The 143684-nt window shown below is 43.0% G+C and overlaps 4 protein-coding genes across 7 annotated transcripts; 2 read left to right on the forward strand and 2 right to left on the reverse strand.

The window, feature by feature from the left end:
• Positions 1 to 6837: 6837 nt before the first annotated feature.
• CHCHD4 (coiled-coil-helix-coiled-coil-helix domain containing 4) lies at positions 6838 to 21782 on the reverse strand. Its single transcript, XM_075005196.1, has 3 exons — positions 21437 to 21782; positions 15889 to 15987; positions 6838 to 9573 (listed from the first exon to the last, which is right to left on the reverse strand). Exons 1-3 carry the CDS (start codon positions 21456 to 21458, stop codon positions 9278 to 9280), a joined length of 417 nt encoding a protein of 138 aa, XP_074861297.1. The 5' UTR covers positions 21459 to 21782; the 3' UTR covers positions 6838 to 9277.
• A 227-nt stretch (positions 21783 to 22009) lies between these two features.
• Positions 22010 to 43533, forward strand: TMEM43 (transmembrane protein 43). The gene is made up of 12 exons (XM_075006171.1): positions 22010 to 22046; positions 23294 to 23443; positions 25127 to 25261; positions 26175 to 26269; positions 29142 to 29191; positions 30545 to 30614; positions 32631 to 32701; positions 32920 to 33041; positions 33768 to 33842; positions 33935 to 34036; positions 37193 to 37310; positions 38856 to 43533. The coding sequence occupies exons 1-12, from the start codon at positions 22035 to 22037 to the stop codon at positions 39056 to 39058; spliced, it is 1203 nt and encodes a 400-aa protein (XP_074862272.1). The 5' UTR covers positions 22010 to 22034; the 3' UTR covers positions 39059 to 43533.
• Positions 43534 to 44112: 579 nt separating this feature from the next.
• Positions 44113 to 68179, reverse strand: XPC (XPC complex subunit, DNA damage recognition and repair factor). Of its 3 annotated transcripts, XM_075006168.1 has the most exons (16): positions 67932 to 68179; positions 64525 to 64732; positions 63862 to 63992; positions 61028 to 61151; positions 60001 to 60085; positions 57549 to 57706; positions 54542 to 54662; positions 52847 to 52936; positions 51051 to 51956; positions 50410 to 50570; positions 50191 to 50272; positions 49536 to 49670; positions 48670 to 48839; positions 48188 to 48281; positions 47252 to 47341; positions 44113 to 45864 (listed from the first exon to the last, which is right to left on the reverse strand). In XM_075006168.1, exons 1-16 carry the CDS (start codon positions 68044 to 68046, stop codon positions 45655 to 45657), a joined length of 2880 nt encoding a protein of 959 aa, XP_074862269.1. In that variant the 5' UTR covers positions 68047 to 68179; the 3' UTR covers positions 44113 to 45654. The 3 variants fall into 3 exon arrangements, with proteins under 3 accessions (XP_074862269.1, XP_074862270.1, XP_074862271.1); XM_075006169.1 differs by lacking the exon at positions 48188 to 48281 and having other exon boundaries at positions 45727 to 45864; XM_075006170.1 differs by lacking the exons at positions 44113 to 45864; positions 47252 to 47341; positions 48670 to 48839.
• A 620-nt stretch (positions 68180 to 68799) lies between these two features.
• On the forward strand, positions 68800 to 81475 carry LSM3 (LSM3 homolog, U6 small nuclear RNA and mRNA degradation associated). 2 transcript variants are annotated; one of them, XR_012647028.1, is made up of 5 exons: positions 68800 to 69303; positions 71373 to 71483; positions 73576 to 73671; positions 74031 to 76111; positions 80381 to 81475. XR_012647028.1 is itself a non-coding variant. In XM_075005853.1 (4 exons), exons 1-4 carry the CDS (start codon positions 69283 to 69285, stop codon positions 74109 to 74111), a joined length of 309 nt encoding a protein of 102 aa, XP_074861954.1. In that variant the 5' UTR covers positions 68800 to 69282; the 3' UTR covers positions 74112 to 76767. The 2 variants fall into 2 exon arrangements, 1 of the variants encoding a protein (XP_074861954.1); XM_075005853.1 differs by lacking the exon at positions 80381 to 81475 and having other exon boundaries at positions 74031 to 76767.
• Positions 81476 to 143684: the final 62209 nt, after the last annotated feature.

Consider the following 143684-nt stretch of genomic DNA (forward strand, 5'->3'; position numbering starts at 1 on the left):
CTTAGGGTCCATTGTAATGAAAACAACCAAGCTCACAAGTTTTTTGCATTGCTTTGCACACTTTCTCCATTGTGTAAACATTATATTGACTTCCCTATGTTTCCAGGAGTGGATGAGGCCACATATAATCATGTGTGAAGAGGGGAGAACAAGTGAGGACAAATTTGAAAAAAAACCTAGAAACATATGGATCACTTTTTCCCTCCCCACTCTATTATTTTTAAAGTTCTTTTCCCCCCTCCTATTTGCCAGTGGCTGTAAAGTTAAGCCTACTTCCTGGTCTAAAATCTCCATTACTCAGAAGTACTATATATTGCATTTTGGCTGTCACGCTAACTGCTGCCTGATGGTTTCTGCTTTACAGTCATCCAGGATGAGCATATTTCCCACCCGTGTGTGAGACAAGTGAGCCTAGAGGTTGAAGGTATGGAAAGGAAGCCATTATGGCCAGGCTAAGAGCAAATTAACTTTATTACTACCAGCTGTACATGAGATCGCTGATGAACTAGGCCCAAGAAAAAAGTCAAAGACTGGAGACAAAACCAGTGTTCCCCCTAATATTTCTCCATCCTGTGTAGAATAAGTTTTGTTATGTGCAGATGTGCACCACCAGCAGACACACACGCATTCAGCACTCTGCTGCTCAGCTGGGCAGCATTTGAATCTCTCCTGAGTAGCTGCCCAAGCACTCAGGGTACACTGGACAAAACTGCCAGTTTTACAGAACTGTAGTGTCCAGCCATATGATAGTGCTAGCAGGCACTGCAGTGCTGTAATGAATGTAGCTTACTTGAAAATGAACATCCAAAGTACAAATAAACGCCACAGATTTGAGTGAGAACATTGTTCCCTATTTGCAATGGAATTAAGACTGTAACAAGGGATTGTTATCTTGCCTATGGGGAAAAAAATAACCTTTTCCACTTACTGTGATGGCTCAGAGAAAATTATTATGAGACAAACTGACACTATCAATATTTCCCTGAAGCAACTGCTATCATGTCCTGTGAGCAGAATGAACACCCTCCAGAACTAACAAGAAGAGCTGCCAAAGAAGCTTCACCTACTGAAACGGGAGAAGAAGTTTGCTAGCCTTCTCCATGGGTTGCTGACTACAGCTCTCTAGTACCAGCTAACATAGGCCCAGTACAATACTGAAAATGTTCACATGAAGAATTCAGCCCATACTGTAGCAGACATGTTGTCTATCACCAGGTATTATTGGATCCCAAAAAGTAGTAAAGACAAGGTAGCTGTGTTACACTTGGCTGCATCCCAAACAGCAGCCTCAAACACCAAGAAACCAAAGCAAGACACAAAGGTAAGCAGTCAATTAAAATCTGTAATAGTACTGAACCAGTTAAGTCAGCAACAGCCTGAATAAAACACACCAACAGCCCAAATGGGTGATATGTAGCAGCAGGGTCAGTGTAACTGCGCATACCCAACAGTATGTGTACACACGCACACAAACTCACACCCAAAAAGAACAGGAATCGGAAGTGTTTGTTCAGGGAGCAAGAACCAGGAAACCAACAGAAGCATGGAGCGGGAAGAACAAAGTGGGGAGGCAACACAGATCAATCAGCAGCATCAGTACTGAAAATGGTCCTACAAACAATCCAACCCATATCATATAGACAGGTTGTCCTATCACTAACTGTGATCACATGCAAAGTAGCAAAGGCAGCTGGTAGGCAATCACGGTGGGGCAGCAAAGCAAACAGACAATGACTGAATACAGCACCATTAGGACAGCTGCTCTGACCTGAAAATATCTGTGAGAGCAGTGCAGCTTGCATATCAAATAGAATATGGCTGCCTTGGCCTACTCTTTGTAGTATCAAATAGTTCAGGAGGTAGGTCTTTGAGTGTGCTGAAGTCCAAGTGTAACCTAGAAACTTTGCATACTATCATGCTTATACATCTTGTGTTCTTATGTGCTGGTACACCAAGCAGGTAGGAGGAAGGAGGCAAAAGGAAGGCAAATAGACCTTTTTATAATATTGTATTGTTTTTGTAAGAGTAGCTCATTCTTGTAACTGCTATGCAGAGCAAGGTTTCCCTGTAGTGTTCTCCATCTGTGTATCTCAGATTGGTTCAGTGCTGCTCGATGTAAGCTGTCCTTGAATATATACAATTCACAGTGTTCTCTCCAGTGTTCCTCAGGCCTGGAAAAATGATCGTGGGTTTTTTTTGTTTTTTTTTGTACCTCAACTTTGATTAAAAATATTGATAGATATGTACATTGAGCTTAGGTTTGTTCGGGTTTTATGTTTTAAATTATGAGGTTCTCAAGCCTTGCTTACACTAGTCCTGTTGAAGTTAATAAACTTGAAATATTCCAGACACCAAACTCTTGATTCGATAGTCTTGCACAAAATAGAGGAAATAAGGGAAAAAGTTTAGTGAAGGAAGTTGTCCTAAACATTGTTTTCCTATCAAGCTAATTCTATCAAAAATGAATATGTAGCAAATAGAAGCTATGTATGTGTAATATATACATAAAAGGTGTGCTATAATAGATGCTGACGACTTATACAAATAGCATATTAATTCAGAATTTCAGGCCTTGTCCTTTAAAAATCTTACGTATGTATTTAACTTTGCTAATTTTAATAGCACTTACAAGCATAACATTACGGATGTATAAACAGTTGCAAGTTTGGGACCTTAAAGCTCAACTCTACAATTCAAAATCATTCCTTTTGAAGCTTAATTATTGACCACATCAGACTCAACAAAATGCCAGTTCGAGCTGGATGGAGAAGACTTGACTGACTGCCCAAAACTCATGTAGGTTTAAAACTACTGGTTTTTTTTGTTCTTAATTAGTTTTGCTTTTAATAAACAAAAATCAATACATCACAGAGATTTGCTGTTGTACCTTTGGCATTGATTTCGTGCTAGCTCTTGGGGATGTTGGATGAGTTCATAGGATCTTTGCAGGGTTTCCTGCTGAGATGTTCACATCTTCATTCTCAGTGGTCCTTACTCTGCAGGCAGACGATTAACACAATAAACAGCACTGAAGCTTCAATCCATGTCTTGACATGATATATGTCAATAAATAGAGTGATTGTATTTCCCTGTGCTGAATATGGGACACCTGGTAAAATTACTTGTGTTCAAGCAAGTTCAGTGACAGCCAGAACTATGCAGTAAAAACCTTCAAATTAACATCAAGTTGACTGAGTCCCTGTTAAAAAGAAATAGTCTACCTGGATTACTATTGTTTATCTTCTCATCTTTATAGTTACCACAAGCTATTTGCAGATACTTGTCTTAGGCTGACCTGACCCAACACCCCCATGCCCATTGATTTTCACCCTCCATGCCTGGCTGGGCATCTGGGATGGACCCACCTCTTCTGGTACCTAGTGCTGTGTCTTCTCAGGCAACATGTTGTGGGCATGTAGGGTCACAGCACCCCCTCTCTGCCCACCCCCCATCTTCCCCCTCCAGCAATTTGTCAGGATTTATGCTAAGATCTGGCCAGCAGCAGCAGCTATAAAACAAACAGCCTTGCACACTGCTGAATTTCAGGGAAGCTCAGATCTGCATCTGTGTTTTGTGGCTCAAAACCATATCTAATGAATGCATTTGTAATATGACTTTTTAGGAAAGTAAAGATAATTGGCCTAAGGACTATTCCATTTTTAACTGAGGCAATACAATACCTATTAACAACTTTTGTAGCCGTGCCAGCTACAATATTAACATCACAAAGATGCTTCAGGTAAATTGGTCATTTGGGGGACAGGGCAGAAATAAACATCCCCTTTCTAAATACACTGGTCCACAAGTGGGTAAGTATATTTTCAGTGTTTTTTTCCAACTACCTAGGAAGTATCAGGTTCTTGTAACTTCTGGAGACAGGATTCCAATCCCGCTGGATTGATGATCTAATTTGCTCCAGCAAATACTACTCCCACTCTCCCCTTCATAACACTGCTGTGGGATCTGAGCTAATTGTCAGTGTGCAATCACGACAAATCTTCCAGAGTTCTTTGTGTTGCCTGCCATGAAGGCCTCATTAGCTGTCTGCTCCCTGAATTATCGATGCTAATCTGTAACATGCTTTCCTTTTTTGTGCATTTACTCTTATTTTAGAGACTGCCGCTCCTTTGGTTTCTTTATGTTCAGCCTCTGAGTGTGGCTTATGCTAAGGATACGGAATTTGAGATAGGAGAGAGAAAAAAAGAAAAACAATGGCCAATGATCCCAGCAGAAAATAAAGTTAATAACCGAAAGGAGAAGCTGACAGTTCTCTATTCGGAAGCCTTTACCACACATTACCCCCTTGACACCAGTGGTGGAATATTGCCAACTCTGTGTCTATTTTCTTTGAATTACAAAAAGAGTTTTTTTATAAGGCCACAACACTGCCTTCACCCCCAACAAGTAGGACAAAAGGCCCATTATTAATTATTTCAATTAAATCAGCAAATGACAGGAAATAAAGCAACATTTCAATGTGCTAGGCAGGCTCCTTCAGTGGATCAAACATCTGAAAAAAAGCTGTTCTGGCTTGCCTGGAGTACTCCAGCATAAACCCTTGTGTTTTTGGTGGCAGTGGGTACAAAGATGATTGCAGCCTTTTAATGAAACTATTAACATGTTAATAGTAGCCTGAGCTTTTAAAAGTTCACTAGTCAAAATAACCAGGCATTACTGTTGTTTGATTTTGCACAATAAAAAGTATACAGGTGTTAAATTGGTGAACCACCCTTCCCCACTCTGCTGTTCTAAGGAGGGCTACTGAGCGGAGAGGGAGTCCACCAACCAAGAAAGGCAAAGGGTACCTTTGGATAACCTGCAAGACAAGCTTTAAAGCCTCACAGGGTTCCCAACTCACTAATTGCTGAAAAATGGGCTCTTTCCCCCAAGGCCCTGACCTGCCCTGCCTCTTTCCCGTATGTCTCACCCTTGCGCCACCTCTTCCCCATGCCCTGCCCCTACGTGCTCTTTTCCCTCTCCCCTTTTTCATGCTCATTGCTGGATCTTCACCACCTCTATATCTAGGCTATATCGTGGCTTTTGACATTGTGTCACATGAACTATCAACAAACTGGAGAAATAAAACCTATGTAAATTTACTATAAGGCAGGCATACAACTGGTTGGAGAACCATAAACAAACTGTATCTATCAATGGTTTACAGTAAGGAAAGGCATATTGAATGTGGTTCTGCTGGAATCTGTCCTAAGTCTGGTACTATGACATATTCACAAATGATTTGGCTAATAGGACAGCATATACACACTGACCTGAACTGTCAGCAGCACTATGCAACTGGGCAGTCTCAAAAATGCAAATGGCTGCCTGTTCACATATTCACTCACCAGCAAATGCTGCCACCGGCACAAAAAGAAGCTGTGTAAGTGTTCTGCCAGCAAAACTCCCCCTTTGTCAGCAGCCTCTTATACCTGATTTTTTCCAGTCATCTAATGTAGGTACGTGGACAGAGCTGGCAATGGGTCATCTAAATTACTAATGGTCTAAATTACTTCGTTCTGCCTCGGTGCAAAAGGAAGTGACTAGATGAATTCCCGAGGTCCCTTCCAGTTCTATCTGTATGGTTCTACGATCTGTGGTTCTGTGCAGGTATCTCACCAATAAACATGTATTCCAATGCAAAAGTATTATTTTGAAATATTCTTCATTCTTTGCAAACGCCACTTGTGTTCTAGCTCACCGTTTTACTAATTTGAAGATGCAAAGTGCATTACTTTAAAACAGGGAACCCATTTCTAGCATTTAGAAAGATATCATTAAATAAACCTCAAAATCCCATTGTAACCCCCAAGGAGCTTACTTAGCTCCTGACCATCTGTGCTGTAACTTGGGGCGAGGTGTGCTAAAAGGAGCAGCAACAGAGGAAAGAAGGGGATCAAGTCAAAAAGGACCAAACCTAGCACTTCTGGTGCCCTATTTAGCCTTTCCCTAGTTGTGAGGGAGGGTTTGCGCTCATGGGCTGCAGGGGCAGGAGCAGGGCAGTAAGGCAGGAAAGTGTCAGGTGTTGGGCCCACCACTACACTGAGCAGCAGTAGGTTTGGGGGAAAGCAGTGAAACCAGGACCCAACCCTGTCCACTCCTAGCCCTGTTGCTCCAATGAGGGAGTTTGGAACCCCCTTCTGCACTCATGAGTGGCAGGAACCAGAGTAATGGGGATAGGAGCCAGTAGAGTGGAGCAGGCTGGGGCCAGTTCACCCCACTTCCCCTCCACTGCCCCCAGTGGCAGGCCCAACTCCTGTTGCCAGTGGCAGGCACACAACTAATCCTTCTGGCCATATCACTTGGGCAAGGGGGATTAGGGAAAGGCAGGGGTGAAGCAGGAGAGAGGCTTCGAGGAAGGGATGAAAGGGGGAAAGGAGGGGTTGTCTCAGCCCCACACCCTCCTGCAGACAGCCCTGGTTGGCACAGCCTGCAGAGGGGCCAGCCAGGAGATGGGGTTGGCCACCTGTGCCCTCAATGCTGCATACTCCAGCCTTCAGCTGCCTAGGTCACCACAAAAACATGGGGGCAATTTGGTGCCACTTTCCACAGCACCCTACACAGCCACATAGTCTGGGAAGAGCTAACTTGATCAACAGGAAACAAGATGTCCTGCTCTAAGAGCACTGGAAAGGGGAAAAATCATTTTGGAAGAGTTAGGAACCAGCCACTGCAAAAGCAGGACTTTCCAGAAGGGGACTCCTGAGTAGTGTTCCCTTTAACCTGTGTACTTGTTAGGCCACTTAGGAGACATTCAAATGCTGGCCAGCTGATTAGCAGAGCACCCACAGGTAGACTGTGTGTTTCTACTGGTGGTGCACATTTGCACAAGCCTCAGTGCACATAAAAATTTATTTTGCACATGTGGAAAAAAATCCACCTATGGATGGAAATGACTTGTGGGAACACTGCAGAAGACAACTAGGAACAACTACATAATGGTTCTTGACAGCATGGGATGGGATGACAAGGGACTGGAGTACAGATTCACATCCAACAAAAATACAAGGCTAGCACTCATGCATTCTGTATTCAATACAGATGCTTCAAATACTCAGTTACAGATAATAAATCCCCAGGCAGCAAGGTGACAAGGCAGCGTGGGAAAGAAAAGCACAACAGAGAAGCCCAATGGGAAGCAATTCTTAGAACACAGCACTCCTTCACATTAACCCTTTAACAAATAGTAAGCTGGGTTTCCTTTAGAAAAACAAAGGTTCAGGCACACGATACATTTTTAGTGCCCAATATGTATGTTTGCCTGATATTTCATTCTTCCACAGCCCAAATGTCTAGGCCTCAAGATCTGTCACAGTATCATTTTCATGCCCGCTTTCTCAGATTGTTAACCTGGAATCCCTTTTCTTGACCTGTTTATGATCAGAATGAAACTTTGGTACACTTTGTTTTTAAATGCAAAGTCTGCCCAGAGAATTTGTTCTCCACCCTACTAGAACTGAGTTATTACTCAATGCCTAACCCTGCCTGACAATAACTGCTGAAATTCAACAAGTGCAAACAGTGCTTTAGAGGCTAGCAGAAGAGAACAAATACATCCTTTTCAACTGCAATAACTTAACAAGCAAGTAACATTAAACCGTATTACTGAGACACGGCATCTCAGCAGTGTTGAGTAAGGAAACAAAAGGCTTTCATACATTTAGGAAGGCAAATATCTAAATATCACTCCTGTTGGAATGAATAAATACTATTGTAAAATGTACTTTGCTGTATTTTGGTAACTAATGAGCACAAAAGCAAATTACACATTTGCTGAAGCCTTGGGTAAGATCTCTTTCATAATATGCCCCATATTGACTACCATGGCCTTTTCTTGCTAGTGGAGAGGGTTGTATATGCAATGCCTATTGTAAAAAAAAAAAAAAAAAGTGCTCACTCAACTCCCTGCTTCTCTGCGCGACCCCTCCAGCCAATCCCAGGGCTGGGGCTGCCCAAGTGCTGGTACTCAGTACTGGCACAAAAAAAGCACTGGATATACGTATGTCCTTTTCACTAGTCAGATATAATCAAGGTAGTTTTTATACTGTCCATGTACAACTCTAACACAAAAGATGATAGTCTGCTTTATATATTTAACTTCATGATTCATGGATTATGGCAAGTGATCCTCGTTGCTTTACAGTCACTATGGATTTCTGGGATGTGCCCTGTACTCATTCCACTCCAGCCTCATTGCTGGAGGTACTTTCATTGCTCATGCTTCTCAGAGAAAGAAGGAATAAGCCATATATCCAGCAAATACAGAAGTTAACTATTTTAACCTAAGAGGAATTTCATTGTAAAAAGACCATCAGGCCCTACTCTCAATGCAGGCACTACTAATTAAAAAAAAAACCACACACACATACACACACAAAGAGAGACAGGCTGGTAATCAAGATAAAAAGATTTTTTTTTTTTTTTTTTAATATGTGCTCAAGTCATGGTATCTGCTCTGAGTGTGTTACTCCAGGTAACACTTCAGTTTTGTTGTCAAGGGCATATTGTAAGAACTTGACTATACAGATGGAACAGGCACTCACAGGAGGGACCCCCAAGTGAGGGGCTTTCAGAACAAAGGAACACAGTGATCAGCATTCTTCCGGTTCACTCGATAGTTTTATCAAAACTACTCAACACACCACCATTTCCAAAATGCAAAAATCCTAATTCAATTAATAAAATTAAAAAAGCCTCATATTTTAACTTTAGTTTTCAAGAAATATTTGCCTGGAATCAGTAGTATGTGCAGCCAATACCCTTTAGTGCCGTTTGAAATAATGGAGGTTGTAAGCTCTAAGCTTAACCCTTTTCAGCTTTCTGGGCTACTGTCTGTCAGAGAAGCTTTAAGAAATTCCACAAAATGCTTTCTCTATCAACAACACAGAACACACTGAAGAGAAATGACTGATCAGAATTAATTGAAATGGATATAGACCTGATACTGGCAAAAGGAAACTTTTGGTTGAAAGTAGTATGTTTTACAGACATTATTCCATCCACACAATCTGCAAATGGGAGAAAGAAAAAATTTTAAAGCAGTGGCTGTGTCCATTAACTGTTTACACTGTACATACATATATATTTGCTCTTTCTACAGTGTTTACTTGTAAGACCCCACAGATGAGTTCTCTGTTCCTATAATAAGTTATTTCATTCAATACAATGCATAGAACATTAAAGGTGAAACAATTCTTGAAGACTCAAAAGACAGCCACTTTGCAAAACATCTATGTCTCTGATTTTAAGGGATGGAGACAAGAGCCTCCATGAATCTTCATTAGCTAGATCCCATCTCCTCTTTGGCTACTGCAGCCTCTGCAGGAGTAGTTTCCAAATCTTTGCTCAGCTTTTCTTTTTCTTCTTCATCATCTTCTTGGGGATAGAGGTCTGGATACTTTTGCATGCATTCCTGCATGGCACGGAACTGGTCCACGCAGTCTGATCCCTTTATTTCTTCTGTGCTGTAGTGGAAACAGGAAAAGGCCGATTTGAATTGTTCTCCACAGGGACCACTAGCCATTCCACCAAGGCATGGGCAATTCCAATTGATATCTCCATTAGGCAATATCAATCCTGAAAAAAGACAAAAGACAGAATAAAAATTAGGTTTCCTACAGGTTTTCTTATTTTGTTTTTAGGTAGAATTTGTTTTATGAAATGTACTGGGAGACAGCACTGACACAAACAACATCACAGGAAAAATGTACCAGGATCTATTCTAGGAATAAAAATCAAATGTGAATTAAGTAGTTAAACATCTACCAGATGCACAAAAAAAAAAAAAAAAAAAAAAGTCAAACTTTGGAGGATCAACCCTGAATGAGTCAATCATCCCCATAGTATAGACAAGCCCTGAGGGACATTATGAAATATCAACTGTTAAAATAACTGTGTTCACAGAAGAGACATGAAAATGATTGAAGGATTAGGAAACACCTTATTGTCACAGATTAAACAAACTATATATTTATCTTAATATAGGAGAAGTATATACTTTGACCTGGCTATAGTTTACAACTACAGTTGTAAACAGTTCAACCTCTAAAATTTAGGACACTCTGGTCTGGCAACATCTGTGGTCCGACAGGACCACAGATGTTGCTGGATCAGAGACCCCCAGAAGCTGGGAGTGAGAGATAGCTCAGAGTCTGGCAGGAGGGAGTTTTATCCTGGCTAAGCAGCCACAGCCACCAGGGGACTAGCAGCAGCCAAGGAGCTGTGGGCGGCAAGCTGGGGAAGAGGAGCCAGAGAGCTGTGACCAGGGAGTCAGCAAGGCTGTGGCTGCCAGAGAACTGGTGAGAAGCCAGCAGGGAGAGGCAGGCCATTGCGGCCAGGAAGTATTGTAGTTGGGGAGCTGGCCCGGAGCCCTGGGGCTGTGGCACGTACCCTATGTGCTCTTGCAGTATCCTTTTCTTTCACTGACTACTTTTTTGGGAGTGAGGGTGGAGGGGAGGGCTGTTTCTGATCCTTGTTTGCTGCACGCAGTAAAACAGATATCTGCCAGAGCCCATTGTTCCGGGGTTTATAAAAGCCTAAATTCCACCCTTCCCCCTGCCCCAAAAAGTTTGTTGCTGGACTTACTGCTACCAGAGCTTGGAGGAACCACCCCTCCTCCGCCAGAGCTGCCACACACTCCTTGCCCCAGAGGTGGTATGCAAACACAGGCAGATGGCACTCACACATGCGCTCCACCCCTGGTGACAGGAGCACGTGACAGCTCCTGCAGGCCATGTGGCGGGGTCCAGCAGCTCCAGCTGCACGCAGCAGGGTCCCAGTCATGGGTCTTGCAGCTCCAGGTGTGAGGCAGGCTCAGCATCTCCTCCAGTGATGGAGGCGGCTCTGGTGAGGCACCAGGTGGTTTGGTTTCGTTTTTTTGCAGGGGCAGGGACTGGGAGTGGGCAGTAAACCCTCACATTTAACAGACTTCAAGAATAACAGACATCCCTCTCCCTCCATTAGGCCATTAAATCCAGGGTTTACTGTAATGGAAAGTTTCAGGGACAAGGCCGTGTCTTCTGGGAACCATTCCTGCCACTCGACCACAGGTGAGCAAACTTTTCAGGTCAGTCCCCACATTGTTTCCCTGCAATTAGCAGGGCCCCTTCCACAACCTGTCTAATGTAATCCACACTGCTGTAAATTTTGGTTACAGTCACATAAAAAAAATCCCTTTTGGTACGTGTAAAAACGTAAGTGCACAGAATGAAAAACTTTATTAAATTGGTACATAAATGTGAATACACATTAAAACAGTAACATATTTCAATGTTTTTAAGGAGATGGATGAGCCTGACACCCAGCAGCCAATGCTGGCGCACCCCCTGTACAAAATTTCACGCCCCTGTGAGGGGCCCCACCCCCCACTTTGTGCACCTCTACTTTAGACAATGATTTCAATAACGAACCTGTTTTTATTCTGATATCTGTTTTTAGAATCTTGTGATTAATGCTTTCTATTTAAGACAATAAGTATGCTAACAGTGCTGTAACATTAACCAAAATCATCTTGCATGCACAAACCATTAAAAAGAACAAACCATGTACAGCTGGTTTTTTAAGTTTTAAATTATAAATATAAAAAGTGGTATGTCCAAGCCCTGTTAAAATTCCCTGAAAATTTAACACTTGTAGTGTTTGTCATGAATGAATGCCTCAGTCTAAAAACTTAAACCCAGGGCTGGTATACACTATTTTTTGGGGCGGGGGACCCCCTTTTCCCCCCTCAAACCTCCCAGGGTTCACCTAGCCAACAAGGATAAGTCAAGATAAGAGTTTTTCCCCTCAAAATAACTCCATCCGAAAATGAACACATGTGAACAAAGTACAGCTATTATCAGATTAGGTGAACACTCCTCTTGTAATGCTGTGGCACCAAACTGACTGTCAATGAGAACTTTCCTTTTCACAATGCTCTGGCTGTGTGAATGTGATTTTTAGACTTCACTCATTTCCACCTCAGGAGATTGAAAACAGCATTGTCCAAAAAAGCATGCAGTGTAGACATAGCCCCAAGGATAGTAGGTTCTGTGCTGGCAAGCAGCCAGGTGAGCCAATGGGAAGATAGAAGGGTATTTCTGAATTGGCGCAATTACCTGCAGAGTCTCTCTCTCTTTTGTGTGGCCAGAGGAGAGAGACAGAAATGGTGTAAGTCTGAACCAGGCTGGGAGGATTTCAGTAATTATTCAGGCATTGAAAGAAATCTGGGAATACAGGTATGTAAGTAGAAAGAAAATGTTTCATCAGATGCGATCAACGTTTTTTGTTTTGTTTTGTTTTTTTTAAATTTTAGGTTTGATTTGGGACTTCTCAGGACAGCCGATATTCTCCCCTTGTATACTGTAACTTTTAAATTGAATTCCAGGGAATCTGTGTTTTAATTTCTCTCTTTTTCTAGTTGCTCTGTAACGTTTCGCAACCATGAATGCTGTATCACCAATGTATTTTGTTTTGTTAATAGATCACCTTTTCAAGGTAACGATTTGACTCCTGTGCCCTAGAGAAGAGTCCGTGTGTACCCATGCCTAAGACTGAAAGGTCAGCTATCAGTAACTGAAGTTTATTTTTTCCCCTCTTTATTTTCAAGTTCTCACTGAAGATTGCTGTGGGGCAGGTGTTTAAGAGATTGGGGTTACACCACAGGGAGACATCCCAAATGTGTCTTCCTAAGCTCTAAAGAAGCTTTTCTCACATGGGTAGTGGAAGCTACCTCCCAAGGCCAGGGAATCTGTGACCTTGGGAAGCTTTTAAGAAGCCTACAGAGTTAAAGTATTTCTAAGTCCTCTGGAGGGCCCCCACCTTCTGCATTCAGAGTGTCAGAGTGGGGAACAGCCTTGACAGCGTTCATCGCTTTGCACTGTGGAAGCAAAAAAAGCAAATCCGGTAACGTGAAAGGAGATGAAAAGATTCTTAGCCTATCTGCCCTTCCTACCCTTGTGAAGAAGGGCTGATATAATGAGAGTCCCAGTGTAACTTTTGGTACAGCTTTTATGTTCTAAAAGCTGTAATTTAATCTCTCTTACAGTTTGCATCTGCAGCTTTGCCTATTCTACTTTTAACACGTCTGACTTAGAGGGCTCCAGACATTTTGATAATTGTAACTGAATCCTCATAACTAAGAAAGAGGATTAGAGTCTACACTCATCTTTTCCAAGAGAAACAGCATGATATTTAGGATTTTTCCATGCAATCTATTGATCAGAAACTTAATAAAGATCATCTTTGATGTAAAAGAGGGATTTAACAACAAAACCAACAATTATGTTTTGCATTGTAATATCAAGTGTTCAGAGGGCCCCAAGATAATGATCACATTCTGCATTCGTTTAAAATGTTTGTTATATTAGGCCTCAGTGTGCATTAAGGCATTCATATAACAAGTATATTCCTCCTTAAATGTAATTATTCTGTGTATAGCACAGTAAAAAAAAGATCAAAAGGGTCATTATTTGAATTATGCCACAGAAATTGAACACGGGAAACCAAATCTCCTGTTCAAAGTAGCAGCTAAATTAAAAAAAAACCTGCACGTTACTTTATGAACAGCTAAAGTCTTTTCTTATTTTCTTTCAAATAAAAATCACAATAAACTAGAGCTCCTGCCCTGACTTTAAAAATGTTTTGCCTGTCTCTTTACGCATCCAGGAGGTTTCCCTCCTCTCTGGTACAACTGCAATCTGCGATATTTGAATTTTAAATACAGACATAAATGCAGAAGAAACAGATGGAAATACAGTTTGGATTTCATGGCCAGAAGGTGATTCTACCTGAAATCTTTAGAAGCTGATGCATTACTTTCAAAGTGGAGATGCTGACAGATCTTATTGTGCAGATTCTTTTTACCAAATCTGCTGTTTGAGAAATGGCTCTTAGCCAATAACACATCCTGTCTGAAAATATGATGGATAAGAGAATTTCTGACATCCTTCTGAAATAAGACACACACTGAATAGTTTAAGGAGGGAACCAGCTATTTCTTTTCATCTCAGAAAGGGTGTAAGGTTAACCTCAATCACACCGAGCCTACCAGTCCCCTATACTGAGAAAGCCAATTAAACTTATTTAAGCCCTGTATCTGAGGCCCATCACCAAGTACTGTGTAAGAATGTCTGTTTCTACTTACCTGTTACTATGAAGTTATGTTTAATAATTTTTTATTACTAGTTTTCACAAGAATTTCCACATGGGCTGTTCTTTCAAACTACCCCCTAAATATAACACAGCCTTGAATTCACAGATACTGCACTAATAATGTCTTGGGTTAAATAACTTCACACATCAGGTTTAAATTATACAAGTGCTATCCCATTCTTATTGAGCACTGATTCACAATACTGCTTCACTTCCTAGACTCTAGCAGACTTGAGAGTGGGCGAACTGATTGAAGCCTGAGAAATACAAAGATTAGGGTAGAGTGCATCTCTCACCCTACTATCCTAAACTTCAAGAGATACTTTTGACTCTGAATCACGCATGCCAAGGGAAAGAGTCTGATAAGTTTCTGATCTACCTGAAAGAGGTCTGTTCACTTAACATACACCTGGCAGATGAAGTCATAAAAGATTTCTCTATTCCCGTGTTCCAATTTTCATTTAGGTCATTACAAAAGTCTAAGTATCCATTTTGAGGATGTGTTCACATACACCTGTTGACTCTGAATACTGATGTAAACAGGTTCAGAATCTCTGCAGGTAGGTAATGCACACTTCTTAGAGCTCAGATCTATGTATGAAAGCAAAAGTTTAATTATACTGAAAAAAAATTGTTACTTGAGAACCCACAGCTCCAATTGATTTCAATAGGAGCTGTGAATCTCAGCACCTGTAAAAATGAGATTGTTTCCAATTAAGTCCAAACTTCTGGCACTCATATTTCAAACTGTTGCCTTTTGTGCCTGGTGAACATAAAAGCAACCCAATAAATCCCAAATCCAGTCTTAAATTTTCATGGACATTTATTAGCTTCTGTCAAAATCTACCCACTCTGCTTTTACCATGACTATAAACTAAGATTTTTATTCACTGATTTCAAGAAGAAAAAAAAAGATTAATTGCCCAAGGCAACAACAATTTTACAAGGCTTAATCCCATGTTATTCTGCCTCACAAAAAAACAAAATAGTAATAGTAAAAGAAGAGAGTTCTTAAATTTGTTCACTTGCAGATGTAAACTATTTAGCCTCAGTACTGGTTTAACTTGAATGATATTTTTAAAAATTTCAGTTCCAAGCTGCAAATGCTAACTTATTTGTTTCTTAAGGCATTAGTGACAACTGAATTCCTTTAGCGTTGTCATTATGTGAGAGTAAGAGAAAAATAATTTTAATACTTGTTGAAATGTGTTACTGGGTGCAGAACACAACCAGGTCAGGGATGTAAGTCACTTTCACACTATTTAGGATTTCTGAAGACTGTCTGACAAACTGCATGTGTGATAGTCTGTAGAATTAAATATTTAGTAAGACAAGAGAAGGACTGAAATAGTTGAGGTTAAAGGTGGGATCATGAGAAAACATACAGAATAAAGAATTTAAAGATATACTAAGCTTCTGTATGGAATTAAATTGTGTAACTCCTCCTCTTAGTCCTGTTTGAGACATGATTAACTCTTTGGTTTCTAAAAAATAATTAAATTATAGAATTGCAGAAAGCTTGTGGCTCATTTGCCAAAATGGCAAATAAACTAAGGACACACAAGCAAGGCTTGTGTGTCAGTTCACAACTAAGAAGTAAGTTAAAGTAAACTTAAGAGTAAATGTCATGCCTTAGTAAAAAGACTGAGTTAGCTTTTGGATATTATAGAAGCAGCTACTCCCCTAATTTTAATGGGAGCCACAAAATATATAAGATTGTTAAACATATGTGTTACCATCCTCTTACCCAATGTTACTGACCTTGGTCTTCATAAGGGTCATTGGGGTCATCTGCTACCAGTTCTGCACTGCTCGGTGTCTCATGGTCCTCTTTGGTCACAAATATAATTCTGTCTTTTCCTAATATTTTAAAGCCATACAAAAACAAGAGTTCAGAAAAAGTATTAAGCAGAGACAAAAGAAGCCATTTACAAAGCCACTGCACAATACAAGCTTTTGAACTGCTGTGCATGTAAACAGATGCATTCATTTTAAGAGGTAATGAGTCTGCTCTACTTGGCCTTGGTGAGGCTTCAACTAGAGCAGTGACTGGTTTTAGGCATTACGTTAAAAAACACCACACAAAAATTGGTGTTCAGAGGAAAGCAGCTGAAAATGAGAGTAAGGTTTGGAAAGTAAGACCTACAAGTAAAGGCTGAAAGAATCAGGCTATGTTAGGTGAACAGAAAAAAAAAAAAAAAAAAAAAGGACTGAGGCGATACAGGATAACTGACTACAAACACAATCTCAGAGGGGCAGCCGTGTTAGTCTGTAGCTTCACAAAAAAAACGTGCATTCCTGTAGCACCTTAAAGACTAACAATTTTATGTATCAGGTAATAAGCTTCTGTGGGTAAGGCCCACTTCATGGTTCTTAAGGTGATACAGAACTGCTTGTTTTTACAAATACATAGAAGATAGGAGTCAATTATTGTGATTAATCAATATGGACAGGAAAAGACATAATGAACTTAAGATACAGTAGGGTAATTTAGGAAAAATATAATTAAACTCTTTCATATCCGGCATTCTATTATCCACAACTCTCAAATAACCAGCATTTTAACCCTAGGTAAATTTTAGTTACATTTACTATATGTACAGGATAGTGAAAGTAAATACAAATAAAGAGAGCAAACAGTATAAATTTACAGAGTACAATACTACTGTTGTTGGTAAATAAAGTAGTAGGCATACATTTGTTTGTTTCTTAATATCTAACCTTGTTTTTCTTCAGTGTTACACATTGTTAGGTAAACCTCTCTATTATCCTGGATACTTCAATATCCAGGAACCTCCCAGTGCAGGGGATGCTGGATATAAGTGTTCACCGTATGATCTTTAAAAGAGCAGTCAGGCAATAGAACTTGATGTCAAGGAAGACACAGAGGGGTCCTTACTGAAGGAATTCAAGGCTATAGTAGAAACCCATTTATGGGAAAGATTGAGTCAACTGCTAAGTTTCATAGAATTGAGGCTAAAAATTACTCTGGTACCCACTAATATTTGTATTACTGTGGCACCTAAGAACCACAACAAAAAAAATTAGGGATCCTTTATGCTAAAAGATCTTTCAGAATTAAAGTTATATAAGAACATAATAATGGCCTTACTGGGTCAGATCAGTGGATTCATCTAGCCTAATATCCAGTCTTCTGACAGCAGACAGGCCCAGAGGCTTCAGACAGAATGAACAGAAGAGGCAATCAAGTGATCCATCCCACCACCTATTACCAGCTTCTGATAAGTAGAGGCTAGGGATGTTTCTGAACATGGCTTTACATCCTTGCCATCCTGGCTAAGTCATTGATAGACCTATCCTCTGTGAACTTATCTAGTTCTAATTTGAATCCTATTATAGCCTTATTTTCATAACATCATCTGCACCGTGTGCCACAGATGGACTGTGCATTCTGTGAGGAAACATTTACTTTTGTTTTAAAGTTGCTCCTTATCAATTCATTTGGTGACACCCCCGCCCCCAGATCTTGTATTATGAGAAATGAATAACACTTACTTTCTTCACATCAGTCACGACTTTCTAGACCTGTATCATACCTAGGCTGAAGAGCTCCTGTCTTATTAATCTTTCCTCATACAGAAGCTGTTCCATACACTTATTCATTTTTGTTCAAAAGTAACAGAGAAGTAGTCACATTAATCTGTATTCTAACAAAGCAAAACAGCAGTCATGTAGCACTTACAGCTGAAGAAGTGGATCTGTCGCATGAAAGCTCATCACCTAATAAATTATTTTGTTAGTCTTTATAAGTGCTACATGACTGCAGTTTCATTTTTGTTGACCGTTTAGTACGTTTTCTGAGGTGAAGTGTCCAAATCCACACACAGCATTCAAGATGTGGGCATAACATGGATTTATAGAGAGGCAATATGACATTTTATGTCTTATTATCTTTCTCTTTCATAATGATTCTCAACATTGTTTGACTTTTCTGAGTGCCACTGCACAATGAGCAAATGTTTTCAGACAACTATCCACAATGACACCAAGATTTCTTTCTTGAGTGGTAACAGCTACTTCAGACCCCATCAATTTATATGTGTAGTTTGGATATAGCTATTGTCAAGGAGACCTAGAAGAATTACTGCTTTCCCGGGGAGAAGTATCTTTCTAGCAGGCATGTAAGGTAATTTGCTAAGGGCAAGTAGCACTTTTAGGCCGTCTTGACTGTGACTTATCAAAATTTATGTTCACAATGAGTTACCAGAAGAACTAAAACTCAGGAGCAGCTCTGCATATATCCTGTTTGCAATCTAGTTAAAGAGGAAACTGGCAGCTCTTCATTTTTAACCCAAGGTCACAGCTCATTTCACTGAAGAACAGGGAAGTTAAAAAGTTAATTCAAAACTGGCTTACACAGCAACATCATCAAATGGACAGAGTTGCGTAAAGGAACACAAACTGTATCAATAAATGGCAAATGTGTTGAACTCCAGACAAAGTTCTAGCGGGTTATCGAGGAGTCTGTAGTAGATATTAATTTAATATGTTCAATAGTGAGCTGGATGAACAAGTCAAGAACATATTAAATTTGCGGATTATACTACATTGGGAAGTTCCGTGAATGCTACTAACGCCAGAACAATAAAGTGTGCATAGGATTTGAAAAGTGTAAACACTATGAAGGTAGAACTCACTATGATAGCTTAAAGGTATAACTACCATGTAAAGGGCAGGAGAAATTTAGGATAATTAGCAGGGTAAACTTTTTTTTTAACTGAAGTCTATGAGACTGCAAAATAGTCTCCCAAAAGGAAGGGTTAGAAGTTTCCTGTCTGGAACAAATACACACTTATGAGTGCACAGCATTAGGAAATTAATCCTTCATTTGGGAGGGAAGAAAAAGCAGGGGATACACAATAGCTTCCTTTCTGCTAAGTGAAGCATTTACTAATATTCATTTCAATGTGTCTGAAATGCATGGGTTAAATGTGTAGCAATTCAAACAAACACTGCAGAATGCATGATTGCAAACTGTCAAACCTATCAAGCAAACTTCACAGTCACAAATAATTCTGGAATAAGTTATGAATAAATCTGTAAGCACATAAAGGAAAACAGGACAACGTACCTAGAATGTGACTGATTCTCATAACATGGGAAGGGAGGGAACAGCAATCAGGTGAATTATACTCTACAATAACCACAGGAGGGCATGCCCACCAGCAAGAGAGTGGCCAGTGGTTCACTTACCTGACTACTGATCCAGATCAGACAGTGAGACCTAGCAAAATCTGGCTACAAGACATACAGATGCAAAGAAATTACCATGCCAGACTGAAAGAGTGGTCCGTAGACCCCAATATTGTATCTCCAGCATAGACAGCACCAGTCCTTCACAGGTAGGTATTAGGAAACCAGAGAGTGGACAACTACATCTTATATACTCAAAATGGTAATGTGCACTAGAGGAGTGTGAATCCTAAAGTGTTTACAACAATACTAGCATGCTTTAGAATTCACCCAAACCCCAAGAAGCACCATGTAGACGAGCCCAGAGGGTAAGAGTCTTACTTGACATGTGCTATAAACTGGCTTGTGCTGCACAGCACAAAGGTTTTTATTCATTACAGTCTAGCATAACTGGTTAGTTTTACCATGTGTTTGTCTAAGCCTGATTTGATGACTACTAAGCTCCTGGCCTCCATGACATCTCGTGCCCATAAGCTCCACATAAGTCTTGTCAACTCTCAGGATTTGTTCATGAATCTCATGTTATTTGATGCGTTTCTTAAAACCACAACAGCTGGAATAGAGAGGCCCAATGTAATAACAGTTCTAAAAGAATATATGGAAATATACCTCTCTCATAGAACTGGAAGGAACCTTGAGAGGTCAACAGGTCTAGTCCCCTGCACTCACAGACAAACCAAGCACCATTACAGGCAGATTTTTTTAAATCTATTTGCCCCAGAGCCCTAAATAGCTTCCTTCAAGGCCTGGACTCACAACCCTGGGTTTAGCAGGCCAATACTCAAACCACTGAATAGTAACAGAGAGGAAGCCGTGCTAGTCTATACACTATCAAAACAAAAAGCAGTCAAGTAGCACTTTAAAGACTAGCAAAATAGTTTATTAGGTGAGCTTTCGTGGGACAGTCGTGGGATGGTCTGAAGAAGTGGGTCTGTCCCACGAAAGCTCACCTAATAAACTATTTTGCTAGTCTTTAAAGTGCTACTTGACTGCTTTTTGTTTTGATAGTGTATAGACTAGCACGGCTTACTCTCTGTTACTACTCAACATGCAAGGCACTACATTTAGCCATTTGGAACGGAGATCCATCAACTACATGAAAAAACTCGCCCAGACAGACATCATCTCTCTCTCCAAATGCAAGAAAATGGACATTATACCCAAGGGACTGGCAGTGAAAAACCCATTACAATCAACATACTACACTGACTACAGTGAACATCTATGCAACACGCTTTCTAAGAAACTGAGGAAGCACTTGATCAAAATGCTTTACAATAAACAAAAGATGATCAAAAATGAACTCTCTGAACTTGAAATTATCATCAACGAACAGGCATCCACACAAGACCCCACAGTACGAAACTTTACCAGTGCCAGACAAGATATTTATAAAACACACTTCCTCTTTCTACAAAAAAGAGAATAAGTTTTCTTCATTACTTCATTCATCAAGGTACTTCAACCACAATAACAGTAGCTCGACCAACAACATTGTTAACCTTTCAAACTACCAACTCAGCCCAGCAGAGGAGTCTCTCTTATCCCGGGGTCTTTCCTTCCGCCCTACTTCCCCCACGAACTCAATACAATTCTGTGGGGACCTTGAAGCCTTCTTTCGCTGCCTCCGTCTAAAGGAATTTTTCCAGCACACCTATGAACAACAGTCTGACTCTCTCGACCCCCTCAAACCACTGAGGTATCCTCCCTCCGCGGCTAGCCTGATCGAGAGGGTTAATCCCAAGGAAACGGGCCACAAGCAATCCCTAAAGGCTCAAACCCAGAACGCAAACAGGGCTGGCGGCCTCCTCGCTGCAGAACCCCGCGAAGCCAGCAGCACCGCACGTGTGAACCAGGACTGCCCTTGATGGCTCTGCAGGCCGCCGCCTGGCCCCACGGACGGGCTGGGACTCCGCGCGTCCTCTGCTCCCACGCTGGGTTACTCGCTGCTGGGACTCCCCAGCCCCACTCACACACACCCAGTCTCACCTACCCACAGCCCTTCACACACCCGCCACAGGCGCCCGGTCACCCGCAGGCCCTTCCCCGCCCGCCAGACCTGAGAGGGGGGCCGACCCCTCCTCCCGCCGCGCACCTTCTTGCCTGCAGTAGGACATGGTGATGGATGGGGTGGTCTCTCCGCAGCTCCAGCCCGCGGCGACTGACCCCACCAGGGACCCGTCCGTTCCCGCCAGCACCTAAAGCAGCGGTAGCCAGCGCGCGCTACCCTGCGACCTCCGACCCGCTCCTCGCAGGACCCCGGGCTGCCTAGCGCTGCGCCTGACTTAGAACCACCCTCAAGACTCGCGTGGCTGAGACGAGGGATCCCCCTAGCGGCAGCAGCTCCGCCAAGGAACAGTTAAGGAAGAAATGGTGACCGCAGCGAAAACCTTGCGGGGTCACCCTCCTGCCAATCCCGGCGTGCTTTGCGTTTCGCCGCGCTCTCTGACAGAAGCAGGACTGTATTTCCCATCCCGCTCGCAGACCGCGAGCTTTTCCTGCCGCCGGGACGTTCATTTCCCAGCGTGCCTCGGGGCGACTCAGCTTGAAACTGCATTTCCCAGGGTGCTTTGCGCTGGGCTGTCCTGGGCTGGGGTTCTACGTGCCCTAGGGTGGTGAGGGCTTAGCCGCGGCGTTCGGGCTGCCTGCAGTGGGGAGTGGCTCGGCGCCGGCGCCGGCGCCTGAGTTTGAAGATGTCCGGGCATGTAAGTGGCCTTTCTGCCGGGGGATAACTCCTCTTACCGCCCCGCCAACGGGCTGGGAGCCGCTTCCGCATCGCGTCCGCCCGCTTGTCCCTCCCGGACGCGGCGTTTCTCGGCCCCGCTCCCGGGTAGTATCTTAGCTGGGAAGCGGCTGCCGGGCGATCTGGAAAGCGTGTGTGGCGGGTTGCAGGTCGTGTGTGAAAGTTGTGCGTGGGCCAGTGCTCAGAGTGGGACAGAAAAGTGCGTGTGGGCGGTCACTCCCTTCCTGAGCGTTTTCCACAAAGGAGAAACCTCAAAGCAACTCTGAGCCTGTTCCTGGTTATCCCCCACCACCAAAACAACAGCCACTGCCTTCACTGCTCTGCTTTTAATCGGCGGACAGCACTAATATTTGTTTAGATCAAATCAGCCATCTGTAGTCATTGCCCACGACGCTTCGTGAGACGCTTCGTAAGAGGGAGATAGTCAGTCCGTAGTAATAAAAAATAAGGTGACCATATTTGACCTTTTGAAAAAAGGAGGACACCCCTGTGAGGGAGTATATATGTATCAGTATCTACCAACTCACATTGTATTAATGTACTATATACACCATGGGTGTCCAACCTTTTGGCTTGCCTGGGCCACATTGAGTGAAGAGGAATTGTCTTGGGCCGCATATAAAATATATAATATAGTTAATGTATATAAATCACATAATAATGTTAAAAGTTTACGATCTTGTGGGGCCGCATTACTAGCTGTCCAGGGCCACATGCGGCCCGCGGGCTGGACACACCTGATATACGCTATAACACACTAATACAGTATGAGTTGGTAGATACTGATACAGATGAAACTCCCTCTCAGGATTGTCTTCTGTTGTTTTTACATGGAAACACTATATAAAATATCACATATTGGAGTACCACTTTTCACAATAGGGACACCAGGAATAAATTTAGTCTGCCCAGGGCCAAATATGGGATAAACGAGAAACCTAGCAAAGCGTGTCTCAGGAAGCTCGAAAAAAACACTGAACTAAATATAGGCTATGTTATCTTATCCATCCACACTCAGTTTATTTACTGTTCTTCTGATATAAATAACTAAAAGTAATAAAAGAGAGATGAGACAAATATTTAATTGGGACAGAGATGGAGTTTGCTTTAAATCAGGAGATTCACCTTTTAAAAAAAGGACTCCATGCATGGCAAAGTGACTTTTGCCTGAGCTAATAAGTTATTTTATGTTTGTTTTTCTTTTATCAGCTCTCTGACATGAAGAGCAAGAAAGAACATGTTAAAATCACAAGTGAGCCTAAGCCAGGGTTTCTGGAGAGACTCAGTGACACTGCTGGAGGGATGTTATTTGGACTTGCCGCATTTTCTCTCTCTTTCTACGTTCTTTTTACCAATGAGGTAAGTAAAACACTGTTGACCTTTGAATTTCTTTTCAAGTCCATGTTCACCTTTCTACCCAAAGTCTAGTGCTCTTCAAGGCAAAGCTCTTCTTGCTAGAATATTTGTAACGTCATGTTGCTAAACTATTAATACTATCTCCAGACTTTATTATTAATTAACATTTTGAAAGAGGTTTCTTGTATGTGGAGAGCTTAGTTGCATCCTGGTCCCTTCAGTGATAAAAGCTAAAGGTGTTGGAAAAGGATATGATATGGAATGGTAGAGTCATATGGGGACGTTTTATCTAGAACTGAGTGTGGAGAGTAATGATAGGATATGTCTGAGTAAAATCCATTGACAGTAACTTAGAAGTAGAGAGAAAAGTGGGTCAACAGCATGTAACAAGTGTGATTAGAAAAGTGCATGAACGTGCATGTGTCTACATACTAGTGCATTTGACTTCATTTGTATATGTAAATTCTCTCTGCTGCACAGCAGAGCGGCAGTTGTAGTGAGTTGGGAGATGATATGCTGCAGGATCACAGAATTAATCGCTATTGAATATGGGAATTGGAGGTTGGTGGGCTAACTTGTTTCACCAGTCTCAGAAAATGCCTTATTAGTGAGCAGGGTTGATCATTTTTACCCAGCATGTTTTTTTATTCTCTCAGTGCATATTTATTCCCTTGGTACATTGCAAGTATTACAATTTCAACTAGTTTCATTGTACTTACTTGAAGGGAACTTTAATATACGTAGCCAAACTGCACAGATAAATTATCCTTTATCATATTTAATGCATTGTGCCAAACTCTCTCTCTTTTTAGTTCATTCCTAGGATGATTTTGGGCCCTGATTCTGCAAACATGCATGCTCTCAACTTTACTACTATGAAAAGTCCCAATGAAATCAACAAAACTACTTTTGGTAGTAAAGTTGAGTTAGTTTGTGGAATTGAGGCCAAAATCTGTTTTCCTGGCAGTATTTATAGTTAGAGTTGGTTGGAAATTTTGGGATGGGAGTTGAATTTAGTGAAACTTCAGTTCACGTTTTCATCTGAATTTTCGAACCATTGTTATATAAATAAAGGGGGCTGTTCACAAGCTTAATAGATTGTAGGACAAGAACCAATACAATTGCTAGATAGTAAATCAGAGTAGTTGGACAGTGGACCAGATTCACGATAGTACCTGCATTGTAGTTGTTTAGAAACAACAGGTAAGGTAAAAGATGAGAAGAAATAATTTCAGGACCCTATCCTGTAACTTGTATGTGCCTGTAATATCCATCAAAGTTCATATGAGTCTTACATGTTGCTGGATTGAGCATTGAGCTATCATGTTGATATAAATCAAGAGCAGTTTTATGTGGCTCTGCTGGAGCAAATGTGGTGTGTGGGTAGTAGTTTGTTTTTTTTTCCCCTAGAGTGACACCTGTTGTTTCTACCCTGATTATCCTGCAAACTCTTATTCATGTGTACAGGGATGTGCACCTGAGTACTTCCATTAACATCAGTGGGGTTAGGTTCAAAATAAGTACTACTCTAAAGTATCAGACGTAAGATTTGTGACAACTGGAAAGTGCAGATGGGGTTTTAAGTTATATGTGGGAAGCTGAATCTACGAGCACTTTAGTACAAGGTGGGTCCATGAATTAATGAAGTGGCTCTGTGTAATTTATTTTTTTTGCTTTTGACTGCAGGGACGAGCCTTGAGGACAGCTACTTCCCTTGATGAGGGACTTTCTCTTGTGGTCCCTCTTGACAGTATTCACAGTGTGTCCCCTCAAAATGAGGGAAAACTAGTACACTTGTCAGGTGCTCTTAGAACATCAAAGGTAAATAAACTATAGTTGGTTTGAAAATAGTACATGAACTAAAAGGAAGGAAAACTCTTTACTGCCAGAATAAAACTGTACATGCTTGATATAAGATATTACTATGGGCTTTGAACCATGAGTCTGAAAACGTTCTTCCCCATTCCTATGCTGTGTGTTTGAGAGTCAGCTGTGCATGCGTGAAGATACAAAGTCCTGAGTATCTTAGAGTGCACAGGCGGTGTATCTTCTGATGTTCCAGACATAGTTATCCTTTTCAAGGTCAGCTCTTTTTGCAAGAGAGAATATGATACAAGAGGGGCCATTATTTAAAAAAAAATTCTTCAGATGGGTTCATGCATGGTTTTAATGGTTAGAGAGTGGAAGTGTGAGCTGGGAGTCCTTGCTGTGCCAGTGGCTTGCTGTCTCAGATTCTTCAGGTCAAATTCACCAGTGGTGTAAGCAGATAGTGTACTCCACCTTATCTTTTAAGGCTTTTACATCCTGCCCATCACTGAGATATCTCAGTGACTTCATGGAATTTCACACTCTCCATAGATTCATTTTTGTCTCAAGTGGTTTTGGGAGGCTTAATGTGTGTGAAATTCTTCAGCGTCCTCAGAGAAAAGAATCTAAGCAGTAGAAATTCAGAGAAATAATTGCGCTGATACATTGTTATAACTTTTATTCCATCTTCTATTTTGCTGCATGTCACCGGAACTTTTTTCTTCCTCATTTTAATCCTGGAGTATATTTAAGGGAAAAATTTTACATGAGACCCCTTTTCTTTTTTCATCACAATGAAGTTAAGTTTTTCTAAGATAGATTAACAAGCATCCACTCTGCATCAATCAATAACGAAAAGATGATGTTTGGATTTATCTGAGGTACAGTATTTTTAGACTGACTTTGTATTTTATTTATGTCTTAATAGCCGTTGTTTGATCCCAGCTATGGGCTCTCCATCCGGGCTGTCAAATTGAAACGTCAGGTGGAAATGTATCAGTGGGCAGAATATGAAGACACCAAGTAAGGCCTGGGATCATTATTTTGACTTCTTACTAGAATAATCAAAATATAAGGAAAAGAGGCTGTGTAACTTAGTAAAGTTTTATTTTGTAACATGATAGCTCCAGATCCCTTATTTTTTAAAAAACGTGTTTAGTTTAATTTTCCCTACATGTGATTATGGCCCCAAATCCTGGAATGAACTCTATGCAGATGGACCCCATTGTGGGATCAGAGTCTAAGAGAATCCCAACAACTTCTACCAGCATGTAAAATGTTTTCCCATTCCCTAACCTCATATAGTACTGTATGAGACCTCTTGAAATCTGAGAGACAACTATGGCTTTTACCTTTTGTTTTTCTGATAGAATTCCATAGACCCTTGGAATGCTAATTTATTGTAGGCAATGTCAGAATCTATACATGCATCGCTTTTAATAACTCACTAAGAGAGTTTAATACACTTTCCTGAACAGTATAGACATTAATTAAAAGTGGCCTAGACTGATCAACGTGAATGTGCCACTGCAGAACCCTGCTGGCTTTCATGAGGCTCCGTGGTTCTGTACTGCCGAGGACTTGTCTCTGCTGTGATTATTTTGCAAGATCAAGCACATAATCTCTGAACAATTGCTCCTGATGTTCTAAGGTTAAGTGCAGAGTGCAGCTGCAGCATATAGAACACTTTCTGGTACCATGTTGCTGAGCTCTCCCCACTGTTGAGCTCTCAAACTTCACACTGGAGGCACAAGTTCCTTTTTGACCTCCTTTGCCAAAAAGTAAACACATTTAAAATGGCTTCTTCTGGCTCTGAAAATCTCTCTGTGTTAAACGTGGATTCTTCCTTCCCACCCTCAAGCTCAGTAATGAACTTTCTTAGAACAAATAAACCTCACAATCTGACATGTGAATTCTGTAGTAAACTATAGCCCTTGATCACTGGCTGACATGAAATGAATGGAAAACTAGGTGAAACTTAGTGGCCTGAGATATACAGATGACCAGATTAGAGGGTCTAGGGATTTCTTTTGGCCTTAAAAAAAATCTATAAAATTGTGCAGTCAATTAACATAACTTAAAAAATGTTTTTAAATATATTTAGTATGATATACTGATTAGAACTGAGGCCTGAGAATCCAGATTCATGTGTTATATTCTCAACCCGGCCAGTGACCCAGTATGTGACCTCGGGCAAATCCCTTGATTTCCTCTGACTCAATTTGCTCATCTATAAAATGGCTACATGAGGGAAAAACAGTGTCTGAATTTTTGATTATCCACATTTTTTCAACTTCCCACTCCCCAATTTCAACAGCCAAAACACAAATCAGTTTCCGTAAATACCAGTTTCTCAAATGTCTCTGGGTCATCCAGAACTTTCAGTTAGTTGGAATTTACCTGTAATGATCTTAGCAGTGCCTTCCTCTGAGTGAGCTGTGAAGCTTTCAAGAGTGAATATAGGAAATATCTTCTAGCTGTTTTGCTGAGTGGTGCAACAGAAGAGCAAAATGGTGGTGTTATTGATATTTTGCTGACATTATAATAGATTATTTGTTGTTTAAACATGCCAGGGACGTTATATAGCTTTGGGTATGTACTCAAACAGTGAGTCCGGAGAAATTTATCATAACACAGAAAACAATCCTTTAGAAAATTATGTAAATGGATAAAATGAGGACCCCAATTCAGAGAGAGTTTGCATTTACAGCAGCATGTAAAGTTCAGTCACCACACATGTAGCTACATGCCACAGTGTCACTACATTGTGTAGCATATCAAATGTGGTCCAAGGCATCAGCAGTGAGTAAAGGCTCTGGCAGCTCCCTGCTGCTAGAACCTCTCACTGCTGCTGGAGTTTTTCACAGCAGGAAAGGATTTGGTAGCATGGAGGCAGCAATTAGATATGGGAGGCGCTAGTTGAGTGTAGTAGAAACCTACGTAGGGTATATACCAAAAGCAGCCAAGATAGGGCCTGCAGTCCGTATCTGGCCCCCATACAGTTTGTTCTGCTGCCCGAGTGGGAGCAGGGGCTGGAAGCTGTGGGGTATTTAAATAGCCACAGGAACATCAGGTGGCTGCCAGGCAGCACAGTAGCAGCGGGAGCAGACCAGAGTCCTTTAAATCAGCACTCCCAGCCCCCACCGCTACCATGCTGCTTGGCCACCACCTGGGGTTCCTGCAGCTGTTTTAAAAAATCTGTGGCTCCTGGCCCCTGCCGCTACCCCAGGAGGAGGATACAAACAGTATAAAAATTACCATCATCTTGTTGGAATACAGTGGATCCTGATATTGCATGCTGTATCTTGCCTGCCCCTGCAATAGATGGTGATGTAATTTCATGAATAAGAAATGTAGGGCCCCTGACAGCTTATCAAAGTTTGTGGAGTGGCCACCCAGCAAAAGCTATTGCCCACCCTGGTACATACTGTAGGTTTCAGGCATGTAGAAATCTCTGCTCTCCTCACTGAAGCTGTGCCTTACTGTCTGCCATATTTATACATGTGCTAGCTGGGTATTCTCTGCTCTGGGTAGGTGTCTGTATGCTGTGCACTGCCATAAGAGTGTACCTCTAATGTGTGTATGATGCTCATGGCAGTAGGAGCCCTTTGTTTAAAGCAGTGGTTATCAGTCTTTCCCGTAGCAGGCCCCCTCTTCTAATTTTGTGGACTCCTGCCTTCAGTTAGCTGTAGGGGAAGGATGTGGTGTGTCCCACTTCAAGATACCAGTCTGCAGGATACCACATGACCTTGTTGTTCAGAATCCATTATTCAGGGAAATGTAGACTTCATTCTAAAGATAATTTTTGCTTGTTGTTTTCCCACTGGCTTCCTGTAAGTTTCACTTATGTGGTGAGCCCTGTCCTGATCTTCATGTTATGTGTTTTCTTCCACAGAGAATATGAGGAGAATGGTGAAGTTAAGAAAGAAACAACATATTCCTATAGTAAGTTTATCAATGCGCAATACAAAAGCACTTCTTCGAATTTGAAATGGGAGTTTCATGCTGATTTAAAAATTAAGTCCTATAATGCTGTGCGAGGACAAGAGAATGGGGTTTGGAAAAACAGGGAAAGATTCACTCCATGCTCCCTTAGCAAATGCAAAAACTTTGTTGCATGAAATAATTGAGATGGGGACCAGACTTTGTAGCTGAATGGCCTAGAAATGCCAAAATGTCTTCAGACTTGAATAGTTAGAATATGTGACTGGGAGGAGTAGAGCATGTACTTCGTACTGTGTATGTAATGTATTGAGAGAGTGCTCAGCCAGTGGAAACACCCAGTATCTGAGTGTGTGTATGTCTCTGCCTGTTGATATGCATTATAGTTTTTGCCAAATGCTTATTTGGCAGAAGCAGTGGAAAGGATTATGATATTCTTAGTCTGAGCTTCCCAATGGCAGAAAACAAAGTATTCTGAGTCATCACATCTCAGGAGATTAGTCTTGGAACCTCATTTGTCTCTGATTTGAGCACGTGGGATGTAATGTGGGTGTGTAACAATCCATGTGTTTAACTATAAAAATACCATCAGCCTGTTAAAATTCAGTGCATCCTGATGTGGAACTCTATCTGGACCAGACCAGTGGTTGTGAGCTAGAGGATCTGCTAAATAAAAGAGCTCATAGAGACTGGACTGCTGTGTTCTGTCTAGTAGTTGTCCGTGCCTGACAGCATTCCATGCAAGCATCCCAACTTCAGCTTTTAATCGTGTTCCCTTGCTTTGTCTTTGTCCTGGCATGGGAACATAGGGAGCTTTCCTTATTTTGTAGTCTGAGCTGCACTGAGAAGAGGGAAGAGGTTATAATGCGGCAGGAGTAAGAAGGAAGCTGCCAGAGCCAGTACTGAGAATCTCAAGAAGCTTCTTGGTGTTTCTTTGCAGTGAAGATAGTAGCATAACAATGTATCCTACTGGTGCTTTTTTCCTTGTCTGCCTGCTGTAACATGACACAGAACCAGCAGAACAGTTCTCTTTCTCAGCCAGCCACAACTCTTCTAGTGATGGGACTCGGGGGTGCAATCTTGGCTCTGCAAAAATCTGTGTCAAAACTCCATTGATTTTAGGGGAGCCAGGATTTCACACCAGGTGGTCTTTCCCTAAATCCTTCCATGCCTGTATAAATATGTCATGAGATGCATGTACATATGGCACCTGGTTAAAGATACACCTTGGTGTAGAGAATGTTACTGCAAGTTTAAGGCAACTTGTCTCCTCCTTTTGTGGCATTCAAACAGAACATTCTTGATTTTTAGTGTTTTTTTTTTTTCCCTCCTCATCTTCTTTCCCATTTTCCATAGACACTGAATGGAAATCAGAAGTTGTGAACAGCAGAAACTTTGATCGAGAGATTGGTCACAAAAACCCCAGGTAATTATGATGTCTGCAATATCATACCTTGAGCTTGATACACATGCTAACAGACTAATCCTTACAGCACTCTGAAGTAGGTGAGAATTATGAATATTTTATAGAAAGTGAGATACAGAGAGGGCTGAGGGAGGGGATTTGCTCAAGGGGACCCAGTGAATCAACAAAGCAAAAAGATTATTTCTATTATAGATCATGATTAACAGGCGGGGGTCTTCTTGACGTTCAGTGGTATTCTTGTTCCCCTGAAGTGTGTCCAAGTATGACAACCTGAAAGGATTATTTCTGACTTTCATAATCCATCAGTGAAGCATGGAGGTATTTATAAATACAAAAATAGAATGATATCCAATGTGATTGTCATGCCAGATGCAATAGTGCACATGTCTTTTGACAGGGCATATGATAGATCAGATTTGTTTGTGTCCATCACGCAAGGCACAGTTGTTTTTAGTTACTCCCTGCTGCCACATTTTGACTTACTGAGTTATTAACTTTTGAGTTAGTCTTCCAAGATCCTTGGGGCAGAGACCTTCTTTTTGCCCTGTGTTTGTACGATGCATAGCACAGGTGGGTGATGGTTCACATGCTCTTAGGTGCTATGGTTAATGCAAATAATGTTCTTCTAGTACCCTTATCATGGTAGTACCTAAGCATCTTCCAGTAGTGCAGTGTGGCAAAAATTTGTCACAAGCAAGTAAGAAAGTTTATAAAGACAGGTGGGAAAATGGGCATTTGGATTTTTCCAAAACCTCATCTCTGCAGGTTTGGCTTTTCACCAATGTCCCGTAAACTGAAACATTTTTATGCACAGAGAAATTTGTTTCACGTATATTTGATGCATTTCTAACTGGTTGGCACCCTGAGCAATGCAAATAACTTAGAGTTGCTCAGAAAACAGGACAGGGTAGAGGGACTGTTAGGTATCAGGTTTCCTTAATTTTTATTAACGCTTTCTAACCAGATCTACCACTAAGATTATTTGTTAACAAATCACATTCTGCTTCTGCTGCTGCCACAGGTACAACAATAAAACGTGTAGCAGCACAGATTCAAATGGTACAACTATAAAAGCTGTGAATGCCATTATGAATGAATACATGCCTGACTTAAATTAAACTCACCGATCTGAACAGTAAAATTTACAGTTCATGTCCTTCTCATGAGAACTTAGGTCTTTCAAGTTGGTTGTAAATAAAAACCATTAAAATGCATTATACCCTCGTTATCAGGAAGACTCTCAAATTTTAAGAAACAGCTTTTAGAGAGAGAATCTGGCCTTTGAATTTATTCTTTTGTATGCAGCTCTCTATGTATCTTGGGCTGTGAGGGTTGTTTGCTTTTCTCCCATTAGCTGTCAGTGGGACTATTTATAGTAGTAAAGTTAAGCAGCAGGTTGTTTGTTGTAGTAGTAGTAGTAGTAGTGCTTGCACAGCTACTGGGGCTTCAGTTGGTAGTATGACTTGATCTTGCTTTTTAAATGCCAACTTAGGGAGATTTCTGATAGAGGACTTTGTCATTTACCAGATGCAAAGGTATAGCAAGATCCAGTGGCTTGAAGCTAAAGATAGGCAAATTCAGACTTAAAAATAAGATGCTTTAAAATGTATGATGGTAATTGATGTTTGGTCCAAGTTACTTAGGGATGTGATGGACTCTTCCTCATGTGGTGTCTTAAATGTCTTTCTGAAAGAGATAATGTAGCTGAACTAGAGGGCTTGATGTGAAAATTGCTTGGTATAATTTTCTGACCTATGTTATGCAGGAATCAGACCAGATGATCAAAATGGCCCCTTCTTATCATAACTGTTGTTGTAGATCTGAGCACCTGACAGTCTTCTAACATTTATCTGTACATCATGGCAGTTGTTGAACTCGCTTGTACACTTTCTCGTTCTCAGGTTTTTGTCTCTGTCAGCATGAGTACCGTATTTTGTGCTCCTCTGGATTTTTTACTGTTGGTCAAGAGCGTGTTTGTAATACTAGAATTTATACAGAGATTCTTTCTTTCCCAAGTGCCATGGCTGTGGAATCTTTCACTGCAGTTGCCCCTGATGTCCAGGTGGGCAGTTTCTTTCTCTCAAACGGTAAGCGGTGCTTTTTTAATTATTGTACCATACGCACTAGGTTAAATTCATCACTGATGTTGCGCTATTAAACTCACTGGAGTTGCACAGAGGATGGCTTTTTGGTTCGTTATTTTTTTGGGGTAGAAGGCTTTTAAATGGCTGTCTTATGCTAACGCAGTGGATCCTGAAATCAGTTCACCTCCTGAGACCTATGTTTGGCTCTTTATTCTGCTCAGGTCTTATTGAGAAAATCGACAGTTTTAAGCAGATGAGCCTGTCGAAACTGGAGGATCCCCATGCTGACATTACTCGAAGAGGAGATTACTTTTATCACAGCGAGAATCCCGGGCGTCCAGAAGTAAGATGAAGGGGCTTTGCAAAGACCATCAATGCAGGAACTAAAATCTGTTGAACAAAAGTAGAGTTTTTATTCTGCAAGTTTGTACGCCACTTCCATTTTCCAGTGAAAACAATGGAAGTTGTAGTGTTGAACACCTTGCCAACTTAGCTACGGGTGTGGGGCTACTGGAAGTACAATTAATTTCTGTATAGCAAAGGAGCTTCTGATCCTGCCCTTCACCTCTTGTTTCTCTTCTTGGTGTCTTCTTCCTGCATGCTGGACTGACAGGCTAAGCAGATGTTTTTAAATGGAGAAAAACAGGAGCTGGGCTAGTGCTATTCTCATATAAGTGGATTTCACCTTTTATCTAACTGGTCAGTCTGAATTAGGTGCAAGTAAACTGAATGCAGTTAGGACTGAGCCAGGTCACTGCTGGCTGGTCCTGCCTGCCTGTGGCTGAGAAGAGCTAGCTGTAGCGCTCTCTCAGGCACCTTCTTTGTCATTCCTAAATCAAACAGAGGGGAAGTGGCACAAAGCTTGCTCCCCTTTGGGACTTGAGCTGTGCTGTCTCTACACCCCACCCTTTCTGCCACCCCAGCCTAGAAAAATTACAACCCAAGAATCCTACCCAGCTGTCTCATATGCTGGTGCAAAGCTTTATGGCATAGCATCCTCCCATGAGGGTGGCTTTGCAGGAAGCTTTTGTCAAAAAGAATCTTGATTTGATGTTTTCCCCATTTCCAGGTGGGAGATCTTCGTGTTTCATTCTTCTATGCGGGTCTGAGCGGAGACAAGTCCCACCTGGGTCCAGCAGATGTGGTAAATCTTCAGGTTCTCCAGTAGTTAGCTCCCTAACACCTCTGTGCTGTAACAAGTAAAGTTCTTTGATTGGTTCCTCTCCCTCTTGTAAGGTGACCGTGATTGCTCGGCAGCGAGGGGACCAGTTGGTTTCATACCAAACCAAATCTGGAGATATCCTGCAGTTTCTTTATCCCGGTGATCTTTCTGCTGAGGTGAGTTATCCTACAGCATGAGTGAACTACTGGAGATAGCCAGGATTGAAACTTGATGAGAAAGAAGGAAGCAGGCAATGAGACACTGTGTTCTCCGTCTTTCACATTAAATTTCCGGCGGAAATATTGGGTACAAGTTACCACTCTGCTGCTGGACAGAGGACATCTGACTGGAGTATTGCCTCTCCTGCCTCTGATCTCTGTGATGGAGGGCAAAACACAAGTGTAAGCTTTTGTCTACCGCTCTCATTCCCTTGCCTTGGTCTTTTTTTTATGCCTAACCTTAGCTCTGCCTCAGGGTTTGTATTTTGAATACTCTTACCTTTTCAGTAGTAACCAGTTTGGCTGTTTCGTTTCCTGCTCATTAAAGTTACCACACCAAATAAGCTCCTTCTGGTGCATCTTACTTTGGCTATAAATGAAAGAGTGGCTATGGATACTGGAATATCTTTTATTGGACTGAAGATATTACCTCACCCACTTTGCCTCTCATGTTCTGAGACATACTCAGCAACACTTCTGCTGCAAATGGCATTCTTTGCTCCCCTTTTGTTTTGCCATCTGTTTCATGATCACCCAAATACTTTCTAAAGGTGATACAGGGTGAACCTCTCTAATCTGGCATTCTCTCATTCAGGAAAATTCATAAACCGACATGATTTTAATTAGCTAGATGTCCACTTACCATGGGTGTAACCAAGTTTCCTGTAGTCCCATATAGTTTGTTTACAGCAGCCAGTCCTGGCTCTCAGTCTTCTGTGCTGTTTTTCAGCCCTAAATGTCTTCTAAGAGCCCAGTGAGGAGCGGAAGTGTCAGTAATGCTGCTAGACAATATCGACCTTCTGGGGTTCAGCAAATGTTCTCATTTAGCACTGGTCAGGCCCTGCGGGTGCTGGATTAGAGAGGTTCAACCTGAATTTTAAAAAGTCTTTAAAACCTGTAATTCTCCTCCTCCCCACATTCTTCCCTTTTCAGAGATTTACAGGCTTGAGATACAATTAGTGTTAGTACAACTGGGCAGGAACCTTCAGGCAGCTAACTGGGTTCTGTTACAGCCTGCATGTCCCGGCTGGTTGGTGATTCACTTCCTCCCCTGGCATGCTGACTTCGATTAATGATTGTTTAGTGCCCTGTTGCAAAGAACCTTCCTGCCAAGTAGCTGAGTTCCCAAAAGCAAGTGAACAGGCTTTTGCTTCAGGCTGTGCCAAAAAGAGAACATAGTAAAAATGGTTACTTATCTGCTCTTTCCTGTTCTTTGGGTTGTATTCATGTCCTTTCCAATCAGATGTGTGTGCCGCATGCACAGTTTGTCCCACAGTAGATCTCATCAGGTCAGCTGTGCAGCCCCCTTGTGGGGTGCTTTCCTGGCACTCAATATATGACCCTGTCAGTCCAACCCCTCTTTTGGTTCCTTTTTGCAGGCTGCACCAACAGTGGGTATTAGAATGGAAGTTCTTCGAGATGTGTTTGTCACAATAGATATGAGCCGGTGAATAACCCTCATTTTTCTTCTTTGAGGGCCTGTTCACACAGATTTCAATTGGGTGACTCCCCAAGCTCTGCCCTGGAGGCGGGCTTGGGAGTTAAGGCATTGCTGATTGGAGCACTGCTCTGCTGATGCTGCATCATCTCTAGCATGCTGGATGATTGTGTAATGAGAGGTAAAGGTCGGCACCAGTGACAAAATAGCTGTCCTGCTGATCTCTTGAAGGGGACCTGGCTAGGAGTGTAGCTGATGTGGTTTGTGCACTGAGGAACTCTGTGCTGGGACCTGTCATGTTGATGCAGGTTCGATTTTAACTGCCATCTCTATAAGGAGGTGTGTTAACCTGAAGTCTTGCTCCTTTTTCTTGTCCTGGATCGAAAATCTGTACAAATCTTTCTTCTGTCCAGCTTGGTGAGCCTCCCCCAAGCACTTCAAACAAGTGTTGTGCAGGGGTCATCCATGGGCATGGGCTTCTTCCAGGGCTTGAATTCCAGGGACTGAGGCACATCCTGAGGTCCCAAGGGGAAGAAGATGGACCGGAGAGGAAACCCTGCACTCCTAATAGAACCACTGCTAACTAATCAGAAGAGGATTAAAACAACTGCAACTATGGAGCTAAATGATACAGCTAGGGAAAAGCAAGAACCTGAAAGCTAGTCGCTCACAGTTCTGACAACCTTCACAGGCAGCAAGAAGGAATGGAAGGATGGGTCAGGCTGTCAGGGTTTTATATTGAGTGCCATGAAGGTTTCACAACCAATGTAAATGGATCTGCTGAGGGAAAAATTTTCTGGCATTTGTGCACACCACCTTAGAATCAACATGAACAAGGACTCAAACGTTTGTAGTATGTGAATCTCAATATTTTTACTTCAACAGAAACTGAAATGCACCAGCAATTAATAAATCTTGAAGAATAATTGAATGTAGAAATTGGTCCAAACAGGACACAAGTAGTTTCCAGCAGGTGTTTTACTAATACAAAATCTTTTATAATCTATTGCAGAGCATCTCAAAGTGTGTGTGAACTTAATTAATGTAGTACACATGATTCTGAAAATCTTTACTAAAACTTTGCTAAGCAGTGTCTTGGCTTTAAATCATGCCCAAATTACTGGTCAGAAAAACATGTTTCTCTTCTGCATGTTAACTTGTTCAAATCTTCCAGTTTTCCCTGATCCCAGTGGAGACTGTTGATTTTAGTGTATGTGTTTTGGATAAGGAGAGAGAAAAGACCACAGTCCTCACAGAAGTGTAAACACCCATTTTAATCCCAAATTAGTATGTGTGATTCTTCCTTGCTGAGGAAATGAATGCTCCTTATTTGAATTAATCAGCAACAATTGTGCACTTTCCAAGTGTGTCCTCACCTTTAATCACAAGGTGTGACTGAAAACTCTGTAGACCAAGTTAGGATACCACAAAAATACCCTTGGCACTACCCTTTGGCCTCTGCTGTAATGTGTTGGGCTGCTGTTAACGGGGACAGGGGAGCCAGATTTTTAGTGGCCAAGATAGTACTGCAAATGGCCTTTTATCTCTTGAGAAACATTAATATGTACAGGTACAATCAGCTGTCATGTATGTATTCATAAAATTCCAGAAACAACAGGATTTGGGTCTTGAAGAAACCCAGAAATGGGCAATGTATAACAGTCTTTGAGTTTCAGGAGGTGTTTCAAAAAGAGCATGAGAGTAACACCGTGAAGACCTGGGGTCTCCGTGCAGCTGGCTGGCTGGCAATGTTTGTAGGAATCAACCTTATGACCAGAATCCTTTACACTTTGGGTAAGTCTGTTACTAGAAACAGAGTTTTGTTCAGAGGTGGGCCCTGACTCTGGATTCTAGTCACAAAATGACCAAAACACAATAATGAATTTTTGAGAGGATACAGAACTTGAATCTGGATTTGAACATGCTGCTGACTTCTAAATCAATAAAACTTGGAACCAAAATCCCAGATCCAAATATCTGTTTTGTGGATGTGTGAAATTTGGATCAGAACTTTGAGACTTGAATCCATGTAATATGAAATACAGATTGTCACAATTCATAGTCTTGTCTTAGACTAGTTTCCACTGTATGCCAACCCTGTGCTTACCTATGTCAGTGACTGATATCACAGGTAGGGCAGGTTTTTTACAAAGGTACCTCATGCAGCCCTTTCAGACCTGCAGTTGTTTCCAAATACAGAACTCCCGTGTACTAAAGTCTGAATTATTATGAGTCCACATTGTAGTCATGCCTTGAGTCCCAGGCCAACATGGTGCTAGGTGCTGAACAGAAAGATGGCCCTTAAATGGCTTGTTTTTTAGATGAAGGCAAATGTTACAAGCAGAAACTTGGCAAAAGAGCTTAAATGTATATAAAGTAAATCCCAGCTCTACCTCTTGGTCTGAAATAGCATCTATCCTGTATTTTGAGAAAAATATTCACACTGCCTGTGACTTCAGGGAAGATCATACAATTCCAGTTCACTGGGAAATGTGAACAGGTGTATCTAGTCTTGTCTCTGGTAGGCCACGTCTACACTAGCAGTTTATTTTGAAAGATCCTGTGGAGCGTCTACGCACACAAAGCGTTCTTTCAAAAGTAGATCGAAAGAACACAGTGCTCCTTTTGAAAGTGCTCTTCCACTCCTGTTTCTGGAAGAACACCTTCTTTCAAAACCTTTAGAAGGAAAGCATGTGTAGATGCTCTGCAGGGCCCTTCTTTTGAAAGAGTCCTCATGGCACCAGATTTTTCAATCCCTGGCTTGTTCTTTTGAAAGAGGAGGGGCTGTGTGGATGCTCTCTATTGAAAGAGTGGATCGATCTTTTGATCTGCTTTTTTGTGTGTGGACGCACTCTTCTGAAAGAAGTTTTTTGGAAAATATCTTCCAGAAGAACTTCTTTTGAAGGATCTCTGTAGTGTAGACAGAGCCATACTCTTTCATACACATCCATCTTATGTCTTTTATATATAAGCAGAAGGATGAGACAGACCTTGGCCTATGAGGTGGCTTTGGACTCTATTCCCAGCTCTGTCATGTAATCAGTTATATCTCGGAAAAAGGTATTGAACTTTGTCTGACTCCCCTGATCTAAACAGCGAGGAATAATGCTTAACAGCATCCTAGAGGCATTGAAGCTTTGCTTTTCAATGTTTTGTAAAATGATCTGAGATCCTCCAATTTAAAGGACTGTTGTTCCTTGAAGTGAATGGTAGTCTTTCGATTGACTCCTGGCAGTGGATGGGGATTGTAACCACATATTTTTAGCAATGTAGAATCTTATAGCTATTAACATTGCCAGGTGTTTTGATTTTCTGTTTAATTTTCCTTCCCCAACACAGTGGATTGGTTTCCTGTTGTTCGAGATCTGGTTAATGTTGGACTAAAAGCTTTTGCTTTTTGTGTAGCCACCTCACTAACCCTGCTAACTATTTCTGTGGGGTGGCTTTTCTACCGCCCTCTCTGGGCTCTCCTGATTGGGTTGCTGTCTGCCGTTCCTATTGTAATTGCAAAATCCCGGGTTCCACCAAAGAAGCATCAGTGAAGATGGAAAAAGTCCTTGCACTTGGACCCTATAATTTGTAATGTTTTGAAGCCCAAATGCATTTATCACGCTTCAGGCTATTATGCTTAAGGCATATTACAGTTCAGAATCTTGACACTCTGCACCAGAGTCTAGTAGGAGATCAAGATGCAGTTTTTGTATGTTTACACATCACTGAAAAATGTGACTGCAGCTTGGTGTGGGTGATATTCTGCCTGTGTAGGAGAGCAATTTGTTTTGTACGCCATCTACAGGGGAACAAAGAAATTTCATTATGCAATCCATGATGTGCAATGTGTAGCAGATTTTGTATGCCTGCTGTCTCATGTAATTGCTCCCTCTGTTTTCTTAGAGGGAGGAATATACTTATGTTGACAATGTTTTGAAGTGTGTTCATACACAAAATGCTACTTGTACTTAAGCTATGTTAGACATTTAATTTGTTTTTAGTAGTTAAAACATAGCAAACAAGGTTTTCAAAATTAGCAATTTTGGCTGCTCAGCCTTTTAAAGAGAGCTTGGAGAGGGATGAGCTTTCATCTACATTCAGTCAGAACCCTTGAAGCTGTTTCATTTGGGCACCCAAAACTGCTAGACTGTCTACCTTGTTTTGTAAAACTTTAAAACTGATTTCAAATTCCACCTGCTTTAAGGGATACATTAAGGTCAAATCAGAACATCTTGAAACTAAGAACTGATGTAACCTGTAGAACTAGTGTAAACCTCTGTACTTAAAACCTAATGTATTAAAATTTCTTCACTTACCTTGTTCTTTTCAGTTAGTTTGGCTAATAACAAATACTCAGTTTTTCTCACGCGCTTTTAAGACCTGTGGTGTTTGCAGCTGTCTCATACTTAAACACCTTAATTGAAATTCAGTATTAAAAATTTGTTTAATGTTTTGCAATCTCTAGTAAGTTAAATTTTAGGCTTTATTTCATGTTAGTGGGGAAAGCAACTCCACATCTAACCTCACAGATTCATGTTTACATTTTTCTGCTAACACCATTGGGTTTATTATAACCCTTTATGTATGTATTATTTCAAAAAGTATATTTGTGCTTAACAGCTTCAGGCTGTCTTTCAGCATGCCTTTTGCTGTGCTTCCACTTTTGTAAGCACATCTGATGTTTAAAAAGAGTGCCTAATTCAATGCACAAAGCAGAAATGTGGTAGCTCACTGACCTCAGCTCTTTAAGTCTAGTTAAGTACTTCTAGAAAGCTTCCTTCCCCTTGCTACACTATTTTACTTGAATATACTTAATGGATGAAGGGGCTTTTGCTTACTTATGATCTTAGCATTAAACAGGAGAAACTACACCAAAGCAGAGGAATGTGGAAGATATAGTCCTTAAATCCACCTAATGCATACAATCAACGTCTTAGGAATCAGTCCATGTGATTTTACAAAATCAGTTACTGGTAGGTACCAGGTGTATTAGCATTAGTAACTTATGTAAGCTCAAGGACTACTTAAAAGTTGATTACAAGGTGAAATTCCAAGGCTGTAACGATGGGGCAATTTTATATGCAACTGCTAATTTCTTGATTGTTGACCTGCTTGGTCTCTTCTTGTAATCTGCATCTTCTAACAATCTGAAAGATTTTTTTGCATAAAATATTAAATAGAATGGCTTGTAAAATAAAACCTTGGGAAGTTGCTACTTCCTGAATGAACAGTAATCACGTTAGGTGTCACCTTCACTCCTGTTGATATTCAGCCAGTGGCAGTTCAGTTTCAAGGCTCTAGGGCAGTGGTTCCCAACCTTTTCAGTAACATGGCACACCCCCTTTTATCAGCTGATTGCTGAATTGATTGCACATAAACATCACATGTACTAAGAAAACAAAAAGCAGTCAAGTAGCACTTTAAAGACTAGCAAAATGGTTTATTAGGTGAGCTTTCCTGGGACAGACGCACTTCTTCAGACCATAGCCAAAACAAAATCAAATCGACAAAAACAAATTGACAGGGCCAGACGAATATCCAGAGACCAGCTACTCCAAGATCGGCCCAAAAAAGCCAAGAACAGAACGCCACTGGTCATCACCTACAGCCCCCAACTCAGACCACTGCATCAAATTATTAAAGACCTACAACCTATCCTTAATCAGGATGCCACACTCCAGAAGGCCCTGGGTGACCTGCCTGTCCTTTCCTACAGACAACCTCCCAACCTCATGAGGATCCTCACTAACAGCCACAGTCTATACCCCAGGAATACCAGTCCTGCAACCTTTCCCTGCAACAAAGCCTGCTGCCAGCTTTGTCCACATATCTTCTCTGGAAATACCATCACTGGACCTAACCAGGTTACTCACAGAATCACGGGCACTTTCTCATGCTCCTCTACTAACATCATATATGCCATCATGTGCCAACAATGCCCAGATGCTTTGTCTATTGGACAGACTTCTAACTCCCTTAGACAAAGGGTCAATGGGCACAAAACAGACATCAAAACACTCCAGATCCACAAACCAGTTAGTCAACATTTTAATGGAATGGGGCATTCTGTCAATGACCTAAAGATGTGTGTTACTGAAAAGGAATTATTGCACCGTTTTGGAAAGAGAAACATCTGAGCTGGCTTTTATATTCAAATTCGGCACATTAACACATGGTTTAAATCGTGATGGGAACTTTGAGTCACTATAGGGGCTTGTCTGCATACTTGGCTCAATCTAATTCTTGACCTTCCCCGCCGCCCACTCTGATTTGCTCACGTTGATTATCTTTTTCTGATTTGTCCTCCTTGCTTACTGTTTTTGTTTCTCTGTGCCTTAAATATTGAGTCTGTTCTGGTCTGGCTATGGTCTGAAGAAGTGCGTCTGTCCCAGGAAAGCTCACCTAATAAACCATTTTGCTAGTCTTTAAAGTGCTACTTGACTGCTTTTTGTTTTGATAGTGTATAGACTAGCACAGCTTCCTTTTTGTTACTATTCCACATGTACTAAGGTTAGTCTTACCAGAGAGTTTGCAACATAGCAGTGCCTACAACAAGCTAAACAAGGATCAAAAGCATTGTTTCAAATCCACCACAGAATACACTATTTTTGACTGAGCAGAGACACATTTTCAAAATCTGTTCAAAGCCATGCTAGGGCTGTTGAATAAATCAGTAACCACTGAAAATTTCAGTGGCTGCTTGATTGCTCACAGGTGGGGAGAGAGGGGTCTCTAGAAAGCAGGCTTCCCTGCCTGCCAACCCATTGGAGCAGGATCTTGTATTTAAATGTAGTAAACTCTGTCTGACAACCCCAGGAGCAGGAGAATAGTCAAAGATGCCCCATAGGTGGGAGGTTCCAATATGCTCTGGGCAGCTTGGTGCATGGCTGTGACACAAGGAGCTGTACCGCACAGGGAGCTGCCATGACAGAATGCCAGTTAGTTTACTGTAGCATCCCATCTCCAACAGGCTCCTGTATGCCTTCTCCCTTGCCACAGTAGAGCATGTGGTTGGGCTTCCTGCCAGCTTGTTCAGGCTGGGAAGCAACATCTCAGGTGCCTCCTAGCTTGAACAGGGTTGGTATTTCCTCTCACAGTGGCCCTGCAAAGAGACACACGGCTGTGTGTGAGACCAGCCCTGTACCAGCTGGGATTCAGGCAGCCTTGCTGCTTGAGCCGCAGCTGGCATGGGCTTGTCAGTGCCTTTCTTTCCTTCACCCCCTCCACACAGTGGCTCCACAAGAACCCCAGTGAGGGGAAATGGATGAAATTTCACAGCACATACTGGTTGAAAACCACTGCTCTAGGGCCCTGTTCTGTTCCAGTGGTGTCTTTGTGAACTGGCAGGGTCAGGGTGCCTGGATATACAAATAGTCAATTGAAAGAGACTTATTCAGGGTTTGCTTACACAAGAAAATATGCTGCATAGATTATCAAATTGTATACTTTTTGGGGAGCAATGTGTTGAACAGGTATTTTTCAAACTCTAACCAGCATTCAGCTATAGCACAATGGAGACAAGTTTTCTATAGAGATGCTAAACTTTTGTATGTTTTATTAAAAAAAAAAATTCTCAGGTGGCTGCATGTGTGTGTGTCGTTGGGTTTTGATGCAAAAGATGCTGTGACCTTCACAACTGGTCTGAACTCTTCTGGAGACTTGTTAAATACAGCGGGGTCTACAGTTCCCAGATTACCTCCTTACTAAAATTACGGTTGCCTTTTTCTCACTGTAATTGAAATTTTTGCACTGAACTCTCTCACCCAAGTGGGTTCATATTGCCTGATTAGGATCCATGCATAATCAAGAACTTTAAGAGCACTAGAATTTGGAGATAGGTTCTATTTTCTAGTTTGCCACAGGCTTGCTGTGAGCAAGCTGATTAAACCTTGGCATACATTTCCTCATTTAATTGTAGCAACAGCCCTACCTGCTCCACAACCCTTTGCTAGGCATGGTTTAGTTCATTTGAATTAAATGAGATTTAATCTACGGTCAGAACACTTTCAAGTGTGTCTTCAGCACCTTAATTTGCATACATGAATGATGTGAAGCAAACCTCCCTTCCTGTAATGGAGGTGCATTTCCTTTCTAAGCAATGGAGCCAGATTTGGTGCTTTCAGGGCATATATACAAGCCAGATTTCTATAGTAACAACTGCACCAGTAACATTCCTTTATGCCAGCTGTACAGGAGAGGAACCTCTCTACCTGTGATACAGACCAAAATTCAGTATGAAGCTCTGTTAGAGCTCCTAAAATATTGGTTGACAATCCAATTGATTCTGTAGTCCTTTCCTATTTATACCTAGCTGTCACTTCAGCTGCGACCCAACTAAACTCACTCACTTCAGTGAGAGTCAGATTCTAGCCTTTATGCTGAATGGTTCAGGGTATGAGCACGTCCTCTGCTCACACAGTATACAGTACAGAGAGCCCAGATCCTGAAGGGGCCCTGTGGTAATTATTGCAGTATTATCAAAATTTTTTGTAAGCTTCCTTGAAGTCTCTGCAGTCAAGAAGTTACCTGAGAATCTGTGTTCATTAAAAATAATTTCTAGTCCTTATTTTAAAAAGTTTGACATGAATTCTAAAAGTTCAAAGAGCAGATTGTAAAGAGCCCTAAACTTATTTTGGAAAATATCACATTTCAAGCCAATCTTATGTTTTGAACACTCTCAGACAATACTGCTGCTGTTATACAAAAGTGACAACTAAGCTGCCTAAGGTCACTGCTTTTCTTTTAGTAATTATTCATTGGGAATACACAAGAGAAAGGGCCATAGAAATAAAAAGGACCATGCACAAGACTGATCTGTGTTAACTTTATTTTTTTTCCAAAAAACAGTATAAAAATATTTTTCTACATATACATATGTACTAAAGCTTTTTTTTTTTTCTTTTTTAATCTTTCCACTAGAATTACAATGAGTTTGAGCCCAAAACATAAGGCAAGGAAGTTTCAGGCTCTTCTTATTACTGTATTGCCTCTATAACCAGGCATTTTCTTAAATGTAGGTCAGTTTAGGATCAAGTATTTTTTTTAATCCCATAATTTGCTTTGATTTAAACATTCCTTTACAGCATTTAGAATACAAACACAGCACTGTGCTACAGCGAGACAGTGAAACTTGCTCTAGGCAATGGATAATGGTTTTAGAAGTGTCACTGACTTCTGTCAAGGGTGCCCTTGTAGATTCTACCCCAACTGAAAGTTACTTGCCTGCTTTCCTTGTCCAAGCTGTCATAGCTGTCATATGCAGACAGTGAACACACATTAAGGGTGAAAAGTTAGTTTAATAAGGTGATGATTTTAAAAAGTGCAAGATGTGTCCCAAATTATTTCAAGACCTCTCTCTAGAAAAAAAAATATGGCTACATGGAAAAGATTAGGGAGTGAAAAGTAAAAAGTCAAAATGAAAAATTTATATCCTTTGCCAAACAGGTAGATGTTATAGTTCTGACAGGCTGCTTGATCCAGTGATGGATTATTCCACTTCTAACCTGAAACAATAAGGGCTAACTGCCAATAAGGAGGTTTTTTTTGTTTTTTTTTTTTTTAAACAGGCCAATAATAGAGTACACCAAGGATTCCAGAATAGCAGCTATCCATTCTTCTGTTTTTCAGTAAACAAAACTTGGGGGAAGGCAGTGATGAACGTGTAATAAACAGGTTTACTGGAAGATTGACAATACTTGTCAAAGGAAAGAACAGCTGGGATGGATTACTCTTCTCAGATACAATCTAGAAATCTGGTCCTCAAAGCTCCAGAGATAAAAGGAAAAACAGGTACCCATGACTCTAAAAGAAATAATAAAATTAATCTAATCTTACCTTTATAAAACTCAATGCTGGATTGAGAGAGAGGTTTAAGATTACACCATAGAGAGTGTCCACTTCTGACTACCAGAAATGCGTGTACGCTGAGGAACTGAAAGCAGAGTAGTAGGCTCCTGTTGCCATGTGTTTTTTATCTACTGCCACATCTCTTATTTATATAATTATGACATATTCAGTCCCAATCAGGCAACTAGTAGAAAAACATTTCCTAGGTCTGAAATTATGTACAAGATAGTTTTAAAGAAACCAGCCATCTTTGTCCGTGTATTAGGAAACTGAACGTAAAGGATTAAGCAGTCTGTTTAGGTCACAACTTCTCAAAGGGGAACAAGTGTGCTGCTTCTCCTTTCTTTTCCCGCTTGGTCTTTCTGCCTTTTTTCTCTTTTCTTTGTTCCTCTACTTGCCGATTCTGAGGCCAAGAAACAAGCACGTCTTCAGCTGGAGTCTCTGTGCTTGGTTCCCCTTCATCAGAAGAGAATCCAGCTCCTTTCTCCATCATAGATCCAGATGCCTCACTCTGAAAAAAAATAAGTATGTATGGTAGGTGGTATTTCTTTGAAAGATGCTGCTTTAGTTAGCAGCAGTGATCCATAGCAAACAAGTGGTATATTTCATGTAATTGTCAACACAGAGCCGTATCAGTCAATGTCTCCCGTGTACAGCATTAACTCATGTTCAGAAAGAATATTCACTAGTCAAGAGAGTGGAAAAATAAACTGGCTGTAAAATCTGATTTATCACCAAGCATGATGAGAAACATATTTAAGGACAGAATCATTCCACTACATAACACAAACCCACATAGCTCTTTTTGTTCCTCTGAAAACTGTGTGTGATTTGGAGTAAGCAATCCCAAATATGAAATGGCTGGTACTCGCTGGTACTGAGTACCAGCAACTCTGCAACCCCAGCCATGGGATTGGCTGGAGTGGGGAGCAGTGTGCTGGCTGAGTACAGGCTCTTTTTTTAAATGACAAAAAAGGCACTGGAAATGGCTGTCAGAACTATGGAGCCACAATACAAAACCAAGTTGCCTGGCTGGAGAATGCTTATGTTGAGAACAGGGATGAGATTTCAACTCACATGAGATGAATTCTTGTTCCAAATCCAGTATGAGCTCTATTTAAAGTTAGTGTGAGAAGAGGGAAAGAGAATTTTGCATGAAGAGATTTTGGAAATTTTCTGATGTTTTAATTGAAAATTTAAGATTTTGGATATAAATCATGACAGGGTCATTTGGTTACATTTGTCATCCATCAAATGACTAAGCACGTAGTGATCTTAACCAACACCCACCACTGTGTGGAAAGAGATTTGATCAGGCTGCATTAATGGGACAGCAATGATGTTGAGGTTACCTTCATCTGCTAAGATAACTCCCCATGTGTTTTCACAGGCACAATGAACATACAGAAAGGCAAAAGGGAGCTCTAGACAAGTTACAGTGTCTGACATTTTCAAACAAATCGGTGTACGTAGTTGTTTCTTGCCCCTCCCGTCCCTTTTGCCATTCAGAAGGGCCCAAATCCTGCTCACATTACTCATTTGGGCTGTCCTATGCGCAAGAAGAGATTCTAAATTCTGAGGGAAAAAAAACAGATTCAAGAATCCAGTGCACATTCCACTGCTGTTTTCCTGACAGGTCTTAGCACTGCCTGGCCCTGTTCCCTTTAAGTTATGCGCTCGACAGAGATTCAAGGGCTGCCCAGCTGATTAGCAGAGTGCCCACAGCTAGGTTTTGTGATTCTACTGGTGTATATTCATACATGCTTCAGTGCACATTAAAAAAACCCACCCTATTCCACCCATGGATAGAATAGCACAGAGGGAACATTGCTGCCTGGTCAGCAAACTCTCACTTTAACAACTCCATACTAGTAGCAAAGATACACCATGATTCTTACCTTCTTGCAGTAACGTTGCTTCAGTCTCTCTCTTATGAGAAGTCCTTTTGCCAGCAATTTCCAGTTCCCCAGTGCTCTCTTCTCTCTTTTCTATGAGGAATTATTTCAAAACAAGAAATCCTTAAAAATCAAGAACTCTGATATATTCAGAACCTTGTGAAAGATACTCAGTATTTAAAGAAAATGGCGAAATTCTGTACATTAATTTATATGTATTGCATCATTCTTAAGCAGACAGTAAGCCTATTAACCAAAAATCACTGTATTTTAAAAGATACCTGTATAGGAATCGCTGTATTTACTCCATCATATATATGTATTCTATTCTATTCACTGTCAGCAGCTGGCATACCTTTTTGCAATATCACATCTTACAAGCTAACCAGTGTCAGGACTGGTCAGGATTCACAGAAGAATCCCCAAAAGAACATGTCAGCAGACACTGCAGGATACGGGGGTTTCATTTCTGAGGCAATACTTAGTTCAACACTTTTCTCAAAGTCGGTACTGAATCAGTGTCCAAGAATATTGAAAAAAGGGGCCATCATTTGCATTAAATATTACACAGATATCATGGCCATTTATGTTTAGTTTTGAATGCGCTCAATCCCTGGCAAATTCCACTTGTGCAATTGTATTATGCCTAAAATTTAGCTCAGGCTATGAATTCTTTTCTCTTCTAAGTAACTGTGTAACAGCTGCTAAGATGCACCCTAGAGATTGCTGCATTATCATAACGGGCCAAGTATATCCCTTCAGCCTGGATATCAGACACCATCTGGAGAAGTGGTTCAATTAAAATGTATGATTGTGACCGCTACACATTTACATTGGCTCAGCTCTGTGTTTAATAGTTGCATAGCCCTCACATATTTGATTGTTAAGGCAACTTATTGTTCAATATAAAAATAACCACTTGGTGAAAACAGTTCTCACCTCCTTTTCCCTTTTTTCTATCTCTGCCTGTTCATTCTCCCAGGCTGCAACGAGCACCTCTTTGTATTCTTCACAGACTACATAGCCATCAGTACTGAGAAGGAGAACACATTCACCTATCAGCTTTTGCAACAGCAAAACAGGCCAAGTGCTAGCAGAAGGGGGCAAGCCAGCCAACATATATCAAGGCATCGCAGACAGAAGACTGCTGAGAATTAACAGAGAAAGCAGAGTATCCCACATAGTGCATCTGCAAGGGCGTTTCCCCTATTCTTCCAGAGCAAGAGCAGGCTGCTAATGGAAATGAAAGTACAGGCTGTTAGCTAAATTCTACGATATCATGTGCCACAGCTTGCCCTGAGGTTTTCTGCCTCTACAGCAGCTGCCAGTGAAAATGGCATGATATACCCCTTAGCATGGAGCACCCACAATGCAGTGTACAAAAATGTTCATAGGTCCAACAAATCAGGCACATCACATACACTGGGTGTGAGTAGCCACCATGAAAATCAAATCCGGTGATGGCTTGAACACAGTCAATATCCAGTTTGCGTGCCACTCTATGCAGGTTGGGAAGCTTTAGCTGCACGCAGCCTATTGGTAACATACAGGGCAGGAAGAGATACACATTTCCATATTCATTCCGGGGAACCTGTTATAGAAAAATGAAAGTGAAAAAAGTAAAGACTCATCCTGAGGCAGGATATGAATGGAAATTTCTGCTCTTATTCACAAACAGATACAAGTATATTTTTGGTCACCCTTATTCTGAATGTCAGAATAACAAAGCTCTGGCAACAGTTCTTGAATATTCAGGTCACAAGCCACATTTTCAGACATTAAGCAACTGCAATTTTAGCCATCTCAACAACCCTGGTTTACTGTTACCTGCGCTTTGTGATTAAGGGCATATCTACACACAAAAATCAACAGAAAAAGGCAGAGCGTGAATTTCAAGTGGATTAACTATTCCCAGTTTTCTCCATATGTGGGTGCTCTTATACCTAAACAAGAGTGCCTTATGCTGAATTAGCTTAATTCACTTCTGTTTAGATAAAAGCTTTGATTTCTAAAAACCAGAACTACAGGCACAGAATTCCCTATTTATTTGCTGTCACAAAAATGGAGTTATAGTTCAGGTGTGGCTAACTAAATTTGGGATGTTAACTAAATCTACAAATCTGAGAACTGAACACCCCAGAATTTAGGGATCCTGAGGGCTGCAGATTGGGCCTATGCTCTAGAAAAATAAAGCCTGTCTTCATTCCAGATTTTTGCATTCATACGCCCACCTCCCAGTCCTCCCCCCTCCCCCCCACACACACACTTTCTCTTCTTTGCTGCCTACCCTTCCATCCACTGCCACAGGAGGCTGGTACTCCTCTGTCTGCCACAGGCCAAACAGTGCCAAATCCTCTTTCTCCCTGTTTGAAGGCTCTGCCAGTCGTGCTTTCCTTGCCTGGTTCGAAAATCCTTTCACCATCTGTGCAAACACAATGACTGCATTTACTGCACTTTAGAAACAAACAGGTGCTAATCTGGGGGTCTCATTTTACTTGGGAGACTGGAAAGAGACGGGTGTTAAGAGGAAAAGGGGTGAATATTCTAGAGCTTTGACCTCCATCACTTATAGTTTATACTTGGCACATCTGGGCACATTGTGGGCAAGTTGGGGTCAACTCTTCCAATTCAAGGAAGGGCCCTGGAAGGCTTTGAATAGAATCAAATGCAGTTCTCTGAGGCAGGAGGCTCCCAAACAGGGCTGGTCTCCAAGAGTGTGATGAGCACCTAGTGTGGGTCTTATGTAGAGTGGGGCCTGGCTGATGAATCCACAGTAGCAGGGCAGCTACCTGCAGCCTGGAGGGAAATTATTTTATCTCCAACCCCGTAAGAGAGCCCCCATACAAATCCTGTCTATTTATCCAATGGGAAGATGGTATAAAAGCAATGACTATTCACAAAGGGCAGGCACATCGCAATGATGTGAACCCAGTCTTCCTTACCTTATAGGGCACTTCCCCAATCCTTACCACTCGAGCTTGCTTCAGCCAGGTGTCCCGGGAATGCAGTGTGTGCACACAGTCTCTGCAGAGATCAGAACAAAGCAAGTGTCTATATGCTTCCAGTGGATTGCAAGGACACACAGAGCCATCCTGCTAACATTCAATTAACTTAGCTACCTACATATAGCATTTAAAGTAAGACAAACATGTATGTTTCACCTGGAATATACTGCCTCTCCTCTGCAGTATCCTAGGATAGCAGCAGTCTCAGGATAGATGGCCTCATATTTCAGGATATGCCTCTTCAGTGCATAAAGTGGGTGATTTTTATACTCTCCAATGGATGTTGGCAATGGCTGGTCTTGAAGCTTAACTAGAAACTGTGACCCATGCAAATAACAGAGAAATCAATAATCCTCTGCATCAGCATTTTACAAAACAAAGGAAAATTACATTAAAAATATGATCAAATGAAAAATCAGAACCCCTTACAAAAAAGAGGTAATCTAACGGACAAAAGCCACCCTTGGTGTATCCCCTTTAGTGTTGATGGAATTACACAACAGATGAGCATGGTTTAGTGTTTAATTACAAGGGTAACATTGTTCTATGCAACAATTTAAAAATGGGTTTGTCCTCTACATTTATCCTCTCCAGTTTCTCCAAAACAGCCTCCCTTTTATTTTAGTTTTTGTAATGATCCCAGACTTAAAACACCTGCATACAAATACAGCAAACACTCTAGCACCAAATCCAGGCATCCCTTCTCAAGGAAAATCTCCGTTGGACTTTTACCAAACTCAGGATGTCAGGATTTGGCTCTTGGTATAAAATGACCCAAATGTCTGGTGTCTGCTTACCTCTCTGTCTTCTTTCTTCTCTCTTTCCACAAAACGGCTTTTATATGGTTTCAGTGTATCTTCCCACCACTGGGGATCCACACGACATTTCCTTGTTGAGGTCATCCATCCTGGGTCGTACCTTTGTGTTACATCCTTTACATGCCCATTGGTGTCAATCCCCACAATATAGGAAACTGGCTTGGTGGCATATTTGAAACACAGAGTGGGCTGACCAACGATGCCGTGAACACAGTCCACACATACCCACCTATCTTCCCGCTCAACAAAGACTTCCAGCCACTGATCTGTGCCTGTCACTTTCTCCACTTCCTGCTCCCCATCATCATCGTCACTCGAGATGATTTTGTTCTTCTTCCTCGGTGTATTAGAAGAGCCTGGAGAAGCTGCTTTTGCCAGCAGTTGCTCATTTCCACCTGAACTCTTGGGCCCCTTTGTTTCCAAAGACCTGGCTTTCCTGCTGTTCTCAACTGCCATCCTTGATTTGTGGGGCCCTGATGATCTTTTCTGCTTCTTAGAGACAGTTTCAGTTTCAAAATCCTCATCAGAAAAATGACTGTCCTCCTCCTCCTCTTCCGAAGCCTCAAACTCAGAGTCACTGTCTTCCTCACTTCCACTCTCCTCTTTGTAAGATTTATTTAAGGTCACTCTACGTCTGCAACTTTTTCTGGACCTGTGGGCTCCTTCCTCTTCTCCCTGGTTGCTCTCATCATTTCTGGATTCCTTTTGTTCCTGGATGCCCTTGATTCGCTTTGATTTACTTGTCCTTTTGGTTCCAGAGGTGTTTCCTTTCTGGTCAGCATCTTCACTCTCTGGCATCTCTTGTTGTTTGGCTCCTTTGCAGGAGATTTTCCTGGATGGAGCCTTGGGGGTTTTGGCAGAATGCTTCTTAGAAGAATGCTTGCCCTGAAAACAAGAAAGAGGATCTTGACTTTTTCTACAGTAAAGTTAGACAAATTCCAAGTTCTACTAACTGAGCTAGGAGAAGCAGAACAAAGCTTTATGAATACAGTACAGTGCTGTTAATCTACGGTTTTAGGGAACTACAAACAGCTGGAGAGGGCCACTTCAGGTACTTCAAGAATCTGTACTCAGTATCCCCTACCCCAGACCGCAGCTAAGAGAACATCACCTAAATACACAGGCTGGTTGACTTTAAAGGATCTGAGTTTGTTAGTCTCCAGAGATGTCAGCGATACAAAAGACCTATTAGATCTTTCAGTCCAACTCTAGCATTTCATCCAGCCTGGTTTTAAAAATCCCAGGCAACTTGATGTCTAAAGACATGTTGTGGAAGACAACATATGTCTTAGGTCCTTGTTCCAATCACACCAGTTTAACATGAGGTGTGGCGCTAAATTTTTACATTTATACTGATGGAAAGACTGTGGAAACTTAAGTCAGTTTAAACCTGGCTTATTTTTCTTTTCTTAAGTTGAATAGAAACATGCATACGCTAAACTGAAAATAAGATCTTCGCATCAAAACAAGAGTGTGTCCAGCCAGCCTTAACTGTTAGCAGCAGTCTCAGGGTATATAGCCTCATTAGCCACAGGGGGTGGAAACATTGCACTGACATGATCCCTGGCTAAATCACTTTCACATCATGCCTTAAGCTCAACCCTTTCAACTTTGCCCTAATACAGCTCATTGTCAAGAAGATTTTTTTTAATATATTTAGCATATTTCTTTCCTCTTCATTAACATCATGTCATTCCTAACAATCAATCTCTGAGTCAGAGAACAGACCCCTACAATACTCAATTCCTTTATTTCACAATACCAATGAACCTGACCTTTCCCGATAGCTCTTTCAGCCGAATGGGTTGCAGAGACAGCACAAGCCGGCACAGCAACTGTAATGCTTGCAGAATAAGTAAGAATATCTGTTGAAGAAAGAAATAGAAGGCTTGAGTTTTGTTTCTTTTAAAATATGAACAACCAGCTTAAAAGCACATCAGAGCCAAAGTCCAACCCAAAACAGAGCTTTCAGCTAGATCTTTCACCTGGCGCAATGTGTTGATAAAATTTCATTTCATTATTTGTCAAACTGGCATTGCACCCATTACCCATAGCGTCTGATTGTCTCAATATATGTATTTAATGTATTTATCCTGAAAACATCCCCAAGTGCTATATGGCGCATAGAGGCATAAACAGGCTAAATAACTTGCCTAAGATTACAAAAGAAGTTTGTAATTGAGTGGGACCTTGTGCTGTTCTTCCAAATCCTATGCTAGTGCCCAAACACTGAACCATTCTTCTTCTCAATTCCTCATTCCCGAGGTAAATGATAAAGGCCAGATGTCATGTTTCTCAAGGACTGAATAAATGTTGTATGCTAACGATAAATTACTAAACAAAAACATCTGCCATTTATATGGGCTAGTTTACTGCCTGTAATGTAGTATTAGTGGTGATCTGTTATTTTATCATATGGGAATTCAGCAGAAATGGGCAAGAATAGATCACTTCTAACAAGAAACATTGAAACCGAAGCACAGTTCACTTAGTCTGTGCTCTTTTCCCACCAATGTATGCAAGTGTGTTTTCTCAGTTCCTAATTTGAGGTATCTGCACCTCCAACACAACAAAGACATTCTTCAACTAGACCAAGGCTGTAATTTCTCAGGTTTCCAAGGACCATGATGGAGTTGTGGGCAGAATACCTGGAAAATGGCAGTTCACATGCTGCTCTCCCAAAGGACAGGAAGCCTTCCCTCTGTGCTTGCTTTTGTGCTCATGAATACCCCTATGTGAACTGAAAAGACATGAATCTAGTTTGCCCTTACTCCGGTTCCCAAGTCACAAGCTGACATATTACAGGTGCATTAAAAACAAGTGTCAGGCAGAGCCTCCAAGCTGCTCTAACTCACATCTTGCTGCCTTAGGCCTTGACGTGCTATTCCAATGGTTGAGGTTTGCCTCAGTGCAGTGATATCTTGGTCACAATTCTTTTTTCCATATATACCTGCTAAGCCATAAACCAGGAAAGGGCACTGTGACCTCAGGAATCTCCTTCCACAAGAAGGATCCTTAGAGAGCTGTTTAATGAGGTTTTATAGTTGCTTTGCCCTCCAGAGCAGACTTGAGTAAAAAGATTTTGAACGAATGCACATACTTACCTATAAAGCTATAAGTATCAGGACCAATTACACCTGGAACCCAGCTGGACATTGCATAGAACAGAGGGCCAAAAGCACCAGACCTTCAGTTGGGTACATCTTTAAACCAGGAGCTAATCCCAACAGGAACTTGGTGGGTGTTTTTCTCACATTATGAGGCATGTGTCATTCAAAGCACAAAGGGTACATTCAAAACAAAGAAAAAATGAAGAGAAAACTGAGGCTCAGACATGACCTATCAGTTTTTTTCAAATGCACCTTCACCCCTTGAGCCTAACCTGCAACCTCTTCAGCAGAAACCCCAGTCATCTGGCATTCAAACCCAGCCAAGCAACCTCAAGAGCTTCCAGACTTCAAGTCACTCACATGGACCAACTCTTCATCATCTCTTGCAGCATAGATAGCGAAGCGCCTCTCTAAAGTGGACTGCAGGCTCTCTCGATCATCAACAGAGAGTTCACTGTTGATAGTGAAAGTTGCAATAAACCTTGAAGAATGACAAATTACACTTAGAAAGGGAGCCGTGCTGGTCTATATATTATCAAAACAGAAAAGCAGTCCCATAGCACTTTAAAGACTAACAAAATAATTTATTAGGTGATGAGCTTTCGTGGGACAGACCCACTTCTTCAGCCCATAGCCAGACCAGAACAGACTCAGTATTTAAGGCACAGAGAACCAAAAATAGTAATCAAGGTTGACAAATCAAAAAAATATTATCAAGGTGAGCAAATCAGAGAGCAGAGGGGCGGGGGGAAGAGGGGCTCAAGAATTAGATAAAGCCGTATGCACAAGAGCCCCTATAATGAGCTATAAAATTCCCATCCCGGTTCAAACCATGTGTTAATGTGTCGAATTTGAATATAAAAGAGAGTTCAGCAGCTGCTCTTTCCAAACTGTTGTGAAAAATCCTCTTCAGTAAAATGCAGACTTTCAGGTCATTAACAGAATAGCCCACTCCATTAACATGCTGGCTGACAGGTTTGTGAATCGGGAGTGTTTTTATGTCTGTTTCATGCCCATTAATTCTTTGTCTAAGAGAGTTTGAAGTCTGTCCAATATACAAATCATTTGGGCATTGCTGGCACATGATGGCATATATGATGTTAGTTGAGGAACATGAGAATGTGCCCATGATTCTGTGAGTAACCTGGTTAGGTCCAGTTATGGTATCTCCATGAATAAATCAGATTATGAACAGGAGGCAGCCAGACAACTCTCCAACACCAACTTTTACAGACTTCTCTCCTCTGATTCCACTTTGGAATTCCAAAAGAAATTACAACTACTTAAGGAACTCCCTGCTGCTACTCGGGACCTTATTCACTCAAACACACCATCTAAGCCCCAACCTGGATTATTCTATTTACTTCCCAAAAATCCACAAACCTGGAAACCCCAGACGCCCTATCATTTCGGGTATTGGCACCCTTACCACTGGACTATCCAGTTACGTAGACTCCCTCTTCAAACCGCATGCCACCAACACTCCCAGCTATCTCTGAGATACCACTGACTTCCTGAGGAAATTACAAAACATCAGAAAGGTTCCTGACAACACCATCCTTGCCACCATGGATGTAGAGGCTTTGTACACTAATATCCCACACGAAGACGGATTACAAGTGATCAGGAATACCATCCCTGATGTCACCACAGCCAATCTGGTGATTGACCTCTGTAACTTTGTTCTCACCCACAATTATTTCCAATTTGGGGACAATTTATACCTCCAGATTAGTGGAACTGCTATGGGCACCTGCATGGCCCCACAATATGCTAATATATTTATGGCTGACCTGGAACAATGATTCCTCAGCTGTCATCCCCTATTACCCCTCCTCTACTTATGATACCTCGATGACATCTTTATGATTTGGACCCATAGTATAGAGACGCTAGAAGAATTCCACAGAGACTTTAGCAATCTGCACCCCACCGTCAACTTATGCCTTGACTACTCCATGCGAGAGATACATTTTCTGGACACTACAGTACAAATCAAGGATTGCCTGATCACTACCACACTCTACCGGAAACCCACTGATTACTGTATTTGCCGACACGCTTCTAGCTTCCATCCTTCACACACAACTAGATCCATCGTTTACAGTCAAACCCTCAGGTACAATCGCATTCGCTCCGATTCTACTGACAGAGACCGAAAAACTACAAGATCTCTACCAAATATTCATAAACCTGAATTACCCACCAGAAGAAATACAAAAAACAATCGACAGGGCCAGATGGATACCCAGAGACCAGCTACTCCAAGACAGGCCCAAAAAAGCCAAGAACAGAACACCACTGGTCATTACCTACAGCCCCCAACTCAAACCACTGCAACGTATTATTAAAGACCTATGTACAACCTATCCTTAATCAGGATGCCACACTCCAGAAGGCCCTAGGTGACGGGCCTGTTCTTTCCTACAGACAACCTCCCAACCTTATGAGGATTCTCACCAACAGCCACAGTCTATACCGCAAGAACACCAATCCTGGAACTTCTCCTTGCAACAAGGCCTGTTGCCAACTTTGTCCACATATCTATTCTGGGGATACCATCACTGGACCTAACCAGGTTATTCACAGAATCATGGGCACATTCTCATGCTCCTCAACTAACATCCTATATGCCATCACGTGCCAACAATGCCCAGATGCTTTGTATGTTGGACAGACTTCAAATTCTCTTAGACAAAGAATTAATGGGCATGAAACAGACATAAAAACACTCCCGATTCACAAACCTGTCAGCCAGCACTTTAATGGAGTGGGCCATTGTGTTAATGACCTGAAAGTTTGCGTTTTACTGAAGAGGAATTTTCACAACAGTTTGGAAAGAGCAGCTGCTGAACTCTCTTTTATATTCAAATTCGACACATTAACACATGGTTTGAACTGGGATGGGAATTTTATAGCTCATTATACGGGCTCTTTTGCATACTTGGCTTTATCTAATTCTTGATGACACCGCTCCCCTCCCCCTTCTGCTCTCTGATTTGCTCATCTTGATCATATTTTTCTGATTTGTCAACCTTGATTACTATTTTTGGTTCTCTGTGCCTTAAATATTGAGTCTGTTCTGGTCTGGCTATGGTCTGAAGAAGTGGGTCTGTCCCACGAAAGCTCATCACCTAATAAATTATTTTGTTAAGTCTTCAAAGTGCTACTGGACTGCTTTTTTGTTTTGAAATTACACTTAGTGTCTACTCTGCTGAACAGTTCACCCTCCCTTTTAAAAAGTAACATTACATAAAATCACTTCAACTTGGGTGACTACACTCATCAAACACTGATCTCTACCCTTGTGTCACTTCAAAAGTTCAATAGTAACCTAAGAGAGCTGGATTACAATGGAGGTTCTTACCATTTCACCAAGTTGGAGAGGAAGAGAAGGTCTACACGATCTGCAGGCACTTTAGTGAAGTGGATGGGAATGATGGAAAGGCCAATGGCCTGGAGATCTGGCTGGTTGCAGACCCTGTTCCTGTAGAAACCATTTGCTAGCAAACAAAGCAGGTGAACCTGCAAAAAAATACATTTTAAGATTGAAACAGCTGGTGTTTTAGGTGTAATGAGTTACTTTATCATCCTTCAACAGCTGGTCATGGGGCAAATACAAAGCCTCTTCAGCTAATACAACAAGCCATATTAATTCAGGACCAACTCTGTTACAGTTAACTTACTAGCATGAATCTGACCCAACAGCTATATGAGGAGGGAGAAGCCAAGGATTTCAAGGGAGCTGTAGCCAGGAAAGCCAAAGGAGAGTATGACCTATTCAGTCTTTGCTGGAAGAGCATAAATTCTGTCCTTCCAACTGTCAGTTCTAAGATCTTTGTTTCAATTCCCTCTCCATGGCACAATTATTAAAGAAGTGAAATAAAGACAGGAAAAATACGAAGAGCAGATTTTAAACTACACTCATTCCTCGCTATACGAGCACAATTGGTTCCTAACTTTTAGCTCATAGGCGAAAACTCGTAAGAGGGATGCTAAATTCCTACTAAAATACGTGTAAAAGTCTCTGATTGGCTCCAAGTGCTCGGAGTGGCAGCAGGTGGTGCTGCTTTTGAAAGGTAAGTGTGAACCCGGGATTGTGAGGGGGTTAAAGGCTGGGGGCAGTTTGGGGACATGAGTGGGAGGGAGGATTAAAACATGGTGGGGGGTTGGGTTCCCAGGGGCCGGGGGAGATTCAGGCTGCTGCAGGTTGGGTCTGCAGGGCCAGTGAGGGGGTTAAGGCTGCAGCAGTTTAGGTGTGCGGGGGCCAGCTGGGTGGTTTAAATTGCGGTGGTTCGGGTGCATGGGGCTGGCAGGGGGTTTAAGTTTTGGCAGTTCAGGTGTGTGGAGCTGGCGGGGGTGGGGATTAAGTTTCGGCAATTTAGGTGCACGGGGCCAGCGGGGTGAGGGGTTAAGTTTTGGTGGTTTGGGTGAGCAGGGCTGACAGGGTGGTTTAAATTTCAGCTGTTCGGATGCATGGGGGCTGGCGGGGGTTTAAGTTGCGGTGGTTCAGGTGTGTGGGAGCTGGCGGGGGGTTTAAGTTACAGTGGTTTAATGTCTACAGGGCCGGCGGGGGGGGGGGGTCAGGCTGTGGCAGGTTGGAGCCGCAGGGAGGTGGTAAGTCTCGTATTAGTGGGGAGAGTTCACTCATCCAGTGAACAAAAGGTAAGTATATGTATCCCTCGTTTAAGCGAGTACTCGTAAATAAAGTATTAGTTTAACGAGGGATGAGTGTGTATCTGAAGTTGATCCAAAATGAAGTGCCAGTTAAGCTCCCTTTTTTTTTACAACCATACATCCCTCTACCATCTTGAACCACTGATTAGCTTTGATTTAAACACTCCCTGTTATTTGCTTTATAGACACAAACTGATACAACACCAACTTTCTGTCTTGTACATGTGAAACAGCTGCCATTGCTTCCCCCTGAGAGGAGAAGCAATATTAATCTCCGCAGGTAATTTCGGAAGCAAAAGCTATTCCTCCTCTAAAGTACTTTTCACTGTAGTGGATTTCCCACCCTTCTCCGGTAGCTAATGCAAAAAACAGAAACAAAAGCTGGAAGGAGGTCTGCCATTAACAATGGCAAAAATTATGTACATATGCCTTCCCAATTTAACAGAAAATCATAATTCAATATATTTAGGTACTTATCTGGCTGCCGTCATCTTAATATCTGTGCACTATATATTAATGGGTCTATTTCTGCAATATTCTTGTGAAGTAGGAAAGTCATATCCTTGGACCTAGCAATAGGGAACTGATGCACAGAGGAAATCTGTGTCGAAATAGAAACTGAAAATAGATCCTGAGCCCCAATGCCTTGAACACAAGGCCATCTCACCAATCAGCGTTCCAGAGGAAGGTGATAAAGACCCTTTTCCTCAAAAGGTATATACGTTCTTACCTCCCACTGATGTAAACGAGAGTTAGGTACCTAACATACTTTAAAAATCTGAATTAAAATCCCTTGACTGTTCAACAGTATCTTCAAATATGATCAATAGTTTAACTCCATGAGTACGAGCAGGAGTCGCCCAATTACACAGCTAATCCTATACAGACCACTGACTTCTCTTTTGTTCCTGAATTTCAGTAATGCAGATTATGCAAGTGATAGGGATGATCTGAGAGAAACCACCACGTGAATGTGATTGGAACTCTGCTTCCTTTTTCCTGTAATTTCCAGGCAAGTCCACGGCTCATACAAATTAAAACTGGCTCTAAATGTCACTGTGCCTTTTCAATAACATTCTACAAATGTTCCAAAATCTTCATGATATGTACCCTCTCCACCATACTGCTTCTGTAAACCTCACCTTATGTGTGTCTTCACGAACTTCCTTGTTGAAGCGTTTCATCATTCTCCGGAGATAGATCTCAAACTCGGCTTTTCTTTTCTCTCTGCAAAATGTTATAAAATAAATGAACGCTGTAGTGTCCCATGGACCCTCCTTTACAGATTCTTGATTGGGATTTGGAATAATCAAAAAAAGAGCATGCTTCAGAGAATTAATTCCAGGTTTTACACTAAGACCTGTGTATGCTTTGGGAAAGTTCAGTCAATTCTATAAAGACAATCATTAGGTGGAGATGTCATTAAAAAACTATGAACGCTAAACATCTTACTACTGAGATTTGGTGCCCTGATTTAAAGAGTTGCCAATATAAAGGAATGCAACAAACTAATAAAAAACACTTAGTACTTATGTAGTACTTTTCATTAACTATCTACTCCACCATCACAATGCCTTTGTGATAGGGAAAGAAAAATTCAACACACAGGTAACAAGATTCTAACTGTGACAAGTATTCATTGATCTATGAGCCCAGATGTAAATTCTTAGCCTCACTGCCGAAACTTATGACTGGATCTAAAAGGGCTGCTCCCAAGTGAATTTACTGAAGGGGTACTGCTCTACTAAAATCTTATGGAAATGGGAAGAAAGAAGAAGACATCTATAGTCATATGTATAATTACATTATAACACCACCAGTCCATCCACAAGTCTCAAATCTCTTTACAGAAGTATGTTTATCCCTATTTTATGCATGACACAATGAAGTTAAGGGCTTGATTTTCTAAGGTTCTGGGCATCCTAATTTCCCACTAAGTTCAGTTCAAGTTTTGGATGTAAGCTCATCTAAAGAGCATGGGATAGATCCTCACCTACTCTAAATCATCATAACTCAAGTGGCTTCATATCAAGGAGCTATGAGCATTTACCCCAGCTGACAAAAAAGGTCAATCAGACAGTAACAAGAGCTCGAAACGAGAAGTCTCCCAATTTATCGCCCTCCTGTTCTATCTACTGGTGTATGCCTCCACTGAATAATCAATCTTACCTTCTCTCTCTTTTCTTTGCCTGCTCTGGAGTTTCAATTTCTATCTCAACTGGTTTGCTGGGCAGCACCAGTGCAGGAAGGGCACCAGCTTCTCCTGACTTATCCAGGACAGGATCTTCAAGTTCTGCAAGTGTAATATTAAAATTAATACCACACAATCAATAGCCCCAGGGAATCTCTCCGGTCTAGGTCACCTGTTCAAATATAGCCAAGATTAGACCACCAAAAGTAGATATAATTTGGCATCTCTTTGGTAAGCTACCTTAAACAAACAGACATGCTGTATTTAAGAGGGTGGGCAACCTGCAGCCCACTGCAAGTCCTCCTGTGGCCCACACACCCTATCTTCCCCACCTCCCTCATGTGCCTCTCATGCACTGGGGCATCAGAGCCCCGCACTGAACATAAGAACATAAGAATGGCCATACTGGGTCAGACCAAAGGTCCATCGAGCCCAGCATCCCATCTGCCGACGGTGGCCAATGCCAGGTGCCCCAGAGAAGGAGAACAGAAGACAATAATCAAGTGATTTATCTCCTGCCATCCATCTCCTGCCCTTGTTATGAAGGCTAGGGCACCATACTTTATCCCTGGCTAATAGCCATTTATGGACCTAACCTGCAAAAATTTATCAAGCTCTTTTTTAAACCCTAATAGAGTCCTGGCCTTCACAGCCTCCTCGGGCAAGGAGTTCCACAGGTTGACTGTGCGCTGTGTGAAGAAAAATTTCCTTTTATTAGTTTTGAACCTACTACCCATCAATTTCATTTGGTGTCCCCTAGTTCTTGTATTATGGGAAAAGGTAAATAATTTTTCTATATTCACTTTCTCCACACCATTCATGATTTTATATACCTCTATCATATCGCCCCTCAATCGCCTTTTTTCCAAACTGAAAAGTCCCAGTCTCTCTAGCCTCTCCCCATATGGGACCCTTTCCAAGCCCCTAATCATCTTAGTCGCCCTTTTCTGAACCTTTTCTAATGCCAATATATCTTTTTTGAGGTGAGGAGACCACATCTGCACGCAGTACTCGAGATGTGGGCGTACCATAGTTTTATATAGGGGAAGTATGATCTCTTTTGTCTTATTATCTATCCCTTTTTTAATAATTCCTAACATCCTATTTGCCTTACTAACTGCCGCTGCACACTGCATGGATGTCTTCAGAGAACTATCCACTATAACTCCAAGATCCCTTTCCTGATCTGTCATAGCTAAATTTGACCCCATCATGTAGTACGTGTAATTTGGGTTATTTTTTCCAACATGCATTACCTTACACTTACCCACATTAAATTTCATTTGCCATTTTGCTGCCCAATCACTCAGTTTGCTGAGATCTTTTTGTAGTTCTTCACAATCCCTTTTGCTTTTGACTGTCCTGAACAACTTGGTGTCATCTGCAAACTTTGCCACCTCACTGCTTACCTCATTTTCTAGATCATTGATGAACAAGTTGAACAGGATCGGTCCCAGGACTGACCCCTGGGGAACACCACTAGTTACCCTCCTCCATTGTGAAAATTTACCATTTATTCCCACCCTTTGTTTTCTGTCTTTTAACCAATTCCCGATCCATGAAAGGACCTTTCCTCCTATCCCATGACCACCTAATTTACATAAAAGCCTTTGGTGTGGGACCGTGTCAAAGGCCTTCTGGAAATCTAGGTATATTATGTCCACTGGGTGCCCCTTGTCCGCATGTTTATTAACCCCTTCAAAGAATTCTAGTAGATTAGTTAGACACGACTTCCCTCTGCAGAAACCATGCTGACTTTTGCCCAACAATTCGTGCTCTTCTATGTGCCTTGCAATTTTACTCTTTACTAGCGTTTCTACTAATTTGCCTGGTACTGATGTTAAACTTATCGGTCTATAATTGCCAGGATCTCCTCTAGAGCCTACTCCCCTTCCCCTCCCTCCTAGCACTTTTGGACTACCATGAATCCACTGATTCACACTCTGTCCCCACTGCTACCCCTCCCTCCAAGAGCTGGAATGCAGTGAATCAGCTGTTTACAGCTGCTGTGGCCCACTGAAATGAAGGAGGACCACTCATGCAGCCCTCTCACTCTTCTTAGTTGCCCACCCTTAGCAGAAAGCCCAAAGACAAACAAGTACTTCAAAAGTGGATTTAGGGACATTGGTAGAGGAGTGTAAGGGAGGCGTTGCATTGCTATGGGCCATGTTGCGTTTGTTGTGAGGACACAACACTTTGGATTCAGGGCTCTCTCTATAGCACCTTACAGGAGCACTACATGCAGACAGTTATTTGTAAAATAAACCTTATTAGCTGTTCTTTTTGCAGACACTGGTATCCAAACTAGATGGGTCTTAGTAACACTAACGGTCATGCATAAAAGAGTCCCAGGTATCTTTCTGAGGCAAGAGCAACAAGGGCCAAGATATAGAGGTTCTGTAGGCAGCAACACTAAAATCCAGGGCAAATTTTACTAGGAACTTTAAGTATACGGTAAACTCAGAAAACGGGTAAATCTGCCCCTTATCCACTGTCTGTGCCTGAATATATAGGAGGTTAAAATTCCACCTGCTGTTAAGTATACTGATTTTAATTTGGCCCCATCTTTAAACACCCATGAACATTGGAATGTTCAAAATCTTGATCCATATACTAGATTAAATTCTTCCTACTATTTAAGAAAGCCATTTAAAAAAAGAAAGAAAAATCCATAGCCATAAAAGTGACTGCAGAAAGTATCTGAAGCTGAGAGAGGCTGCACCAGAATTAAATAAATCATCACTGAGAACAAAAGCATATTGCAATATTGAGAGCCAAACAGTTGATAAGGTCACTGCAAAAGACTCTTTACCTTCCACATCCTCCCACTCATCCTCACTTCCATCTCCGCCATCATCATCATCTTCATTGTCCTCCCTTTCTTTTTTAATAGCTGGTTGTCTCTTCAAAGTTGTCTCCTGGTGAGAGGAGCTTGGTAAAGCACTATCAGCATTAGAAAAGACAACAAAGGAAAGCTTTAACAGATACTGTTTGTAGTTTGCCAACTGATTTAAGAATGGGAATAAAACAATATAAAAACAAATATATCTGTATTAAAAATAGCAGGTGCAAAGCCTTAAAATAGTTGACAAGCCACAAATACAAAGAATGTATCTGTACTTGTAAAGTAAAACATCTCTGCCACAGAGACAAGCAGAACAGTAAACATGGGGAAACATTCTTCCCAGTGCGGTATGTGACATTAGGGCCCCATCCTGTAAGGTTCTCCATGGGGATGGATACCCACACCCTTAAAAGATCACAGTGAAATTAATGGGGATCTACATAAACACAATGGCCTGATCCTGTGAATAACCATGCACCTGAAATAATTATGCTCAAGCGCAAATCTCAGAACTATATTAGTACAACGAAATGAACCTGTGTTTGCAAAACTGGGCATTAACTGAACACATCTAAGAGTGAACACAAACATTGTTCCAGATTGTTATGCTGATGCTGTCAATTAACTTACCTACACATTTCCCCTTTGTTAAGATTCCCTCCATTTTTTACAGATATGTTATTTTTCTCCTTCTCTGTTGATTTTGCTCCTTTTTGTCTTGAAGATCTACCTGGCTGGCTATGACCACCAGAGTCACAAGCTCTTTTTTTTTTCTTATTTCCACCAGGATCTTTTAAGAGATTCATCTTAGTACTGGGCTTTTCCTCCTCAAAGTCATCTGTTTTAGATCAAAGGGAAAGAATACATGTCAAAGAGTGAAATCATAGCTACACAGAAATCAGTCAATAATAAAAATTCCCAATGACGCCAACGGAGCCTGCATATTTCTCCAGGCTGCAGAGGAAAATCCAGGCTTAAAATGAACATACTGCCAATGAGAATATGTTCATAACAAGCATGCAATGTTAAACAGAATGGGTATCTGAAGCAAAACCATCAGGGAAATTTAAAAGCCCAAAATACACAGGATGGAAAATCCCTGCCCTTATCACTGACGGTGGCTGAAAAACAAATACTATACTCATCTACAGCAAAAGGGTTTGTTTTCACAGACAAGTACAATTTTGCAAGACTGATTTAAAGCACTTCTCTTCTGAGGATTCTCTGGTAACAATAGCAAGACATTTTCCTCATCACACCTGGGAGAACCATTGTGCAAGCTGCATTATGTGCAAATGCATCTGGATTGATGGGCAGATTCCCTAATGTGAAAGGTTTTTCTCCTTTTTAGAATACAACATGGTTCCACAGATTTTTTTTTTTTAATTTGGCGTACATTATATACGAACAGTTGTTTTATATCTGTAAGATGTTTCAAAGTGACTATATAAGGAAAAAAGGCCACTTGCCTAATCCCATATGGGTTATTCCATATTCCAGGAAGACTGCTGCTGTCCAAGATGACATACAAACTGTTCTGGTAGACACTTGCATATACAAGATAAAACTACTTATGCATGTAGCCTCACTGACGCCAATGCATGAGCGAAAGGACTATTTGCTTGAAGTCACAAGTGCTTGCAGGATTATGGCCACAGCATACTGCATTCTCCATCATTATAGTAGAGAAGGGCCAGCAGGGAGGCTGATTTTTTCCCCCCAAAACTACATTTACAATCATTTACTAGCTGAAGTCAGGATTCCCATGCCTATGACTCTGACATTCAGCTCACTAGTTTAAAATGATCCCAATTTGGAGAAAGCTTTGCTGCTCACTGGGGACTGAAGTGTCATCTTTGCATCCTCTTCACACTGGACTGCTACGGAAGCTGGAACAACTTTCAGTATTGCACAAGCAGCCAAGCAAAACTTGAAAATGGGACCCAAATATACCACAATGCACTAGAAGACAAACAAGATGACCTTATATTTTTATAGACTCGGGATTTTTAAATCAATCCCAGGTATTCCAGGGGACCCAACACATTTTTGAACAGCTGAAACTGGCAATATCACATTTGTTGCTACACATCCACAATGAACCCAATTCTGAAACTAGTAATATTGGTTCCAATTCAAAGAATTTATTAAAAAGCAAGTTTGTGAGAAAATTTGAGTGCTTTTTATACTTTAAATATTATTTTTTAAAAAAGGCCCCAATCCTGTGAACTGCTCCATGACTCCACATTCCTGGGTCCACAGAGTAGCCACTTTTCTTTAATGGGGTTTAGCACGGACACCAGAATACACCTGCATTATATCAAGGCCTACACTGACTTCAAAACCATTATTTCTTAAACAGCATGTTTTTGAGAAGCCTGATTTTCTGAGGCCTCAATTTTCACTGAACATGACTTCAAAGTGCTGAGCACTTTGCAGAACCAAATCCAAAACACAGGACAAAGGGCCTCTCCTATAATTTAAGGAATGATACAGACTGATTGGAATTCACACCACATCATCTTCTAGAACTATGTAAAATCCAGAGAGAAATAATACTCAAGGAAGATGAAGTGAAGGAACAGAAGGTACCACAGTACAATATTAACTATGAGCATCAGTGAGAGTGCACGAGAAATACTGGGTTAGGATTTAAGATTTTATTGCATTCCTTTCAGTTAATCATTGTACATCAGCCTGTGGAAATCAGTCAAATTCTATTTTTGCATTGAGAATGCTCTGGATTCCACACTTATATTTTACACTGAGGATAATGCCCTAAAGATCTGTTGAAATGACATGCATTTATTAAAGCTGTACTCCACCTAGACCCTTTAGTTTTAGTTCTTCTTAGTTGCACCTGGCAGACCAAATAATTTGATCCCCCTCTTTAATCATAACAAAGAAAAGAGTTAAATAATCTTCTATTGTCTACTGACAGTACTAGAATTTTCTTTCAGTTCTAGAAAGGAAACTATTTTGCTTATGTAACATCTAATTCTAACCCAGTTTAAAAGGGGCTGTGGAAAAAAGCTAAATCAGTGATGATCACATGATTATTATTATTATATAAGGGACTACATATCAACAGATAAAGTTTAAAAACACAAAACAAAGAACAGTATAGTACAAGTTGAACCACTCTTGTCCAGCACCCCTCAGGACCTGGCGAGTGCTGGACAAGAGAATTTTCTGGATGGGAGGTCAATATTGTCGAGCACATTACCAACACCTTGACTGCTTACTGGGCTCTTATAAGACATTTGGGGTAAATGAGAGCTAAATAATAGCACAGAACACTGAGCGCCAGGACTGGTGGCTGTAAACAGACTTTATGGAACCAAGGGAAACTTACTCACATCTATGACAGAAAGTTGTCCAGCTAACTAAAATCATGCCAGATTACAGAGTTTGCCGGACATGAGAGTTCCAGATTAGAGAGGTTCATAAGTGAATTTTAGAAAGGTTCATAAGTGAATATGCCATCAGCTTGTGTTTTAAAGGGGATATATCTCTGATTAATATTTCAAAAGCTCTATTTTATTAATCTTGAAGCAGCCAAATTAAATAGAAACAAAAACAATTCTAAAGAAACTTTTGATTACTTAAAAAAAAAAACCTCCTGTAAAATTCCTACAGAAAACTGAGCTCACAGAATAAATGCAACTAAAAATAAATACAAAGAGAGAATTTTGTTCCGTTCTTCAAAATGCACTTTGGACAGCAGACTTGAAGCTTACAAAACTTAACATTTAAATGAGGGAGACTCTAAAAAGACAAGTGAGATTTTAAACGTCTAACTGAAATATATTACACACAATCCTTCATCAGCTGAGAAGGATCACTTAAAAAGCATTTTTAAAGTAATTTTAATGAGCATCTTGTGGGAAGGGGAAATGTCCCTTCAAATGAATCTCTTTCCCCCAGTCTGCCATCTGGTTCAGAGGCTGCTTCTCTTTGATATATATTCTCCTTGATGCTTATGCAACTGCTTGTAATAGGCTCTGACCCAAGAAATAGTCTGCTTTTACACTCACCCTCTCCTTTTTGCCTGAGAGCTTGGAGGGCCCTGCTGGCTGCTGCAGCAGACTCTGCCTTGAATTTCTTGCTCGCAGTCTCTTGCTGCAGGGAACCTTTGCGCTTCTTAGCCATGCTGTATCCTCCCCAAGTCAAGGGATGCACCCACAGACTGGAGAGGGACACAAAGCAGACACAGCGGAGATGAAAACAGCCTCCCACCCTTGGCAAGGCCTTTGCACGCTCTCCCCGCCTCCGAAGCCGTATGTTCGCCCTAAGCCGTCCTCCCGTAGCTGCTCTCTCCGCCTTCTGCTTGACGTCTCTTCCGTCCCGGCCGGCTAAGCTGCCCCGCGTTACCGGCCGCCTCTGCAAAGCTGCCACGGGCAGGATCGGGCGCTGCAAAGGCCTGTCGGATAGTGGACTTTCATTGCTCCTTCTTGGCAGAGGTTGCTCCCATTCTGATACAGAGACTGGAGGTGCCTGAGAGCAGGGGCTGAGCTGGGGTACCCCGTCAGGCGTGCCACGGGGCGGGCAGGGGCTGGGGGGCGATACCCCGCCAGGGCTGCCGCGGCTGGGGAGCGGTACCCCGTCAGGCGTGCCACGGGGCGGGCAGGGGCTGGGGGGCCAAACCCCGCCAGGGCTGCCGCGGCTGGGGAGCGGTACCCCGTCAGGCGTGCCACAGGGCGGACAGGGGCTGGGGACCGGTACCCCGCCAGGCGTGTCAGTTACACACAGGCGTCTCCCGCATACACCCTGCGACTGTCAAGGGGCAATGCTGCGCCTGGCACGGCCGCTGGGGGCTAGACGGGCCTTGGGGGGACTCTCACTGCCCGCGCCTACTGACTGATCCCCTTATAAATTAACTCCCGAGGAGCCTGGAGAGACGGCTGGGGATGGCCTCAGTTTCCGCATCTGGAACATTCGGGGCACGAGCGTTTGCCTGCCTTCGCCACGCCGTTAGGGAGCCGGGGAAGACAAGCCGCCAGCGCTCACGGCTCTGGGATGGGGGGGGACTGAGACACGGCTGCACCGACCGCCCCCCCAGGTCAGCTCCCGCTTTGGGCAAGGACTGGACTAGATGACCTCCCGAGGCCCCTTCTAGGCCTAGAATTCTATGACTCTAACTCGCAGAACGGCAGAACCACGTGCAAAACCCATTCCAGGCTGGCCTCGTCCCCCGCCCTCTCAGAGAGGCGGGCACACACAGCGCCCGCTCCGCCCCTCTCGCCGAAGCCAACGGCCCTTCGCCTCGCTTGGTACAGCGCCACGCTTCCCTCACGTGACCGGTGACGTCGCCCCCCGTTTCGACGCGCCAGCTTCCTGAGGGTGGGTGGGAGACTCGCGCGAGAAGAGGCTGGGCTCGCGAGAAAGATGGCGGACGAGGTGGACCAGGTGGGGCTTTCTTCTCTTCTTCGCTGCTTGGCGGGAGCTGAGTTTGGGGTCCACTCCCTCCTCAGCCTTAGCCCCTGTGGGAGGCCCAGCGAGGTCCCCGCTTCCTTCTCCTGGGGTTCCTCTGCGAAGCGGGGCACTGGGGGTTGCCCTCCCGCCTGCTCGCTGCAGCAGCTCTGAACTGTAGCGGGGAGCAGGGACGGCCAATGAATGGGGCTCACGGGGCTCTGGGCGTAGGGATCCCCCTGTACCTCCTTTCCCCCAGTTACCCGTGTCTCTGTGCCCCCCGCAGGTTGTTTTAGGCGCTGAACTGCGGCGTTCTAGCAAAAAACCGCCGGCTGCAGCTTTCCCCGCGCACGCCAATTCTCAGTCTTAGCTGGGGGTGTGCCCCAGAGTGACAAGAGACGTCTTTTTTCGTGGCTTAGTAAACTAAGGCAGAGCAGGCAACGGAGAGTGTGGAGGAATGTCAATGAATTTCAGAAAGCACTGGGCAGATTGCTCTCTCTGGAGGGGCAAATCTTTAACCTCTCAGCACTGCAGTTTAAATCAAAATATTTAACTTTGTTTCAGTCTCTATTAAGTGTAAGCTTTGTGGATAATTTCTTTATTTAAAAAAGTCCAGCTTGCATTGTTTCTTGTGGTCGTGGTGCCATTTCAGTGCTGCTTTAAGTCACCTGGAACCCCCGGGATTGGTAGTGCTATTATCAAGCTTAAGAGATGCATGGTTTCATGCTTCCTATTTTTATTACAGTTTTGTTGAAAGCAATGCTGCAGAAATATTGGTGAAGGAATATAAGATACAGGACACGAATCCCAGAGGCCCTAATGCATTATCTCTTTGTTCTGTTTGCACAATGCTTAAGATACTGGAATTCTGGTCCATGACTAGAGCTGCTAGATACTCCAATAACACAAATAATAATTATCCACCAATGAGAACAGCATAGTCAATAGTAACGTAAACTTCATTACATCCCCAACGAAGCATTAAAGACTTGACCACGTGAGCCAGGGAGGCCAGTCCGAGAATTTGCTAAGTGATCACAGGCCATACTCTTCTATGTTAATGGAGGAGGTGTGGAATCTGGTTTAGAGGTTGGCTGCAGAAGGGAGGTCAGGATAGGGGGTTACAGTGCACAAGAGAGTGCAGGGTTTGGGAGGCTTATGGGTGCGGGAGAAGATTGATGTGGTGAGGTCTGAAGGAGAGGGTGCAAAGGGTTTGAGTTGTGACCTGGTACAGGGGATTGGGGTGCATTAGTGGGTACAGGGTCAGGAAGGACATGTGGGTGCAGGAAAGGATTCTGATCTGGGGGAGAGGTGTAAGAAGTGGTGCAGGGCCTGGGAGGAAGTTATGACCTGGTTCAGGAGAGGGTGATTACCTGGAGTAGGGAGTTGGGGTGGGATGTTAGATGCAAGCTCTGGCCAGGAAGTACTTACCTGGGCATCTTCCAGGCAGTACTTACCCTCAGGCAGGCTCCCTACCTGTTGCAGCCCACGCTGTTCAAAGCAGCCAGCTGCCCATCTGTGAACTGTACTGCACATGCCACAAGCATGGCCCAGGCAGTTCCCATTGTGCTAGGGAAGGGGGCAGCTCACAGTGCAGAGAGGCACATGGCCCCAGCAGCTGGCTTCTTTATGCAGCCTGGAGCTGCAGCAGGTAGGAAGCCTGCCTGAAAGTCCTGGTGAGCCATGGGCCAGATCCAAATGATTGGCGGGCTGGATCTCGCACACCTCTCTGAACTCAACTTGGAGGATGAAAGGCATATCTTGTTCCCTTTCTTTTCAGGCTTCTGGCCTTTCCACTACCAGTGCCAGTAAAGAGTGCCAGTTGTGATGATAATACTTGTCCACTAGGAAGTAGACTGAAATTCATGTCACTTCATACAGGCTACCAGAGGCCCATTCTCTGGTAATGATTTTTGGTTGCTTCAAATTTGGGCTGGATCAGATAACTGACCAGAAGTTGAAAGGTACTTTATCCTATGCCTGACAGAGAGAGGCCACTTTGAACACAAAAGTTCATGGGTGTTTGTATATATTGCAAAAGCTGCTTTCTATTTTTTTTTTTAAAGCAACAAACAACAAATACTGTAGAGGAGCCGCTGGATCTCATCAGACTCAGTCTAGATGAACGAATCTATGTGAAAATGAGAAATGACCGAGAACTTCGAGGGAGATTACATGTAAGTTAAACACTGCAGAAAGAGTCAATTCTGGTATACTTTTAACTAAGAAGCCTTAGATATAAAAGTCAAAGCAACTTATCTTTATGGTATACCATTCAAGTTCATTTTTAAGGTCTTTATTTAAAGCATGGGTGTCCAGCCTTTTGGCTTGCCTGGGCCGCATATAAAATATATAATATAGTTAATGTATATAAATCACATAATAATGTTAAAGTTTACGATCTTGTGGGGCCGCATTACTAGCTGTCCAGGGCTGTGGGTTGGACATGCCTGATTTAAAGCATATGGCAATTTCTTTTGTGCCTGACATATGTTTTCTGAGTATTTCTTGGTATCTGAGCACTGGTACTTGTAAAAGGTGAAAGTCTTTGTCTTTTGTTGTGTTAACGAGGTGCTGGATTTTCTTTCCTGCCACTATTGGTTGTCTTACAACATAATCTTTTAGAAGAAATCTAGTTGAAACTAGTTTAAACTAATATTGCTTAGAGAATAGAACGTGAGACTGGGACTCAGCAGACATCTGGGTTTGTTTCTTGCTTCTGCCACTGACCTCCTGAGTGACCTTGGGCAAGTCACTTTAGCTTGCAGTACATCTTTTTAGACTGAACTTTTTATAAAGCACTTGGAGATCTACCAATGAAAAGAACTTAGGCATTAAAATATTCTCTAAAAGTAATGGTATCTGAGCACAGGCTTGTATCCAACAGAAGTCTGTTCTGTATTCCAGCATCTTCCAGTGATGTTGACCTGTCACTTACTTAAACAAGTTTTTTCTGGCTTTTTGTCAAAGCATCCCTCCCTAAAACTGCAATGTGGTAAAGTACTCATCTTCCAAGTCCCAAATGGACTACCTCAAGGACAAAACCTTGAAATGTGTTAAGCACCAGTTTGTTCATGGTATGTTGATATAATGCAATGAGAGATGTCATTTTTGCTTACGCCTTCTCAGTGCTACCCTGCTTGAAATTCTTATGTGGCTTACTGGGTTGGACCCAAGTAGATCCAATTTATTGGGCATATTTAAGATAATGATTGTGGGGATATTTACTGTTCATAAATGTCTAAATTAAACAGGTCACATTAAGGCTTTAGCCTAGGTTTTCTTGTATCCTGAAAACTTCAGATCTGTTTTCTGTAGGAACTTTGTATTCTGTTAATACATTGGTATTTCATTGTTCTGCTGAGCTCTTGCTGGCGGGATTTTTCATGGAAAAGCTCATTTAATTTTCTAAGGAATGCTTCAGATAGAATTACAAAGTTAAAGGTGGGTGTGAGAAGTCCAGTGATTTGTCTGATGTTTGGCTGCTGCATCATGATTTTGAGGCTCTACACAAATGAAAATGATAGTTCATGAAAGAGGTAATCTGTGTGGTTCTTTCATTTAGAGACCGTCTCAGGGCATGTTGCTCATGTCTCATGCGATGTACTCTGAAATTGCTCAACATCTAAAAGCAGTCTTCTCTTGAGTTCCCCAGATATCTCTGAAAATAACTTGCAAATAGAGCAGATACGACACATTTGTGTCCAATCTGTCAGTGCAGACACACAGCCCATACTAGGCTGCCAATCCTGCAGCCGTACCTTGTAGGCTTTCATTGACTTCTCTGGGGATCTTGGCTTAGGTGAAATCTTCAAGATTAGGGCCATACCAAATTTACAGCTGAGAAAAAATGGACTTTGAAATCTGGTCTCCCTTGTGAAATGTGGCTATTATAGGAGGGACCAGATTTCACATAGGAGGGCAGCTGGAGAGTAGCAGCTGCTGGTTGGGATCCCAGCTCTGAAGTCAGCTCCACTACTAGCAGCAGCACAGAAGTGAGGGTGGCATGTTATAGGGGAGAGAGGACATCACTTTTTGGGATGTACTGTTTTCACTAGTGCTGGTGCAATTAACACTTACAACATTGGTATATTTGAGTGTCAAAGCAGTTGATTATTCAAGAGTTCAAGTTGAAGCACACTTAGAAAAGTTACTTTCATTTTAACAAGTTTGTATTTGAATTACTTTGATCTACACATATTTAAGCACTTTTTGCTTGTCTGGTACAGGTTGTAAAGAAAATAATTTAAACTGGTTTTATTCCCACAGGCATATGATCAGCACTTAAATATGATTCTGGGTGATGTTGAAGAGACTGTGACAACAATAGAGATTGATGAGGAAACCTATGAAGAGATTTATAAAGTATGGGTTTAAATGTTCATGTGGTTGGGGAGAAAAAAGAACAAAATTGAAAGTAGTTTTGAAGTTGATTTTTTTTATCTAGTTGAATGTTAGCTAACAAAACATTTTTCCTTTTGAGTCGAGCAATACTTCATTTAAAGCAACTTCAGACGAATTGTTATCAAAGTAAAAGCTACAGCAAACTTGTCTGCTAACTGTAATGCTTTTTTCAGTGTGTGGATAAGACTTGAGATTTTGTCTTTCTCAAAACTTGATTTTTATGAATTTCTTATCTTTTTTTTTCTTTGAACATGACTTTAAGGTTGTTTGCACTTCTCAGGAGTATTTTGTAAATCACGCTTTCCTCTCCTTCTCTCTAGTCTACCAAGAGGAATATTCCGATGCTCTTTGTCCGAGGTGATGGCGTTGTGCTTGTAGCTCCTCCATTGAGGGTTGGCTGAAACCATGAAGGACTTGACCTTGTTGGCAATCTGATTGTTTTGAGATAAGGCTTCTGCTCAGAATACGCTTTTGTGCAAAACTGTGTATTTTTATATGATTCTTTTTTTTTTGTTGGCACCTGCTTGGCTTATGGTTCATTGAAAGTAACCCACAAAAATGATGAGACAGTGGTGTAAGACTGTTCACTTTTCAAAGACTAAATTTAAATGCTGTGATGCCGGTGTCAGCTAAATAAATTAATATTTTCAGTTTTACAATCTTAGCAGTTGTTGAATTCTGTTTTTTTAATAAATATTGTATATGTTTTGGATTATTAATTTGTCATTTATTATCTTGGAACAATAACCTCTTCAACATGTATCATATTCACAAGTTACAACTTATTGTAGAATTAAGTGCACTTGTAGTTATTTTATAGAGGATGTCAATTTTTATTTTGTGCTACATCTATTTCTCTAATTTTGCAAAGGTTGCAACTGGTAGTGACTTATTCTATAGGGCACTGTTGTATCAGACAGACAGTAATTGTTTTGTGTCCAGTTTCTTAACATGTATCCTTGCGTATGCACATACATTTTGATCTCTAAAGTATAGTCTTTTGCCCTTGTAACTTTTATCCAGAATCAATTTTGAAAGGATTTGTTGTCAGAATATCAGCAATTTGTGTTGACCAATATGTTTAAGTAGTCATCAATATCTTGCAGTCTAATTAGAAAGTGTGCTCCTCATAACTGGTAGGAATCTGCTATCTTTAAGCTTTTAAACCTAACCTGACACAAAGGTGTTATCGTATCTGTGTCTGAAAGTGAGATTTTATTTTAGCCACATGCATAGCAGATTTAGCAAGACTATTATTTTTCTTACTTACAGTGTAGCAACTTTTATTTTCTGTCTACATCCTTTTAAGGTCTATGGAGAAAATTAAAAACAGTCGCTTTCCCCCTTTTTTCAGTACCCACATCTGTAAAATGGGAATCATGATACCAACCAAACGGATAAACTGCTTTGAGTGTTAATATTAAGAAGGATACAGCTCAGTCTCCATTAATGAGTTATAAAATGCTAGCTACCCTATTAGGTATGTTTTCCATTTCAATAAATTTCTTTGGGATAGATCGAGGATGCAGATGTGCTGGGCCTGTTTCTCAATTAGTGCATGTTTAGCATTTTATATTACAGCAATGCCAGTACATGCTGCTGTCCTGAATTACTTTCTCTTAGAAGTGAACACCCTTTCTGATATGCATTACCCCTACATTTTGTAGCCAGACTAATAAGAGTGCCAGAAGTGTTAGATGCTACTTCTTTATTTATATTCTAAAAGAGAGAATGCTGCCTTTTGTGCCAAGGATGATCAAGAACCTCTAGGTTGCATCTGTTTATTTCTGCTTTCCTCATTTCAAGAAAATCTCAGTAAAAAGCCATAATTAATTCTCATTTTAAAAATCAGTCTTCCATTGACTACAGCAAAACTTTTAAAATGTTGTACAAAGATCATGCTAGGTAAAGCAGATTGTTTCAGTCCTCTCTGCATGCAATCTGTGATTCATGCTGCTGTGTTTAGGAGTCTCATGTTACCATATATGCTCTCTTCTGCTGAAGGTTGGAGTATCAGAACAAAGCTAGTGGAGAAAGGGAACCAGTGATTTTTGTGCTAAGCTTTCCATTCTATGCCATGTTTGATTATTGCCTTGAATGCTCTGCTGCTATAAGCAAACTGTGTTGTGAGGTAAGGAGGGCAGCTGCCCTTCATGACCTACATTCATATCTATGCATGAGTTAATGTTGTTCAAGTTGACCTGACTTCCGGTCCCTACTTATACTGCCTTTTGATGTATAGGAAGCCAGTGGCACCAAATTTCCTTCAGCTGTCCTGTTCTCTTATATGAGATTGTAGAGGATTGAAAGAGGCTGCAGCTTCCTGTTGCTACTGATCTATAATCGAGACACTTTTCAAACTTTTCTTGCTTTGAGAAATTCATTCATTCCGAGGATACAGGTAAACCTCATTCACCACAGCAGATTACGAAATATCCATAACATGTAAACATCTCACTCTTCTCACTTAATGGCTTCTTCTGGTACAGTGCAACTCTGCGTTATTGGAACTTGCTGCTGTTATTTATTGTTTGCATTTATTGTAATGCATCAAAACAGGGGCAGCATGTCCTGCCAATTGGCCTCAAAAGCCTCTCCACCATAGGTGAGGTGTGAGATGGGTGTCAGGTTTACAGCGGCTACTTTCCATGTAGATTTAATTTTAAGCTGATCTTTGTATTTTAACTCATTCAAAACACTAGATGGTGCTCTGTCCCCTTAGGTTTAATCTTGATTTGGGTCTGATTTTTTTCAGTAATGTATGTTTATGAGTTGTGCTATGCCTGTACTCATCAAATTAGTCATTTGTTTTTCATTTGAAACTGCCATCAAATGTGATCCTAATTACTCATACTAAGCGGTAGAGTTAGACATCCAAATATGTCTTGATATTTACATAGGCACAAATGTCTTCAGGGGCAGAGTAATTATAAAACTGTTTAGTACATGTGCCCTGCCTTCATAGGTGTAGGTTTTTTTTCTGTATTTGGGGAGGGGGAAAAAAATTCCTCTCAAGCTAAGGCTTGCGTTTTGACCCTCCTCCTCCTCCCTCCCACCCCCCCCACCGCCCCCGACCCTTGTTCCCAATACCTGCATGGTGTCTGATTCAAACTCCTGAAATCCTGGCTGGCTATTTTACCAATAGCAGCAAAAAGTCCTGTGGCACTTTACAGACTAACAGATATTTTGGACCATAAGCTTTTGTGGGCTTTGTCTGACAAAGCGGGTCTTTGCCCACAAAAGCTTATGGTCCAAAATATCTGTTAGTCTATAAGGTGCCCTTTCTAAAAAGGATGTTTTTAAAATGTATTAAATAAAAAAAAATGAAAAAGACATGTAGAAAGTTCAAATGAAAAATCACAATATATAAGACAAATGTTTATGGTGAGGAGGGGAGGAGATGGCTGAAAAGAAGGGAAGATGATGGGGTCTGGAGAGAAAAACAAACTATTGAAGGAAAGAGGTGAAGTTTCCTAAATAGGAAGTAAATTTTGGTTTGACACCTAAATATGTTTGAAAAAGAGAAGTGCCCACTTCCAAACTTTGAATCAGAGAATCACCAGCCCGTTGGTGAAAATGACTGTGCCTGGGGGTAGAATAAGGTATTTCAGGAATGCCTAATCCTGTGGAAAGATTTGTTGGTAATTCACATGAGCACTTTCTTGGGGCAAAATTCTCTTCTACTGTCTACAGGACATAGCAGTCAAGATAGGCGCAGCAATACCATGTGTAGATGATAATAGGGTAATGAAATTTAAACCCATGTGAATCAGAAGGGAAAATTTGATCCTTAGTGCATATAACGCTGTATAGTTGCACTGTGCACATTCGTATTGCAATTACTAAAATAACAGTTGAAACTTTAAAAAGAAAGCATTAACATTATTGTACCCCAAATGATTATTTATTTCCGGAGATATTTTAAAGTGGGCAAAATCTTCAGCTGTAGTAAATTGACATAACACCACTGATTTCAATGAAGATTTATTTGGATTTTGCAGGCTAAGGGTCTGGCCCTATAACTTTAATGTAGTATATGGTTGCATATTTTAGATTGTGAACTCTTTGGGGGCACAGACATTGTCTCTGTCTAATATCTAGTACAGCCTTAGCGTAGTAATCCGCATCTCTAATTTCTCTTTGAAATTTTTTAAAAGTCTTAAAATTAATTTTTCATTACCATTAAACTTTATTCATCTAACACTTCAGCACCATAGCGCTTTAAAAGCATCACTTCCTCCAGTCATAGCCACTTGAATCATATAATCCAAACTTCTGCCAATAGAGGCTTTCTCTTTACAATATATTCTCTAGTGCTTTGCCTGGTGCACTTACATGACCCCAGCAATGGGATTTTCACCACTTACTCCCTGTCGGATATTATTTTATGGACTGACTGTAGTCTCAGATTTTGCCAGTGGCAGCGTAGTAGGGCTCCTTATTTAAAGGAACTCTATGGCAGTCCAAGTCTGTTCTGGTCTCCCAGTAGCAGGCTATTTCTCTCCTGCTGGTGCATCCTTTTATAATACCCAGCTGCTGCTTTAGGGTGGTATGGTTGTGGGGAAAGGTGTTCTCTTGGTGGAGGATCTCTTATCTGGGATTGGGAGGATACAAAATCCAATAGCTGTCAAGGGTGCCTGTACATTAAGGAATCCTCCATCATTCATAGTTTAACAGACCTCAGAAATGAGACACTTTCCTTGCTATTTTAAATCTTCCTTTGCTCTAATTTCATTTTATGAACTACCTTAGGCAGTGAAATTACCACAGATATCACAAAAATGTATGTGTGCGTGTATCTCTCAATACCCAATAACACAAAATGCTTTGTTATAATTTTGTAAATGAGTCACTTAGTGGCTACCCCAATGCATTCTATGTAAATCACAGAAGACCTTGCTAGAAACGGATGTTTTAATTTAAAGGCTTATCATTCTGAGCATTAGCTTATTTGTAACTAGTTGTGTACCCAGCCTCTCATGACTTTTCCAATTATGATTGTAGGGAAGAAATTGAACCAAGGAAAGGGTGCACAAATTCTTGAGCTTCTGTTTAAATTTTCTCTGCTTCAGATGACTCCAACTTTGCCAATTTCATCCTTAATTAATTGCTATTGTCATGTTTCTTTTTAACGTCGTAAAAGTGACAGTTTGTGTTTCTTTTCTTTGCATTGCAGTGGCACAGGTTAGGCACAATTAAGGCAACATTATTTAGTTTTTCTCCCTCAAATAATTGATGTGGCTTCCATCTTAGGCTGTGGATCTTGCCATCAGAAACACTGAACATTTGCAATGTTCTAGATCATCCACTTTAAAATTGTTACCTCTCCCTGTTGTATGAATACTGCATGCTTCTGATTAGCAGAATTCTGGGGAAGAACTGAGGTGTTAACAATAAACAAGAAAGCTAATCTGATTTGTGTTAAATTGGATATGTTTATGATACATTCATCCAAGCTAAATTTTAATTGCCTGCTTAATTAATGCAAGCAAGGAAGTTCTGGTGAAAATCAACAGAAGGTATGCTAAAATTAAACACAGTTTTTAACAAGGTCCTTGTAATGTGTCTGCATAGATCAGTAGTTCTCAAGTGGTGGGTTGGGACCCCATTTTAGTTGCGGGGAGAGTCAGAGCTGCCTTATACTTCCAGAGGGTTGGGGCCGGGGCCGGGGCAAAGCTCAAGGGATTCAATCCAGGCTGTCAGAACTCAAGTTGAAAGCCCTCTGGCTGGGGCTGAAGTTTTCAGACTTCAGCTTTGATCCCTTTAATACCTTGAGCAGTGTGGGGCTTGAGCTTTGACATCTCCCTCCCACCCTGGAGCACTAGGACTCAGGCTTAGGCTTTGGTCCCACCACCTGGGGTTGTGTAGTAATTTTTGTTATTTGAAGGTGGTCAAAGTTTGGGAATCCCTGGGCCACATATGATCACTGTTTCCTCTGCTAGTGCAATTCAGACCTGCTCATGTGTTATGTTGCTTTCTAGTGGCTGCTCTATAGATATGCTAAAAGACATAATACCAGTGTCAGTAAATGGAAATTCCTGTGGTTAAATGGTAAGGTTTGTGGCAATTGTTTGGCCTGGGTTCAGTTGTCAAACTGCACCTGTAAATTTAAGTGAAAACCATTGTGATTGCATGGGTGCAGCCCACAGATTTGTGGCATTCTGTCGGCATGAGTTGTGCAGTCACTCTTCTTTATTTTAAGAGCCAGCTGCCATGTCTGTATTTTTTCCATGAGTGTTAGTTGGGGGTGAGTTCATATTGGGTGCATCTACCCTCGCATTCCTCTTTCAAAAGAGGTATGCAAATGAGGCATAATTTTGCATATTTGGCACATTTGCATATTCTAATTTTGCAAGAAGAAAGCTAGCATAGATGCTACTCTTTCAAAAGTAAACCCATCTTCAGAAGAATCCTTCTTCCCTTTATTTTGGCAAAGAAGACATCAGCCAGTAGATTGTGTTCCCAGACCCTTTCTGATACTGAAAAGGGAAGACAGGGCAGTTGAGGTATGGACTTTTTTAGGTGCTCCAAAGGCGGATGTGACCCCAGCCCTTGATTTGAGGAATGTACGTTGCACCAGCCCTCTGATTCCTTGGCTTGTGTTTAAATTAGTCACTATATCTTGTTAATACTTATTAAGCTTTTAACACTTTTTTTTTTCTGGTTGCAGTTAATGATGGCTGAACATCTGAAGCCAGGGCATTTTAGTTAAAGAAAATCCATGGTTTTGGAAGTCTCTTTGGGCCCCAGTTCAGAAATCTGACTTTCTTGCAAGAGCTATTGGTACTACAGAAAACTTTTTCTTGCTGCTGCTTCAAAGTGGAGATGGGGCCAAACTTCTTGCTCACTCACATGTATACCTGATCTTGCATTTTGGGGAAATTTGAAATTCAATCTTATTTTGCTACATGTAACCATGATACTGGGGCTCAAGAAGCCAAATGAGTTTTGAGCTTTGAAAGCAAATTGTTCGCATTAAATGTGGGGCAAAGATTAAGATAAGCTATTTGTTATTTATTTATCCAAACCTATTCACCCATCTCTAGTTGCAACAGAAATGTAAAAATCTGTCAGCAAAATATTGTAAACAGATCATGAAAATATATGATGTAAATGGCCAAGTTGCTTTGAGCACTTTTTTCTCCTCCATAAGGCCTTGTTGCGTAACTGTTTCCTTCAGTCTGGCTCTTGTGTTTCTGAGCTGGACATTTGTGAGGAATTAATCTGTACATTTTCCACTTTACAGGACCAGCAAGCCTTGTTAATTTGGTGAGGTTTGAGTTTGAGGCAATAGGAGGCCAAGTAGCAGGAGCTGGTCTCCACTGAGTTTATCTTAAGTTTGCTTGAGCCTAAGTTTCCCGCAAATAAAAAAAAAAATGGTGAGTTTACTGTCAAAGTTTGAGGGCTTATCAAACGGGTACCTACAGGGGTTTGTCTGGGGTCTGGTGCTGTTCAGTGTTTTCACTAATTACTTGGTTGATAGAGAAGAGAGTGTGCTTATCACATCTGTGGGTGACCCTAGGCTGGGAGAGGGCTTTAATGACAGGATTAGAAGTCAAAGATAATCTTGATACATTGCAGGATTGGTCTGAAATCAGTGTGATAAAATTCAGTGAAGGTAAGTGCCAAGTGGTACATGTAGGAAGGAATATTAAAATGCACAAATACAAAATGGCAACTAACTAGCTAGGCATCGATAGTGCAGAAAAGGATCTGGGGAGTGGTAGTGGATGACAAATTGAATGTGAACTCTGCAGTCCTGTTCAGGGGAAAAAAAAAGTCATTGTTATGTATTAAAAGGAATGTTGGATGGGAGGTAATTTTCTGCTCTACTCAGCCTCAGCAAGAGTACAACGTTCAGTTTTAGGCACCAAACATTAAGAAAGAAATGAAACAATTGGAGAGACTAGGGAGAAGCAACAAAAATAAGAGGTTTAGACAACATGACCTCTGAAGAAGAAAGGTTGAATAAACAGCATGCTTAGTTTAAACGAGAGATGGCAGAGGTGGGATACAAGTCTTCAAATATGTAAAAGATTGCTATAAAGAGGGTGGTGATCAATTGTTTGCTACATCTACAAGCAGTGTTTCCCAGAAGCTGGGCACTTATGTGGCTGTTCAAGAGAAGTTCAAATTCCGACACACTGATAAGCCAAGCACCCACAGAGAGGTTTTTATTTCTATTGGTGGTACATGTGTACATGCTTTGTGCACATAAATAAACAATTCTACACATGGATGGAAAAGAGTAGAGGGAACATTGGCAACAAGGAAGAGTTATTTTTAATTCAGAAAACTTTCAAAGTGTAAGGATAGTTAGACTTGGTAGGCTTTGATTTGTACCATTAATTGTCATTAAGCAATTTCACACACACAAATTGATAATGAATCAATGAAAAAAATCCATCAATAGTAATCAGAGGGGTATTGGCTTCCCTGGAGACAGCAGCCTTCTGTGTGCCTAGCACCTGCAGGGAATATGGCATATGGAGCCCTCAGTAAACTGGGGAGCCCCCTGCAAACCCCATTGCCACCTGCCCCACAGCTGCACCAGGATCCTCCTTAAGCTCCCTTGTGAAATTTAATATTTAAATTGATAAAAAATAAGTACTGATATCTGATACAATTACAAACAAAAGAATCATTCTACAAAGCCTAGGGATAGATAAGCACTTGAAACAGGTGATCTAAGTTTTAATAAAAGGTTAGACAGACAGCTTTCAGGAATAGTTTAGGTATTCTTGATCCTACTGCAGCACAAAAGGTTGGACTGGGTGACCCCTTGAGTCCTTGCAACCCTGAATTTCTATGTTTCTATGATAGTGATCAAAACCACTTTTGTGTCACAGGAGTTGTCTAACTGCATATCCCTTTTGCCACAATGTCAGGTATTTTCTATACTGATAGGACAACATTGAAAATATGGACCATCTCCAAACACTGCGGAAGTTTACATCTAGATCTGAATTTTGCAGAGTGGGGGTCACTTCTAGTGTCTTCCAACCCTACCTCTGAAAAAATATTTAATTTACAGTACCAGATGAAATGTTCTGATCTCTAGTAATCTCTTGGATATTACTGCTTACTTCCTTTATGTGAGGCTGGTACTTTGGGTTCTACGACAACCCAGATAAAGCTGAATTAATCTGCATTTCTGTTTGTTTGTAATTTTCATGAGCATTTTAATGCCTTGAAGAACTAGTTATAAGGACAAAATAACACGACTTGTTTTTCTGCCCACAGTATTTCCACCATCCAGGAACTGAAATACCATCAGACTACATTTCACTTTATTGTAGCCCCGTTCATTTACTGAAAAATTACAAAATTTATTGGACCCTATAAAATTACGATTTTATCTGTCCTTTTTGGTTCTACAGTGGCAATAAACTCACAGATGCTATTTGTACATCTGCATTTATTACTTGAATGAAGTTGATGCACCAATAAAGAGATTCTTGCACGCTAAGGTTTTATAAAGATCAGTTCTGCTCTCACTGAAATCAATGGCAATATTTGGTTGTCTAAATGCAATAAGATGTAGCAGGTTACAAAGGTACTTATTAACTGCAGGTCCCCTCATACAGCACCCTGTTTCTATTCAAAGCAAGATGGAACACTGCATGTTCAGATCTATACTCCCTGTGAGTTTCTTTGTATTGAAGATTAAAACAGCCACATTGTGGAACTCTGTGGGCAGTAAGCTGTGTCACCCTCCCTCATATGCACTGGAATGTAAAACTTTCCAGCCTAGGACAGATATTGTTTTGTTTTTGTTCTTGTTTAACAATATAGAACTTGAAATGAGACGGACTTAAGTGGGAGTCATTTATAATGCATGAGCCAAGGCTAAAGGAATTTTCATTTTACCCAGGGCTTACAATAATCCCTGAACTTCCCTTTAGTGTAAAGAAAACTACCCACTTAACTGCATGATGAACAGCCCACCAGTGTGGTAACATGATAAACTAGACAGGACAAAGCCCTAGTAGCAAAAAGGCTGCGGGGAGCAACCCTACATTGTTTGTGGCTGTATGGACTAGGTGAGCCAACAATAAGTCTTTTCCATAGTTTCTCTGATTGTCTGATCAATGGACTATCCAAACACCCTGTGTAATAAGACAAAGAAAACTCCTGATTCTTAAGAAGTTTCTCAGATGTCAGGATTTATAAAGTTCTGGAGCTTTTGCCATTGTGTTGAGTGGAGCCTCAGGTGGATTTATTTCTGCCCTTGTCCTGTAAACAAACAAATAAAATAGGTCTCTTTAAAATGAAGTTCCTATAATTTTTGCTAATGTTATGGAGATGCAAAGGTGCCCTTATGTTTTATGCAGGAACTTGAACCAAAATTAATGAAGTAAACGTTGAAAATACCAGGGAAAAGTGAAGATTTAGTTATATAATTTACACTCATCCCTCACTATACAAGCACAGTTGGTTCCCAAATTTCTGCTTGTAGGCTAAAACTCATAAGAGCGACACTAAATTCCCATTAAAATACAAGTCCCCAATTTGTTCCAAGTGCTTGTAACTTGACATAAACTAGTTGAGTTTAGGTACTTTTCTGATATATTTGAATAGTTTGGCACCAGAAATAGGCTATAGTGTATGTATGTAGAGCAAATATGCGTCCCATTAGATTTGTTAAAGGTCTCCAGCTAGGCGGTTTCCCAGCTGCGTGTAGCTGTTAAAGAAGCCATTTGCAGTTTCTTAACGCTGCTGCCTCAATAGAGAGAAGTATTAGAGAGGTAGCCATGTTAGTCTGTATCTTCAAGAACAACAAGAAGTCCTGTGGCACCTTATAGACTATTAGCTATTTTGGAGCATAAGCTTTCCTGGTCAAAGACCCACTTCATCAGATGTGTCCATCAATAGAGATAGTTGCTGGAGATGGCAATTACCTTTGCCTAGGTGCTGAAACCTTAACACTTGATTAGTAATAGAGAGAAAGCCGTATTAGTCTCTATACTATCAAAACAAAAAAGCAGTAAGGTAGTACTCTAAAGACTAGCAAAATAATTTATTAGGTGAGCTTTTGTGGGAGAGACCCACTTCTTCAGACCATAGTCATACCAGAACAGACTCAATATTTAAGGCATAGAGAACCCAAAATAGCAATCAAGGTTGACAAATCAGAAAGAAAAATTATCAAGGTGAGCTAATCAGAGAGTAGAGGGGTGGGGGGGTGAGGAGTCAAGAATTAGATTAAGCCAAGTTTGCAAAAGAGCCCCTATAATGACCAAGAAAATTCACATCCCGCTTCAAACCACATGTTAATGTGTCGAATTTTCTCATGTTCCTCAACTAACATCATATATACCATCATGTGCCAACAATGCCCAGGTGCTTTGTATATTGGACAGACTTCAAACTCTCTTTGACAAAGAGTTAATGGGCACAAAACAGACATAAAAACACTCCTGATCCACAAACCAGTCAGCCGACATTTTAATGGACTGGGCCATTCTGTTAATGACTTAAGAGTTTGCATGTTACTGAAGAGGAATTTTCACACTACTTTGGAAAGAGAGGTGCTGAACTCTCTTTTATATTCAAATTCAACACATTAACACGTGGTTTGAACCGGGATGTGAATTTTCTGGGTCATTATAGGGGTTCTTTTGCAAACTTGGCTTAATCTAATTCTTGACACACACCCCCACTCCTCTACTCTCTGATTTGCTCCCCTTGGTAATTTTTTTTCTGATTTGTCAACCTTGATTACTGTCTTTGGTTCCCTATGCCTTAAATATTGAATCTGTTCTGGTCTGGCTATGGTCTGAAGAAGTGGGTCTGTCACACAAAAGCTCACCTCACCTAATAAATTATTTTGTTAGTCTTTAAAGTGCTACTTTACTGCTTTTTTGTCTTAACACTTGAGTTAATTGGTCTTAATCACTGTTGCCTGCTAGGAGCAGGAGGGCTGGGGGAGCCACCAAGCCTCACAGTCCGGGTGAAGTGGCTGTAGGGGGGAGGGGGAGGAGGAGGAGTGTCTAAGGCTGGGGACATTTAGGGATGCAGGGCGGGGGGTGTCTAAGACTGGGTGGAGTTTGGTCCTGCTATGGTGGGGGGCGTAAGGCTGGGAGTTGTTTGGGGCTGCAGGGTGAGTCTAAGGCTGGGGGTGGTTTGGGGCTGCTGGGGGATGTAAGCCTGGGGGCAGTGTGGGGCTGCAGGGGGAGTCTAAGGCTGGGGGCTGTTTGGGTCTGCTGAGGGCCTCTAAGGCTGGGGGTGGTTTGGGGCTGCTGGTGAGGTCTAAGGCTGCGGGCAGTCTGGGACCTTGGGGGAAGGTTTAAAACCTGGCCCAGAATGAGGTCTGCAAGGTGGCTGGAGGGGACAAATACAGTAAACCCTCGAGTTACCCAGGAGTTGTTCCTTCATCCCCTGCATAACTTGAATTTTCCTGCAACAGCAGGGAAGCCAGGAACCACCAGGGCCAATCAGTTTCCTGGCTCCCAGAGTGGCAGGAGCTGGGAACCAGGGGCAGGATGGTTCCAGTCTCCCCATGGCTTGTGGGACCTGGAAACTGATCAGCTCATGGGTGGTCAGTTTCACGTTCCTGCCAGCACAGGGAAGGAAACCAGGCTAAGAGCCTTCTCCCTCTCTTCCCCAAGCCACAGGGCTGACAGACAGCTGCATGTCTGAGGGAAGGGAGGGAGAAGGCTGCAGCCGCAGAGTGGTGGGTCTCCCCGCCCCCAGCCAGGGACCCCATGGCTGGCTCATATAAGTGGGGGGAAGTTCACTCATTTAGTGAACAAAGGCACGTATGTGTGTCCCTCCTTTTAGCAAGTACTCGTACGAGGGATGAGTGTACTAGCAAATTGACTCAGTGCTATGCGGGTACTGTATTTAAATGAAGGGTTGCTTTTCTTTTTCTGTTTGGAAAATAAAAGGCAAATATATATCCTCAGAGCAAATTATTGTATTTTGGAAAATGATGGAAAAAAGTTTGTATTAATAAATGTCTCAGAGTGAGTCAAAGAACATATAGAGCTTGTTGGTAGATGACATTTACAGTCTTTCTTGCAAGAGCTATTGATACTACAGAAATAGTCGCAGTGAGGCAACATAGGGTGGGGATAGAGTGAGGGCAGAGCAGGATTTGGGGATGGGGGGAGCTTAGAAGTGGTGTTGGGTGTAGAGGTGGGCTGTGACCATGGTGGGAGAGTGCAGGGGCTGAGAGGGTGGGGGGTTAGTGGAAAGGATGAGGTTGGTGTGGTGAGCACAGGCAAGGGGGTGAGGGCAGAGGCTTTGGTGTTTGTGAGAGGGTCAGGGCACAGGGTTGGGATGCAGAACTCAAAGTAGTGGATTTGTTGCAACGGGGGACAGGTTCAGGGCTAACATATAGCAGGTTGCTAAACATGTATTATTGATTTATATCACAGTTTAGACAGTCTGGTCCTGCTGTCTTGAGTTGTATGAGTAGTCCCAGTGATACCTAACCTTGTTGTACGTCAGATCTAGAGCTTTTTTGGAAAAAAGAGGAGCACCAATATGGCTCCTTCCCTCCCCCCGCCCACAGCCAGTTTCCTGCAGCTGAGGCTGCTGTTGTGGCGGTGTGGGTTCCGGCTCACAGCCCTGCTATCCCATGGTGTGTGGGAGCTCTGCATCCCAGCCCCGCACAACCTCCTGGCCCTGTGCTGCTGTGGGGCCCCAGGGGCTTCAGCTCCCAGCCCTCTGAAAAAAGGTGACAGTACACTGTACTGGCACATACTGCCTGAAAAAAAAAGCACTGGTCATATCTATAATTCTGCTGTATCAGATGACTAAAAAAAAATTAATTTAGACAACATGGATTAATTACCTTCTCCAGCTCTCCCAGTATCTTCTGATGTCTCACTTCATGCAGTTAAGCTATTTGGCTTTTAGCAAAGGTCACATTTTTGTTCAGACTTAATTCTTAACAGTAGTCCCAGCTAATGTTAAAACTATTCCCATGAGGGGAACATTTTACTTCTGAAAAGAAAAGTCCATGGGCTTCTGTATGTTTCAGACTCTAAATGGCTAACCTCCAACAGACTCAGTTTACTTATTTGTAGCTCTTTGGTATTTTACTTCCAGCACACCCTGTCTAAACAGAGAAATACCCTTTGTGAGTGATGTGCAATGCAGATGCTGACAAAGATTTGCATTAATTTCTAACTTTTCTTCATTTTTTCCCCATGAAATTCTGCACTCTTAAAATGATTACAGAAAAGGTCAGTACAGTTAAGTTTTCTTACACTTCATCTGAAGTGACTGTTGTTAATTCACTAGACTGTTGTAGGCAGGTGTAGTAGCTAACCCAGACTTTGCCACAGTACCAGAGAGGTAGCTGTGTTAGTCCGTATTCTATTAAAACAAAACAGCAGTCACGTAGCACTTTAAAGACTAACAAAATAATTTATAAAGTGATGAGCTTTCGTGGGACAGACCCACTTCTTCAGATCATAGCCTTACCAGAACAGACTCAATATATAAAGCACTGAGGTCCAAAAGTTATCAAGGTTGACAAATCAGAAGAGCAGAGGGATGGCAGCGGTGGGGGCTGTGGGGTGGGGAAGTTAGATAAAACATCAAAGGGTGTAAAAAGTCCCTATGATGAGTCAGGTAATTGTTAGACTGTGCCATAGTCATTTGACTTTGCTTGGCTTGTTTCTTTGACAGGCGGAGAGAACTGTTGTTAAGTGTGGAGTGAAAAGATTGTACACTGAAAGGGAAGGAAGTTTTATGTTTGTGTCCATCTGTACAAATATTTCAACACAGCTTCCTGCAGCATACTGTCCCCTGCCAGTAAACACCATGGCACGCAGGTGCTATGGCTAGGCATGGGTGATGCTCAAAACACCTTGAGGTTCCAGTCCTCTTAATAGATTCATAGATTATAAACACTGTTGTAATCATCTAATTTGTTCAGTGATGTAAAACAGGCCAGAGCACTTACCTGGATTAATTCCTGTTTGAACTAGGGTATATTTTAGAAAAACATCCAATTCTATTGAGGAGTTAAGGAGGGTGTTGCAAGTAGTGGTGGGGTGGGGATAGCTCAGTGGTTTGAGCATTGACCTGCTAAACCCAGGGTTATGGCCTCAATTTAGGGATTTGGGGCAAAAAGGTTTGAAAAAAAAATGGTGCTTGGTCCTGCCACACACAGCTGATGTGGGCATGTAGGGGGCCCAGGCCATAGGGGAGAGCCAGCTACAGCTTCCCTTCCATTCACAGGCAGGACAGGTGTGGCGCTGCAGCTGGTCACCAGTGTGCTGTGGTTCTGTGCCTTGAACCAGACTGTCAGAGTTAGGGTGTGATTTCAGAACACCCCAACCATAGCATCTCACCAACTTACCCCACACATGCCACTCTCAGAGGACTTGCTGCTGAAAACCAGTGCAGTCATGGTCTCAAGGGAGCTTAGGATGTCTTGAGATGCAGCTGGCTCCTTCCACATTCACAGCCTCGCTGACACCTGCGAAAATTGAGACCAAGAGAAGAGCACATGCAGGGAATGGAACCCAAGAGTTCTGACGACCTAATGTTTCGCCAAGAATCCCAGAGAATCCCCTCCCTTGACTCAGAAATGGTGCATGCCGCAGCCAGACTTTTGGCATGAATCCCCTCCCATCTTGTGCTTCTTGAGAATGAGAAGTGCTTGTGTGGCTTGGAGCAGGCACCACCATCATGGCAGGAGCCCTCAGCCCAAGGAAGGGAGCTACTCTCAGAACAGAGAAGAGAGTGATGGCACTTGCACCAGTGTAGTTGTCAACAAGCCCCAATGCTGAGCTATGTATGGGTAAGGTCATGACATAATCAAAGGCATCTGGATCCTATTCCAATTTCCCCAGTCCTGGCCTCCTCCCCAGTCCTCTCTGCCTCAAGCTGGATTCCTTTCTGAAAAAGACACTGAGTTGGGCTGGGAGCTGGCAGGCAAAGCGAGGCCCACAGAGCTGTGACTCATTCCAGACATTGTCAGACCAGGGAAGGGCCAGGAACCCAGCCCAGAAGCCCCATAGTTCAACCCCAAACCACAGGCTGCTGGGGAAGTGTCATTGGTCAGACAGGTTCTGCTTTCCTCAATACCAAGGCCAGTGGACTGGGCTGGGCCAGCAGAGCCCAGGATGCGGGTGTGTACAACACTCTGCCCCAGGAGACATTCCTGTAAGGGCCAGCAGGATCCAGCACTAGTGGGGCCAAGGAAGGGCTGGCTCCCCTGCTGAGGTGGCACTTTCCCAGCTGGCATTCATGCAGGTTCAGATGTGCATGGGCTGATTGGGTAAGTGCTGGCCATGCCCCTGAATATAGACTTCATTCAAGTCAGCCCTTAACTCTCTCTGTGATACACTAAGTAGATTACACTTCTTGATTCTCTCACAGAAAGTATGTTTTCAAATCCTTCAGTCACGCTTGTGGCAATCTTTCAATATCCATCCTGAACTGTGGCCACCTGAACTGGACACAGTGTACCAGTACTGATCATACCTGTGCCAAATACAAAGGTTACATCACCTCTGATCTCAGTGTTCCCTCATTTGTCTTTCCATAGGACAGGCTTTTAGCCAGAGCATCTCACTAGGAGCTGCTCTTGTTCAGCTGTCAAGTCAGCACTTCCCCTTTGGGGATTTGAGTTCATTTTGTACTATTTGTCACACCCTTGTGTATTTTCTGCCAGTCTCCCTGCTGTTCAATCCCCAGCGGCTGGTATTGTGGGTAAAGTTCATAATCATGGCAATGGAGTAGTCTGTTTTGGTAATTATTTCAGCCAGCTGGAAGTTAGAAGAATAGCAAGACCAGGCTAGCACTTGGTCCTTCACCTACAGGCATTGACCATCTCCCCTTTCTGAAAAACCTAGCAGGCATCCCCAGAACAGAGGCCAATGAACCCCTAGTTGTGTTTTGTTCAGATACAAATGAGGCAGTGTGCATAAGAAATTTGCATTTTTGCTAATTCTGGCTGTTTCTGCTCTGTGAATATACAAGGGGCATCACACTGCCACTATGATGATGAGTGTTTTAAAAATGCTGATTACTTGACTGGTGAAGGGACAGGAAGACAGATGGTTCAGGCTTCTCCCCAGTACTAAATTAATGTACAGATTGAAAAATGAAATGCATCTGCCATTCACATCAAATTCTTTCAAAAGTCAAATCCATCTAGACCAACAGATGTTTGTTTCTAGGGCTGATCTTTGTGGGTTTTATTAGCCATGCCTTGTCCTCCAGGGGAAGGGAGAAGGAGGAAGAAAGGAAGAGCAGCAGATCTTGAGGTTCAACTCTTAAAACAATGGAAAACATACAGAAGAGCCCTTAATTCTGAGAACATTCTGAACTTTGGCAGCAGGGTGTTTTTTCAAGAAGTTCCTCCTGGCTTAGAAGAATGTGCTAGTCACTGATTTTAGTTATTTATTGGCCAGTGGGGGCATCCCAGTGTAATAAAACTGTGGTCCTAGGTTACAATGTGAGATATGTAGGTAGGAAACATGTTATGCCTCTGGTGACAGATATGACAACTATGAGTTTGTTTTTCTTCCAGAGTGGGAAGCAAACAAGTGGAGGTAAACAAGCTGAGTTAATCCTGGGCAGGTGGTGATTGTTTTTATTCATAATCCTGAAGTTTATACACTTCGAGTTATGGACCTGACCTAGCTGAGCTATTACTCAATTAATAAACACAATGGAGAGGGCAGGGTTTGGGCAAAAGCACTAATAGCACCACAGGGTGTTTGGTAGATTTATTAGCCATTCCCCAGGTAGTCATTTGGTTAGGCCTACTGAGCCCCTTGGGGACAGATTTTCTAATGTGCTGATCACCTGCTGCCACAATTGTTTTTAACTGGTGCTATGAAAACTAACTCAGTACATCAGGTTTCTCAAGCTGGGCACTCAGAATCAGAGTCTTAAAGAACCCGGGCCTTGTTCTTTTGTCAAAAGCCAGCCAACAAATGAGTGAGAGAGGCCGGAGTAGGACCCAGAGGTCTTAGTTTAACTGCTTGTAAAGTGGGGGCAGTACTTCCTTAGCTTGCACTGCGGCTGTGAGCCTTGCTTTTGTGGTTGCAAACACCCTGAGGTCTTCAACTGAAATGCAGCTACACAGAAGCAAACTATTACCATTTACATTATTATGTCTAACTCCCTTGAGCTATACAGCCAGAGTTTAGTAACCATCCAACAAACTGCAAATATTCTGTACACAATACTAACCCAAAAGCCTTAGTCATGGTGGTTTTACAACCTGAAAACCGCTTCCTGAGGCAGAAAGTGCTGAAATGTTTAGAATATTTCGGTTCTGAGTAGTTATTCTGAGGAGCCCTGCACCAATCTGTTTCCAGGCAGAAGTCAACAAAATCTTTATCTGCAAAGCTGAAAATGCAGATCTTCAACACAAATGTGAAGAGTGTGCTCTTGTATGGATGTGAGACCTGGTGTTCTAAAGTCTTCAAATCACAAGCTACAGCCATTCATAAACAGATGCCTGAGGTACATCCTTCACATCAAACGGCAAGCCTTCATCACAGATGAGGAGCTTTGGAACAGAGCAGGACAAGAACCAGTTGACATTGAAATCAAGAGAAGAAAGTGGGGATGGCTAGGCTATGCTCTCAGAAAACGATCATCCAGCAGAGTCCGTCAAGCTCTCACATGGAACCCACAAGGAAAACACAAAAGAGGAGGACCTCAGACAATGTGGGAACGTCTACTGAGATTGAAGGACAACAGCTGGGGAACTCCTGGACCCAGCTAGAAGTTTTGTCCCCAGACAGAGAGAAGTGGAGACTTGTAGGTGACCTACGCTCCACGCAGAGTACAAGGGTTCAGTAGTAGTAGTTTCAAAGACGGTTTCATGGATGGTTGAAAATAGAGACTGACTGGCAGGGAATTCCTGTTTGCTTTATATTTACAGCTTGCATTTAATATCAGAGGCATATAAAGTTGTAGGTGGGTGTCTGTCCCGCTCCAGCCTTACCCGTATAGCACAAAGTGCATGGAAGAAAGTTTTGAGAACATGTGACCTGGGTTTCTAATCCTTTATTCACTAGAGGGCAATGTTGCACAAAGTTTGAAAGAGGTCTTGAATTGTGCTGCCATCGATACCAATGAATTGCTACTGATTTCAGTAGAAGCAGGAGAGAGCGCCTTTTTTGTATCTGCCTATCAGCCCCTATGGATCAGCTATGCAACTGAATGGGGCAGCTGTGGGGAAGCCATCAGGTTCACATATAGTCATGGGATTCACTAATTCTTGATTTCACAGAATATGGATGAAAATTTCTTCATGAGGCAGATAGAAGGATTTAAACAGCGCTGTGACAACTGCCGTGAGACACTGTAGCATAATGGCTTGTGTAATGGTGCCTGGCCTCCCACATGCATATGTAGTTGTCTAATTGCTTACATACGCAATTCATGATCTGTAGTTCCAGAATCCTGAGCCTTTACCCTGTATGAGTGGAAACTGATGAATGCTCCCACAGGTGTGACATTCCAGGTATTAGAGAAGAGTTGTGTCCACACGTGCAATCACACAAAAGGGATGTCAGATGGCCAGAATTAGACCACAGAAGTTCCTGGCTTCTAATCCAGTATTGAGACAAAAAGAATGATGAATTTTGCCTTTTCCCCATCGTCTCAATTCTCTTCCCCTTTAGTTCAATGCATCTACCTCTTTTGGATATAGGAATGGGCAACATGGGATGGCTCTTTGATGATCACCTCCTCTGAAGCATCTGGGATTGGCCACTGTCAGAAGACAGGATACTGGAGTAGACAGATCTTCGGAATGATCCATTATGGCTGTTCTTATGGACAGAATTTGAAGATTTTCTATGGCAAAGAATATTACAGAGAAGGCATATTAGTATCTTCTATTTTTCCTGTCCTGTGATATAAGTCAAAAGGACATTCAATTATATTGAAAGGTGAGAAATTCAAAACAGCTAAAAGAAAACACATGTTCTCAGAGGAGATTTTGGAACAAATTGATAAATTAAGCAATAATAAGGTATCAAGACCAGATGGTATTTACCCAATAGTTCTCAAGGAACTCGTGAAATTGCAGAACTGCTGACCATAGTCTGTTACATAGCATTTAAATAAGCTTTTGTACCAAATGATTGGAAGAGAGCTAATATGATGCCAATTTTTAAAAAGGGCTCCAGAGGTGATAACCGCAATTACAGGCTGCCAAGCCTGACTTCAGTGCCGGACAAACCAATTGAAACTATGGTAACCAACAATATTGTCAGACATATAGATTAACACAGTTTGTTGTGGGAAGACTCAATATGGTTTCTGTAAAGGGAAATCATCAACTTCACCAATCTACTAGAATTCTGTGGGAGTCAACAAACATGTGGAAAAGGGTTATCCAGTGGATATAGTGTACTTAGATTTTCAGAAAGCCTTTGACGAGGTCCCTCACCAAAGGCTTTTGAGCAAAGTAAGCTGCCATGGGTAAAAGAGGGCAGGTACTCTCATGGATGAACTGTTTGAAAGATAGAAAACAAAGGGTAGGTATAAATGGTCCATTTTCAGAATGGAGAGAGGTAAACAGTGGTGTTCCCTAGGGATCTGTTCTGGGACCAGTCCTATTCAACATGGCTATCTCTACAAGAAAGAGTTTTCCTGGCAAAACTGGGCTTTTGTCGGGACACACCGCAGAGCAGCTATGCGCAAAATACAGTTTGTCAACAGTGTGTCAAGAAAACCCAGCACATCCATTGGCAGCATTATACCTCTCCCCATTCAGATATAATGCCTCTCTCAACAGTGTTCTGTCAACAAAACAGCCATATAGAAGCTCTGAGGCCCTTTCGTTGACAGACAGGGCTTCCAATTCACCGGGCTTCCTTGTTTGCAGAGCTTCCAGTCAGCTGTTCTGTCAAGAGAGGGCCCCGCAGTCTGGCCGCTCTCTGTCAACAGAGTAGATTACTCTTATGATCTGCCTTTATGTGTAGATGCAATCTGTCAACAGAAGTTTTGCCAGGAAATCCCTTCTGATAGTCACTTCTGTCGACAGAGCGTTCTCATGTAGGTGCAGCTCCTATGTATAGATTATTTGGAAAAAGGGGTAAACAGGTGGTAAAATTTACATATGTTACAAAACTACTCAAGAGAGTTAACTCCCAGACAGACTGCAAAGAGTTACTACAGGCTCTCTCAAAACCGGGTGAGTGGGCCACGAAATGGCAGACGAAATTTCAGGTTGATAAATGCGAAGTAAATGAACATTGGAAAACATAATCCCAGCTATAATATAAAGTGATCTAAATTAGCTGTTGCCTCTCAAGAAAGATCTTGGAGTCATTGTGGATAGTCCTCTGAAAATACCAGCTCAGTGTGCAGCAGCAGTCAAAAAGTGAACATAATATTGGGGATCATTAAGAAAGGTGTAGATAATAAGACAGAAAATATCATATTGCCTTTGTATAAATCCATGGTAGGTCCATATATTGGATACCGTGTGCAAATGTGATCGCTCTATCTCAAAAAAGATACATTGAGATTAAAAAGGTTCAGAAATGGGCAACCAAAATGGTTAGGGAGTATGGAATGGCATCTATATCGGAAGAGATTAATAAGACTAGGAATTTTCAACTTGGAAAAGAGATGGCTCAGAGGGGGGATATTATGTGAGGTCTGTGAAATAAAGACTAGTGTTGAGAAAGTAGATGAGGAAGTGCTATTTATGCCCTCTCATGACACAAGAACTGGGTGTCACCCAATGAAATTAATAGGCAGAATGTTTAAAGCAAAAAAGGGACGTATTTCTTCACATCATGAAACTGTAGAACTCTTTGCCATAGGACATTATGATGGCCAAGACTATAACAGGGTTAAAAAAAGATAAACCCACTAGATAAATTTATGGATGATAAATCTATTGGAGGCTGTTAGCCAGGATGGGCAGAGAGGGTGGCCCTAGCTTCTGCCAGGAACTAGGAATGAGCAATAGGGAATGGATCATTTGATGATTTCATGCTCTGTTCATTTCCACTGGGGCACCTGGAGCCTGCCACCGTCAGAAGACCGGATACTGGGCTAAGTGGACCTTTGGTCTGACCAACTGCGGTTCTTACCCAGCACATAATATATTGTCTTAACTAATATGTGGGGGGGGGAGGGTTTAAATAAAAGCAGGGTAAAACTGAAAGGAAAACACTATATAACTTGGTAAAGAAGCAGAACTAGGTAAAACTTACTTTAATTTGAAGGCCCTTTTCAAACCTGTTTGGAACACAATATTGTACAATAAAAAAAAAATCCTGAAAATTACTTTAAAGGATACTTCAAAAATTCTGAAATATGAAAAGATTTAAGAAAAATTTATGCACTGAATGACTACAATTGCACGTACCAGTTGGGTAATTACTCACAACCATGGTAATTGCCTGTGCAAATTACACTTTCACTTGCATTACATGAACATCTTTGTGCTTGCAGTTTGGAAAAATTTGAGCTTCAAAAGGCAAAACAAGGCAGCCGTGACTACATGCAGGTTTTTTGTTTGTTTGTTTGTTTGTTTTTCTGTTCATGGCTACTTTGGGTTGTTCATTATAATGGGATGAGTGCTTGACCTTGAAAGCCACGGTGGCCTATGTAGTACCTTTTAAAATGAGAGGACAGTATGTCAGGGTAACTTTATGGAATGAAAAGGGAGTAGCAGCTTCCTACCCATGTTAATTCCTCTAAAATACCCATGAGGCTTGTGTAAGGCAGAGCTGCTGCACTTAGGGGTGACTTCCACTTGCACATGCAGACTTTCCAGTGTCATGGGAGATGTGTGCACTGCAGCCTCCCAGCCTAGGTAGACAGACTCAAGCTAGCACACTACCAACAGCAAAGCGGAAGTGGCAGTTTGGGTTGGAGGTCAGGCTTTCATGCCTAGGAATTCAGGTGGGCCACAATGTCCAGTCTCCCATCCTTAGTGTGCTAGCTTGAGCCCCATTAATGCTATTGTTACCTGGGGATGGAGGCAAACAAAATACACACAATTATGAAGTGTTTCAGTAAAATCATCATCTCTGCCTCACAACAAGCTCAATTTTTACTGCCAAATCTTGCAGGCTTAATACCTTTTGTTACTCAATTAAGCTTTGATTGCCAATTTCTAAGTACTCTGAAATGAGCACCCTACATAATTCCATTCATTGTTGTCATTCATGACGCACCTGCAGCTGCAAAGACATCACGGGTGTGCTGTGCTGTTGGCAATAGCCAAGTGCAGTGAATATATGCCCAACTCAAAGGATTTGCCTGAGAATATAGGAGTATTGTCCAGCCTCTGCAGAGCAATCCAGTGTGGAATGACAGAGTTAGAGATGGTGTCACATGCTGTAGGATGCTGAGGAAGTCTTCACACCTGCTACTGGTGCTCTGATTCATATGGAGGCAGAAAACTTAATTCTCCAGTCTAGCACCTTTTTCTCATGATTAAAGCATTAACAGAGAAGTTGCACACTGTGCAGCTGTGGATGAACGTTATTGAAAGATATAACTACAAACTACAAAGAAACAGAATTAAAGGCTTGGGCCGTAGTCCATTAAAATACACCCCTGTTCAGTAAAGGAACTGGTCTTAACTTTCCCTGTGAGCTTGGTCCCCTGGGAGTGAATTTTCCCAGCCGTTGTTGATGACATTAGAAGTGCTTCCCTTCAGTTATTTTGTCTCAGAGCTTAGAAACAACCCACCTCCTCCACATCACCTGGCTTCCGGATGGTGGCATCAGCTTTTTACTTTACAGGAGCTCTAATTACTTAGTATGAGATTGTGCTACATTAGATGCCACACAGTACAGTTGATTTCAGCATCTGCTAAAAAGCTAGGAGAGAGGACAGGTCGAAGATGGGGCATAAAGGAGCACACAGGGGAAGGGAAGGCAGAATACAAGCTCACATGTATCATGTTGGACTCCTTACTGATGCTGCAATGATAGTCAAGCAAGCTCAGTGGCATATCAAGATCTGTTGTCATGGAAACAATCTTTTCACTGCATCTGCAGTGATGGTAAAAATGGAGGTTCTATTGTTCTTCCACAAAATCTCTTTTTCTGGGCTCCGAACAGGTGATGGAGGACTGATCCATCTCTTCATTTCATCCACTGATAAGGCCTAATTTCCTACACTCCAATTTGGGTTCATTAATTTCCAATCCTCCACTCCTCTTGTTTACCAATCATAATCTTAACACAGTCCTTGAATGATATCAGTAGAGCCTCAATGTTTAAATTAATTCAGTCTTTCTGTTGCCTTCTCACATGTTTTCTTAAATAGTTTTCTGTAACAAGTCATGTAAAAATTTGTGAACCTTAACCACTTTCCATTAATTAGGCTAGCAGTTAAAGTAGCTTTGCTAGGCCTTAATTATTACAACAGGCCCTAGGAGGTGGATGCTTATTAGACTGCCCCACTGACAAAATACACTTGTTTCATATGACATCTCTGCACCATCTTTATTCTTCCTTTTCTTTCTCAACACATTTCTTAAGTCCGCCCTGGTGTTACCAGCTCCAGTTAGTATAAGAAGCAATAATATGGTCCCTGCTAGTTTCTGATGTACAAACTATATTTATTAACCAGTTTCCATATGAGTTTGACATCAGGAAAAATTTGCTGTTTTATTTAATTAACTTAAACAAAGCCTTTTGTGCAGAAGCGAGGGGGGAAGCGCTAGATAATCTAACACATCTCTGAGCTACAATTTCTGTGATGCAAGAACAATAACATAAGAACGGCCTTACTAGGTCAGACCAAGAGTCTGTCTAGCCCAGTATCTTGTCTTCTGACAGTGGCCAATGCCAGGTGCCCCTGAGGGCATAAGCAGCAGAGGGCATGTACAGAACAGGTAATCGTCAAGTGATCCATCTGCTGTCACCCATTCCCAGCTTCTGACAGAGGCTGAGGAAACCATTCCTGCCCATCCTGGCTGACGGCCATTGATGGACCTAACCTCTATGAATCTATCTAGTTCTTTTTTGAACCCTGTTAAACTCCTGGTCTTTACAACATCCTCTGGCAAGGCAACACAGGGAGCTGTGTGAAGGAATACTTCCTTTTGTTAAGCCAGCTTTAAAGTAGGACAGGCTGATTTGGAAGCTCTTAACAGGCACAGGCACAGACAGAGAGAAAGAAAATACCTACTGCCCGTCTTCTCTGGCTGATGGACTCAGCTTCTGTCCAGCAGGTGTCACAGATAATACTTTTCAGCAACATATTTGACACGCACCACAGACTCCAGCGCTCTAGTTCTAAAGAGAAATGATCAGCTTCTTGTCTGCTTGTAAGAATAAGATTGTTTATTATCTAGTGTCAGGCCCAGGTCCACCCTGCTTGACATTTTGTATCTTCTCTTTGTTCCATGACCACAAACAACCCTAAAAATGTGATTCACTCTCAACATATTGCTCATCATGTTGATGTTTTCCGATGCCATCGCCTACAGAAGCTGCAATTAGTCACAGATACTGTGCTGTATGTGTCAAGTTCTATTCACTTATTTTTACTCAGTCCTGGTGTCTTTACAATGTCTTGTGTTGTTCGGGATTAAAAGAACATGCTATCTTCTTTCTTTCGATTTAGAAACTAGAGGACTGGCAACGGTGTATTTTTGAAGGGGCAAGATCTGAGTTATATATTGACTTGGGTTTATGGCTAGTTCTTTGGGATGAGTAGAATCTTTTTTTTTTTTTGAGAATGTTTGTAAAGAACCACTCATCTCTGAATCCAATGTTTTAGTGATGATATGAAGACTGAAATGTCTCAGAAAACTGCTCTTATGACTTATTGTTGGACAGTGTGGTAGACGGAAGTTTGAGGCTGGTTTGATATCTCTCATGAGCGAATAATGAATAACATATCTGCCCTAGTTCTCAGAAATTTGTCCTGAACTGGATATTCTCAGTGGTGACCTGTTACAGTCACAGTCTAATGAAATAAAATGAGTGAACCACCAGCATATTGATACTTTAGATTTTGAAAATTCACTTTGAATAGTCTACTGTGTTATGAGCCTTTTGTTGATAGCACCCATTGAAGCACCCCTCATGTTAACATGTAGCTTGAATCTGGGGTTTCTGAATGCTTCGCATGAAGTGACATTGAGAGATTTTTCTCATGCTCTGCTTCTCTTGTTAACTCTAATTACCAAGGGATGTTCGTAGAATAATTTAAGAGATCATTAGTTAATATGTGGATAGTTTGATCTTTCAGATTTTCTCCCTATTAAGTGTGTGATCAGCATGAATTCCTTGGGAGGTCATTATCACAGTTCTGATCTTAATGAAGAGACTGGTTATTCATGTGTACGTTTAGAAGAACTCAGTTGTAATTCCATGGAACACAAGAACTGCCCAAGGCATTCTTCCTGCTTATGGGAAGACTGAACAGAAAAAAAAATTATGGGCCAGAGCATCTGATAACCACAGCACAGGCTGGGGTTGTGGGTACAGTGGTAGCTTAAAACTCAATTCTTGGATTTGGAGAATTTTGGAGTCTTTGAATTATCCTTCAGAACACTTCTGGCAAATATACTACCTCATTTGCCTTGCTGGTCGAACTAGGACCAAATTTCTGACCAAAATCCAACTTCCAGATCCACTTCTGCTGTGATGCCTACAAGAAATCAGCCAACTAAAGATGGCTAGACAGAGCAGCAAATACTGATAGGTGGCATTTATTCAGAATCATTAAACTGCACAATAGCTAACTTGTGTAACAACATGACCTTATCGCTACTAGAGCTGACTGCAGATTGTTTGATTAAACATATTTTCAGTGGAAAATGCCAGGTTGTTGAGAGTGCTTTTCAGATGCAGAATAGAATTTCTGGTACAAAAAATGGACCCACCCCAAAATAGCCAGGTGGCTAGAGACAAAGTGGGGAACCCAGATTCAAGTCCCTGTTGGGCCTGAGTCAGATCAGGGACTTAGAGTTGAACACAGGCCTTCCAGATGAGTGTCCCAACTACAGGCCTCTTCTCTCTCGTGCTGGCCAGAAATTCTCTCCTGGACCAGAGAGACTTTCCCAATCAAAGTTTTTTCAAGGTCATTAGAGAGGTGTTTTGCTTTATTTGGAGGCAGGGATTTGAACCTGGGACTATCCCATGCTAGGTGAGTGCCCTAATACCCAGACTATTGCCTGTTCTCCTGCTTTTTTTTTTTCATGAACATTTTCAAAAGGTCTTGGCTTTATTCCACATCAGAACCAAAACAAATATTGAAACCTTTAGAAAACTGTAGGACTGGAAGAGGTCAGCTAATCCCTGGCTCTCTCAACCTTTCCAGATTACTGAACCCCACTGGACCAGGGTTCCCTCAAATTTTTCCCATCCTGGAGCAGAATTAATTTTTTTATGGGCACCAATATTGAAGTGAAACGTCCCCTGCATATTGGTGCACATAACAAATTTCATGCGGCAGGGATGGGGACAAAGGGTTCTAATGTGGGAGGGCGCTCAGGCCTGGGGCAGAGGGCTGAGGTGCAGGAGTGTGAGGACTCTGGTGGGGGGTGTGGACTCCAGGGTGGATCTGAGGATGAGCGACTCAGGGCTGCGGCAGAGGGTTGGTGTCCAAGGGCTCTGGCTGTGAGTGTGAACTCTGAGGTGAGGTTAGGGCAGACAGTGTAAAGTGCGGGGTGGGGGACTGGGCCTCTTGGTCTGTGGCAGGGAGGCTCCAGGGCCAGTCTCCAGCAGGGAAAATCCAGACATGACAGCAGCAGGGGCTGCATGGCCACCGCACAGCTTAGGGGGACTTAGTTATGTGCCCTAAGTTTCACCTTGCTTCTAAACTACTTGCTTACAAAATCAGTCATAAAAATACGAGAGTCACTGCATGCCATTACTGAGACAAATGCTTAGCTCCCTCCTATTTACCACATAATTATAAAATGAATCAATTGGAATGTAAATGTTGTACTTGTTTGTACAAGTCATTGTCTGTATGAAATTTTAGTTTGTACTGACTTTGCTAGCACTTTTTATGTACCCTATTGTAAAAATAGGCAAATATCTAGAGGAGTTGATATACCTTTGTTTAAGAATCACTGACCTAGTCCAGTCCCTTTCACCCATTGCAGCACTCAGTATTATCTTCCAGACCATCCCTGACAGTTGTGTGTCCAAACTGCTCTTAAAAATCTCCATTGATGGGGATTTCACCATCTTCCTGGGCTATTTATTCCAAGGTTTACGCACCCTGATAGGAAGTTTTCAGTGAAACAAATAGATTTGGTTTTCCAACCGGCCCTAGCCATTACCCTCTTCCTTCTCCTATTGTTCGTTACCTTTTATAGCTGCACCTAGTTTTAAATTAGATTACTTTTTGGGACATGGACCATGTATTTCTAAGTACTACTACAACACTCAGCACCCTGGGACCCTGCTTCTGAGTGGCGTGCTTTGATTGCTATTGTAACATCCAAGCAAATTATGTGCCACTGGCCTCTCCAATTGCTTATCTACTAATGGATAACAGCCAACTATTGCTGCCAGCTATCAAAGGTACTCCTGTTGTTTTAAGTGGCTGAGGTCTGCAGTGTGGATCTTATGGCCTTAGATTCAAATCCTGCTGATGACCCACGCTATAACACCGAACAAGAACTTCACTGGAATTTGGGAACGTTCAAATACAGATCTAAACTTCAACATTTGGACCTCTCAGCAGGGCTGGACTAACCGTATAAGTGAACTAGGTGCTGTCTGAGGGCACCAGGCTTTAAGGGGCACCATGGAAGTGATATTTTTGTCTGTTGAAAATATATTAATGTTGTCTCTTATAAACAAAAGTATCAAATATTATACTTGTGAAACAGTGCACCATTGCCATGTCAGAAGTTGTTATATTATTTATTTCACATTGTGGAGCATGGTTGTGTGTGTAAACTCAGTTAAAATGTGTCACGGCATAGCTTTAAAAGAGTATCACCTGTGTTTGCTGCCTGTGAGCAGGGTCTGGCTGTTCAGTCATTCTCAGTATCCTAGTGTTGGCTAGTCATACAGCTGAGTCCACGTTGCTCACTGCAGCCCAGTGAAGGCTGGTCAGCAAACTGCAACAGCTGTTCTGCCATGTTTTGAGTTGTGATCCCAAAGATTCTGTGCCCATGAAGAATTAGCGTTTGTGTTGGACTTCAAAAGTTCATATATGAGGCAAAAGACGAATCAGTTTGAGATCCAAAACAGTAAACTTCTATTTCTTTAGCCCTCGATAACTGCAATCCAGTCAAAGAACGATTTGAGCAGATACAGAAGCTTAATTCAATGTTTGGTTTCCTCAGTGATGTGTACAGTTTGCAAAATATGACTTCAAAACAGATGTTAGAACATTGCTTCACATTTGAGTAAGCATTACAACATGGAAATTCAAAAGATATTGATTTGTGTAGTGAACTGAAAGCTCTTTTGTGATGACTTCAAAGATGTCTTTCACTTCAAGATCAATGTTCCCTCTAATATTTTCCTTCCATGTGCAGTTTTTTCCATCGTGGAATAAATTTTTCTGTGCAATGAGGCATGTACAAATGCATACCAATAGCAGAAACAAAAAACCTAGCTGTGGGCACTCTGCTAATCAGCTAGGCGGGATGTGAATCTCTCCTAAATCTTGCTTACATGGAACGCTACTTAAGATGTACTGAAGCTTATTTCTCAGCCTAGACTCATAGATAGCCTTCCCAACATCTTTGTTACTCTTCCTATTTTGCTTCAGGAAGAACGATTCTTTCGAGAACAGGGCTTGTTTTCGGAGAAACCCTGTCTACACAGCTGTTTTTGTTTGGAAAGCAGTCTTTCAGAAGCGAGATCGCATGAGAACATACAAATGAGGCACGAGATATGTAAACCAATGCCTCACTTGCATTTCCGATCTCACTCATTTGAATTCCCCTTTCAAAAGTGGGGAGTAGTAAAGATGAAGCCAGAGTCTGTTACCAAGACTGGGACATTCTATACACAGAAAAGTGTAAATTGCCTCTGACATATACAGCAGCAACAACAAAACTGACCCTTATGTAATGTTATAATGGGAAAGCTATTTTAATGCAAGTCTGCAGTGAGTCTGAGTGTGAAATTATTTTGGAAAATCATTTTGATGCTGGTCTGGAAAGACAACTGACAATAGCATTAAAAATGAGATTACACATGGGAGACTGTGCCCAGTGCAGTCTCTGGGGACCAATGGAATTAATATATGAGCTCTAATAGAGAAATTACTTCAGTCCAGAGGTCTGAGGCCAAGAAAAATGGTATTGCCATATGTCAGTTTATGGAAATGGGAAAATCATATCTATGCAAGTCCACGGTGGCCTGTGACAATACAACTGGGTGGGTGTGAGATTCCATGGAAAAACCTTTCTATACCAATGAACTTTGATTGATTAAGGTCATTAGACGGTAATGAGAAAATTATTTGAAGCAGAGAAACTTCAAGCGACAGACCCAGAATGGACCCTCAGCTGCACTGAGTTCTCACTCCGCAAGCTGAAGAGAGCCAGAGAGGAGGTTGTCTGTGTAAGACGCTTTTCCACTTCCACCGAGGGCTTCTCTGTTTCTAGCAGGAGATTGTAGTGATCTCATAGTGATTGCTAACGGCTGGATCGGATCCAACAGGACACAGCTAATGACGACTGAGCAAAGGCATGTTGAATGAACAGCTTCTTGGCCATAAGGTTTTCTTATGCCAAACCACAGGCAGGGATATGATCCAGCTCTGCCAGCTGCCATGCTTTTGCCAAAAAGCCACCCATTTGTTGAAGCCAATTGAGTTAACATGGGCAGCAGATGATAAGGCAAGGGAAGGCATTGCCTGCCCAAACAGATATGAGCAGCTACACCTAAGGTCAGGCCCCTCATCCTATGTACCTGGCCCTGTGCTGGGGCTGGTGGCTGGAGGGGAGGGGCCATCTAGGTGTTGGGTCTGGCAAAGTAGCCCACACTTCTTGGCCCCCATCTTGGTGTGCTGGGTGGTTGCCATGCAATGTGCCCCCCCAGCACTGTAGGGCCAGGAAGGCTGGGGCTGCACAGCCTTGCAATGTGGGTGAGGGAGGCTGGGGGCAGACTGCATGGCAACCACCCAGCACACCAGGATGGGGGTGTGCTAGTCTTGGGCACAGGCTAAGGGCCAGAATGACAGGGGTAGAGTGGTGGCTGGGGTGTGTGACGGGGCCAGCAGCTACCATAGGGGATGGGTGTGCTCCAGGGGGTTTTGAAAACGTGGAGATGGGAGCCTAAACCAGCCATAAATCCCAAACCAGCCATTCACTCACCACCAATGGGTGCTACTCCAGATTGACACTGGTGTTTGAGAGCAGAATTTGGCACCTTTAGAATTTCCTGATTCATTGGTGTTTGATTTCCCAACCTTTACAAAGCATTAATATTAATCTTGTCATTAAATTGTGTGTGATGCTTGACTTAATACCTAAGCTAATCCATCATTTTGCCAGGGCACGTTGGAAAACAACATACACAGCCTTCTGTTTGTGCTGAAAAGAGCAAAAGGTGTGTGGGAGTAGTTGTGTTCATAAGTTAATAATGGGAGAAGAGAACTAAATCAGGTTAAGCAAGGTAATGTGGGTTAAATGTTAAACCTTTCTGTTAGAACAGTTAAACTATGGATCACCCTGACAAGGGAGACTGTGGAATTGCATAGTTGGAGATCAAAGGTAGATGAGACATTCTACTTGGGGTCCCCCTGCTCTTTCCTGCTGTCCATTGCACCCAGCTCCAGCATGCTCCAGCTCCACTCTCAGCTGCGCTGCCTTCAGCTCCTGGGGTGCTTCTCTGGCCCCTTTGGCTCTGTGGATGCAACCCCACTCCCAGCATGGGTCTGCCCTCTGCGCTGTGTCTCAGGATCTGCCCTCTGTGTTGTAACTCAGGGTCTCTGGCTACAGCTCCTCACCCAGCATGGCTCTTCTCTCTGCGTTGTGTCTCAGGATATCTGGCTTCAGGCTTCCTCCCAGCATGGTTCTGCTGCTGGTCTGCATCTCAGGATCTCTCTGGCTGGCCTGGCTCTGCTCTCAGCTTAGCTCAAGCACATGTTGTCTGCTTAGCGCAGCCCCACTCAGTCTCCCACAGGCAGATCCAGTTCACACAAAGGATGGGACTTCCCTTGCCTGTTGACTCCCTCATTAGCCTTCCTGCCCTGTCAATCAGGCTGACCTGGGGCATTGGCCTCTTCTCTTTATTCCTTGGCATTGTCGGTTTCCAGGTCCTGATTTCTCATGGACCCCCACTTTCTTTTGGTACTGGGATTAGCCAGCCAAAAGCCCCCACTGAGTTTTAGTAAGGGGCAAACAGTCCCTTTACTCATAGCTATGGACTACAAAACACACCCAAGGACTTTTCAGTGCAAAAGAAACAAAATTCAGCATCCATCAGACAGTGCTGCCTCTCACGAGACTATGTTAATGGAGAACCATCATCTCAGTTTGGGTCTCTTTCAGTCTTTGGTTATTTTTGGCAAAATAATACAACAAGCTAGGCACAAGGCATACAATGCTTGGACATCATGTTGATCTTCTACAAAGTAAAACCAGTGTGCCGCCTTCTTACAGCCATGCACATCTTCTCTAACTCCCTTTCTGACAGCTGATTGGTTCCGTTGTCCTATCTACAGTTTACAATATCATTTCATAAGCCTGACAAGATTATAGTCCCCATGTCTCCAGTGTGTCACCTTTCCTGCTCCAACCCCCAAGGTTTCTAATCTGGACTGTCCCAAGGCTCCCTGGGCTGGTCCAAAGTGTCACATACAAGTAAGATCAGTTACAAATTCTCTAGCTTTCCCTGTGCTGGGTCTCATGGAAAATGACATTTCTGTGACTCAGCTGATGATAGCTTCAGCACAAGAAGAGTATTGACAGGTTTTTTAGAAAGTTAACAAGATTTCATCCAAGCCAGCGGTTCCCCGTCTTGTTTTTATTAGGTCTCCTGTGTGAGGGGTTGGCAGACACCAGCCTCCAGGGTTGCTTTATGCCTTTACCTAGCAGTTGCTACCATGTGTTTTGTGTCTCCCCCTTCCCATTGCTTACCTGCTTTTTGATTCCCTTCTGGTCCCATTTTTCTTTTCCTACATTTTTTTTATCAACTTCTTTATTCTTTTCTTGGCTTTGTCTTGTTCTTTGACAGCCCTTTCCCCATCCTATCATTCTCTGTAAAGTTGCATGCTGCTTGTCTTGGGAAGGTCTTTCAGCGGCTGCTGCATGGGGCCAGATTGAGTGAAGTCTCCTGGCTGATGAGCACAGTAGGAGCAGAAAATCCTAAGCCCCCAGGATAGTTCCTGACCAACCCTGAAGCTCACTCTCTAACTTCAAACATCTCTTGCTGCCAGCTGCAGTGGAAGCCACTCATGGGAGCAGGTAGGATGGTAGGGAGCTTTCAAGGAACAGCTTCGCACTTAATTTACTATTCCCAGAGGTCCTTTTAATGATAAGTGACTCCCCCTCCTCCTGTTTTCTTTCCTTTTTCTCATTTTTCTTCTCCCCCTCCTTCTTCTCTCCCCCACCCCACTCCTTGCTTTATATTTCGCTGATTTCTCAGTTCAGCTCCATAATCTGAGGAACTGGGTCTTGCTCATGAAAGCTCATTACCTAATAAATAAAATTATTAGTCTTGAAGGTGCTACAGGACTGCTTGCTTTGTTTGGTGAAGATGCTCGCTAACATGTCTACCCTTCTGAGACTATTCACAGGGGTATGTTTACATGGCGGGCTAGGAAGGATCTAGGAAGGAGCAGCTGTCTCTGTGTTCATCCCCTCCTCCAATAGAGTGACCAGATAGCAAGTATGAAAAATTGGAACACTTTTTTTTTTCTGGAAGTGATGATTTAGTTGCCTTTATAAAACGAAGTCCCTAATATCAGGATGGCCCCAATAATATAATATCAGGATGTCCGGCACCCTGTCCATTAGTCTGGCTAGCACAAAGTCCCTCTCTGTGGGACAAAAAAGGGATGCGGGTGAGTGAAAGGAATCGCCTGGGAGGTAGGAAGCTCCAAGTTCAGAGTCAGGGTCTGAGAGCCTCTATTGTTGTTTCTGCATGTGATGCTGTGCAGTTCTTAGAGCCAAGGGCTGTCAGTCAGCTGTGCCAGGTTCTATTCTCTGCCCTGCCAGTGAATCATGAGGTCTGAGCTTGAGTCACTTCACCTCTATGTGCCTTCATTTCCCCTTCTCCAAACACAAGGACATTAATAATGAGTTCCGCAACTGCAAAGCATTTTGATGGCATTGGATGAAAAATGCAATATTTGCATACAGTATTCTGATCGTTATTATCCATTCAGTGAACACATTCAGGAGAGGCCCAACAATGGTTATTTAAACCAGCAATGCTTTGTCTGATTATTTAATCAGCCACAAATAAACCCACTTGAAGCTAGAACAAAAGTAATTGGGCCAGGTGCCAAAGTCATTAAAGGTCGCAGCAAGGGCATATGGAGCCTCTCTCTTCAGAGTCGTGGAAGCTAGCATGGGAGTCTGATTAACCCCTCTGACAGCCAGGTGGCAGACCAACATCAGAGAGGTAGTTGTGATCTTTGCCCACAAAAGCTTATGCTCCTAAATATCTGTTAGTCTATAAGGTGCCACAGGACTTCTTGTTGTTTTTGAAGATATAGACTAACTCTCTTATACACCCTCAAAAGGTTCCCTCAGTTAAACTAAATTGTCTGTGTGGAGCAAAAAGGGGTAAAAATGAAAAGCTGCAAGCACAGAACTGCAGTCAGGCTGTTCTCTTTGGAATCACAAGGGTGCAATTAGCATTTGGAATGAACACAGTCTTCCTCCTTCAAGAGACCCGCAGCCCATTTCCTGTGGGAGCCCCAGGCTGCAGCCCTGACTTACATAAAAGTCAATGAGAGCACTTCAGTGAATTGAGCCTGTATGATGGGGACCTAAATCCATATAGAGCAAACACAGTTACCTGAGCTTCACAAAAGCTGAAGTCTGTGTTATTCAATGAAGGTGCTATTGAAGTGTGGGGTGGGCAGGCCTAGAGTGTTAAGTGAATGCATGTGCATGTAAGAAGGTGTGATTGTGGATCTAATTCTGCTCAGAACAAATTCCCTTTGAAGTGACTGAGAGTTTTGTGATAAACAAAGAAAGTAGTATCCAGCCATCACTGCAATCCATCAGGGAGTTACTGGAGATTGACATTTTCACAGAGATGTGCAGCATCTGCAGGAATTGGGTAACCTGCAATGTCTCATAGAAAACGACACTCTGAAAGTGATGCAACTATTGAGAGTAAATTCTCTAGCACAGACTTCAGAATATTGGCTAGAAACATGCCCTTAGAAACACAGGTTTAGCCCCAGCAACCCAGTTCTAATCTCAAATGCAAAAGTGCAGCTTTCATTGATTTCAATAAGGATTTCAACCTGGACAAAATTAGGTCCCTTGTGTTTGACATTTGTCCTGATTAATACCAGAGGGCTCCTGCAGGACACTTACTTTTGGTCTGCACTCTGTATTTACAGATTTTGATCTAAATTCACAGTATCATGGGGAGATCTGCATTCCTACAGGATCCTGTACCTTCAGGCAGGACACCAATGACTGCTTGTGTGAGTATAAATCTGGGAGCCAGCGTGTCATCCCATTTTATTAGTAGATTGCCACTGGGGTACAGGGAAAAGGAAATAGAGTTGGATTTTAATGCACTTCTTCCTTGTCTGACTCCAGAGGTGGGTTTTGCCCTGTGCACTGAATACTAGTATTGAACTGATTAATTGCATGATTTCCATGTACTCTGACTGAAAAATAGCACATACCAAGCAATGTAGAAGGAAAAATTGCAAGTGAGTTTTTGTTTCATTATGCACTAATCCCCTTCTCTGTTCCCCTTGCAATAAGCTCCAACTACATTGAGTGTTTTCCGTGTTATCTATTTTATGTGCTGGGAGATTGGAAGCAAAACAAACTTTTTGTGTTAAAGGCTAAGGAGGCTTGAAGCACTTTCTAGCATAGCAAAGAATGCTCTGACATCAACAAGTCAAGAACAGGCCCTTGCAACACTGTGCGGCAAAATATTCACATTATGCACAGACCTTTTCAGGCATGTGAGGAAGGGAAGGGTGACTCCATCACAGAACTGAGTGAGTTATGGGTAATCAGTAAGGAATGCTAGCCAGAAAAGCAACAGAACAGGTTAAAGAATATTTAGATAAATTAGATGTATTCAAGTCAGCAGGGCCTGATGAAATCCATCCTGGGGTACTTGAGAGAATAGCTGGAGTAATCTTGTAACCATTAGCAATTATCTTTAGAAATTTGTGGAGGCTGAGTAAGGTCCCTGAGGATAGGAAAAGGACAAATATAATACCTAGCTTTAAAATGGGAAACAAAGGAGACCTGGGGAATTATACACCTGTTAGCCTAACTTAATACCTGGAAGTTTCTGGAACAAATTAAACAATCAATTCGTAACCATCTGGAGGATAGCAGGATTATAAGGAATGCAAAACATGGGTTTGTCTAAAACAAATCATGCCAAACCAACTTTACTTCTTTCTTTGACATGGTTACTGGCCTAGTGGATAAGGGGAAAGCAACAGACATACTATATCTTGGTAAGGATTTTGACAGAGTCCTAGCATCATAAGCAAACTAGGAAAAAATGGTCTAGATGGAATTACTATAAGGTAGCTTCATAATTCATTGAAAGAGAGTGGTTATCAATGGTTCACGGTCAATACCGGGGGAATATCTAGTGAGGTCCAATAGGGGTCAGTTCTGTGTCTGGGATTATTCAATATTTTCATTTCTGATCTGGATAATGGAATGGGGAGAATGCTTATAAAATTTTCAGATGACATTGTTACATTTTAGGGTGCAATCCAGACCAGTGAGGGGTTGTATCTCTGCCTGCTCTTGGATTTCTCACAGTGCTTTGCTTTTGTAGCTCCCAACCACGGGCAGTGGATGAAGGTACAGCTGGGGAAGACAAGCTCCAACCCCTTCCTTTCCACCCTGAGGCCCCACCTCTTCAGCAACCTTCCATCCCAGGTGTCTGGGGCAATGGGCTGCTGTGCTACAGCCCATCTTGCCTGGGGGTGTGGAATGTAGGCAAGTTTGGGAAGGCAATGCCTTTCTTTGCCTACATTACTGTCCACTCATGCTCCCAACCAACCAACCAGCATGTAGCTTTGAGTGGTTGTGTGCTATGCAACCAGTCCAATTTAAGCCGCTGTGACCCAAGCAGCCTCTCTACAGCTCCACTCTGGATTTTACCAGCCTTGGTCACAAGCAGCAAGGTCACTTCAACACTAGGGTCTGCTTATGAAAGGGGCTGCAGCCCAGGGTCCTGGGCTAAGGGGCCCTCTGAGTCAGGGCCCCAGGATGCAGCCAATAAAGCCCATGCTTGCATCTGGTTTTCCCAAAACCATATGTTCTGCAGTTTCCAGAACCTCTCCCATTCATTCCTCTAAAGACACAGAACACATCGGAGCTTATTAACTTAACTGGATGTAAATACACCTTTCCCTTTAAGCACAGCACTGAGCTGATTTAACATGAAAATGAAATAAAAGTAACAACAACTACTCAGGATTAAGTAATTTCAGGCATTAGGATTGATTGTAGAAAGACATACAAGTAACACCCCCCTCCCCCCAAATATGCATCTAAAAGGCTAAAACTTAATCTAGCAAGATACATGCTTTGTTCAAGATGGTTTCTCTCACCAGTCATCCATCCCAGCCAGGGCTCTCTCTCCTTCAGCCAGGACCTTTCAAAAAACGTACAAGATCCTGCTTTGCCTCGTCTTCGTTGCCTGAGGTAGTTTCTTGCCCATATTCCATTCCAGAGACTTCAGACTGCCTACCCCCGTACCCACTTGGGAGAAGGGAACAGAGCTCCGCCTGTACATTTGGACCTTCCTGTCTTTGCTTGACTATTAGGCCTGTCAGATAATCAAATACACATTCCTTTATCTGTGGGTGGGTCTGCACTAGGAAATTAGATGAGTGTAACTGTCACTGCTGGTAAAAAATCTACACACCTGAGTGATGCAGTTAAACTAGCTTATCCCTGGTGTAGACAGCACTAGGTCTATGGGCGAATTCTCCCCTCTCTTGCAGGAGGCAGATTGCTACACGGTCCTGGGTTTTTCTTTGCTGTGTAGACATACCCTCAGTGTAGACAAGCCCCCAGACAAAGCTGCCACTGACGTAAAAGGGAAATTGATTGAGCAAAGACCACGTGGTCTGGATCATTGACCTAAGTGAGTGCTTTCCGCAGATGGGATTTGTCCCACAGAAATAAAAGGTTCAAAACAAAAGGAATAGTGCCAAGCAGTGTCATCCCCTCTGTTCCAGCTGCTAGATGTGCATCTGTCCACACACTGGAGAGAGCCTGGGAGCTGAGAGAGCAGCTGCTCGCCTGCATGCCTGTAAGTTGGTATCAGTACAGCACTCGGTAGCACTGCTTGGAGCATCTCTGCCTTCCGCCGCCCATGTTCAGCCAGAAAAAGATTTTGTGGGATTGTGTTATGCTGGTACTAGGAGTTTTCCTATGGTCCAAGAAATGCAGATTGCAACTCCAGGAACTGCTGAAAATGCAGATCTCAGAATATCAAAATATTGAGCCTGAGTTCAGTGTGATTGTGTGTATCTATGGCATGGGCTTATGGGCCCGGGACCTGGGCTTTGGATGCATTTTGGAAGGATTGATCATGATGTCTATGGAGATTTTCCTGCCAGCCCTCATCCTCTCACCCCCCGGAAGAGTTTTCAGATTTTTTAGGCATGTCTGCAGAAGCAGCCAGGTAGAGGAGGAGGAGGCCAGTTATTGTCATGCAGGGGAGAGGGGAAGGGAAGTGACCCAAACATCTGTTTGCTAGGCCCACTGGCTTCAAGAGACTACTGGAACTCAGATCTGGCTGCACCTTTACTAAAGCTGAACAATATTGATGGGGCAATGCCACGCCAAGAATGGGAACTTCCACTGCTCCTTCAGCTCCCTAAGCAGCTGGCAGCTGCTTGTCATTTCCCCATTTGCAGCCTCCCCCTCTATGTGTATCATGACTGAACTAGCGAGAAGCCCATGCAGACACCTAATGTATCTTCCTCCTCATCGAGGGTTACCATACTTGAACTTTCAAAAACAAGGATACCCCTGAGCAGATACCCATGATCCCAAGAAGAGGGAATCCCAGGGGTTCTTCCCACACCCTGGTCCTAACCTTGACATGTTTGCGAAGCTGCCAACTTTGCTGACTGCAAATTTCTTCATTTTTCTCCCTGCCTAACAGTGCTTTAAAAATGAGAAGCAGACGGTAGGAATCAAGTGGCTGGTGCAAGGAACCAGAAAGCAGGAAATCTGGGTTCCCTTTGCAGCTGAGCTACAAACCATGTGACCACGGGAAAGTTACTTCTCCATATCTGCTTCTGGAACTTTGTAAAGTAATTTTAGATCCTTGGTGAAAAGAAGCATATGCCTTTGGTGTTCTGGAAGGGCAAGGGAATAGTATTCATTTGGAGCCTTCCCCAGAAGCTCCCACACTATACTTGCTCAATCCTGACTTAGGCAAATGAACCATTAACTTCGATGTGGAGTTTTGCCATTGTAAATACTCAGTAAGGCTTCACGGTTGTGCCTGCAGCTTGTACTTAACTCTCACAATGCCCTTTTCATCTTCAAAGCACTATACAAAGATTAGCAAGCTAATGGGTTTGGGAGGAACCTGTGCTTCAGCTCAGCTAAAGTTTGTGTTTCACCTGAGCTGATTTCACCTCATGCCCAGGTTGATTGATATGGCTGTGATACCTAATAGCAAGACCGCATCAAGGCTGGAAGGGAAGGGAGTGTTCTGGGAAAGCTACAGTATCAGGTTTGCCTCCCTAAGGAGGTCTCAAGTGATCCCACGTCCTGCCCTGGAGTCAAATGTTCACTTCCCAGCCAAAGTGGGGATGGCTGTTGTTGGACACAGCTGTCAGCCACACCACTAAACTTGATCCTTTTGTTTTTGTCCCTTCTTTCTTTTTCTGATTGGGCTCTTGCCCACTATTCTTTAAGAACATGGAAGATTCCAAGGCACTGGAAATGCAAATGGTCTCATCTGGCCCCGTGCAGCAAGTCACTGCTATGCTCATCTGCAATACAGTTTCAGGCTTCCTGCTCTGATTTGAAGCAGAGTAATGCTATACAGACGGACAGATGGGAGGGATACAATGGCAGGACTCAAAGCTGACAGCTGCTTTGCAAGTATAAATCTGGAATGCGATTTGAGCGTTCTAAGATACTTAGTGTTTGGGCCTTAGTGTGGGAAAAATATACCAAGTAGGTCAGACCTTGAACAAGAGGGAGAATAACAGACGGGAAAGAACGCCGCATGCTGTGGTAGTTTGTCCTTTCACCATGAGGTGTGGGTTTTTAACTAATTCTTCTGCAGCTTTGCTTATTTGCTTTTTAGCTCCTACTTCTTCTGCCACTTGTCTCTTTGCTTAATTCTTTGTGTGCCGCTTGTAAACCTGAGTACTCACAACAAGCACTTCACATTTCTGATCTACTTAGATGCTTACCATATATGGCTCTACTGCTGTAGTGCCTGACAGCCTTGAAACATAATGGATTTATCCTTGCAAGACTCCTGGGAGAGAGGGGAGTATTAATATCTTGTTTTCTGGGCGGGGAACTGAGGCACAGGGGTTATATGATTTGCCCAGGAATCCTGTGTCAGAGCTGGGAAGTGAATCCAAAGTTCAAGTTGAGTGCTTTTACTACACACCCCTTTTTGGCCGTAGAGGTGCCTGAAAATTAGAGTGAGGTTGACTGTGGCCAGGCCCAATGCCAGGTTCATTTAATCCAAATGACTAACGGGGCAGTGCCAGCTTCTTTCTGCGGGGGAGACAGAGATAGGCCAGGCAGAAGATGGACGGGGGTGGGGGTGTCCCCTTGCCGCAAAGCCCCTCCTTTTCCATGGCACTGACTCCTCCTCCCCCACCCCAAGACCCTGCCCCTTTGCCAGATCAGAGACAGGAAACTGGAGCCAGGTAGTGCAGGGCACCTGGTGCACTGGTGGTGCCATAGTGTGGGTAGTCACAGTGCTCCCCCTCTCCTCCTGCTGCTGCTCCTGCGTTCCCTGCTGCCCTTCGAATGTTTGCAGCCATAACAACTGCCTGAACTGGGGAGACCCATCTCTGGGGTCTGCAGAGGCAATGAGCTCAGCAACAGCGGGGCGCCACAGCAGGTCACTCTGGACTGTTGTGGGGAGCCTTGGATCTTCCACCTACCCTGGGCGGCACAGGGGGCTGTGCTTGGGTCTTCCATCAGGGTTGACTCCTGAGCTGCTGCTGGCAGTAGCACCCACTACTCAGCTGAGCACTTGCTAGCAGCTGCAGGTCTCTCCACTCTGCTTTCAGAGCTAGGCAGATGCTTTGGCTAAGGCAAGTTTTGGAGTAGCTGTCCTGCAAGACTACCACCCTCCCCACTGCCCCTGTAACAAATGCACCTCAGCGCTGACTTGTAATAGTCTTTCATAGTCCAACTCTGTGATCTCGTCTTCCACAGCTCTGCCAGTGCAGCTCAACCTAGCTCCATAGGGCTAATGCACTTCAGTCCTGACTGCAGGACACCTGTGTAAGCCTGTCCTAGGCCTTTTCAAGCACAGAATTCAGTTCCTGCCAAACTGGTGTGCTCATCTCATGGATGAAGGCAAGGACATGTGGTATGGCGTTGAGCCAGGCAGCAACTTTAGTACTCCAATTACATCCAGGTGTCCCCTCACAGAACAGCCCAGTGCAGACCCTGAGAGTCCACTGATCCTTTACTAATTCCTGTGGGATACAGCTGTAAGGGAGCTAAACATCACACTAAGAAGATCTGTGAGGGCCTTTGCTCATCAACTAGTATCCCTTCTGCTTTCAGAGACTGAGGTGAGAGGGAAATTCATCTCCCAGTCAGCACTGCCTTCAAGAATGTTGGCAGAGTGGCTCCCACAAGGCAGCATCCCAGCCCCTGGTTCACATCTGTTTCCGTCTCGTAAGGAGGTGCCCTTGGGATGCTCGCAATGTTGCCCTTTGTATCTCGTGCCTAAGTCAATGAATTTCTGTCCTGGGCAGCAGCCCTAAGGAGGCAAACTAGTTAGGGATTTTTGTAGTATGAAAGACTGTCTATTGGGGGCTGGGCTGAGACTAACATCTGGCTGTTTCTAGTGCTTTGAGTTGGTAGATTTCCAAGTGCTTTATCCCCATTTTACTGACCAGGAAACAAAATCACAGAAAATGATATGACTGGCGCAAAATCACACAGCAGGCTTGTGGAGGACCCAGGAATATGGTGCAGGATTGCTGAGTTTTAGTCCAGAGCTCTGGCTTTTTGGTCACAGTCTGTCCCCTAAGAATTTACTTCCCACACGACCTATGATGACAAAACTGGCAACAAAACCCTCTAGTGCAGACATAGCCACACAAAATATGAAACTACTGCCTATGAAGGTGTACTGCAGCAAGGGATTCGGAGGTTATAGTGCAGGGTGGGGAATCCCTATCCCATGGTCCACATTCAGAACATGGCTTGTCTGGATCTGGGCCCTGAAGTTCAGGGTTCCCCTCCATCGCATCTGGCCTGTGGCAAGGTGGAGGGTTTGGAACCCTGAGCCTTGCAGACCGAGTCAGGCATGCTGCAGCGGCCTCAGCAGAACTGCCCAGAGGCTCCATACTGGTGCTCTGATTGGCCAGAATTCTGGAATTCTGGCCAATCAAAGCACTGGAGGGCAGTGGGAGAGGGAGCAGGGCCATGTGCATCCAGGGGTGAGCAGGTAAGCTGCACCCCAGTTGCCCAGACCCTGTGCCCTTCCACTGCTCCTGTGCCCCTCCACTGCTCCTGTGCCCCCCTCATCTAGACCTCCATCCCCCACCCTTCCTGCACACTCCGTCCCACCTCGACTCCTCACCCCCCCTTCCCTGACTCTGCACTCCAAACCGTCAACCCCCACTCCTGCCCAGATCCCCACATGCAGCCTGCTCCTGTACCCCCTCACACCCAGAACCCCCCACAGCCCTCTCCTGTACCTCCTCCCACCCAGAACCCCCACTCTCAGCCTACTCCTGCACTCTACTCCAGCCCAGACCCCATAGCCCTGTCCCCTTCCTACAGTTGGGGATCACGTCAGTGAGGATTTTGGTTTTTTTTTTTGCTTCTTATTTGAGTGGCCCTTGACTGATCTGTGTATGGGTCAGTAGCCCCCAACCCAGAAAAGATTCCCCACCCCCATTGTAGTGGATCACAAGCTACAAATGGCAGGGGATTGATTCATCAATGATTTAGATATTGGCATAGAAAGTACGCTTATTAAGTTTACAGATGATACCAAGTTGGGAAGGGCTGTGACTACTTTGGAGGACAGGGTCATAATTCAAAATGATCTGGATAAATTGGAGAAATGGTCTGAGGTAAACAGGATGAAGTTTAATACGGACAAATGCAAAGTGCTCCACTTAGGAAGGAACAATCAGTTTCACACACACAGAATGGGGAGAGACTGTCTAGGAATGGCTACAGCAGAAAGGGATCTAGGGATTATAGTGGACCACAATCTAAATATGAGTCAACAGTGTGATGCTGTTGCAAAAAAAGCAAACATGATTCTGGGATGCATTAACAGGTGTGTTGTGAACAAGACACGAGAAGTCATTCTTGCGCTCTACTCTGCGCTGGTTAGGCCTCAGCTGGAGTATTGTGTCCAGTTCTGGGCACCGCACTTCAAAAAAGATGTGGAGAAACTAGAGAGGGTCCAGAAAAGAGCGACAAGAATGATTAAAGGTCTAGAGAATGTGACCTATGAAAAAAGTTGAAAGAATTGGGCTTGTTTAGCTTGGAAAAGAGAAGATTGAGGGGAGACATGATAGCGGTTTTCAGGTATCTAAAAGGGAGTCATAAGGAGGAAGGAGAAAACTTGTTCTTCTTGGCCTCTGAGGATAGAACAAGAGGCAACGGGCTTAAACTGCAGCAAGTGAGGTTTAGGTTGGACATTAGGAAAAAGTTCCTCACTGTCAGGGTGGTCAAACAGTGGAATAAATTGCCAAGGGTGGTTGTGGAATCTCCATCGCTGGAGATACTTAAGAACAGGTTAGATAGACGTCTATCAGGGATGGTTTAGATAGTACTTGGTCCTGCCATTAGGGCAGGGGGCTGGGCTCAATGGCCTCTCGAGGTCCCTTCCAGTCCTAGTGTTCTATGATTCTATGATTAACAGTGTGACACTTGCAAAAAAAAAAAAAAGCACACCTTATTCTGGGATGTATTAGCAGGAGTGTGGTAAGCAAGACATAAGAAGTAAATCTATTCTCCATTGTCCTGATTAGGCCTCTGTTGGACTGTTTCATCCAATTCTGAGCAGCACGTTTCAGAGAATAATTTGGACAAACTGGAGAAAGTCCAAAGTAGAGCAACCAAAATAATTAAAAGTCTAGAAACCATAATCTATGAGGGAAGACTGAAAAAACCTGGGTTTGCTTAGGCTAGAGAAGAGAAGACTGAGAGGGGACATAATAAATTTTCAAGTACGTAAAAAGTTGTTACAAGGAGAAGGGAGAGAAAATGTTCTTGTTGACCTCTGAGAATAGGACAAAAAGCAATGGTTTTACACTGCAGCAAGGGAGGTTTAGGTTGGATGTTAGGAAAAACTTCCTAACTGTTAAGGTGGCTATGCATGGGAATAAATTGCCTAGGGAGTATGCACTAAGCTCTGAATATGTCTGGAGTCACTTCCTGATTAGCTTTGTTCCCACAAGGCTAAGGAACAGCCACTGCAGTGTAAACTTAGAAATACATCTGCAACCTTTGCAAGCCTCTTTGCATTGAAGAACAATAGGTGGTGTCTAACCTTGCGACTTACCAGTACACAGGCTGTTTCAGATATTCCAGATGTTAGAAGAATGCTAATTGACTGAAAATCTGCATCAAATAAACGTTTGTGATGACACCTCTTTATAAAGTTTAATCCAGCTGACTAAATATAAGTACTCAAAGAACATCTGAAACATATGGACAGCTACTCTGAGAGCTTGGGTGCAAAGTCATAAGCAGTTACACTGTGAATTAGAAACGTTTGGAACCCGCAACAACTCATAGCTTGTGGCTGAGCAAACTTAGAGTTAGAGATGATGTGGGTATAATCTTTCTAACTCAGGTTAATGACCTGCAATAGTGTAGACAGGCCTAAATGTTTGTATAATAACTAGCATCTTGAAGCACTGCTCGTTGTTAGACTAGGACAGTATTTCTTGAACTATGTTCTGTGGAACACTGGTGTTCTGTGAACAACTTGCAGGTGTGCCACGAGCGTCTGACACTTTTTTGATATCATACACTGCTGATGTAGATTTTCTGCTATTAAAACCAAATACAATGTTATTTCCTCATTGCTAATGATATCCGATTGAATTACTTTGTTTTGTTTTTGCCGTATATGTTGCTGTTTTGTTTTTTGATCCGACAACTATTTTTTTAAGAAAATTTTCATAGATGTTCCATGGTCTCAAAAAGATGAAGAAACACTGATCTAGGACCTATTATGACATAGACAATAATGATAGGAATCAGGTCCCAAAATTCCTTATCCACTTATGATAAAATAAATTGCTTGAATTTCCTTTTCGTGCCTTCCCTCCTCCCTTTGGCCAATTATCTGAGTGATTTTTTTTTTTCCTCTCTGAGATCATCTTCTTCACACTAAATCCAGGAAACAAATTCTGCCTTCTGTTGCACCTGCACAAATCTGTTACAGAGCCATTCGCATCAATGGATTTACTCCAGACTTGCAGTGTCCTAGCTGAGGGGTGACTCTGGTCCACAGAGCTGAAATGCAAGCCCCTTGGTAATCCATTGCACTATCAGAAGCACAATGCTATTAGGGAAAAATTGTTGACTGGTTATCTGAGAGGCTTAGGACTCAGCACTTCTGTGTTCTAGTCTCAGTGATGGGATGAGAATGAGTCTGTGTTTATCCTGGAAAGCTGGCGGTCAGGACTCTTAAGCTCTATTTCTGACTCTACCACAGATTTGTTTGGAAAGTTCCCTCCCTGACTCTTGGGTTTCCACCCATTAAAAGGGATTTATTATTAAAGCACTTCTCAAGGTTTAAGATCCTTAGAGGAAAGGAGCTACAGAACTACAAAGTAGCATTATGCCTTTACATTGGGATCAGATAGAAGAAGCTGCATTGTTAGGAGGCTGTACAAAAGAAGGTGTACACAAGGGCATCACAGAAGATGCAGAAAATCACATGAAAAGTAAATGAGAGCTTTTGTATAAATGTTCTGGTGTGTACTATTTATTGCCATCTACCCCAAAAGGTTCTGACACAGGGTACAGTCCTAGCTCAGAATCAGCCAGTAAGTGAAGTAATTGGGTCTTGAAATCCTCTTCTTAAATTGGATAGAGCTGCAAGTATTAATCAGGTCCTCTGAATTCTTTTTTAACACAAGGAAGCAAGCAGTCAGGCCGTGGCAGTATTAACAGCTGATGTCTAAAATTCCTTATGGGAATGGCATAAAAAGCTGTTTATCAAGGGAGGCTGAATTCAAGTCATATCCATACGTGGCCTTTGGTCTGAACTACAATAAAAATAGAAGTACAAAGCAAAGACTCAATTATCTGAATTTGTGTATTCATAAAAGAAGCAAATATAATTTGTAAGTGACATTGATCCCAGGAAAAGCAAATGAACAGACACCTGTGTGTGCTCCAAGCATGCAAAACTGCCTCGGCTCCTCCCTAGGGAAAAAATAACTTCTGTTTCCTGCTGCAAGAGCACCTAATTAGCTCTACCTCACCAGCTCCAATCAGGGAGAATAGATGAAAGCTGGTGAAGAAGTTTGGCATCTGCCTTGGATTGGCAACACCTGCCAGCCCAAGAATCCAGGAACTATAAAGGCTGGGAAGGAGCCCAAAGAATAGGGAGATGGTGCAAAGTGAGGCAATAAACTTTGTAATGTTTGTAAATATTTGGATGCTGGTGGTGGCAAAACTGTGAAGGCACAAAGAGCACAGGTGTGATGCCCCCCTGAAGTCTCTCTAGACTCATTTGGGAGGGCAAGCAGGCCCTGAAGCAGAGGGTCAGGTAGTGCACCCTGTTACGATGTGCTTTTATTGCTTTTTGGTTACAGCGAAGGGTTGTGTTAACAAAGAAGAGCTAGACAAACACCATGGCTACGTCTATGCTACAGCGCTTTTTCAAAAGTCCTTCCAGAAGGTCTCTTCTGAAAGAGCTTCTTTCGAAAGAGTGTGTACACAGACAAAAAAGAGGATTAAAAGAGTGATCTGCTCTTTCGAAAGAGAGCATCCACACAGCCCTGGCTCTTTTGAAAGAACAGGCCAGGGACTGAAAAATCTGGCACCGTGAGGACTGCTCTTTCAAAAAAAAAGAAGGGGGGGGGCCCACAGAGCATCTACACATGTTTTCTCTTGAAAGAAGCTTCTGAAAGGGGTGCCGTGTTCTTTCAATTTAATTTTGAAAGAGCGCTCTTTGTGTGTAGACACTCCACTGTGTTGGGCCTATTCAGTGCCTTCTAGGCAGAATGGGAATTCCCTGTTCAGGTACTGTGGGGAGGGGATGGAGCATGATCTGATGGGAGATCCTAAATTTGCAGAGTAGCAGCTAGAAAAGTAAAATCAATGGAGCTAAATATATACTGTCTGTCTCTAAAAGATGATTGCAAAGTGATCTGAAAGCAGTCTGCTAACATCTGAGGGGCATCATCTTTACAAAAGGGAAAGAATTGCTGGGGGAAGGAAATTAGAAGTCAGAGGAAGAGCAAAGAAAAACCTGCACAAGCCACCGTTAATGTTATTTTCTAGCAGTAAAATCATTTTATCTGTGGAATGCTGTTGTTTGCTAAAGGACTGGGCTTTCACCACCTTCCTTGAGTTCTTCTGTAACCAGGGGCAATGCATGGGAGAAGCACAAGGGGTCACAGGCTTCCCCAGCAGCCTCCCTGCCACCCACACTCACCATCAGCACTGCATCTCTTCCTCCCCCAGACTGCCTCTACACTCTATGGAAGCAGTGGGTAGGGGTGGAGCAGGGACATGGAGGGATGTTGCTGGGGAGGAGTGGGGCACAGATATGGCTGGGGGATGAGGGGAGCATGTGGCCACTGCCGCCTAGAGTCCTCCTCATGAGTCACCATTGTCTATGACATACTGGACTAAAGAGCTCCGTCAGTTAGTCTGCCATCTTAGAGTGACACATATAGCGTAGGAAACGCTCTGGAATTGGTAACGGCTATGACCCAGAAAGCCTTCTGACTCCATGATTCAGTGGAGTCGTCCATTCAGACCAAAACTGAAATCAAGATTCTAATTCAGATTAGCAGATTCCGAGGCCATGAGGGACTATTGTGATCCCCAAGTCTGACCTCTAAAACACAGGCCAAAGAACTCCCCCAAATAATTCCTAGAGCAGATCTTTAGAGAAACCTCCAATCTTGATTTAAAAATTGACGATGATGGCGACTCCAGCATGACCCTTAGTAAACTGTTCTGTTGACTAAAGACACTCATTGTTTAAAAAATTATCTTAGTCTGAATTTGTGTAGCTTCTGCTTCCAGTCACTGTATCATGTTAACCTCTTTTGCTAGACTGATGAGCCAGTTATGAAGGATTTATACCCTGTGCAGGTGCTTATAGACTGCAGTCAAGACACCTCTTAATCTTCTCTTGGTTAAGCTAAATTAATTGAGGGTGTTTGGGGTCTGGAGATATCAGGAAGGTTTTCTAACCCCTGGCTCATTTTCTTGGCTCTTCTCTGGGTCCTCTCCAAAGTTTCAACAAATGAATGAGTAAAATCCTAATGGGTGTGTCTACGCAGCAAAGTTATTTCAGAATAACAGTCGCTATTCCAAAATACTTGTGAGCATCTACACAACACATCTGCTATTTCAAAATAATTTCAAAATAGCAGATGGCTTATTTTGAATTTGGTAACCTCATTCGATGAGGAATAGCACCTATTGGAATAGTGATTCTGTAGACAGGGAACAGGGCCTATTTTGAAATAAATTGTAGTGTGTCCAAGGGCTCTAATCCAAAACAGGCTCTGTTTTGTCTGGGCACTCCTATTTTGAAAAAGCTGAGTGTTATTTTGACACCCATTGGCTGTGTCTACAGTTGCTCCTTTCTTCAAAGGGGGCATGGTAATCAGCGTGGTCGGAGAATACAAACGAAGTGCTGCGATAAATATGCAGCACTTCATCAGGCTGATTCTCCCCCGCAGAAACTTTAAAGTATCAAACTTTGAAGTGCCGGCATGCTTGTAGCCAGGGGCACTTCGAAGTTTGACACTTCAAAGTTGCCATGGGGGAGAATTAACCTGATGAAGTGCTGCATATTCATCGCAGCACTTCATTAGTATTCTCCAATCAGGCTGATTACCATGCCTCCTTTGAAGAAGGGGAAAGTATAGACATAGCCATTTTGTGCAAAAACACTCAATTTTAAAATAAGCTATTCCAAAACATCTCTTCTGGAATTGCTTATTCCAAAATAACACTGGTGTGGAGGCATAGCCAATGAGTCCTAACAAAATAGCTTAGTAAACGGAATAAGATCTGCAGTGCCTGAAGAGGCAATGGATGTTACATTTCTGCATTTGGTTTACAGTGAGACCTCACTCTGGGCAAGTGGGGTTTTCATGAGACTATTACATCACTGCTGTCTAGGTGTTAGACTCTATCTGTGCCTAGAGAGAGAGAGAGAGAGAGAGTGCGTGTATGTGTGTGTGTGAATGCATGTGCACAAAAGAGAAAATTTACACAAACATTGGTGGAACATGAGGATCAAGGCTTCTGGGTGCATATCAGAGGTCACCTTGATCACCTCACTCAACTGGTCCTTCAGCCCTTGCAGCCATTCACAACACATCTTCCAGTACTACAGGGAGTCCTGTTCGCTGAAGAGGTTTGCATGTGTTGCCTTGTTGATTCCTCCTTGGAGGATGAGCTTGATAGAGTCAAATGTACACCAGTCAGCTTTCTTTTTTCCTGATCTCGGCACATATCACCTGAAGCAACGGCTAAAACAACAACAGCGCAAGAGGTATGTGCACTATACTGTGTTGAGCCAATTATTCTTTGTTTAACAACAATGCCCTTTGAATTGTGCAATGCACCCTCCCTGCCCCCCACAAAATGACCTGCCTAAAGAGCTGTGGCAAAGGGATGAGCAGCACAAGCTGTTCCCTGCCCTTGTCTTGGTTACATTTTCTTCAAAGGCAGATTAAACAGAGACAGGCGTGATTCTCCCTAGCTGTCACTTCCAATCATTTAATTCCCCTTGCGTCGGGGATTTGTAGCAAGGAACTGCTTCAGAAAGTCCCCTTATATGTTTATGTGCCTGTCAGCTTCGCAGACAGAGCCCAATGTCATCAAAGTCCCGGGAAAAGCTCTTAGCAGTTGGCTTGGGGTGGATCCTATGTGAGCACTCACAGAATGTAGCATGAGGTTAGTGCCAGCAAAGAAACCTGTACAAATTTTCATCCCCAGTCAAGGTTTACACTTAGGAGCTTTTTCTAATCATTTATACTGAAAGGTGCAACTTATTTTTAGATTTGGAAAGCATTGCCATCACATTTGGTCCGAAGTCTTGCATAAATCCTGCCCCAATCTCCTCAGGAGCAGAGACCCCCACACATGGTAGGTAGAAGCATGGTGTAGGTGTAGTGAGTCAGTAAGGCAAGAGCCCTGCAAGGTGAGAGCCTCCCTTACGCACTGCAGAGAATAGCTGTGTGGAGGCATGTGGTGCCAGTACACAGGTGGGACCAGAGGATCCCTGACAAGGAACATCCTCCCAAGGAAGCGGTGAGGGGATGAACCAAGAAGCCTGCTCCAACCTTTAGAATGTAACAACAATAAATGGACTATGGCTCCACTGTCACTCCAAAGTCAGAGTAATTCAGGTTTGGGGCAGGAGTTAGGCACAAGTACATGTGCATGTAATTTTAAACCGAACACGTGTGACTACATCTCCAGCTATTACGTTAGGACAGTAACAGAGTCTAATTATAACTAGAAAACAACCTCAGCAACAGTGCTACACCCTTGTGAGCACCCTGGCTAAGCAATAACAAATGTCAATATTCATCTGTATATTTATAGCCTGTCATCTTAGTCTGCTCACACCGTGGGAGGAGGGATGGCCTCCTGTCATGCCCTTGTATATCCTGCTGTGTTTGGCAAGTAGTAGGTGATAATGCCAGACATCTGTGTAGTGCCTTTCACTCAATGAGCCTCAACTGATTCTCAGTTATCTATCTATCTATCTTATCAATAGCAGTCCCATAATCTTACAGGGCTCTGTGCAAACCAGTCCCAGTAGTGACTTTCAGATGAGCATCTGGCGCCGTGTTGCTATGTCTATTTATGCCAGCTGAGCTGGCCCAAAGAACAGAACTTGCAAACTTCAGATTCACACATTCCTGCCCTGGATCTAATGCTGATGATTTCTGTTTTGTTTTGTCCCCTGCCTGGATTTCACAAATGTGTATATGGTATTCTTATTAGCCCCACGGAGCCTCATATGTGCAAAATAATCAAGGATTATTGACCTTCATGATGTGCTGCTAAACTCATCCTTTTAGCCAGATGATTGAAGAGATTAGAGCTTATTTTAGGTTGATTGTTCATGGAATTTGGAAGGTAAAAATACTGGGTTGTCTGGGACACAGTATTAATGGAATTTGCCTGGGTGAGTTGCTGATGATTTTAATGTATGGTTGTCTTAAAAAGTGTCATGCTAGAAGAGCAGATGGACTTCTTTTTTTAGATATTATGAATTGCAACAAATAAATTAAATTTTCCACCCACCAAAGTCATAGAATCATAGGGTACTAGAACTGGAAGAGACCTTGAGAGGTCATCAAGTCCAGTCCCCTGTGCTCACAGCAGGACCAGAGGTGAAAGTAAGCCGGCACACCGTGGCGCACAGCTCTGGCAAGAGCTAGCTGAGCTGCGGAAAAAGCCAGCAGGGAGATATCCAAAGAGATGGCAGGAACCCAGGTGGTATTAGGACAGTACCTGTATGAAGTTTTAAGTTACTTTCACCCTGGGCAGGACCAAGCACAATCTAGATCAGCCCTGACAGATGTTTATCTAACCTGCTAACTCACATCAACATGAGTTTTGCCATTGATTTCAGTGGGCTCAAGAGGTTGGACAACTATCGTCACAGATTTGAGTCAAACCACTGTGTTTGGGGCTAATCTCAAGTAGTTAATTACATTCTGCTACCATCCTTCACCTTCTGGCCTGGACTGCTGTGTGGTAGTGCTGTCTTCTTTGATAGTGTTCATTCCATTTGGGAGACGGGTTCATTTCAGCAGAGGAGGAAACCAAACACCTTTTGCAGAAATGGAAGGGCATGGAAACTGGGACAACTCTACTCCTGATCAGAAGAAACTGCTTGGTGTAGCAGTGCTTAACAGAGTTCTGAAGCACAAAGGGATGCTTGCTGATTGTGTTTGCCTGCTAGGACCCATCAGATTCAATGAGCAAAAAGGTAGTAAGGTTTGATTTCTAAGATCACTGGGAACTGACTGAACAGTTTTGCCCTTCCAGTCACAAAATGCAAAGCTGTCTCTGCACTTCTTTTACGCAGAGATGTGCAGCATTTGGATTTTCTATAGATTTAAGCAAACATCTCACATCAGCATTCATATAACTGTTCACTGCCTGTGATTTTTGGATAAAATTTTGTGTATGAAAAATATAATTGATTCAAGGTTCATTTAACTGGAAAAGATTGTTTTCTGCTTCTTTTTCAACTGCAAATTATTAAACCAGTTCCAGGGACAAACAAAAGAGCCAAACACACACAAGTAAAACTGGCAGAACCTTCACTGAGCCAAAACCTAGGTGCCTCACTTTGCTTTTATTGATTCTCTCTCAGGCAACTTTGGCCTGTAGTCAATATGCCAAATTCTCACCTCAGTTACGCTGGTTTAGATCAAAAGCAACTTCATTGAAGACAATGGAGTTAACCTGGAAATCCAGGTCTGATCCATTAAATGTGCAAGTAATTGATGTGTATACTGAATAAGGATTCAGTAAAACTGATTAAGAACTTCAGGATGATTTCAATAGGATTATTTGCTTGAATAAAGTTAATTGGGTGATGGAGTTGCAGTTTGGGCTCAAAATCTCGACCTCTGCCCCTTCACAGTTTTTGAAGTCTTTAACATGAAAACCGTTACCAAAAGTGCTTTTATTCCTAGTGTAGAAGAGAATTACAAGAGAATTCTGTGGTTATGATTCTGTCTTTTTACATGATCTAGTAAATAATAAAAAGCAGTTTAGCCATTAGGGTAATTTCTGGCTTCATTTGCTTTTGCTAATTAAGAGATGCAGAGCAACATAGCTCAGACATCAGGTGTGAACATCAGTCCTCCTATTGTAGGTAGCATGCCTGTATTAATCCACTGAAGAGCAGCCTGGGCAGGAGAAGAGCAAATTTCTCCTAATGTGCCTTTAAATGCTCCTGCAATGTAAATATGAAATTATAACAATAAAATACTTTCAAGAGCTAGATACCCAGGGGTATCTGAAACCACAGTCCAGATGGGGGAAAAATCTATATCCTATGGATGAGCAGTTCACCATGGCTACGTCTACACGTGAAGCCAACATCGAAATAGGCTATTTCGATGAATAACGTCTACACATCCTCCAGGGCTGGCAACATCGATGTTCAACTTCGACGTTGCACGGCACCACATCGAAATAGGCGCTGCGAGGGTACGTCTACACGCCAAAGTAGCACACATCGAAATAAGGGTGCCAGGCACAGCTGCAGACAGGGTCACAGGGCGGACTCAACAGCAAGCCGCTCCCTTAAAGGGCCCCTCCCAGACACAGTTGCACTAAACAACACAAGATCCACAGAGCCGACAACTGGTTTCAGACCCTGTGCCTGCAGCATGGATCCCCAGCTGCTGCAGCAGCAGCCAGAAACCCTGGGCTAAGGGCTGCTGCCCACGGTGACCATAGAGCCCCGTAGGGGCTGGAGAGAGAGCATCTCTCAACCCCCCAGCTGATGGCCACCATGGAGGACCCGGCAATTTCGACGTTGCAGGACGCGGATCGTCTACACGGTCCCTACTTCGACGTTGAACGTCGAAGTAGGGCGCTATTCCGATCCCCTCATGAGGTTAGCGACTTCGACGTCTCGCCGCCTAACGTCGAAGTTAACTTCGAAATAGCGCCCGACGCGTGTAGCCGCGACGGGCGCTATGTCGAAGTTAGTGCCGCTACTTCGAAGTAGCGTGCACGTGTAGACACAGCTCATCTTATGCAACTGAAAATAAATAGGAATTTTTTTGTTTTTCTACAATAACAATCTGCTTAGCTCCATGCAATTTCATCCAGTGTTCAGAGTGAGCCGAGCTACACAAAAACTGTGCTGGAAGCCATCTTAATATACTCCTACCTGCCCCTTGGGTGAATTGTTGAAGGGGAGGGGAAGCTACTAGTGCCAATGAATGTGAAAGGTTGCAATACTTTCCACGTTAATGCATACAAGGCACTCTCCAGACGCTGAGGGTAGAGGTTATGAAAAACTCATGGATAAAAGCTCTTCTGCTGAGCAGTCAGGACTCCTGCCAAATGAGAACAATTCTGGGAAACAATTTTCTCTTTGCTAACATTTAAAAAAAACCCATGAGTATTTTTAATTTCTTGTGCTCAGGAAGCTTGCATGGCTGCTGGTGATTGCTTGATGGGGGCATTTATCTCCATTATTTAGGTCCAGCTGAGCTGGCACTGAAAGAGAAATGGTTTCCAGGTAGTATGTTTTTTTTTCCTCCTTTCTGCACTTTAAGTCAGTGGTGAAATTAACCAAAGGATCTTACAGTGAGAAATCCTAAATCTTGTCAAGGGATTAAGGGGGATTTGGGAGCTTTGAAGATTTTTCATTGTCATGATTTGGAATGGTTTATTTTTAGTACATATTTCCTGTGTTAAGCTGGGAAAGAATACAACATCCTCTTAAGGGGAGAGATGGGGCTGAATCAGACATTCCAGATAATGCAGAATGCAGTCACATGCCTCCTCTGGAGAATGGGCGACTAGAGGCGTGTCATTCCTGGACGTCCATCCCTCCACTAGCTCTCATTCCCTTTCCTCTGCCCTTGACCTAATCATCAAAGCTGTGAATAGGTCAGGATCCAGGTACTAAAGCTACCTCCAGCCACATCCCACCAACACAACAGCACTTCCCAGGAGCAACACTGCTTCCAAAGCCACACTGAAGCTACTGAAACTGGAGATGAAGTGTACTTGATTGAAGGAGCTCAGCTATGGAGGGAGCTTGCAGAGCAGCTTAGAGTGATCTGAGCTCTGGCTGCCCCAGGGCATGTAACAATGCTCCTCTTCTCGGAAGAATCTTTCCCATCAGAAAACCTTCTACGCTCTGCCAAGCAGAGTGTCCTATACTCACAGTGTGAAAAGGAGCAGAAGACTCTGTGAAATCCACTAGGGACCCCATCTACCTGGGAAATGCTAGGACAGCACAGACAAGGGGCTGAGGGATAACACGCTGAAAGAGAGAGAATTTCTCCCAGGCTTAGGAGTGAGGTGCAGAGGGTTCGGTTTGGAGGCTTTGGTTTGACCCAAGTTAGAGAAACGAGGCCCGTTTCCAAGTTCATAGCTGGATTTGAACTGCCGCGATGCTCAGAAGATGTTTGGATTCAGGATTTTGGCTTGGTTCCAACTCTGAAAAGGGAAGAGGGGGTTTATTCAGAAATTCTAACCAGAGTTTCTGTCATGAGCTAAAATAAACTCTGTGGTTGTTAAACAGAATTGATCTAGAGGAACATGTGCTTCCCAGTGGCAAACTTCCTACACACCTGAAATAAGTACTTGTGCCTCATGCTGCAGAGAACAAACGATCCAATTAATGTTATAACTGATATATAGAGGACCATTTCGGGAGGCTGCTGGCACAGACTCTACAATTCTCACTTTCCACCTGCACTGCCTAGTTTCACCACTCAGCGTCTCCTTGTATCCTGGCCTGGATTCAGCTATCATTTATATCTCTGCTTAATGGGCTACAGAATCTATCGGTTTATTTTTCACTCATCATTTTACTGAAGATAAATGTACTGGGACTATGAATGTAACACTAGACATCAGTGTGTTGTTTATATTTGTATTGATATAGCTCCCAGAAAAAATAGCCTTACAATATCTGGGTACAGGGGTGCTGGAACAATTTTTATAGTAAGGGTGCTGAGAGCTGTTGAACCAAACTAGAAACCTTGTATTATATGGAAACTACTTCAACCCTGCACCCCTAGTTCCAGCACCAATGTCTGGGTAGATTTTGTCATTTTCCCCCACCCTACTTCCTCTTTCATGGATGTAACATTGGGATGTATTTAGTGGCTAGAGTGATGCTGTCCACTTAATAAACAAAAATACTTACAATGACCTAATTCTACAGCTACACTTTGAGTTAGAGGTGTGATTCTCAGCTCATGTCATCATATATGTACTAGTTCTTGTCAAACTAAAAAATAGTTTTGTTACTGCAGTGGCATCGGTGGGGGTGAATAGCAGCAAAGGCTAACTGCCTGAAATATGAACCTTCCTGGGCCCTGGGTGTATGTACTTGGGACAGCTGCTGCCCATGTTACTAAAACTACGCTAATATTTTCAACATGCTAGCTCAATGAAAGCTAACAGGGGTATGTCTGTGTGTGCTGGGGCTCACACCTCTAATTCCAAGTGTGAACGTAAACAGAGTGACCAGACAGCAGCTGTAAAAAATCAGGATGGGAGTAGGCATAATAGATGTCTACATAAGACAAAGCCCCAAATATCCCTATAAAATTGGAACATCCAGTCACCCTGAGTAAACCAAAGTGCAGATATGGAGCACCAGTGCAGAAGGAGGGTGTGGGCCCCTTTCAGGAGCTTTAGTTTAGGTGCTCATGTTGGAAGCATCAGCAATTAGTTTGTGCTTTAGAAAATTTTGGTCAGGATGTTTTACAAAAATACATGTATGCTTTTAGCGTGTCCTTAAGGACGATGCTAGAAAAAAATTGGTCTTGCCAGTCATCCCACAAAGACAGTCTCTTCCAGTAGTGGGACTGCCATGGGTGAATGAGCTTCATAAACTATTAGCCTCTGAAGAATTATAAGAACTCTAAGAAGTTCATTTGCAAGGGTGATGATACAGCTTTGAATATATATATGAGAGCACTGATTCCAAGGTAGACCCTAACAGAGGAACAGCACTAAATACATATATACAGACACATATGTAGAAGTGATAGAGGGAGTTCTACCAAATGGTTAGAGCATAGGATTGTGAGTCATAGCTCCTGGATTCTGTACCCAGCTCTGACACTGACACTCTGTTATCTTAGTCGTTTAACCTCTCTGCCTTACTTTATTATCAACATTTTTACACAAAACAGAGATAATACCTACCTCATAATGACGTTCTGAGACTTCATTATTGTTTAGGAAGAGTTTTGAGGCCCTTGATGCTGCAGACATATGGGGTGCGTCTACACGAGCCAGCTACTTCGAAGTAGCTGGCACAACGTCGAAATAGCACACATCGTGTCTATATGCGCCGTGCGCTATTTAGACGTTGAAATAGACATTAGGCGGCAAGACGTCATAATTGCTATTCCTATCCAGATATGGGAATAGCACCCTACTTCGACGTTCAATGTTGAAGTGGGGCGTGTGTAGATGATCTGTGTCCCGCTACTTTGAAATAGCAGGGTCCTCCATGGCGGCCATCAGCTGAGGGGTTGAGACGCTCTGTCCAGCCCCTGTGGGGCTCTACGGTCCCTGCGCGCATCAGCCCTTAAAGCACCATGGACCCAGATTTCCTGTGGCAGGAAGCTGAGAGAGTACAGGCAGCAGCACGTACACGTGCTAGCCCTACACGCCCTCCAAAGGCCCCAAACCACCACCCATGGCAGACAGACAGCCCCCAGAGTGCCCCCAGTGCTCCCCCTGAAGGGACCCAGGTACCCCTGGCAGCCGAAGAGGGGGCCAAAAAGAGCCGGGGCTCCTCCTGGTTGGAGGCCGAGCTCCAATACCTGCTGGGGCTCTGGGGCGAGGAGGAGGTGCTCCACATGATGGGGAGCAAGCGGCAGAATGCAGAAGTGTTCGCCCAACTGGCCGAGGGCCTGACTGCCCGGGGTCACCCTGCCCACACTCCGGATCACGTCCAGAGCAAGGTGAAGGAGTTGCGGCAGGGTTACGCCCTGGCCCAGGACTCAGCCAGCCGGTCTGGGGCTGCCCCTGCCACTTGCCCCTATTACAGGGAGCTCAGGGTCATCCTGGGCCCCCAGGACACCTCCTTCCCCCCAGCCACCCTTGACAGCCAGTGGCACAGGCCCGAGTTCTGGAAGATGCAGGCGTCGTGTGTACAGCTGGGCCAGCCCACGTAGACGTCCTTGAGGTGGCCACGGTTGTCCACCATGGGCTGTAGGACCACGGAGTGGTAGCCCTTGAGTTTGATGTATCTTCCCCCCTGTGGTCCGGGGCGTGAATGGGGATGTGGGTCCTGTCCAGGGACCTGAAGCAGTTCGGGAGCCCCATAGCAGCAAATCCGGTGATGGTTGCATCCAGGTCCCTGACTCGGACAACCCTCTGGAGCAGCATGGCACTGAGCGCATGGACCACCTGTGGGGAGGGAACACAAGCACCCATGAGGTTGTGCAGGGTGCCCCAGGCCCCCCCCGGCCCCCTCCTGGGTACCTCCCCAGGTACTACCCCACCCAGCCCCTCCCTCCCCAGCCCCACACCCAGCCCCCTCCCTGGCCTCCCTGCGACCAGTGGGTGCATGCCCAGGCCTCCTTACCTCCATGATGATGGCCCCAACTGTGGCCTTTCCCACTCCAAACTGGTGTCCCATGGAGTGGTAGCTGTCTGGAGTGGCCAGCTTCCAGACAGCTATTGCGACCTTCTTCTCCACGGGGAGGGCACGCCGCATCCGTGTGTCCTGGTGCCTCAGTGTGGGGGTGAGCCACTGGCAGAGCTCCATGAAGGTCTGACGGCGCATGCAGAAGTTCCGCAGCCACTGGTCGTCATCCCACTCCCGCATGACCAGCTGCTTCTGCCACTCGGAGCTGCTGGGGTAGCTCCAGAGTCGGCGGAGCACCTAGCAGGGGAGGAACAGGGGAGCCCGGTGGTCAGGGACGTCCCCATCTGCCCCCTGGGAGGGTTCCCCTGCCAGGAGCTGCTGGGCAGCCTCTGTGCAGCACCTAGCAGGGCACTTGCTCCCTGGGTGACTACCTGGAAGGCTTCCAGGTGCTGCTGCTGCTGCTGGGGGTCCATAGCTGCTGTGCGTCCGTCTGCGCGAGAGTGGCTAGTGTTCTGCAGACCTTGTGCTGTGCAGGCCAGGTGTCTCTGGGAGGGGCCCTTTAAAGGAGCGGCTTGCTGTTGCACCAGAAGGGCTAGGCCAGCCTGTGACCCTGTCTGCAGGCTTTCCTGGCCCCTTATTTTGACGGGGAGCACTTGTGTCTGTGGACGCTCCGCATTTCCTTCCGGGGCGGCTCCTTTCGACGTTCCCCGTCGCTACTTCAACATTGAACGTCAACAGCAGCAGCCCCAGAGGATGTGTGGATGATACACGTCAAAGTAGCCGACTTCGAAATAGGCTACTTGGACGTAGTGTCCTAGTGTAGACGTAGCCTTAATGTCTTAAACATAGTGTATCTGCTTCAAGGTGAGAGAGCCTTGTGTTTATCATTCACTGGTGTTAACAAGGCTAAAACTAGGCAAATTAGCCAGAGTTGGGTGGTGAACCACCCAAGTGCTGTGGAAATATCAGGGTCTGTGGGCTTGTTCAGACCAGAGAAAATAGGATGGGTGGTCACATTCTAAAGAGGCTGCAGATCAAACCTTCTCAGTAGCAAGAGGACAGACAGAGTTGTTAGGGGCTGAGGTAGCAACAGGAAATGTTTAGGATAAATATTAGGAAAAAGCTTTATAATTCCAAGAAAAGTCACAGTGAGTGGAACAAGCTGTCCAGTCATGTATTCGTTCCCAACTTCCAGCCATCCCTTCAGAACGACGAAGTCAACCCTAACCCATGGCAGCAGTTGAGATGGTCTGGGTGACCGTCCCTCAGCCCCTGAGGCGTGTCTCTGAAGAGAACAGACACTCCTTTGCACAGAGGAAAACTTGCATAATACCCTCGTTGTTCTTTAGAATGCACATGGCCCTTTTCAGGGCAGGGTCTGTGTCTTCCTCTGTGTTTGGAGGACGCCCAGCATGCTTCAGGCACCACTGCAATATAAACAATAACAACCCTCCGTCCTGAGTTGAATGGCAGGAGGAAATCGGAAGACAGCCTGTGCTCAGGGTTTTGAACAGCAGAGCCAGACAGTAGTGCACTCCCGCCGAGCTGGCGTTTGAACAGCTACCTTAAGGGCAAATTCCTCTGGCCGCAGCCCCAGACACACAAGACTGGTGTCACTCCAGCTGTAGTTGCTCTTGCTCCCCTTCTCCCATTGCTTTCTAGAGCAAGCAGCAGCTGTAAGAACTGAACTGCTGGATCTTGTACCCTGAACCCTTTCCAAGCTGCAGTCCTCTTCCTTCCGGGGGGAATAGTGGGATGGAGACATAATAGCCCTGCCTCAGCTGGGCAGGGTGGCTCAGGCTGGACAGCTGCACCAGTGGGGTGGGTACAGTTGCCCAGGATGATAGCACCTGTTTTAACTGGCCAGGGGACTGTTTATATCCTGTGCTGGCAAATTATCATTGCTGGGTAAGCCTAAGGTTCAGTCATGTCCTTTCAAAACTCCCTCTGGCTCTGCAAGGGATTTTCTGCTCCGTAGGGTGCATTGTGGGGGATTCCTCAAACTTCAGCCTATTAAAGGGCCGTGGTTGTGCTGTCATCTGAAACCAGAGTAACTCCTATACTCATTAAATACAAACAAAACATCCGGGGAGAACCTGAGGTGCCAAAAGGAATGTGAATGCCCTGAGGTTTGACAAGGCCCAGGGAAAGGTCAGTGGAGCTATCAGTGTTTTGCCATTGCCAAGCACTTATTTTCCCTTGAGCCAGCAGTCTCTGTTTAAACAACTTTCCCCAACCCCTTGAGAGGGAATAGGGAATTGGTGGCTGAACCTGAGGGAGGGAGAGGTAAGCTCAGGAGCCCATTGGATTAAAAACGTGTGTGCTACATTCCTTCCCTAGTTTACTCTTGTGTAGAGATATTTGACCAAGGAGACTCATCTATGTCTCACTCCATCTAGGTCCCATAAGGATGCAAATCCCTCCTAAAGTTCCCTACAGAGTGTACTGCCTGCCATATCTGGCGCCCTTGGGGTTGCCAGACCCATATAGTCCCTCCAGGACTGGTTTCAACCTCGACCACTTTAAATAGCTAAGAATCCACTCACTGTTGTGTGCTGTGGCAAGTGCACGCGTGGTCAGGCTTTTGGCAATATGGGCTCAGGCAGTGCAGACATGCATATAGCAACCTTCGTCATTATGGAGGTGCAGATTCAGGGCACTCCCAGTAAAATGCACCCTCCCTCCCCCGCCAACCTGGAATCATCATAGGAACGCCACCCTTCCATATGGCTAATCTGTTTAAAAAAATAAAAAACCTCGAGCAAGACATAGCACATTCCTAACATTGTGCTTCTGTGGGGCTGATAGACGTCCCACAAGTCCCATTATCACAAAGACAGTGTAAGGACCATACAAAAAAATGCCTCTTCAGACCTCACTGTAGACTGAAACATTCCTGCTTCAGTGGAAACCTCCTGCTCCATTTAGTGGTTACCTCTGTCTTACCCTTCGTTGTTCCCACTTCCAACCTGGAAACCATTTAAAACTGAGATATTGCCTTTTGGCACAGCACTCCTCTAGCATTGTGCCTGTAAAAGCTCTATGCTATGTAAATAATATTGGCTATAAGCTACACTACGATAGTAACAGAGAGTAAGCCGTGCTAGTCTATACACTATCAAAACAAAAAGCAGTCAAGTAGCACTTTAAAGGCTAGCAAAGTAGTTTATTAGGTGAGCTTTCGTGGGACAGACCCACTTCTTCAGACCATATCCAGACCAGAACAGACTCAATATTTAAGACACAGAGAACCAAAAACAGTAAGCAAGGAGGACAAATACGATGCGATGCTGCATAATGAATACTGGTCTCAAGGCACATAGAGAAATTCCAGGACTAGCAGTCGTCTCTTCCTAGGCAGAAGGTAGCATATGGTCTTGAGCTGGTGAGTTAGGAGGCAGCAGATAATACTCAAAAATGCCCACTTGCAAAGCAATGTATCGCCCAGCTCTTCTACCCCATCAGGCTGGGTTGCTAAATATCATGAGCTCCATTTTCAAGAGGGAGAAACCAAGGTTCAGAGACATGAAATGCCTTTCCCAAAGGCCACACAGTGAGTCGGGGCAGAGTTGTGTGGAGCAAAGCTCAGTAATACCTGACTCCCGGCCCTGTGCTTAAAAGCCACCAGTGCCTCTATAGAAGATGAAAGTCCTCTTGACTTTTATACTGCTTAGCATGGACAGAGCTCTCCTCATGCATGTGTCCTGATTACAAACCCTGGGATATTCTGGGGGGTAGAATCTGCCTTCTGTGGTCCTTGAGGATAGTAGGCATGTGTTCATATTAACTACAGAAGGGCTCAGGAGTTGGAATACACCAGTTTAGGTTTAGAAAAGGGGTCAGAAGCCCCCAGCACCTGTGCCAAGAGGTTTCCATCAGCAAGTGAGGTGGGAGCTCAGCCCTGCCCCTCCTCCCTCATGTAGCTGGGAGCTTGCTCAAAGCTAGGCCGCCTTTGGATTAGCAAAAGACCAGCTAATGCGTCCAACCACCACCTAAATGGTAAAGCTCCACATCTTAATTTATTTATTAATAAAGCTTAGAAAGTAGAACTATTAGTGGCTTTAAAAAGTGTCACTGGCACTCAGCTCATACCTAGAAGTCAAAAGGTCAAATTTTGGCACTCCACCTCAGAAAGGTTGCTGACCCCTGCTTTAGACTAATGGTTGGGAAGTTGCATTTAAAAGTGCTCAGGGTTTTCCAGCAGATTTCATACACATCCAGTTGGAAGCAGCAAATACTGACTGGATTTGGATTTGGAACCAAAAAACTTAACGGAGTGGAGATGCAAATCCAAATGCCCCCCACGCTTCTCCCAGAAATTCAAATTCTGGATTCTGGTTTTTATATCTTCTCTGTTCTCAGCAGTTCATTGATTTCAGTGGGATGTTGGTAGATAATAGCAGCACAGCAGGAAGAGGGGGGTAGGATGGAACATGCTTCTGCAGTTAACAATTGACAGAAGACCTGTAGGATGGGAGATTGCAAGAGTGCTCAGCTTTGGTCTGGCTTGGCTGCTGTTGAAGTCAATACTTTGCTTCCCTTGAAGTCAACTAGAGTTTTACCACTGAGTTAAATGGGAGCAGACAGAGGCCATTGCTCAGCATTTTTGAAACCTCCAGGATGTACATTACAGACTACCTCCATGATGCAAAGGCTGTGCCCCAAGACTGTTTGCTTGATACTGTCTCTGGAATGGGAGGGTGCTGTTCTGAATGAGGGATTAGTTTTTCTCCCCCCCATTAGCCACTGCCTGTTCATTTCATAGTCCTGGAGGACTCTCTTATGTGTAATAAGCCATCTCTTGCTTACTACCATTTCTATGAAACTCAGGAATGCCTTTCTTGCTGCTGTTGTACTTTTTGACTGCTTATGTTTGCTAAAGTACTTAAGCAAAATGCAGAATATAAATTCTGCTTGGGCTCTATTCCTTCTTGGTGGCCTGAGTCAAAGGAAGGAGTACAAAGAGAGAAGAAAAGGAGATAGTTTATGCCAAAATAGATTCATGGGCATTTCTTCTGGCACATTTACAGAAGACGTTTGCAGTGATGCAGGAGCTTATTCTTTCCACTCAGGCTTCTTACTTCCATTAGATCTTCCTGTGGAGTTATGGTCAAAATTTATTCCTCAACCATGACAGGTACACAAAAGAAGACAGGCAAGACAAATGACTAGAGAACAGCAGGTCTGACAGCCTCGCTGGGCCCTTCGCCCAGGTTGGGGAGGGGCATGCTTCACACCCCAGAAGGGGCGGGGCCTCGGGCAGAAGGGGTGGGACTAGGGTGGCCAGCCCTGACTGCCGCCTGCCCTCACCACTGCCTTAGCTGTGGAACACTTGACCGGAAAAGATCAGAATGAACTGGCCACCCCATCCTACGCTAAATCCCCTATGAGACTCTACAACCGAACAGAAGTAGCTGAAACTTCTGAGCAATGGTTAGGAGTATCTCCTACTTTGAGGGAAGAGCAGGAATACAATCTTGAAGGGAGGCAAATAGGAATCACCAGCCAACCATCATGGCAGATGCGTTCACCACCTTCCTGCTGTCGGTTAAAGATGATAGAGACCTGGGTATCAATTGCAAACCAATGAAATGCGAAGAGCTGGAATTCTCCCCATTATGGTTTCTGTCTTTAGTAGAAAGAAAATTGGTGCTGGGTTGAGGAAGAAAGGAATGACTGAGTTGAGGAATGGTCCCTGACTCAAATCCAGGTCACCCGTCTAACAGGAAAAATCATGAGGGACAAGTTACAGGTTAGATTTTTCATTGATTGAAAATGAGCACAAGCTGCAGAGTTAAGATCCACATCTGAACCCAGGAGTGAGGTGTGGGAATGCCTAGGGGGTGCCATGCATCCCCAGCGCCCCGTCTCCTCCCTGCACCACACTCACCATTCAGTACTGTGTCACTTCTGGTGAGTGGAGAGCAGCCCTGGAGCAGAGTGGTCCACGAGCAGTAAGCTGGTGCCCCTCTCACCAGCTGACGTAACCTGAAACTCACCAAAACTCAGGGGTGCTCAGATCTGGGTGTGGCAGCGTTGTGGTCTCAGGACCACCTGATCTAAATCTGAAATCTTTGGCATATTTTTCCTAGACTGGAAGTTTCTTAGAGAGAAGCACAGGAGACAGACTAGCAGTGGGCTGACTGACTGCTTGCCAGTCACAGCTGTACTTCTCATTAATTGGAACCTCCCATCTGCTGACTCATCCAGATGAGGAAATACTAGAGCAGGCGTGTCCACCCCGCGGCCCGCAGGCCGCATGAGGCCCTGGACAGCTAGTAATGCGGCCCCACAAGATCGTAAACTTTCAACATTATTATGTGATTTATATACATTAACTATATTATATATTTTATATGCGGCCCAAGACAATTCCTCTTCACTCAATGCACCCCAGGCAAGCCAAAAGGTTGGACACCCATGTACTAGAGTATTGACATCACTGCCCCCACCACCACCTTTGTGCCTGGCCTGTCAAGAGGCAGAAACATAGGCACACAGCTGATGTTGTCCTTTACATGGAGCAGGAGTTTTTTTAGGGGCACCAGTATTCGGCCAAGCTGGCCCACATGTTTCAGACAAGCCCCAAACAAGGAAAACAGCTTTGAAGTTGAATTTCTTCCAGACCAGCCTTCCCATTCCAAGCAGTGAAAACTTTCCATGCTCGATAAAGTCACAAGCCCTTCTTTGTTTACAGGGTCCCCTAGATGAAATGTCACCAAACAGCCTGTAAATCAAAAACACACAATGCGCTTTGTCTCTTAACTAGGTTAGGAACTTAGTTCCAGGAATTGCAAGCCACACTGGCCTGCAGAGCATCTGCTATTGTTAGCAAAGGTAAGGAAAGAAGAGACAAAGGGAAAGTGGGCAAGGGGACAATATACTGAAGTCAGATGGAGGTGAAGGGAGGCTTTGGTGGGGCTGGTTTTGCAAAACCAGAAACCAGGTGTACTGTGAAATCTGATTCTGCTTTAGACCATGGTTTGAATGTGACCGGGTAAATAGTTCTAGTTAGGGAACTGCCTTAGAGTAGACATGTTGAATACTGGTGCATGATGCAAAGGCTGTGCCCCAAGACTTTTTGCTTCATACTGTCTCTGGAATGGGAGGGTGCTGTTCTGAATGAGGGATTAGTTTCCCCTTGCATTAACCACTTCCTGTTCATTTAATCGTCCCGGAGGATTCTTTTACGTGTAATAAGCCATCTCTTGCTTGCTACAATTTCTATGAAACTGAGGGACGCATTTCTTGCTGCTGTTGTTCTTCTTGACAGCTTATGTTTGCTAAAGTACTTTGTCAAAATGCGGGGTAAATAGAAAAGAAGGGAAGGAAATAAAAAATGAAAGAATGGGAAATGAGGAGAAAAGGAGAGGAACAAGGAGCAGGGATAAAAGGAAACTTGGGACGATGGGAAAAGAGAAGAGAGATGCTGGGGAATAGCCTCTGAAGTCAGTGGCATGCTTTGCCTGAGGAAGGACTGGAACATTTTCCCAACAGCTTTATAAATGCTCACGTGAAAGTTGGGCTGTGACTTAGTGTAAAAGAAATTCAGCAAGGGCAATTTAATAAGTGAGAGCAAATAGCACGGATGTGCCCACAACCCCTAGTGATGGATGAGCACCATACCAGGCCTAGATCAATGCTCTCAAGTCCATTCATATGTGGTGGCTCTGCTGGATGTCACCCCTAAGGCCACCCAGATGTAGGCTTCCCCTCCCTCCTCATATGAAATGAGTAGCCTGCAGAATACCGGAGTTCTGGAGAAGCATGTTGTGTCTTTGACAATAAACAATGCACTTATGGTTATAGTCTGTGTGGGTCCAGTCATAGAACAGGGTGACGTTAAATAGTTTTTGATTTATCCCATAGGACTGCGTCATTCAGGGCATAGGGAGCCTGTCACCATTAGTCTCCATCAGGATTAATTGAAGGTTATTCTGTGACAGCTGCTAGTTGGTGGCTCATGGAAAAAGAAATGTTGGGCTGAGTCCAGTTCCACCTTGGTCATATGTCAACCTCATCAAATCCCCATCGCAACTGCCTCTTGAGATTGCTATCAAGAGGCCAACGACTAAATAAGCTCCTAGAGATGGTTGCACAAGCTCAGCATTGAAGTACGTTCACTGGGCAGAGTCAGAGATGACTGCCACATGACCTCCTGTGCAACATGGTTCTGTGTGGGCAGAGAGGCTTTCAATGCTGCCAGTGTTGCACCTTTCAGGAGCACTGCATTCCTTGCGATAAAGCAGGAGGTGGCCAGCTGCCAATCTCAGTGATAGTCTATTTATTTATTTCTGCAGAGCAAACAGTGCAAAGTAGTCCATGAGCAAATAAGTTTCACAAGAGCTTCATAAACTTAATTTTGTCTTGATTTAAGCCAAGTTCAGACATTCAGTCATGCAAGTTCTGCAATCACACGCCTAATTTGCACACACATTTACCATGACTACATGCTCAGCTCAAGTAATTTAGCAGACACATCTGATTAAAAGAAGTTTGCATGCTCAGCCACCAAATGTGTATTGGGCACCTACTCTGAAAATATGTCCCTGAGATTGCCACAAAATGGAAAATGGGCACAAAATATTAGGATTTAAAGTTGCTGGTTGTACCATCAAATTTCATGTGTCTATTCTATATAGGCTTTGTATATATCTATATATCGCCATAGTAGCTGATAAAAAAAATACTAGATGGCAGAGCACCCCCAGATATGCCAGCCCCTTTCTTACCTGAGTGGCTTCCTATGGCACACCACTGTCACCTCTGCCTCTCACTACCCCACCGCAGTGCTGACATAGCATGCCTAGTGAAGATACACTAGATTGATGGGGGGAGAATCTCCCACCAGCCTAGTGCAGCATACACAGCCCATAAGTCCATGTAACTTATGTTGCTTGGGGAGTGTTTACTTACTCCCTGAGTGACGTAATTAAATCAAGTTAAGTGCTAGGGCAGACAAACGAGAAATAAGTGTAGAAACACAGACCTGATCTGCATCATTTTAGTGAATGAATTGCAAAGCCAGACACAAGTCAGACAGTTTGAGTTCTCTCTAGTTGTGTAACCCTTGCCAATTAAATCATGTCAGAGACTTTGTTTTTCCTAAATAAACAGAAATGGTGAATTCCACACACATCAAGAACACCTTTTTATAAAAACAAGAACAGCATGGTCATCTGAAAACGAAGGCTGGAAGGAGTCCAACCCACTGGGTGCCTCTCCTACAGAGTGTGCCACTGCTACAATGCAATGTGTTTTGGAAATAATAGCTCTTGATTAGCAGTGTTCAGTGGAGTGGAAGGAAAAATAATTAGAAAATGTTTTAAAGCTCTGTATGAACATAATCTGTGGGCAATGATTTCAAGCAACCTGTCAGCCTTAGAAATATCAAAAGATGACTCATGCGCTGAAGACATAAAGGGTAGAAATATCATTCCAATGCCTGGTAGTGCTGCTGGGGTTGAGTGATTGTTGCTGTGCTTCTATAAACACGCTAGTTGCAAAGTTTTAATCACTTGCCTTTTAAAATTTTGCTGTAATTAATGAAGTTCTCATTTAGGGTGAGGTCCTCGGCAGGTGCAAATCAATGTTAGGTCCAGGAAAGTCAAGGTACACCCATAGAGAATCTGCTCAAAACTTGTAGGCTGGGATTTTTCAAAAGCTCCCAGCACTGACCCAACTCTGGCAATGTAGGTTTTTTTCCACTGAATTAAGAGGAACTGAGGCAGGTCAGTGCTACTAATCGCTTTAGAAAAGTTCCCTGGGGTATATTTCCTCCCACGTTTTGAACCAAGACTTTGGAGCAACCAACAAAAAAAAACTCCCCAGAGAAACTACCCGGGTATTATGGTTAACCCAGTCCAGGCTCATGTGCTGAGTTTAGGGAACATTGAGAACATAGTTGTGCAGAGAACATAGTTATGACCCTCAATAGTGAATCTTAGGGACAAAGCTAACTCTAATTCCCCACCCACAGCACTATCCCTAGCAGCAGTATTTACTTTTCCTCGGCTGCCCGGGTTGGTCTTAGGGCAGGAGGGTACAAATTAGGCCTTTCGTGGTGCAGGTACTCTGCATGACACAATGTTTATGGGTACATTTTCTTTTTACCTTCCTATTGTGAGTTAACAACCTGCTGGCTCTCGTAAAAGTATTATACTACAGGCCTTTTGAATGAAACCCCCATCTTCATTACTACTGTGTGTGGCAGGAACAGAAATACAGCTGTAACCTTAAAACTGAATTTATAATAAGTACCTGCCTGAATGAACCATGCACGTCAGCACAACAAAGAACAGAAGCATTTATACAGGCAGATGGGAGTGGGGAATGCTCTTGTAAAGAAGTAACTTGAGAAGATGGAACAAAATTGAAACTTTTGCAACTGACATAATGGCCATCTTTAATGCTCAGTTAAAGGGTCAGTCCTGAAAGAAGCTGAGAAGCAGCCAGACCTTTAATGCATATGAGCCTAATTTTCACTGAGTTTTCTTCATTCATGAGAGAATCTGCAGACTCAAACATTGCCCATAGATCCTCACTGCTGCTGCTAAACACCATCTCTTGAGACGAAAAGGGGCCATAGTATTCATTTGTCCCACTATATAATGGAAGTCAAGTAGTAAGAGGTTATGGTTGAGTGTTTCAAGTCTCTCAAACTATGATTTCATGTTCTAGCTATTACAGCACCTCAGATGGGCTATGATTGCTCAGAAATGCATTTCCTGGAGAATCTGCTTTGATACATTGAACAGTCTCTAGTCCAGTCAGATCTCAGCCGTCCTTTTCATCCTAGCAGATAACACAGAGCGTGTACTTGGCAATGAGTGTCGTCGACCAGTGATGTTTTTGTGGTGTTTCTTTTTATGGATTCTGGAATGATTCTGAAGCCCAGTGCATGATATGCATGCTTATGAGCAGATCAGGCAGACAAGGTCTCTGGTTAGCATCTAAGTAGCTACTGCAGTATTGGGACTCTTTTCCCCTGCATCTAGCAACTGATTATTTCTGTCCTCTTCAAAGGAGGTCTGTGAGTTGTATGTTGCCAGGCTGATCTATTTAACGCAGCTTTCTCAAGATCATCCAGTCTTCCCTCATTGAAGTGTATCCTGTATTGATGCTGACCTTGTAGCACTTTCTGGGTGGACTTGAGTCCAATGTCCTTGTACTGATTCTCCACAGCATTTGTTTTTG

This window comes from Carettochelys insculpta, chromosome 11 (genome assembly GCF_033958435.1).
Source record: "Carettochelys insculpta isolate YL-2023 chromosome 11, ASM3395843v1, whole genome shotgun sequence".
In the NCBI taxonomy this organism is placed as follows: Eukaryota; Metazoa; Chordata; order Testudines; family Carettochelyidae; genus Carettochelys; species Carettochelys insculpta.

What these genes read in the sequence shown, in the direction of transcription:
- CHCHD4 (XM_075005196.1), bottom strand. Translation starts at nt 21,458, where the DNA reads ATGTCCTACTGCAGGCAAGAAG. An exon ending in GTCCTACTGCAGGCAAGAAG is followed by an intron (nt 15,988 to 21,436) that starts GTGCGCGGCGGG and finishes TTAAAATATTAG; the next exon opens with GAAAAGACAGAATTATATTT. An exon ending in TGACCCTTATGAAGACCAAG is followed by an intron (nt 9,574 to 15,888) that starts GTCAGTAACATT and finishes GTCTTTTTTCAG; the next exon opens with GATTGATATTGCCTAATGGA.
- TMEM43 (XM_075006171.1), top strand. An exon ending in ACGTTCTTTTTACCAATGAG is followed by an intron (nt 23,444 to 25,126) that starts GTAAGTAAAACA and finishes TTTTGACTGCAG; the next exon opens with GGACGAGCCTTGAGGACAGC. An exon ending in AGAAACAACATATTCCTATA is followed by an intron (nt 29,192 to 30,544) that starts GTAAGTTTATCA and finishes CATTTTCCATAG; the next exon opens with ACACTGAATGGAAATCAGAA.
- XPC (XM_075006168.1), bottom strand. Translation starts at nt 68,046, where the DNA reads ATGGCTAAGAAGCGCAAAGGTTCCCTGCAGCAAGAGACTGCGAGCAAG. An exon ending in CTCTCCAACTTGGTGAAATG is followed by an intron (nt 54,663 to 57,548) that starts GTAAGAACCTCC and finishes TCATTCTTCAAG; the next exon opens with GTTTATTGCAACTTTCACTA. An exon ending in TGAAAGAGCTATCGGGAAAG is followed by an intron (nt 51,957 to 52,846) that starts GTCAGGTTCATT and finishes TCTTGTTTTCAG; the next exon opens with GGCAAGCATTCTTCTAAGAA.
- LSM3 (XM_075005853.1), top strand. Translation starts at nt 69,283, where the DNA reads ATGGCGGACGAGGTGGACCAG. An exon ending in TGGCGGACGAGGTGGACCAG is followed by an intron (nt 69,304 to 71,372) that starts GTGGGGCTTTCT and finishes TTTTTTTTAAAG; the next exon opens with CAACAAACAACAAATACTGT. An exon ending in CCTATGAAGAGATTTATAAA is followed by an intron (nt 73,672 to 74,030) that starts GTATGGGTTTAA and finishes CCTTCTCTCTAG; the next exon opens with TCTACCAAGAGGAATATTCC.